The 136,847-nt window shown below is 48.8% G+C and overlaps 8 protein-coding genes across 18 annotated transcripts; 4 read left to right on the forward strand and 4 right to left on the reverse strand.

Annotated features, from left to right (window-relative positions):
- The first annotated feature begins 2,736 nt into the window (after positions 1–2,736).
- Positions 2,737–39,092, forward strand: FHOD1 (formin homology 2 domain containing 1). Its single transcript, XM_031950289.1, is given in 23 exon segments — positions 2,737–3,055; positions 18,704–18,810; positions 20,668–20,732; positions 21,114–21,181; positions 21,274–21,379; positions 21,808–21,902; positions 25,614–25,725; positions 25,814–25,908; positions 26,009–26,152; positions 26,224–26,423; positions 29,519–29,620; positions 31,631–31,746; positions 32,704–33,098; positions 33,101–33,295; positions 33,875–34,030; positions 36,733–36,915; positions 37,119–37,238; positions 37,337–37,498; positions 37,578–37,768; positions 37,855–38,047; positions 38,137–38,296; positions 38,370–38,546; positions 38,768–39,092. Coding segments are annotated over 23 exon segments (3,423 nt in total). The 5' UTR covers positions 2,737–2,857; the 3' UTR covers positions 38,851–39,092.
- A 156-nt stretch (positions 39,093–39,248) lies between these two features.
- Positions 39,249–44,375, reverse strand: TMEM208 (transmembrane protein 208). Of its 2 annotated transcripts, none has more exons than XM_031950302.1 (6): positions 43,859–44,375; positions 41,109–41,204; positions 40,451–40,510; positions 40,223–40,359; positions 39,913–39,997; positions 39,249–39,598 (listed from the first exon to the last, which is right to left on the reverse strand). In XM_031950302.1, exons 1-6 carry the CDS (start codon positions 44,015–44,017, stop codon positions 39,461–39,463), a joined length of 675 nt encoding a protein of 224 aa, XP_031806162.1. In that variant the 5' UTR covers positions 44,018–44,375; the 3' UTR covers positions 39,249–39,460. The 2 variants fall into 2 exon arrangements, with proteins under 2 accessions (XP_031806162.1, XP_031806163.1); XM_031950303.1 differs by lacking the exon at positions 43,859–44,375 and adding an exon at positions 41,926–42,143.
- On the forward strand, positions 42,807–65,031 carry LRRC29 (leucine rich repeat containing 29). Of its 6 annotated transcripts, XM_031950293.1 has the most exons (8): positions 43,478–43,536; positions 52,160–52,333; positions 54,831–54,932; positions 60,216–61,199; positions 62,341–62,538; positions 63,024–63,230; positions 63,714–63,931; positions 64,016–65,031. In XM_031950293.1, exons 3-8 carry the CDS (start codon positions 54,831–54,833, stop codon positions 64,182–64,184), a joined length of 1,878 nt encoding a protein of 625 aa, XP_031806153.1. In that variant the 5' UTR covers positions 43,478–43,536; positions 52,160–52,333; the 3' UTR covers positions 64,185–65,031. The 6 variants fall into 6 exon arrangements, with proteins under 6 accessions (XP_031806151.1, XP_031806152.1, XP_031806150.1 ...); XM_031950291.1 differs by lacking the exon at positions 52,160–52,333 and having other exon boundaries at positions 42,807–43,536; positions 63,027–63,230; XM_031950292.1 differs by lacking the exon at positions 52,160–52,333 and having other exon boundaries at positions 42,807–43,536; positions 63,084–63,230.
- A 54-nt stretch (positions 65,032–65,085) lies between these two features.
- On the reverse strand, positions 65,086–74,855 carry ELMO3 (engulfment and cell motility 3). 2 transcript variants are annotated; one of them, XM_031950296.1, is made up of 21 exons: positions 74,631–74,855; positions 74,335–74,435; positions 73,957–73,997; positions 73,780–73,852; positions 73,320–73,370; positions 72,993–73,162; positions 70,226–70,325; positions 69,966–70,117; positions 69,788–69,866; positions 69,648–69,698; positions 68,809–68,931; positions 68,575–68,706; positions 68,373–68,474; positions 68,048–68,156; positions 67,653–67,789; positions 67,402–67,565; positions 66,460–66,572; positions 66,251–66,355; positions 66,046–66,128; positions 65,628–65,714; positions 65,086–65,551 (listed from the first exon to the last, which is right to left on the reverse strand). In XM_031950296.1, exons 2-21 carry the CDS (start codon positions 74,410–74,412, stop codon positions 65,339–65,341), a joined length of 2,163 nt encoding a protein of 720 aa, XP_031806156.1. In that variant the 5' UTR covers positions 74,413–74,435; positions 74,631–74,855; the 3' UTR covers positions 65,086–65,338. The 2 variants fall into 2 exon arrangements, with proteins under 2 accessions (XP_031806156.1, XP_031806157.1); XM_031950297.1 differs by having other exon boundaries at positions 74,335–74,485.
- Positions 74,856–75,040: 185 nt separating this feature from the next.
- On the reverse strand, positions 75,041–85,055 carry E2F4 (E2F transcription factor 4). Its single transcript, XM_031950298.1, has 10 exons — positions 84,408–85,055; positions 83,554–83,663; positions 83,262–83,423; positions 82,123–82,166; positions 80,156–80,217; positions 79,607–79,889; positions 78,228–78,413; positions 76,920–76,967; positions 76,219–76,263; positions 75,041–76,097 (listed from the first exon to the last, which is right to left on the reverse strand). Exons 1-10 carry the CDS (start codon positions 85,011–85,013, stop codon positions 75,982–75,984), a joined length of 1,662 nt encoding a protein of 553 aa, XP_031806158.1. The 5' UTR covers positions 85,014–85,055; the 3' UTR covers positions 75,041–75,981.
- A 1,138-nt stretch (positions 85,056–86,193) lies between these two features.
- On the forward strand, positions 86,194–93,636 carry EXOC3L1 (exocyst complex component 3 like 1). Its single transcript, XM_023495039.2, has 13 exons — positions 86,194–86,944; positions 87,476–87,636; positions 87,803–88,022; positions 88,151–88,772; positions 88,897–89,014; positions 90,066–90,191; positions 90,329–90,429; positions 90,961–91,071; positions 92,010–92,145; positions 92,264–92,386; positions 92,668–92,823; positions 92,963–93,087; positions 93,191–93,636. The coding sequence occupies exons 1-13, from the start codon at positions 86,899–86,901 to the stop codon at positions 93,381–93,383; spliced, it is 2,238 nt and encodes a 745-aa protein (XP_023350807.1). The 5' UTR covers positions 86,194–86,898; the 3' UTR covers positions 93,384–93,636.
- An 87-nt stretch (positions 93,637–93,723) lies between these two features.
- On the forward strand, positions 93,724–110,584 carry KIAA0895L (KIAA0895 like). Of its 3 annotated transcripts, none has more exons than XM_031950299.1 (7): positions 93,724–94,080; positions 102,886–103,527; positions 103,830–103,973; positions 104,077–104,209; positions 105,184–105,489; positions 106,879–106,976; positions 107,260–110,584. In XM_031950299.1, exons 2-7 carry the CDS (start codon positions 102,946–102,948, stop codon positions 107,422–107,424), a joined length of 1,428 nt encoding a protein of 475 aa, XP_031806159.1. In that variant the 5' UTR covers positions 93,724–94,080; positions 102,886–102,945; the 3' UTR covers positions 107,425–110,584. The 3 variants fall into 3 exon arrangements, with proteins under 3 accessions (XP_031806159.1, XP_031806160.1, XP_031806161.1); XM_031950300.1 differs by lacking the exon at positions 93,724–94,080 and adding an exon at positions 94,097–94,756; XM_031950301.1 differs by lacking the exon at positions 93,724–94,080 and adding an exon at positions 96,285–97,876.
- Positions 110,585–124,797: 14,213 nt separating this feature from the next.
- NOL3 (nucleolar protein 3) lies at positions 124,798–130,506 on the reverse strand. 2 transcript variants are annotated; one of them, XM_031950304.1, is made up of 5 exons: positions 130,394–130,506; positions 129,494–129,639; positions 128,603–128,904; positions 126,427–126,765; positions 124,798–126,285 (listed from the first exon to the last, which is right to left on the reverse strand). In XM_031950304.1, the coding sequence occupies exons 2-5, from the start codon at positions 129,523–129,525 to the stop codon at positions 126,278–126,280; spliced, it is 681 nt and encodes a 226-aa protein (XP_031806164.1). In that variant the 5' UTR covers positions 129,526–129,639; positions 130,394–130,506; the 3' UTR covers positions 124,798–126,277. The 2 variants fall into 2 exon arrangements, with proteins under 2 accessions (XP_031806164.1, XP_003758456.1); XM_003758408.4 differs by lacking the exon at positions 129,494–129,639.
- Between the last annotated feature and the right edge of the window lie 6,341 nt (positions 130,507–136,847).

Genomic DNA, 136,847 nt, shown 5'->3' on the forward strand with positions numbered 1-136,847 from the left:
TAGGATCAAAAAATGTTTTGTTGGTAGATAAGCAATATTGGAATAGGGGTCAGTAAAGGTAGAAACCAAAGGGAAAATTAAGGCAGAGTCAGTCAGTCAGACTGACACACACACACACATACACACACAATTGGCATTCTGTGAAATTAGCATCCTGAAATCCTGAAGCTCTCTAGGGCTGGTATTAAACCTGGAGGGAGAAGGGCACTTCTCTGCAATAGCAGTACAGCAAGAGCGTCCAAGACTAGCCCAGATTTGAGTTCTTTCCCCATATTCTCGCTACTATGGGCAGAGAGGGCAGATTCTAATGCCTGTCAGTTTGTAACTTGAAGATGTGGACAACCGTTTTGAACATGATCTAGAAAGTCCTTCCTGGGGTAGCATCCCTCTAGTCAATCCTCAGGGGAGGATTTATATCCTTAAAATATATGCTTGGATTAACCACTTGGATAATTGGATAGTCCAGAGAGAGACGATTCTCATGGAAGGCAGCAGGGAGCAGCACAACACTAAATCTACTCCTCTCTGTCGACAATTCAACTCAAGTCAACGACCATTCAATTTAAGTCCACTAACATTAAGCACCCACTTTGGGCTTGATGATTTGGGACCAGATTAGCAACATAAAGGAGACCTGGATCCTATTTCCTCTCCCTTCTCCTCCAGTCTTTCCTTTATGGCATGTGCCAGTCACCAAACCCTGAAGGTCCTCAGATTCCACACACATAAAATGAGGCTTTGTGGATAACTTCTAACCTTAGATCATTGCTGATTCTAGAGCCAGAGTTAAAGATTTTAGAGTTAGAAAGCACCCTCCAGATCTACCCACTTTCAATCTCATTTTGAGTTGAGGACACTGGAGAACAGAGGTTAGGTGCTTTGATCTAGGTGGAATGCATGGCACAGCCAGAATATGAACCCAGGTTTCATTGACAAAATGTTTTTTGAGTTCTTATAAGTGCTTTACTTAACAAATTGCTTCACATTCCTGTCAAAACAGCCTGGAGATATTTGTTCTGATCTCAATTCTAAAAACAGTGAAAGGGATTTTACTGTTTTAGGAATCTGTCCTAGCTCTCCTCCCTTTAGACTCTCCTCAAATCAGTGGCATCTCCTTCCCCTATCTTTTCAGCAGAGATTTCATCTTTTACAGGTAAAAGATCTATTATCATTTGCCTGGTGCTCCTCCTTCTTTCCTTCCATTCATTGAACATACCCACCATTTCAACCAATGAAGAGGTGAGCCTATTCTCAATAGCTAGTCCCTCTTTTTGTACCTTTCATCCCACTCAAATCTTCATCTCTTTTGCAACAAATTGCTCCCACTATCATCCCTCCCTCTATTCTTCAATCTCCCCCAAACTAATTGTACCTTCCCTATTGCCTACAAATATTTATCTTTCTGTCATTATCTATGAAAGATCCCATCCTGGGGCCACTCATCTACCCAGTTTTACTGACAGATCAGGTTCTCCAGGAGATATCATCGTTTCCCTTACAATTCTAGAGGTCTAGGGGTTTCTAATACTATTCTTGGCAGCCCCTATCCAACATCACCCACAAATATCAATAAATTAATTTTATGAAAGAATATTTGCTAAAAAGAAAAAGTAAATAACAGAAATTGTAAAACAAAAACAAAAACACCCCCCCAAACTCCAGAGGCTCACTCTACTCTTGTACACACATAAAGTACCTGGGGAGAGTGAATTTAAACTTAAAGTAACAAGCAGATAAGTGGATATTAGACAGAACACTGGGCTTGGAGACAGGAAGATCTGACCCTCTTAGGTAGATATCCAATTCAAGACATCTCTAATTCCTTTTCCATTTTACCTCCTTTAAGATTCTCAGTTGTTAGTACCTTCCCAGCACCGTGCATTTAATAAAGATAGATGGTAGATGATAAATAAATAAATAGGTAGATTTACATACATATATGGTAGGCAGCCAAGTAGCACAACGGATAAAGCCACCGGCTTGGAGTCAGTTAAAATCTAGCCTCAGTCTCTTACTGGCTGTGTGACTCTGGGCAAGTCACTTTATCCTACTTGCCTCCGTTTTCTCGTTTGTAAAATGAGCTGGAGAAGGAAAGAGCAAATCACTCTAGTATCTTTGCCAAGAAAATTTCAAACGGGGTCACGAGGAGCGGGACACGACTGAACAACAGTATGTGTGCATACATACATGCCTCTGAGTCCGTGCAAATGTGTGTGTGCATACGCATACACACGTCAAATTTATCTGTGAGTCCGTAATCTTCCCCAATAGAGTATAAACTCCTTGAGGATGCTCGCGCGTACACACACACACACACACTCACTCACACACACACACACACACACACACTCACACACACACACACACACACACACACACACACTCCCGAAGAGGAACCTACCCGACTCCACCCATTATAGAGGGAGAATTAGTTCCCTTCTCCCTTCCCCCAAACTGAGAACCATCGCCCTCCTCACCGCCCCCCCCCACTCCCCAGACGGAGGAAGAAGATGCCCCGCCCCATCTCCGCGAAGAAACAGCCAATCCCAGAGCTGGCTGCCGAGCTCCGTACTCCGTCCCCTCTTCCCCATCCATCCCGGCGAGCTAACGGATCGTTAGTTTAGCGAGGCTTAGGGTTGGCTGAGACGTAGCCCCGCCCCCCGGCTCTGATCGTGGCCGCCGCGCTCCGGGGCTTCGCCTCCTCGCCCCGCCCCCTCCCCGCCCCGCCCCCTCCTCGCCCCGCCCCTCTTCCCCTGGGCTCGGTCCTGTTCAGCCGGCCCCAGCCGCAGAGCGGATCGGCCGCCGCGGGTCCGCGAGGGAGGTGCCGAGCCGAGCGATCGAGCTGGCGGCGGGGGCCATGGCGGGCGGGGAGGGCCGGGAAGACGGCGAGGCGGCCGTAGTCACGGTGAGGGTGCAGTACTTGGAGGACGCCGACCCCTTCGCCTGCGCCAACTTCCCGGAGCCCCGCCGGGCCCCCACCTGCACCCTGGACGGGGCCCTGCCGCTGGGGGCCCAGATGCCCGCTCTGCACCGGCTGCTGGCGGCGCCGCTCAAGGTGAGCAGGGTCCGGGAGGGCTCGGGACTGGGGCTGCCCCGCCGCCGGGAGCGCCGTCGGGGGCGGAGGGGGGGGCTGAGGACCGCGGAGCCCCCCAGGGTCAGGGGCCCGGTGCACCTGTGCTCCAGGTGAGTGAGGCTTGGGGGCGGGACCGGAGGGAGGGAGGGGAGAAACGGGGTTGGCGGGCCGGGTTCGGAGACAGTCCCAGCCACGTTGCTTCCACTGAAAAGACGCGACTAGATGGGTCCTGGGGGGCTGAAGAGGGCCGAGTAGACCTCGGAAAGCTGGACAGACTCAAACCCTTAGGGTTTCAGAGCTGGGTGTTCCTCCGTATCGGCCCCGACACTTTCGTTTTAAAGCTGGAAAACGTGGCGAAGGGTGACTTCGTGCCCAAGGTCACCAGGTACCTTGGAGCAAAGCGGGATAGACATGAAGCAGCTCTTGGCCGGGGAGTCGGGCAGACGGGCTCGAATCTAGTCTCTGGCTTTTGGCGGGATGGTCAGGACAAATCACTTCCCCGAGCTTCCCGGGACTGTCCTGTTTGGATCTCTGTGCCCCCCGCTAGTGAGGACTCGGGAAAGCCGGAGCCGCGGAGAGCCTCCCTCCCCTGCGCGCGGACCGAGAATGAGATTATATGTAAAACAGTTGGCCAGCCTGGAAGCATTATGTAAATGGGAGATGATTACCATCCTTAGTGTTCTGATCCCAAACCCTGCGCTTGGGCGGCCGCTGCGCGCAGCCCCCAGGAACCCGGCCGGGGCTTGCCTCACTATGGAAGCTCCTGACTAGCCTTGCTGCGAGCTGGGAGGCCCGGCACGGAGACCCGGGCGGAACAGTGACGGGAAGGGAAAAGCAGGCCCTGGGCTTTCCTGAGGGGGCGGGCCTGCCTTGGAGTCCGAGCAGGACCGAGAGGGGGGACTTCCCCCAGGAAGGATGACAGGGATTGAGATGCTGGGGAGTGTGGAAGGAGCGAAGGATGGAAAAGACCTGATGAGTCACCTCCTCCCTCCCCCCGCCCCCCACCTTTGGCTGGGAGCTCCGAGTTCCCTCCCTGATGCCCTGGGGGGACTGGGGCGGGGAGGGGGAGGAAAGGGGCGTGCTCGGGCTAATTTTAAATGTCTAGAGTGATGGAGTTTGCTGAGCAACCGGGCCGAAGCCGAGTTAGGCACGAGAAAGGGACTTTTCCAGATGTCCAGCGCCTGCTTCCCTTCCCTCCTCTTCCAGCCCCGGGTGAGCGGCCCCCGGCCGGACTTCGGATCTCTGTTTACGGCTCAGGAATGCCTGGTGCGGCGGCCAGGAGGCCGAGCCCAAGCAGCTTTTATCAGGACCTGGACAGGGGCTTGGCTATGCCCCCGGCTCCCCCCCCCCCCCCCCCCCCCGGGAAGTAAAGGAAGAGGCAGCTGCATTTCCCCCTCCGCCCCTCGGCTGGGGGTGGGGGAGGATGGGTCGGCCAAGGCCTCCCGCGCAGCGGCATTGCACAAACTTGCCCCCGACCCCGGGGTCTCCCCTGGAATGTGCTTCCAGGCGCTAGCCTGCATTCCTACTGGGCCCAGAGCCTGCCTGGCCCCCAGTGAGGGGAGGGGGAGGGGGAGACGGAGGACGATGGCCCTGTGGAAAATGCAAAGAAGCTGGCCCTGTGATGGGCCGAGGGAGGGTCCACAGGGGAGTGAGAGAAAGTAGCGCTGCAGGGATCCCGGAGGCTGCCTCATGCATGGCTCTCTCCCCAGGAGAGACCCCAACTCCTAGCTGAGGGAAATGGTAAATATGGCAACTCCCCACTCTGTCGTCCATGGTGATAAGAACCGTTGGCTTCTATAAAAAACCCACTCTATTGGGCAGTTTCAGTTGTTGCCACCCTTGCTAGCTGTGTGGCCTTAGGCAAGTTACATGACCTCGAAGGGCCTCAGTTTCCCCATCTGTAATATGAAGGGATGGAGCAGAAGGGATTGGATTACCTACAAACCCTATGGAAGGGGCAAGCTATGATCCCTGCTCTGCTTTTTCAGGCAGTTTCCTCCAAAATTCAGTGTTTTTTCAGCTTTTCCTGGGAAGTCCCCAGATTGCCTCCCTGACAACCATCCCACCCCAAGGTGGTGTTGAAAACCGTATTGTTCTGGTTGGAAGAGATGCAAAAGCTGGATAAGATCTGGGTCTGGCTCTTATGGAAAACAGTTTAGTAAAGGGAGTAAAATACACAATGTCACATGATAAGTATATTAGTAGCAAAACCAAGTATTTTGTGAGATATGTATTGTTATAATAGGAAGATGGGCAGAGCTTCTTACTCTGTGGCCTCTTATAATCCCCCCTTCTGTCCCTCCTAAATGAGTCATCCTCATCCAATTTAAAAAACGATTATAAAGTTACCTCATACTAGGCATTAGAGACATAAAGAAAAAAAACAACCTCTGCTTTCAAGGAACTTATTTTCTACCACAGTGATAAGATTTGGAGGGAGAGCCTCCATCTTCTTGTACAAGGAAAGTCCTGAAATATGCTGAGGAGATTCTGGAACCAGAAACAGCTCCTAGGGGTTGAGGGAGAAGAATAACCATCCCTGTCCAGAGGGCACATAGCCAGTTCCATGTGGTCATCTTCCCTTCCTGATGAAGTTTTCTTCCCTGGGAACTTTGCTGATTAGCTGGCCTGCCCAATGCTTCTTCTCTGTCACCCAGTATGTGATAGCTCAGTTCCCTCTCTGTCCTCACTGCGTGGCTCCTGACCTGTCGGAGGGATAAAGAGACATAGTCCTGAGCATGACATTCTCACTTATACCTCCCCTCCAACACATACACACACACACACACACACACACACACACACACACCCTAGCAGATTATAGACAAAGTTCTGAATTTGAATCAAGACCAGGCTTGAAATCCCAACTTTATGCTAACTCCCCATCTCACCTGGAACAAGACATTTCTCTCTGGCTCTCAGTTGCTGCCTAGATCAGAGGAAGAGCATAGATGAATATATAAGGACCCTTCCTGATCCAAAGTCCAGTTCTTAACATTATCCCGCTACTGCTACCACTTAACAGAAGAGGCCCCTGGTGAATGGGAATTGAATGGAACTCCCCAGGAGAGGATGGGGCCACCATAAAATGGTTTGGTTTTGTAATCTAGACTAAGTGGGTATGGGCAGTCTTTCTAGGCAGCTGGCGCATTCATGGCCTCGGGACCACATAAAGAACTCTATGAGTTTTCAGAAGATTTAGAGGTGAAAAGACTTTTGGAAATCTTCTATTTTTTCTTTTTTTTAGCTTTTTATTTTTAAAATACATATGTAAATAGTTCTTAATATTCACCCTTGCAAAACCTTGTGTTCCAAATTTTCCCTCCCTTAGGCAGCAAGTAATCTAATATATGTTAAATATGTACAATTCTTCTATACACATTTCCATAATTATCAGATCAAAAAAGGGGGAAAAAATGAGAAAGAAAACAAAAAGTAAGTAAACAACAAAGAAGGTAAAAATACCATGTTGTGATCCACATTCAGTTCCCACAGTCCTCTCTCTGGATATAGATGGCTTTCTCCATCACAATTCCATTGGAATTGGCCTGAATTACCTTATTGTTGAAAAGAGCCATATCCATCAGAATTGGAATCTTCTATTTAAATGCGGCCCCTATACCCTCATTTTACAGATGGGAAAACTGAGGCTTAGAGGATCAGATTTGTTAAAGCCAGGGAACACCTCCAAATTTCTCTCCCCTCCCTACTTTGAGCCAGAATCACCCTAAGCTTAAGCTCTTTATGACAGGGACCCTAGACCCTGAGGGTCTATCCCCCCAAACTCCCCTCTAGTTCTCCAGCCTCCCCTCAGCAATGCCCCTGGGAATCTCAGTGCTAAGTGTGGCTGGGTTACCATAGTGATAGGCACAGGAGGCTGGCTCCCTGTGGCTGGCAACTCTGCCAGGAATGGTCAGATGCACCAAGACATTCCCATCCCAAATATAAACCATGACCACAGCCCTAGAATAGAAGTCTGGAGGAAAAGTAAGACTCAAAACAGGCCTCCATGGCAGGGCTTGGGTTGCAAGGACAGTAAAAGGTGGGAGGGAAGGGGGTTGCTCTAAAGCCCCCCAGACTCGGTGTTCCTGCTACAGCAGAGCTCTCTCTCCTGCCGCTGGGGACTCTTCTAGGGTTGGACAGGGCACTGGGCATGGTGTAGGATAATCCGGCTGTGCAGTGATCCAAATTTTGGAGCCCCAACCCAGGGCTGTTTGTCATTGGCAAGGCCAAACAGATGGAATTGTTTCCCTCTGCTGTCAAGGGACCCAGCTTAGCCTGGGACAGAGTTGGTGCCCTGGGACCTTTAACTTGTCTACCCTAAAAGAAACTTGGCACAGCCCCCGGGCTGAAGGCCAGCAGCTCACTTCCTAGAGCCTCCTGGGGAAGGTGCCTGTGGGGGGGCTGGACACTCCCCTTCCTTGGGGGCACTGAGCTTCCTCATGCAGCCTGCCGAGGCCTCACTTCCCCTCCAGTCTGGGAGGAAGCCGCTGGGCCACAGTCTCTGACTCATCTCCTACTCGGAGGCCGGGCCTGGTACCCGGGGCTAGAGCTTGGCCAGCCGGGGGGAGGCGTGCCATCTGGGGGCCTCCAGAGTGAGCTTCCTGGGGGGATCGTGCAGCCAGACTTGTAGCTAGCTTCTGACTGTCGCTTCTTGCCTACGGCACTCAGGGCCTACTTCCCTACTTAATTTTCTCATCTCAAAACCCTGTGACCAGTTATTTTCTCCCAAATGCTAGGATTTTCCCCCTTTCCTCCCCTTCTGCCTTAGCACTAGATGAATAAAGGACCTGACCCATGGGAACTCCCCAGAACTGGAGGGGAGTTAGAGCAATGTCTGCCGGAGGCCAGAGGGGCACGAGGACGTGACTGTCATGGGACACCCCCCCCCCCTTTGCCAGTCACTGTCGCCTCTCCACAGAGCTAGGAGGTGCCTTGGAAACAGATAGAGGCCTAGGACTTGGTATATTGGAAGATGGCACCGGCTTCTCCCGGCCAGGGTGTGGGCCCTTTGCTGGCACAGATGAGGTCGGAAGGCTCTCAGCCCAAGGACCTTTCCCCTCCCACCAGCCAGACTGGCCATGAAGCGTTTTAGCAAAGTCATGGCTGGAAACTGTGAGCCGTACAGCTGAGATCAGGGGAGGCCTTCCGAGGGACTGGGCCCTCTCCAGAGCGGTTTGTGAGCCTATGGCCTGCTTGCTCTGGCCTCAGTTTACCCACTCAGAGCAGGGTCATTGGAGGAAGGGAGAGGGCATGAAGAGCCAGCTCAGGGTTTTGAGAACTCAGCATGAAATCTGTCTTACTTACCTGTGTGAGGCTGTGAGACATTTATCTGTGAGCCTAAGGAGGAAATGAGAGCCCATTAGGAAACTGGAGCAGGAGAGGCCACAAGGGTGTGGTGGGTCTGAAATCTGGGGACTTCATGGCTTTGGGTTAAGTCCTTAATCTGGGCCTCTATGTTCCCCTCTGTAAAATGGGAGGCTAGGCTGGGTGATCTCTGCAAGGTCTCCTGCAGATCTCTGTCCTGTCACCCAAGCCCTCTGCAAATTCTCTGTCCTGTTACCCAGGCCCTCCTGCAGGTCTCTGTCCTGTCACCCAGGCCCTCCTGCAGGACTCTGTCCTGCCACCCAGGCCCTCCTGCAGGTCTCTGTCCTGTCACCCAGGCCCTCCTGCAGGTCTCTGTCCTGTCACCCAGGCCCTCCTGCAGGTCTCTCTCCTGTCACCCAGGCCCTCCTGCAGGTCTCTGTCCTGTCACCCAGGCCCTCCTGCAGGTCTCTGTCCTGTCACCCAGGCCCTCCTGCAGGTCTCTGTCCTGTCACCCAGGCCCTCCTGCAGGTCTCTGTCCTGTCACCCAGGCCCTCTGCAAGGCCTCCTGCAGGTCCTGCACCATGGCCCAGTGCCCAGGCTGGGGAGGCATGGTGGGTCCTTCAGTGAGCCGGAGTGGGGTATGGGGGAGCAGAGGTTGACAAGGGGTGAGGACTCATTTCCACAAGCCACATCTCCACGAAGTTGGTCGTGAATCAGAACAGGAGCTGCCTCCAGACCGGGGAGGGAGGGAGATGATCGAGCTATGACTCACTCCCTCCCTCTTCTCTGCCCCAAGCTGCTTTTTCCCACAGAAGGGTTGGGGAAGGGCTGGGTCGCCAGTTCTATCTGCTGTCCTGGCCCCTGTTGGCCTCTCCATTTCTCTTCCCACAGCCTCTTAGGTCTAAGGGCCTGCTTCGAGGGCCTTGGGGAAGCCCAGGCTTTGCTTTTTATGAAAGATGGAAGCTTAGATCTTGGTATAGAGCCTGTTACTTTTTATTGAGTCTGTCTTGACAAGGCCCTTCCTGGGACAATAGAAAAGTACAAAGCATTTCACAAATCCCTCCTTTGATCTCCACAACTGCTCTGGGAGGGAGGGTCTGGTCCCTGCTGCCGCCTTCTCCCCACCTTGGACCAGATTGCCCTGCCTTGGTCCCCCATGTTACTGCATGGCTCTGCCATCTCCTATGGCTCTGTGCCCCTGCACTCTCATTCTGTGTGCCTTCTGAAACCGGGAGGACCAGTTTGGGGTTATTTACAGAGGCTAGAGGGCCTGCTTATCCATAGGGGGGTGGGGATAGGGAAGGCTGTTTGGAGGAGCGAGACAATCCTAACTGCAGGGAACCCTAACTCTCATATCTGCCCTGCTCCTCAAATCCAGCTCTGCAGTTATCTCTTATGATGTGTTAGGTTCCATTCCTGGGCATTAAATTTATCTACTCCTTTAGTATTTACCAGTCACTATAGAGACCTGACTTCATTAAGACTTTGCATTAGTCCTGTGAGGGAGGTAATAACACTTTCCACTTGGTATGGCTTTCCTCCCCACCATTCTTGGAAGTAATATACGTATTGCTGAGAGCCATTTTATTGATGAAGTGAAGGGACTGGCAAGGGAATATAGCAGACTCTAAGTACAGGACTCTTTCATTATACCTAGTGAGTGGGAGATCCTGGAAGGAACAAGCTCTCTGGGATTTCATTGTCCAGGAGTTGTCACTATTTTTTTTTTTTTGGAAAGTTTGATGTGCCAGGTTTATTTTAAAGTCATTTTTTATAAAATCTAAAGCTTTTTATTTTCAAAACACAGGCAGTTTTGAACATCCATCCTTGAAAAATTCTATGTTCCAAATTTTTTCTTCCCTTTCCTAGATAGCAAGTAATCCAGTGTTAAATATGTGCAATTCTTCTATATATTTCTACAATTATCATGCAGCTGTCACTATTAATGAAGAGTTTAAGTTGCATTATCCTGAGGGTTTGAGGCCTAGTGGAGAAAAGGTAGATCATATTGACTCTGAGATTCTTGCTGTATGACCCGGATTAGTCAGCTAGGGCTTGATAAAACCTCTCTGGGGTGGATCAAAGACCAAAAAGGAAGGAGAGTAGCTAGGAGGTAGAGAGCAGATGAGAATGGAGAGGAGAGAGCCAAGGAAGTGAATTAATTCAGCTACAGCTTGGTGATACTGCCCACTGAGCGCTAGATTTGAACTCAAGATCAGGGTTAAGACTCTTTTTTGTTTAGACACATAGCCATGTGTCTTGACCCTGGGCAGATTTCTGATCCTTGGTTCCTTCATCTGGAAAAAAGGAGGTTGGACTTCTGAATTACACAAGTTCTCTTCCATTTCTAAGTCCATGACCCTATGCAACGACCTACTGTGTGTAGAGTTCAACGTTAAGTGCTGAAAAAGATGCAAAGATTAAATAAGACAGAGCTTACAGGGTAGTAAGAGCCGTGATCTTCCCTGATCACTGTCACACAATAGTATGTGTGCTGAACGCACCCGCGATGGATATCCCAAGTGCTCCTAGAAGGGAAGAGAGTTACTAACCTGGAAGATCAGTGAGAGCTTCATGGAGGGAGGAGGGCCAGTTGGAAGAGCCAGGAGAAAGAACAAGGATGCAGGGGCAGGATTTTGTTGGAACCAAGCTCCAAGCTCCAGCCAAGCGCCACCCCCACGGACTGAAAATCTGACAGTCGGAACTTACAATGATGAGGTCCTTGAGTACATAAAACAACAGGGAGAGAAAGGGGGAGCCTGGCGTGGCCCCAGGGTACAAGGAATGCAACCGGAGCCTTGGTTCGGGGCCAAGTGACCCAGAATGGAGAGCAGGTGACCCCAGGAAGGGGCCCTAGGACTCGAGCGGAAATATCTCAGGCTAGTTGGGGCCAGGGTGTGGGGAACAGGCACCATCCTGCTGTCCTGGAATCCTCCCATCCAGCTGTTTTCCTGGCCCTGACAGCACCCCCATCAGCCAGCCAGACCACAGGGGTGGCGACCTGGGTGGGAGCTCCAGGAGAAACTAGCCCGGCAAAGGGCAGGGTGCTAATAATCATAGCGACAAGGCTAATGGTTAGCATTTGTAGTTTTTATACCGTTTGGAAGTTTGTAGAGCACTTCCTAGACCTCTCATTTGATCCTTACAACAACCCCAGGAGGCTGGTGCCACCCCCACTTTACAATGAGGAAATGGAGATTAAGTGACTTGCCTAGGGTCACACAACTAGTACCGATGAGGAAGGATTTGAATTCAGGTCTCCTTGACTCCCTTCAGTCTCTTCCTATAATTAAGGGTCTGGAGCCAAAGAGTGCTTTTTAAATGAATGAGTGGGTATCTTGAGGTCCATCGGACTGGCAGCTCCTCGCTCCCAAGCTAAAGAACCGGTGAATCAGACAGAGATCGATTCCTGGAGCGATCGCTCAGGCTAGGAAAGGGGTAACGGGGTATAAAGGACAGAACACACTGCTTGGAGTCCAAAAGACCTAGTTTTGTTCTTGCTAGTGCTGTGACCAACCCCAATCGGGAAAATCACTCTAATCCCTCAAACCTCAGTTTCATCATCTGTAAAAAGGAGCCAGTGGCCCCTTGGTAAAACGTTTTGAGCCTGTATAGTCAGCTTCTGCTGTCTTACCTGAAATGAGTGGCAAGCATCTCCTAGAGATGTAGCTGGGGAAGAAGTCAGGCCAAAAAGGCTGAGAAAGGGAGAGATTTGGGGCGGCTGCTGCCGCCAGATAGAAAGGACTGAAACTTGCCTAAATGAGGAGGTTAGAGGTAGGATGTGGAGGAATGGGGGGGGGGGGGGGGGGGGGGGGGGGGGGGGGGGGGGGGGGGGGGGGGGGGGGGGGGGAAGGCTTGATCAAAGGTTAGAAAGAAAAAGCCCTGGGCCCTGCCCAGCACTATGTCCTAATGCTCCAGATAAGCTATCTCCAGATAAGCTCCAGTAGCCAGAGACATCTAGAATTCAAACTCAAGTCCTCCAAATGAAACTTTACTATTCTTAACACAAAAGCAAGGCAGAGACCTAGAGCTTGAAAGCCCTTGAATGCAACCCCTTCATCTTACAGGGAAGCCAAGGTGGCCCCAGGTTAGGTGTGATTTACTTATCACAGGTGCTAAAGTAGAAAAAAAATCAGCTGTTTGAACCAGTCTCTTGTGGCTCCAGAGCCTGGGCTCAAATTCTGAGCCAGACTGGAAAGGTGCTTAGAAATGGGGGGGGGGGGCATCCTCAAGCTCACCCGAGGAACTAGGGTGACTAGAATTTACTTCTTTTCCACGACTCCCTGAGAGGAAACCTGGAGAAGTGTGGGGCAAGAAGAGGTTAGAAGGAGCTACTGCCAGAGGGAGGGCAGTGAAAGTCCAGCCCCCTAGGGCCTGTTTAACTGGGGAAAGTGAGACAGGTGACCTTGCCCAGCCCTCTCATTTAAATCCACTTCACTTATGTGTCATAGTCCTCTTGGAGAACAAAGGACAAACTTTAAGGGCACTGGATGAGTTAGTTACAAGTTGGATCATTCCTAATATAGAGAACATGGAGGATTTTCCACTGCATTTTGCATTTGTATATCAAAATTAGGATTCTGAGCTAGAAAGGACCTTTGTATTTATCTCATCTATCTCATCATTTTGAGATCAAGAAACTGGTCCATGTTTAACATATATTGGAGTATCTAGGAGAGGGAGTCGGGGAAGGGAGATAAAAACTCTGGAACACAAGTTTTTATAAGGGTGAATGTTGAAAATTATCCATGTATAGATTTTGAAAGTAAAAAGCCTTAATTAAAAAAGAAAAGAAAGAAACTTCGGGGTGGAGTGTGACTCCATCTAGGTCACCAACAACTAAAACAATAGGGAGATTGTTAGAAAAAAAACCAAGGATTTGAATGAGGTCTTTGAATTTGAGAGATATTTTTGATAGATCTTTGAAGGTCTGGGATACTGTGAGGGGAAGGGAGTTTGGTGTGCCTTGCTGTGTCATTGGGAGGAATGGGGATTGATCAGCATCAGGAGAGGGAGGTTCTTGTTCAGTACTTTTAGTCATGTCTGACTCTTTATGACCCATCTTCTTGGCAAAGATACTGCAGTGGTTTACCATTTTCTCCAATTCATTTGACAGAGGAGGAAACTGAGGCAAAGAGGATTAGTGACTTGTCCAGAATCACACAGCTAGGAAGTATCTTTGACTGGATTTGAACTTCCTAACTCTGGGTCTGGTATTCTATCCTCAGTGACAACCAGCTGCCCAGGGGTGCTGGGAACCTACTATAAATGAGTCGTTGGGAACTCAAGGGTGAGAATGGGTGCAGGTAGAAGCTGGCTGGGCAGCTGCTTTGTCTGAGGCTTGGGATGAAGAAGTTACCCTGGACAGGAAATGCTCGATGCCCTTGTTGTCTTGTACAGAATGTTAAAATTGGAAAGGACCTCAGATCCTCCAGATCCTTCTTTTGCAGAGCAGTGTGACTTGTCCAAGGTTACTCTAGGAAAACCCCTCGGAGTGTAGTAGAAAGAGGGCAAGGGAAGACTTACGTGAATTGATGCTGCTTGAAGTGAGCAGAACCAAGGGAACATTGTACATAGTAACAACAGGATTATGTGATGATCAACTGGGATGGAATTGGCTCTTGTCAACAATGAGATGATTCAATGCAATTTCAGTAGATTTGGAGTAGAAAGTGCCATTCACATCCAGGAGAACTATGGAGACTGAATATGGGTCAAATAATATTTTCATCTTTTTTTGTTGTTATTGTTTGTTTTGCTTTTTTTTTCTTTCTTGTATTTTTTGCCTTTTGATCTGTTTTTGTTGTGCTGTTCAGCATGATGAATATGAAAATATGTTTAGAAGAATTGCACATGTTTAACCTATATTGAATTGCTTGCTGTCTTGGGGAAACAGCGGGGAAAGGTGGAAAGAGGGAGAAAATTTTGGAACACAAAATTTTGCAAGAGTGAATCTTAAAAACTATCTTTGCATGTATTTTGAAAAGTGAAATGCTATTAGAATAAAAACTTTAAAAGACTAGAAATATAAAAGAAAGAGGCGGGGAAAGAGTGAGAAAGAGAGAGGAGAGGAGAGGGAGGGAAGGGGTTGGGAGCAGAATCCAGAAATCTGAATTTGAATCTTGAATTTGCCGCTTGAGCCAATTTCTGAGCCTTAGCTTCCTCATCCATAAAATGAAGGTGATCACGAAAGGCAGAAGGCACCTCAGAGGTTGGCCCCTTTATAGTACAGATGAGGAAACTGAGGCTCATATGAAGGAGCTGAGGAGGCTGAGGAAGTAAGTGAACTGGGGTCTAGTGTCATTCCGTGTTAGAACCTGCTGCTTACCTGAAAGTGTTGTGGTGGGGAAGCCACTTTTATAAATCTCAAATCCCAAAGAAATGTCACCTCTTATTTCTGATTCTGTTAAGTGGCAGGGCTGGAGCCCTGGGTGGAAGAGACCTTTGGGGCCATCAGATCAATGTCTCCTTGAGGGAGAGCTTCCCCTGACCTCAGGCTCCCCCACCCCCACCCCAGTTCTGCCCCCAGAAATCAACAGACCAAAGCTAATCCCACCTGCCGGTCAAAGAGGAATCCAGGGCTTCCACCTCTTCTCAATAAGATTCCATCCTGCAAGAAGAAATCATCTAATCCAAACCCTGCATTTTACAGATGAGGAAACTGAGGCTGGAAAGGCTAAGTGGCTGACCGAAAGTCTTCCACAGAGCAGAGCTGGGCCTGGAATTCCCCAGAGTTTCTTATTCTAAGTCAGTGCTGCATCACAGAGATAGCAGTCTGTCAAATTATCCTCAGGCAGGAAACTGCCCAATCCCTAACTTCCCTTCCCTTCTGACTCTGTCCCTCTTCCTCCCTCCTTCCCCCAGCTTTCCTTTGGGGGTGGGGGTGGAAGGGTCCCTGCCACTCGCTGGGGACTGCTCCTAAAATAGCCCAAGAGAGAGGATGACTGTGTTCCTATTCCCTTCCCTTCCCTTCCCTAAGCAGGGAGGGCTGAGGGCTGGGAGCCAGGCAGGAAGTGGGACCGGGCTTGGAGTGTTTGTCCCAAGGGGGGAGGGAGGTACATTACCTCAGACAACCCCAAAGCCCCTCCTTCTGGCGATGGACACGGCTCCTTGTCCCTCCTCCACAGGGACCCTCTTTCACTGCTCCCCTTGAAATAACAGAACCCCTCGTACTTAGAGGGATCCATATATCCTTAAATATGTACACATAAACCCTATATGGTGTATCATACATAGATGTGTTTATATATTACATTATATATGTGTGTTAAGGTTCATATATTCATAACCATCTGTATAGGAGGAGTGTGTGTGTGTGTGTTCCTATAGAATATCAGGTTTAGAAGGGACCTCAGAGATTAACTAATCAGTCCCCTCACTTTGTCATTGAAAAAACTCAGACTTGAAATCACTTTCATTTCTGGGCCTTGATTTCCCTATCTGTCAAATGGCAAAGAATTAAGATTTGTAAGATTGTTCCAGATCTAAATCTTATGATCTGGTGATCACATTAAGAGGCAGAGACAGGATTTGAACCCGGGGTTCATTTTTCTAGCACAAAGCTCTCTCTCATTAATATTCCCATTTGAGCCTCACAACAAACCTGTGACTGACTAGTAAGGTGTAGTAGACAAATATCTGGAGCACAGAAGAGCTGGTTTCAAGTCCTGGCTCTGCCCCTTGTTCTCTGTATGTCCTTGGACAAGTATCTTAACACCCTTGTCTGAAACAAGGAGATTAAATGAAAGGACCTTCAAGACCCTTTCTAGCTCCATAGCTGTACCCTAGGATTTGGTGGGGCCTTTCTGTTATGGAAACCGTTGGCTCAGAATTGGAAACTCGGATTAATTCTGATAATTTATTCTGCTAACATCTGAATATAGCTCCTTGGAAGCCTTTCCCAAAGGGCTTTATTTTTATTTATTTATTATTTATTTATTTATTATTTATTTATTTTATCCCAGGCAAGCTTTATTCTTCTAAAGCATGAAGCAGAATAACTATCATGCAACAAAGAATAGAAAAGGGAGGGCTACCTCTCCTATAATAAAACGTTTCCCTTTTGTGGGCCCACATCCTTCCAGGATATTTACATACTGGAAGAGAAGCTTCCCAAAAGTGTGTGGGGGGGGGGAGTCAGTCAGACCCTAGATCTTCCCAGTCTGTATGACAAGGACACATTCTAGGCTTCCCCCATCATCACTCTGTTGCCCCATAGCCACTGCTTCCAGGTAAGAACTGCATCATCTCTGCAGACCTGTTTTTAATAGTAATAGCTTGCATTTACGTAGCACTTCAAGGTTTACTAAGAATTTGGAACATTATCTCTTATCCTTACAACAACCCTAGGAGGCAGATGCTATTATTATCCCTACTTTATAGATTAGGGAATTGAGGCCCAGTGATTTGCCCAAGGTCACAAGCTGGTATTTTTTGGATATTTCTGAACTCCAGGTCTTCCTGGCTCTATCGTTCTCCCTCCAGGACCGCACTCAGCTGTCTTGTGGGTTTTGGGGTCTTTTTGGCCCACCCTGAGCCTGGGAAACTCCCTCATTTGGCAGCTCCCTCTGCTAACCACCTTGCCTTCTTTAGGAGAGTGTGACTTGGAAGGAGGAGGCCGGGGCCTTAGGGGATCAGCACTTCCATGGGTCCTCATGACGAGAGAGGGAGGAACATTCACCTCCATCTTCCTTTTGGTTTGTCATTCTCCTCCCCCATCTCTCCCCTGCTGGAGCGAAGCCATGCAAATTGAAGAAACAAGGGGGCAGGGGTGGGGTGGGCATCCAACTCCAGATGAGGAGGAATCCAGACTGGAGAGGGGAGAGACACTGGCTCTGGGCCAAGAGTCCATCAGCAGCTAAGTGCTGCTGGGAAACAGGTTGAGCTGATCTGAGAGGGGCCGAATGACCACTCGCTTGAGATGCCACAGGCTAAGGATAGTGTTTTTGTAAGCCATAAACTAGTATATAAATGTGGGTTGTTATTTACTGAGCTCCTACCTGTGTGTGAGCATCACAGAGAGAGAATCAAAGTCATTGGGGACTTCCCATATGAGGCCTTGAGAGGGAGGGGCAACAGTCTTTGAAAGCAGTTTTCTCTCTTTTTCTTTTTTTCACTTAAAAGTATTTTATTTTTTCCAATCACATGGAAAGATAATTTTCAGCATTCACTTTTGCAAGATTTTGAGTTGCAATTTTTTTTCTCTTTCTCTTCATTCTCCCCTTCCCAAGATACCAAGCCATCTGATATAAGTTATGCATATTAGTCATGCTGTGAAAGAAAATCAAAACAAAAGGGAAAAAATAAAAGAAAGAAAAAAGTGAAAGTCTTATGCTTCCGACTGCATCCACTTTCCATAGTTCTTTCTCTGGCTGTGGATGCCATTTTCCATCCTAAGTCTGTGGAACTTCTCTTGGATCACGATATTGTTGAGAAGAGCTAAGTCCATCACAATTGATCATCACACAGTCATGTTATTGCTGTATACCGTGTTCTCTTGATTCTGATCACTTCACTCAGCAAGCATTCATGTAGGTCTTTCCAGGCTTTTCTGAAATCAGTCTGATCATCATTTCTTATAGAACAATAGTATTCCGTTACATTCGGGTACCACAGATTATTCAGTCATTCCCCAGCTGATGGGCATCCACTCAATTGCCAATTCCCTGCCAGCACAAAAAGAGCTACTACAAACATTTTTGTGCATGTGGATCCTTCTCCCTCTTTTATGGTTTCTTTGGGATACAAACCCAGTAGCTGGATCAAAGGGTATATAGTTGTTTTTTTTTTTAATCATGCCTTTAAAAAAAATAGAATTGTATTTTTTGAAATACATGCAAAGATAGATTTCAACATTCACCTTTGCAAAACCTTGTGTTCCAGATTTTTCTCCCTTTCTCCTCTCCTCCCCGCTCCCCAAGATAGCAAGCCATCCAATATAGGTTCAACATGTGTAATTTTTCTAAATATATTTCATATTTGTCATTCTGCACAAGAAAAATCAGACCAAAGGGGGAAAAAAAACAAGCAAACAACAATAAAAAAAGGTGGAAATAGTATGCTCAGATCTGCATTCAGTCTTCCTAGTCCTTTCTGTGGATGCAGATGGTTCTCTCCATCCCAAGTCTATTGGAATTACCCTGAATCACCTCACTGCTAAAAAGAGCCAAGCTCGTCACTGTTGATCATCACATAATCTTGTCACTATGTACGATGTTCTGTATTCACGGTTTTATAGCCCTTGGGGCCTAGTTCCAAATTGATCTCCAGCATGGCTGGATCAGTTCACAACTCCACCACCAATGCAACTGTCTTAATATCTAGCTAGAAGATTGTGCCCTGCAAGTATCCCCGTCTGGATATTATCTGGACCCAGATTTGTCCCTGGAAGAGCAGCGTGAGATGCTGGAAGACTTCTACGAAGAGATTGGGTTGGTATTTATCCGTATTCTACAGTTGGGAAGAGAAGGAATGAGAGGCTTTGGAGCATATCAGTCTCATCTCTGCTACTTGCTACCTCCAAGATTACCCATCCTTTCTTAGCCTCTCTCCTCTCTATCTCCCGCCCCAGACTCTTCTCTCTTCCCACTGCACTAATTCTCATCTGCCCCTTTCTGTTCTTCCCTGGGTGAAACTTGGGGACTAAGCTCTGCTTCCTAATCAGTGTGATTTCTGGGAAGACATTATTTAAGATTTTCTCTCTCTTTTTCCATTCCTCCCTCCTTCTCTCTCTCTCTCTCTCTCTCTCTCTCTCTCTCTCTCTCTCTCTCTCTTTCCCTCTTTCCACCCTTTCTTTCTCTCCCTCCCCCTCCTTTTTTCTGTCTCCATCTGTGTGTGTGTATCCATCTCTTTCTTTCTCTCTCTGTCTGTCTCTGACTCTTGACTCTCTCTGTGTCTCTGTCTCTCTCTCTGTCTCTGTCTCTCTGTCTCTCTTTCTGTCTTCTGTCTCTCTTTCTGTCTCTCTCTCTCTCTCTCTCTGTCTCTCTCTCACTTTCTCTCTGTCCCTGTCTCTCTCTCACACACACTCACATACACACCCCACCAAGCCAGGCTAAGGTTTCATTAGCCCAGACATCTGATCTCTCTCCCAGCCCTGGCCTGTGTGCCTGCTCCTTCGCTCCTTCCTGAGGCCCAGGGAGGGCAGGGAAGTGGCCAGGGAGAGGCTCATTCCTCTCTTCTCCTGGCCCCTCCTAGGGAAACAGTGCTTACCCACAAACATAAATACACAGATAAAGAGGAATGACTTCGCATTTCCTAGTGCCTTGAAGTTTACAGGGCACCAAGGCAGTGGAATTAGTCCCATTCCCATCTTGCAGATGAAGAAATTAAGACCCAGTCAAGTGATTTTCTTGGGATCACACAGCTAACAAATAAGAAATAAGAATCAGAAGACTCTGTTAAATTAACTTAGTTCAAGCCCCTCCTTTTTGCAGGGGCTTGGGAAATAGGCCCGGGGAAGAGTGGCTAATCTGCTCACGGAGCAAGTTAGTGGTAGATCTAGGAATTCATTTGGGATTCGACTCCCCCCATTCCCCAATACACACTAGGGCCTGAAATTTCCCTCCTGCTTTGTCCCCAGAGAGACTCGGGCCAGGGGGAAGGGCCTGATTCATTCCTCAGTGATCCTTCACACCTCCTCCCCCTACCTGGAAACTGCCCTGAGTCCTTAGACATTTCTTACTTGGCCAGCTCATCTTTTCGCTCACCTACCCCCTTTCTTAACACTCTAGGGATATGGATAGATGGAGGGGGAGGGGGGAAAGAAACAGGAGGCAGGAGGGTGGGAGCAGGGGTGGGAGCCTAGTCTCTTGTCCCCACGGCTCTCCCCAAGTACCCCTTGATGCCTTCCTGTCCCCAGGGAAGGCCCAGCCTGTCCAGGGCAGAGTTAATGTGCTGGGACCCCTGTTAGGGAGGAACAGGGATTGGAATGCTTGGTATACCTGTGTTTACCCAAACCCTCCGCCTTCCTCTGGGGATAAGGGGCCCTTATCTCACACCCACCCCTCCCCCAGAGTCAGGGACATAAGGGGAGGAAGAACTGACTAAGACTTCTTCTTCCTGGGGTTCTGGGTCGGAATGTGGAAGTCCTTGGGTGAGACTGTCAGGAGGGAGGCAGATTTTCAGGATGAATGGTAATGTCTGTGATGTGATGAAAAATACCGGATGTATTCCAAGGTCCTGGCTCAGGTCATTCCTAGGGAGGTCACATGAGTCTCAGCTTCCCCATCCATAAAACGAGGTTGGCTCAAGGGGCCCCTTCCGACTTTACCCTTATGCTCTTCCCCTAGCAAAGGGAGGAAGCCCACCCTCATCCTTCGCACCCAGCTCTCCATCCGAGTTCATGCCATCCTGGGTAAGTTCCAGGTCTCACCTTCTGGCCCCCATCACAGTTTTCCTGGGCTCCTCGCCCTTTCCTTGGAGGGGAGAGCGGGAGCCCGGAAGGCAGAGGTAAGAGGCAGGAGGTATGGCCCCGGGTCCCTAGCTGTGGCTCCGTCCTTCCCCAGGACGTGGCGGACCTATGAGCTGGGGGGTAGAGGGTCGGTCCAGGAGTCGATCAGAGAGAGTAAAGACAGTGGGTCAGGGAGGAGGAGTGAACACAGGGAGGGGGGATCACCCCCGGGGCTGTAACCCTGAGTGACTGTGCTCTGAGAGGGCCGGGGTTAGACACCCTGTTCTCCTGGGAGGGGGCACGTAGCTGAGTAGTGCCCCACTTGGCGCGTGTCTGTCCCTGCAGAGAAGCTCTACCGATCCAGCGGCCCTGAACTCCGGCGCTCGCTCTTCTCCCTGAAGCAGATCTTCCAGGTGAGGGCTCTGTGGGGGCCTGAGAGGGGGGAGGGAGGAGGGGCTCCCTGGGGGGGGGGGCTCTCCCTGAGCTCCTCCTCGCGCCCCTGTAGGAGGACAAGGACCTGGTCCCAGAGTTTGTGCACTCCGAGGGCCTGAGCTGCCTGATCCGGGTGGGGGCCGCTGCAGACCACAACTACCAGAGCTACATCCTCCGAGGTCAGTCTGGGCCCTCCCGGTGCCTCCTGCCCTGTCCCTCCACGGCCCTGCCCATGCTGTATCTCTGGCTTCCTGAAGCCTTTAGGACCTCGCCTCCTCCTCTGCTTCTTATACTTCACCCTCCTCATTCTTAGTGCCCAGCCCACCCACCTCCTGACTGCCCATCTCCCACCTCCCGGCCTTCGCCTCCAATGCTCTGCCCCGGCTTCCTTTTAGGACTCAGTGGCCCTTCTGCAGGAGGCCTTTCCTCCCCTCCCCACGCCTCCTGGTGGTCATATATCCGCTCTCTCCCATTAGACTCCGGGGGCAGGGGGTTTGCCTTTCTGTCTCCAGGGCTCAGTCCTGGCCCCAGTAGATGCTTAGTAAATACTGGCCGGCTCCCGGGCCTGGCCCTCATCAGGCTGACCAGCCCCCTAACCCTCCCCCAGCCCTGGGCCAGGTGATGCTGTTCGTGGATGGGATGCTGGGAGTGGTGGAACACAGCGAGACCGTTCAGTGGCTCTACACGCTCTGTGCCAGCATGGTGAGTGACCTGCCTCCATCGCTTCTGCTTATGCGGGCTGCCCACCCTGAACACTGCAGTGAAAAAGTGAGGGAGGGGGTGGTGAGGGCCGTCGGGAGTTCTGAGTTCTAATTCAGCTTCCGGCACCAACTCTGACCTCAAACAGCTCGTCCCCGCTTCTCTGCCTCAGTTTCCTCATCTGTAAAGTCAGCCCACAGAAATGGAAGCACAGAGTGTTTGCCAAGCACTGGGCTAAGGTCTGGGTGTATAAATACAAGCAAAAAGAAAAATCCCTCTTCCTCCAGGAACTTAGCTTTCATGGGGGAAGAGGTACCAAAAGGGGCGTGGTAGTGAAGGAAGAGTGAGAAGCAGGGGACCAGCTTCTTCTCAGGACACCAAGGTGCTCCCCCTCACTCCAGCCTTTGGAGGCCATCTGGTTCAGAAGTACACAGCTCCAGGAGGACTAGGGCCCTCCAGTCCTGCTCCCTTCAAGAATGGCCCAAGTCCCCCAGAAGTCCCCAAGCACTTCCATGAGCATCACTGACTGGGGGGTGCAGGAAAGTCCAGGTGGTCAGAACAGGAGCCATTCCTTCCTCTTTGATCACCCCCCAGGGAGAGAAGGTGCTCATTAAGGCTCAGGCCCTTTCCATGAGCTCTCCAGCGCTCCATGGAGTTCCCAGGGCTACCAGCCCATCTTCAGTTCAAGGCAGTGAAGGTCTTGGGAAATTAGACCCACTGACCTCAGAGGACTTATGGGGAACATGTGGATTCCGGTCATTTGTGTAAAAGGTAGAAGGTAACAGGAGAAGAAGAGAAGTCTGAACAAAGGCTGTAAAAATCTTTAGAGCAAATGACCGGCACTTTTAGGGGGGAAATGGAGGAACCCTTCCTGAGGCGGCATCCCGCCGAGCCTCAGAGCGAGAGAAGGGTTTCAGCAGGTAGAGAAGAGGGGAAACATCCAGGCAAGAGGAGAACCGTATGCAGGTGTACGAGGTGATTGTGGAGAGAGGAGAGCAGAGGAGAGCAAGGCAGCTGGGGGTCCCGTACAAGGAGTGTGGGAAGAAGAAGAGTATGAAATAACACTGGGGTGGTTAGTTGTCAAGCTGAAGAGCTCACATTTTGTTTTGCAGGCAGGAGGAAGCCCCTGAAGCTTTTTGGTCAGAGGAAGGACATGGTCATGCTTGTAGATTAGGAAAGTTATTTTGGTGATTGGGTGGAGGATTCTCTGGCAGGGGGGAGACGAGTGTAATCCAGGACAGAGATGGCGAGGGCCGGATCCAGGCTGATGGGTAAAGTGAGGAGAGAAGGAGAAGTCTTCGAGGCTAGTGTGGAATCTCTCTGCTTACATTACCAACTCCAAAAGTGTTAGAATCATCCACGAACACCTAGAACATCGAGTACCCAGCGAAGGCCAAATAACCTGAATCTTTAGTGGACAGTGTCAGCCCTTTCTTCCAGCAACATTTAAATAGGTCCTGGCTAGTGGCAACATTAGACACTAACTGATTGTAACTTTTGCATGTGAATTTAAAAAAAAAAAGATACATTTTTAGTCAACATCTTAGGTATTTGAATTCAAAAAACATTGTTGCAGTTCAGTTATTTTTAGTTTTGGCTGACTCTTCATGAGCCCATTTGTGGTTTTCTTGGCAAAGATCTTTGTGCTTACCTATGAGAGAATATGTGAAAAGAGCTCCATAAACCTCAATGTAATAAACATTTGTTATTATTAACAAAAAATTGAGTCTTTCTAACCATTTTTCCACCTAGCTGCCTGAGATCAAAATCATAGTGTAAGAATAACAGTAGAAAAGATAGATGATAGATGGGAAAGGGGGAGATGACTAGGATTGAGGACTAGTAGTACAAAAATAAGGGAGATGGGGAGTTCAAGGGTGAAGGACAACGAGATTTATTGAGCTGGTTAATTCTAAATGACAAATATAAAGGAAGGGAAATGAACAGTAGCCGGGAATACAGAGAAAGATTGTGGGATTGAAGGTTGTAGGGAAGAGTATGAATCCAGGACGAGTGAAGAAGAGAGGGTAGGATCAGAAGGGAATTTCAGGGATCAAAATCTTGGAATGTACCAGTTTCAGATGCTGGCAACCCTTCTGCTGCATATGACCTTTTGCTACCCTTTCCTGGATCCTCCTTCCTTGGCTTTCCTTGTATTGTTTCCTCCTGGTTCTTTCCTTACCTGTCTAACTGCCCCCTTCATTATTTTATTGTCCAATGCTCCCCTAAACATGAATGTTCCCCGAGTCTCTATTCTGAACCCCTAGTTCTTTGTTTTGGTTCCTCATCACCTCCCATGAGCTTGATTATTATCCAATGGCCAATGGCTCCTGCAGCTGCTTTTCCAGCCCCAGTCTTGCTCCTGAGCATCAGTCCAACAGCATCAGCCGTCCCTTGGACAAACTCAGCACGTCCAAAACCAATCGTTCCCTAACTTCTCCGACCCCTTCTCTTCACTCACCTGGTCACCACCTTAATTCATGCTCTCCCGCCTAGACGGTTCCTGTCTCAGGTCTCTCCCCACTTCGGTCCATTCCAAAATGAGTGTCCTGAGGGGTCATTCTGACCCTTACTCAATAAGCTCATGTGCTTCCTATTGCTTCTAGAATCAAACACAATAAACTTCCCTACTTGGCGCGTTAAGGCCTTTGGTGGTCTGCTCCCAGACCTTGCCGCCCCGTGGTGCAGTTCTTCCCCTTCCTGCATTCTTCAGGCCAGCCAAAGGGATTTTCTTGATGTTTCTCACACGGGACACTCCGTGTCTTGCCTCTTTGCCTTTGCACTGGCTATGCCATATGCCCAGCGTGCTGTCCCTCTTTACCTTAAGCTCCTCCATGACGCCACCTTCTATCTGAAGGCTTCCCTGACCCCACAACTCCTTTTTGCACCCATTCTCTTGGTGTTCCATGTATTCTTCTACCTGCCTTTTCTATTCCCAGCTAAGCCCAGCGGCTTAACAGATCTTCTGGAGGTCTGATAACTCCCTCCTTGAGAGGGAAGTGCCACCTGCGGCATTTTTATGGAGATGGCCGATGCAGGAATTTGCTTTACTCGACTATAAGTATTTGCAATGAGGATTTTATTTTTCTTGTTTTCTCATTTAGGGAGGTGGGAGAGAATGGAGAGGAAATGTGGAACCTCACTATAAACTCAACTAAACTTTAAAGAAATGGATTAAAACATTTCTTATAGCAAAAAACAAAGTGCTTGTTAGCGTGACTTATGAGTGGGGACCGTTTCTTTTATTGCTTTTGTAGCCTTTGTACCTAATAATGGGTCTGGCAAGTAACCAGTGTTTAATAAATCCTTGTTGGTTGATTGATCTGAGGTCTGATTGCTACAATGAATGGCAGAGGTGAAATGGAGCTCTAACATTCTAGATTCTAAGGTTCTTTCTAGTTCTGATTGGTTTAGATTCTGAAAAACATGGAGCTCTCCTAGTCCTGACTACTACTAACTATCCTTTCCTTTCCTGCTCTTGGGTGAAGAACAGAAACTTCTCCCTGTGCTTTACCCTAAAGACATCCTGCAAGGGCCGTACCCTGGGGACAAAGCTGTATCCCTTCCCAGGTTCCTCCTTTGCGACCTCCCCTGCCTTCGCCCTCTGCTTCTCCAGGAGAAGCCCCCTCGTCCCCAAGCAGGGCTGAGCTCCCCAGTGCTACCCCCCAGCCTGAATGATGTGCCCCTACTTACTGGACGCCTCCTTCTCCCCAGTCTCGCCTGGTGGTGAAGACCTCCCTGAAGCTCCTTCTGGTGTTTGTGGAATATGCAGAGACCAATGCCCGGCTCTTCATCCATGCTGTCAACGCTGTTGCCAATGCCACTGGTCAGACACCCTTCCCTCCGCACTCTCCCTTCTCCTTGCTGCTGCCCCCGGGCCTTCCCACAGCGCTCTGCTCTCATCTGTTCCCCAGGTGCCTCCCCATGGGCCACCTTTGTGTCCATCCTGGAGGAGAAGAACGGCGCCGACTCCGAGCTGCTGGTGTTCACCATGACACTGATCAACAAGGTGCCTGGGGACTCCTGGGGCTGGGGAAGACCCTTCCCTTCCACACCCACCCCTGTGTCGGGGGCACAAAGGCCCGCCTCACCACCAGCTTGTCCCGCAGACACTGGCGGCCCTTCCTGACCAGGACTCCTTCTATGATGTGACGGATGCGTTGGAGCAGCAGGGCATGGAGGGCATTGTGCAGAAGCACCTGGGCAGCCCGGGCACAGACGCCGACCTCAGGGTGCAGCTCGTCCTGTATGAGGTAAGGCTCGCAGAATGGGGGCCGGGGGGGCAAAGGCACCGGCTCCCAGGTCACTTCTGCCTTTTCTCCAGAGTGCCCTGCGGCTAGAGGATGGGGACCCCGAGGAGGGGGTACCAGGAGTGCGGCGGGAGCGCAGGAAGCCAGCGTCAGAGGAGGGGAAGAGGAGCCGGCGTTCCCTGGAGGGCGCAGGGCCTAGCAACGTCAGCTCCCCAACTAGGACGAGCTGCCCAATCCTGCCTCTGCCCAAGTCTCCCACGGAAGCTCCCCCTCAGTAAGTGGGGGTCAGTAAGCAGCAGGGAGGTTGGTTAAGTGCCCATCGTGTGCCCAGAATACCGCGCTCCCTCCGGCTTTCCTCTGTGAGAGCCCTGTGCTCGGGCCTTCTTTCGTAATTACTTCCCATTTAGTTTATATTTAGCTTGTTCGGGCATATTGTGTTTGCTCAGATTGTGAGCTCTCCGGAGGACAGACACCATCTCTTGCCTCTTTCTGTGTTTCCAGCATCTGGCATATAGTGAGCACATAACAAACTCTTCTTGACTGATTGAGTGGCTACCGAGAGGCAAAAGGAAGCCCTTACTTCCAGTCTGATGGGAGAGACAGCACATACACAAATCAAGCTGTGTGGGGGACAAATAGGAAGTAATAGCTGAGAGAGGTTGGGAGGGCTTCTGATAAAAGATGGGGCCTTAAAGGAAGCAGTGGAGAGAGATGAGGATGAGAACCTTCCAGGGATGGGAGACAGAAAACGGGCTAAGAAGCGAGAAATGCAGGGTTTTGTTTGTGGAACTGCCACGGGGCCAGCATCAGTGGAATTCAGAGTCTGTGGCTGTGGAGAGATGGAGAAAGAGAGGGTATGAAGGGCTTTGGATGACAGAGGATTTTGTATTTGATTCTGAAAACAGTTGGGGTACCACTGGAGTTCATGAGGATCCCGTGGCTAGACTGGTGCCTTAAAACAATGGCTTTAGAGATCAAATGGAGGGTGTATTGGAGCAGGGAGAGCTTGAGGCACGAAGCAGTCCGGGCACAGAGGGGTGGGGGCTTTTACCGGGGCATCAGAGGAGAGAAGGGGGCGTGCTTAAGAGACAGCACAGGGGCCTTGAGCTCAGAGGCGAGAGCTTAGGTCCAGGATAACTCCTGGGCTGGGAGTCTTCAGGACTGGGAAGATGTGCAGCGCCCTCAGCAGTAATCGGGAAATTTGAGGTTTTAGAAGGAAGAAAAATATGTTCGGTTTTGGACATATTGAGTTCAAGATGTCTCTTAGACACCCACTTCAAGATGTCTTGAAGGCAGCTGGAGATGTGGGATTGGAGGTCAGCCGAGAGTTAGATCTGAGTCCTTATCCTAAAAATGATAACGAAGTTCCTGCGAACTCATGGGATCGTCAAGTGAAGGAGTATGGAGGGAAAAGAGACCAAGTAGAGGTCAAATAGGAAGGAGGAGAACCAGGTGAGAACAGCCCCTGAAAATCTAGAGGGGAAAAGGAGATCGTGGAGAGAATGAACGGAGCAGAATTCAGAGGGGTCAAGGAGGGTGAGGAATAAGAAAAAATGAACGGACTTGGAAATTAGGAAATCACTGATAACGTCAGTGGAACGATGAGATCAGGTGTCAGTGTGCAGGGCGTGAAGAAAGAGAGAAAGTTGAGGCATTTGTGATAGATGTTCTTCAGGGGTTTAGCCACAAACAGCAGAGGATGCTAGTTAGCAAAAAATCAAGTAGGGGAAGAGTTAAAACAGAAAAAGAAAATTACATACCAGTCTCGCTAATGAATATTGATGCAAGATTTTTTAATAAAAAGCTAGCAAGGCTGTTACAGCAATATATCCGAAGGATTATACGCCATGACCAGGTAGGATTGATTCAGACAGGGCTGCAGGAATGGGTCAGTATTAGAAAAGCATCAATACAATTGATCATATCAATAACAAAACCAATAGAAATCATGATTATCTCAAGAGATGCTCACTTCAACAAAATACAACATCCATTTCTAATAATAAACCATAGGACTAAAAGAAGTGTTCCTTAAAATGATAAGCAGTACCACTCTAAAACTACCAGCAAGCATTATCTGTAATGGGGACAAGCTAGAAATCTTCCCATTAGCACCACTGTTGCTCAGTATTGTACTAGAAATATTAGCTATGGCAATAAGGGAAGAAAAAGAAATGAGGAAACAAAACTGTCTCTGCAGATCACACAATAGTATGCTTTAGAGAACCATAGAGCATCAGCTAAAGAATTACTTGAAATAATTAACATTAGAAAAGTTGCAGGATATAAGATAAACCCCCACAAATCAGCATTTCTTTTTATGATCAACAAAGCCCAGTAGCAAGAGATGGAAAAAGAAATTCCATTTAAAATAATTAAATACTTAGCAGTCTACCTACCAAGACAAACCTAGGAACTACATGAACACAATGACAAAAATCAAATGAGGGTAAAAGTTAAAACAGAAAGAAAATTACACGCCAATCTCTCTATTGTATATTGATGCAAGATTTTTGAATAAAAAACTAGCAAATAACTAAACAATATAAAATATTAGAATTAGAATTCTACCTACCAGGGCAAACCTAGGAACTATATGAACATAATTACAAAAATCAAGGGAGGGGATTTTTGAAGATGGGGGAGATACTGGTCTGTTTATAGACAGAAGCCAGTGGATAGTAAGGGAGTCAAGTGAGTGAGAGCACGGGGATTATAGAGGAGACAGTATGCTGGAGGAAATGGGATGGAGCAGAATCTCTTGAACAAGTAGACAGGTTAGCCTAGGTAAGGAGTAAGACCATCCCTTTGGGATACAGGGGTAAAGGGAGAGAGTGTAGCAAAAGTGAATGAGAGAATGGAGAGAAGAGACAGTTCAGTATCAAGAAGCTGAGGGGCTTGAGGAGGGGTGAAAAGGTTGGCAAGAGTTGCTGTGGAGCATGGGATGGTGGATTGATAAGGGAGGTCCAGTGGGATTGCCTGGTAGAGTGAGGGTCCGGCATTTGGAGGGACGCAGTCAGAGTGATTCTCTCCCCCTTCATTCATCAGCATGTGTGTGGAAGTGAAGGCAGCTGATGGGGGGCACTGTCCAAAGCTGAGTCTTGGCAGGGCACAGGTAGAGAAATGATAAGGGACTCAGGGACTCGAGAGAGAGCAGTTGTACTGGTTCCCCAAAGGGCTGGGAGGGAAAAAGAAGGGAGAGTGGTCAGTGCGGGGGTGAGGGCCTGGGAGAGAACTGAGAAGTCAAAGGGTTGGGAGGAGTGCTCATGGTGAGAGGACTGGGAAGGCAGAGGGAAAGGTGAAAAAGGAACGGGGAGAGAGGGAGGAGGGAAGCAACGGGCCCTCACTAATCAATGGTCCCGACTCCAGCCCTGTAGGCCCAGCCCCCTGCCTCAGTTCCTCAGTGGTCCTGTTCCCCAGCCCCACCGTGGCCCCCCCTACAGATGCACTGGGTGAAAGAAGCATCTATAAGTAAGTCCGGGATGGGACACCAGCCTCTGCCCCCTTGGTTCCCCTTCTTGTGGCCCATTGGCCCACAGCCAGCTCTCATCCTCTGGGGATGTACAAGCTGATACCAAAGGGTCTGCTGCCCAGCCCTGGGCCCTCTCTCTGCCTGTCCCTTCTGCTCTTTTCCTGTACTGGCCCAGCTTTGTGCCCTCTCTGGGACACCTGCCCCTTCCTGGGCACCTCCAGCCGTCCCCTGCCCAACTTTTCTCTCTTTTTCCAGACTCCATCAAACTGTTCCTCTTTGGTAAGTGACTCAAGTGAGAACCTCTGGCCTCCTTTGGACCATGTGTCTCCTGCTCTCCTCTCCCTCTTTACCCTCCATTTTCTCTCCCCTCTCCTTGTCCTTCCCCCCTTCTCTCCTGCGATTTCCCCGCACTCCCAGATTTCAGCATCTTCCCCAGCTGTTCCCCATCCTCCCCATCTCTTTCCTCCTTTCCCCTCCCTCCTCCTCTCCTGGGAGCCGGGGATCCAGCAGGGGGGAGGTGCTTGGAAAGTTGGGCGAGGCTCATGGAGATGAGAGCTTCTGGGGGGGGGTCGGTGTGTACCTGAGAGAGACTTAGCTAGCTTGGAACGGAGCTGGTGAAAGGGGGACTCGGGGGCGAGGGCTAAGGGTGAACGACTCTCTTCCCCTAGGGCCCCTGAGAGCCCTGCCATGCCAGGGGTCCCGAGGGTCCCACCCGTGCTGAGCAGGTTGGAGTAAGTACGGAGTGGGGCCGGCCTGGCCTGGCCTGCTTAGGACTTTGTGCTCACTGCTTCAGAACCGCTTCCTTGGGTGTGGGAACAGCCATTTCTCCCCCTCAATTCCACGTTCGGTTCCTACCTCACTCTTCAAAAAACTGGCCCAGGAAAGGGCCCAGCAGACAGAAAAGTGTCCCCTCGCCCAGCTGAGAAAGGCCTTGGGACCTTAGTAGACCCTTTGAATTGGAGGCAGCCATAACCCTGTCCAGAGCTCGCCTGATACCGAGATGAGGAATAAGGGTGATGGGGAAGAGCTTCAGGCCCCAACGCCTTACTCAGCTCTAGCTGACAGAGACCTGGGGTAGCCCGGAAAGGGAAGAGACCCAGGGACGAAGGGAGGCCAGACTCGGGGGGATACTGGAGAGAGCCACAGAACAACGGGCCTTCGGGGAAGCTGGGTGGATAGAGCCCCAGCCCTGCAGCCAGGAGGACGGGAGTTCTAATCTGGCTCAGACACTTAACACTTCCTGGCTGTGTGACCCTGGGCAAGGCACTTAACCTCAAATGCCTCAGGAAAAAAATAAAATAAAATAAAGAACGGGCCTTCGGGCACTGCCTTGGTGGGATAAGGCTGGTGGAGGGAACTAAGGAGGGCTTACCTTACAAGGCCGGTGGGGGCTCCAGTGGCCCTAATTCAGGATGCCCTCCCCACTCAGGCCCAAATAAGAGGCGAAGGTCTCAGAACAAAGAGAGTAAAACCATTTCACAAGAAAATACAGAAATGCTTTAAACACAGCATCAAAGATCCCAGCTGGGCTCAGCAGGTCCTGTCCCGCTGTCCCACTGTCAGAGGAGTCATGGTTGGGAGCAGGGTGGGTCGTGGTGATCCTGAGTCCTGGAGAAGAGGGAAGGGGGTTTTCCATTTAAGATCTGAAAGCTGGAGGGAGACAGGGAGACTTGCTAGTTCAGTTCCTGACTTTACAGATAAGAGCAGGGAGACCCGGTGCTGACTGGTGAGCATCGGTCAGTGAGGGGCAGGGATTCAGTCCCAGGCCCTGCAAGCCATGTCCGCGCTCTCCGCTCGGCGCATGGGCTGCATTTGCATGGGCTGTGCGTGCCCGTGCGGGGGCAGAGGGGCTGTGTGTGCTGGGGAGGGCCTTGCCCCCAAGGTCGGCCTCGGTCTGGGTAGCTAAGTGGGCCTGCTGCTGGCGGTGGGGTGGGCCCGAGCCCGCAGCATGAGGAAGGCAGGCTGCAGAAGGGCCCGAGTACTGAGCACCAATGGGCGCTCTCCTGCAGAGCCCGTTTCCTGGAGAACGTGGCGGCAGCTGAGACCGAGAAGCAAGCTGCCTTGGCCCAGGGTCGGGCTGAGGCCCTGGCCGGGGCCATGCCAGATGAGTCTGATGGCCACCCAGGTGAGCAGGGGACGGTGGGAGGTCACTGATGACTCCCTGGGTGAGGAGGAGGCGGTGGGAGGTCACTGGTGGCCCCCCGGGTGAGGAGGGGATGGTGGGAGGTCACTGGTGGCTCCCTGGATGAGCGGGGGACAGTAGAAGGTCACTGGTGGCCCCCCGGGTGAGCAGGGGGGTGGGAGGTCACTGGTGGTCCCCGGGGTGAGCAGGGGACGGTGGGAGGTCACTGGTGGCTCCCTGGATGAGTGGGGGACAGTGGGAAGTCAAAGGTGGCCCCCCAGGAGGAGGGGAAGGTGGGAGGTCACTGATGGCCTCTCTGGTGAGCATGGTATGGTGGGAGGTCACTGGTGGCCCCCCGGGTGAGGAGGGGACGGTGGGAGGTCACTGGTGGCCCCCCGGGTGAGCAGGGGACGGTGGGAGGTCACTGGTGGCCCCCCGGGTGAGCAGGGGACGGTGGGAGGTCACTGGTGGCCCCGGGTGAGCAGGGGACGGGGAGGTCACTGGTGGCCCCCGGTGAGCAGGGGACGTGGGAGGTCACTGGTGGCTCCCCCGGGAGGAGGGGATGGTGGAGGTCACTGGGCCCCCGGTGAGGAGGGATGGTAGGAGGTCACTGGTGGCCCCCGGTGAGCAGGGACAGTGGGAGGTCACTGGTGGCCCCCGGTGAGCAGGGGACAGTGGGAGGTCACTGGTGGCCCCCCGGGAGGAGGGGATGGTGGGAGGTCACTGGTGGCCCCCCGGGTGAGCAAGGGACGGTGGGAGGTCACTGGTGGCCCCCCGGGTGAGCAGGGGACGGTGGGAGGTCACTGGTGGTCCCCCGGGTGAGCAGGGGATGGTGGGAGGTCATTTCTCCAAACTACAGTGCTTTGAATGCCCTCTGCCCCCTCACAGGAGGAGGTGGTCATGTTGAGCTTGACCTTTGACTTGGGGAGTGACCATGGGAATGACCTTCTCTCTTCCCAGACCCCCGAGAGCTGTGGAGCACCCCAGAGCCGGAGCCCCCGCCCCGCCCCCCGAGCAGCCCGAGAAGCCCCCTGACCCGGCCCCTGAGCCTGGCCCAGCGAGGCCTGGAGTCGGAGGTCCTGGCTGCAGAGGCTAAGGCTCCCATGGAGCCGCTCAGCCCCCAACCTTCCCTCTGCATCGGAGACTTGGATTTCTCCGACCTAGGGGAGGATGAAGACCAGGACTTGTTGGCCCCCGAGGCCCCTGGGGTTGGAGGAGATATCCCAGCCCCGCCGCCCCTCCCTGGGAACCCTCCACCACCACCCCCTTTGCCCCCAGGATGCCCTCCCCCCCCCGCCCCCACTCCCTGCCCCTGCCCCCTCCCCCACCCCCGGATTACCCCCTCCCAGGCTCTGCCACCGGACGCCCCCCTCCCAAGAGGAAGACCGTGAAGCTGTTTTGGCGGGAGCTGAAGCCCGGAAAGGGGGTCAAGGGGATGGGCCGTTTTGGCCCCAGCCCCACCTTATGGGCCTCCTTGGAGCCTGTGACTGTGGACACGGCCAAGCTGGAGCACTTGTTTGAGACAAGAGCCAAGGACGTGATGTCCAACAAGGTATCTATCCCCTGAGCCCTTGGGGGGCTGGCCCCCACAGGCCTGGGACAGGGGTGGGAGGGCCTGTAGGCCGGCTCCAGGCGTTCCTGCCCTCCCCCCTTCGAGCCGGTCACTCGTCAGGCCGAGGACCAGGTGGGCCGAGGGTCCAGAGCAGGGGCCCGAGGGCCGCACTTTGGCCTGGCCCTGCCAAGGCAACTATGGCAGTCAGGAAGCGGGTGCAACAGCCCCCACCGCCCGAGCTTTTGCCTTGATGGTTTTGCACAGCCTGGGGATGGTGTAACATCCAAACGGCCCCGGCAGAGCCAGGTTGGCCACCTGGTCAGGGCCTGCGAACAGGTACTGGCTGGGGAAGTGACTCAACACGGGTCACGGAGTCCGGCAGAGCCAGGGCTAGAGCCAGGCCCTTGGCCACAAACTCAGCTTGCTTTCCCTGGCACAGCATGGTTTCTGGGCCCTCAGGGTTACCGGGGCAGGGGCACCCCTTCCCCAACCCCCTGAAGCTCCAGCCCTTGGGAAGGGGGCCCTGGCCCACCCCCGACGCGGGGCTGGCTCCCACCCTGCCCTGCACGACCCTTACAGAAAGCTGCTGAAGGCCGGAGGACAATGACCACGGTGCTGGACCCCAAACGCAGCAATGCCATCAACATCGGCTTGACGACGCTGCCCCCCGTCCACGTCATCAAGGCCGCCCTGCTGGGCTTCGACGAGTTTGCTGTTAGCAAGGACGGCATCGAGGTGAGCTGGGGGCAAGGGGGGCTGGGAAGGGCAGGGTCCTTCTGGAAGGGCAGAAACGCCCCTCATCCCAGCCCCGCCGGCGACCTCGGCCCTAGCTCCTGATTGTTCCTACAGAACCCCTTTTCCTCTCAAGTCACAGAGAAACTTGGATTAGGAGGCACAGCCCTAGGACTAACACTGATTCAGAGCGGGATTCGCAGAACTCAGAGCTGTATTTCAACCCCCTCATAAATGGTTCCTGGATTGAGTTTCTCAGGTCTGGGAGGAACCCCAGAGTCAGGAGCCCCCTGAGGCCGGGCCTCGGGCCTGGTGGTGGCCCCCATAGAGCCACAGGCTCACCTCCCTAAGCCTTCCCATCCGTGCAAGGCTGGGAAAGCCACTTTGTGAACCCTAACAGCTCATTTTTGTACCGCCCCATTATCTCCTCCTGACTTCTGTGAGGGTCTCTGAAAATACACTAGAGGGTTCCCCCCCCCCCGTAGGGTGGAGGTTCCCCCTTCCTGGGTTCACATTTTCAGACAGACACATGGCCACATTGTTACCCTCCAGGCTCCCTCCTAGGCCCCCTCCTCTCTGCCCCCAGGGCAGCTTGGCTAGCTTTATCTTCCTTCCTCCCTGTGTCTCTATCACCATCCATCACTCCAGGCTGATACCTAATGATACCTGGATTAGGCAGGTCCCTTGTAGCCTAGGGACATGTGCACCTACTTCCCAGGGCCTCCTGGGGTGAGGAAGGGTTTTCTCAGTTGTAGGAATGGAGCTCCGAAGACCTTGTTCCCACGGGCCTCTGGGGGCACCTTCCTCACAGAGCTTCCTCCCCCTGCTGAGAGCTCCCTGGGGCAGGGGACACAGCCCTTGCTTTTAACCCCCCTCTCCCACCTCCCAGACCCTTTGATGCTCCTGCACAGTCCCCTCCTATGGAGATTCACTTCCTCTTTTGCCCAATGAGGACGGGACTTGCTCCCTGGGCCTTCCTGAGTCATTCCCCTGAGGCAGAGAGAGAGAGTTCTGGGTAAGTCTCCTCAGCCAGGCAACACAAAGGGCTATTGACAGGCTAATGGATGCTTGAGCTCTTGCACATCTCAGTGACTCCTATGATAGGTAATGTGACTTTGGTTCACCAAAGAGTCAGTGGTTTTCTTTTCAAATAGAATTCTCTCCTTGTCTAACTAAGTCTCTTATCTTGAGGAAAGAACAGAATGCCGGGTCTGGAGACTTCCTGAGGTCAAATCCAGTCTCAGACACTTAAGCTCTGTGCCCATCTCCTCCTGCTTTAATATAAAGTACAGGGCTACTGTGAGGATAAAGTGATACATTTATAAATGTTCTGAAAGGTTCTAAATGCCAGCCTTTCCTCCCATATGGATACTGCCGTCCACTGACTGGATCGCAATCCACTGATGGCTTCTCATCTCACTGTGGCTCTTGCCTGTGTCCCCCTCTACAGGGGATCCGCTTTAACACATCCCCAGGATAGCCAGGGCACAAATAACTGTCTGCCAGTTATCCTGAGGACTTAGTCTGCCTCCTCCTTCTCCTCTGGTCTCAAGTGTCTGCCTTTCCCCTGTGTGATCCCAAAGTGCTTGGATTTTGGTCCCTACTCAGACCAACCATGGACCTTTCCATTGCCTCTTGGGGGGATGTGCCTCTTTAATTCTTTGGAGGTTGGGCTCTTCTTACCTACAGTCCTACAGCAGTCTATGCTTAAACCATACGTTTCAGCCCCCAGACTTCTCCCTGTTCTGCTCCAAGCTCAGTTTCTCAAGCCTCCATTGTCTGCCAAGCATCCGTACCCAAGGACTGGCTCCCCGGGTGTCCACTTCTCTCTAGCATGGTGTGGCCATCGGACACTCTTCATCCACCTGGCTTTTCCCTAGTAGAGTCCAACCTGACCCCACATTTATGCTGTATTTGAGGGTTACAAAATGTGTTTCTAACCACACACCTGTGAGGTAGATAGTGCAAGGAATATGAGTAGTTTTAGGAAACATGGAGGAAGAGGTCATTCTGTCCACACCTTTCCTTTTACAAGCAGGGAAACGGAGGAGGCTTAGAGAAAGGGCTGGGCTTGAGAGCTCAGGACCCATTCCCCCTCTGGTTAGGACGCGTGTTTATGGCAAGCCCGAGGATCCCATGCCAGAACCCTTTCATCAGCTCTTGTGTGGCCAGTGCCCATTTCTGGTCAGCACTAATTGGCTGCCTTTGGTTTCTCACCTCTCCTCGGTTTCTTCATCTACAGAATGGGAGGGTGGGGTGGTTTAGACCAGTGTCCTAATGTCCCCTTTGCTCCAGTGGTCTGTGACCATCTCCAGCTGTCTGGACTGCCTCTCAAGATGTCCCACTCACGGAGGAGGCCAAAGTCCAGAAGCTGACACATTAATCAGCCCCGCTGGGGGGTTTCCAGGTTCCTGTGGTTCCAGAACCACCGGGGAATAAGGAGGTGGACATCTCACACCTTCCCCTCGCCCACCCTAGGAAACATTTGCACTTCACATGTTTTCAATATAGAACGTCTGAAACCATAGGGAGAATTAGTCATGGGATCATACAGTAGAAGCCTATAGTTCCCCCCACGCAAAAAGGACCGGCAGCCCCCTCCCCAGAGGGACCTTGCGGCCCTCTGGGGGCTTCTGGAACCTCTCCAGCTCCGGGGCCTGGCCCGGGGCCACACAGACGAGCTGGGGGCTGCGATGTACCCACAGAAACTGCTGACCATGGTGCCTACGGAGGAAGAACGACAGAAGATCCAGGAGGCCCAGTCGGCCAACCCGGACATCCCCCTGGGCCCGGCCGAGAGCTTCCTGTTGACCCTCGCCTCCATCGGCGGCTTGGCGGCCCGGCTCCAGCTGTGGGCCTTTAAGCTGGACTATGAGACCATGGAACGGGTAGGACTGAAGCTGCTGGAGTGAGCCCGGGCGGGAGGGGAGGAGCTACCGGGGGAGCCTCGGATTGGCGGTCTGAGGCAAGAGTAAACAAAGAACCGGGAAAAGGATGAAAAGTATCTCTTGGAAGAATACTGTTTGCAAGCGGGGACAGATGCTTTCCCGGTACCTCAGGATCAGAAGTGATTCCCTCTCCCGCCCCGCAGGACATTGCAGAGCCGCTGTTTGACCTGAAGCAGGGCATGGAACAGCTGGTCCAGAACCCCACGTTCCGCTGCATCCTGGCAACCCTCCTGGCGGTAGGCAATTTCCTCAATAACTCCCAGGTGAGTGGGCCTGGAAAGGGGGCTCCGCCGCCCCCCCCCCGGGGACCCCGTGGGGAGGGGCGGGCGCTGAGCGCGGGCTGAGCCGGTGACGCTTGCAGAGCAGCGGATTTGAGCTGAGTTACCTGGAGAAGGTGTCCGAGGTGAAGGACACGGTGCGCAGGCAGTCCCTGCTCTATCATCTCTGCACCCTGGTGCTCCAGAGCCAGCCCGAGTCCTCCGACCTCTACTCGGAGATCCCAGCCCTCACTCGGTGCGCCAAGGTCAGCTGGGGGACTCCGGGGAGGGGGGCGCGGGGCGGGGGGAGCCCCGGGCCGGCCTGGGACACCTCCCTGCTTGCAGGTGGACTTCGAGGTCCTGGCCGAGAACCTGGAGCAGCTGGAGCGGCGGAGCCGGGCGGCCGAGGAGCACCTGAGGAGCCTGAGCAAGCACGACCTGTCGCCGGCCCTGCGTGCCCGCCTCACCCACTTTCTAAGCCAGTGTGCCCGGCGCATCGCCATGCTCAAAGTGGTGCACCGGCGCACGTGCAACAGGTGGGGCGGGGCCCGGGCGGTGGGGAGGGCGGGGCCCGGGCGGTGGGGGCGGGGCGGGGCCCGCCTCACGGCCCGCCCTCCCCCAGGTTCCGCGCCTTCCTGCTCTACTTGGGGTACCCAGCCGAAGCGGCCCGGGAGGTGCGCGTGATGCCCTTCTGCCAGACGCTTCACGAGTTCGCGCTGGAGTACCGCACGTGCCGGGAGCGCGTCCTCCAGCAGCAGCGGAAGCGGGCCACCTACCGCGAGCGCAACAAGACCAGGGGGCGCATGATCACCGAGGTGAGCCTTCCCGAGGCCTCCCACTCCCCCCCCCTCCCCCCGGGTGCGGGCCGCGGAGACAGCGCTGACCCTGCCCCTCTCCTGTCCAGACGGAGAAGTTCTCCTCGGTGGCCGAGACCTCGGGGCTGCTGCCTGTGCCGGTGGCCGTGGGCAGCGGGCCGGGTCAGGGGGACAAGGACACCGACGTCACCATGCGGAGCCTGCTGAGCAGCGGCTCCGAAGCCCCCACCCACAGCCGAAGGAGCCGAGGTAAGGGGCGGGAGCCGGGGCTTTGAGACCTTGCTTCTCCCCCTCCCTTTGCTAACCCTCCGCCTCTCCCCAGGCATGGCCCCCAGCAGCTCCACAGCAGCGGCCCCCCCAGAGGAGCCCCCAGGCTCCAGCTCTCCCCCCGACGCGTCTGATGAGATCATGGACAGACTGGTGCAGTCGGTGACCCGGAGCAGCCCCCGGGCCCTGGCTGCCAGAGAGCGAAAGCGATCTCGGGGCAACAGGAAGTCCTGTAAGTAATGCCCGACTAAGAACGCCAGGGAAAATGCCAGAATCCCTTAGCCCAACTCTGCTCACTTTACAAAAAAGCCAAGGGAGACCTTCAGAGGGAAGGAACACCGCTCCCCAGCTTCCAGCCCTTTTCACCAGTGTTCCCTTTCACCTTGTTCCCACTCCCTCTGGGCCTGCAGGGCCCTTACCCCCAGGGCCAACCAGTGCCGTTTCCTCCCGCAGTGAGAAGGACTCTGAAGGGTGGTCTTGGCGATGACCTGGTGCAGGCATTGGGACTGAGCAAAGGACCGGGCCTGGAGGTGTGAGAGGGGCAGTGCCCACTACCTCCCCTCCAGGAGCCTCCCAGAGCATGGCTTCGACTCCAGGGGGGAGTGGGGAGCAGTGAGGGGAAGAGATGGAGAATCTGGGGGCCCAGGGGCCTGAACAGTATTAACTTGTGTATAAGCCTGTGTGTTTTGTGTGTGTGTGTGTGTCTATCTGTGTGTGCGTGTGGTTGTGAGAGAGTCATTCCTGGCCTAGGAGAATAAAGGTTTTCTTTAACCAACCATCTGTGCTCTTTGCTGCTGTAAGGCATTTGAGCATCTGGGGAAGGACAAGGGAGCCTGGGGCATCAGCCTCGGGCCCTGCTGGTCACTCAGTCTTGGCTGGAGCAGGGGGCTCTATCCAGCAGGTGCTTCCCAGCACAGCAAACAGATACATGCAGTTCCCAGCTTTGGCTTTTTATTATAGCAAGCCAGCCCCCTTCCCCTGCCCACCCTGACCCAGTTTGTCCAGACGCCCAGGTTCCCAGTCTCTCTTAGGAAGTCATGGGGCAGGACCCAGGTGGTGGATAGGTAGGGCCTGCCCAGCCCGGGAGAGCTTCACTCAGTCCTGCTCAGTTCGGTGGCTGCGGCCGGCCCTCCACCACCATGCTGGCTACAACCGCTTCATTTGTCGGCGTTCCTGCCGTCGCTGGCGCTTCTCATTGGGCTCAACAATGGAGTTGGCTGACTCAGCTGTGAGCCAGGGGCTCAGGATGTTTACCCACAGGAGGTAGAGTGCCCGGCCGGGAGCCTGGGAGAAAACGAAGCAGGGAAGGACTTAGGCAGATGGGGTGCAGTGGGTTACTGACCAAGAAGGCAGAACTGAGCCATGAGGCACAATTGGGACAGGGAGCCAGATTTCAGCTCAGTCCAACAGAGCAATCCCCCTGGGAGCTTCTGGAGCAGAAGCCCAGTGACTGCCTGCTAGGGCTGGGATGCAGGTGCAGGGGTCAGGGGAGAGAAACCAAAAGGCTCATCTCTAGATTTTATAGAGGGGGTCCCAACCCTGGAGGAGCACTCAGCATCAGGCACTTCTGCCCCTCCCCACTCCAGCATCCCACTTACCAAGAGCCAGAAGTACCACACATAGAGGGAGAAACAGCTGAGCACTTGGACGATGGCTGTTAACAGGATCACATCCTTCAGGTGCCTTGTAAGGAAAAGAACACAGTCAGAAGCAGAGGTGATGGAGGGTGCTCATGGGGACGCAGGACTGCCAGAGGCCAGGGAGGTCGCCCCTAGCTCTCTGCCTGACCCCTCAAGGGCAGCTGGGGATGGGTGTCCACACTGGGCTGCCCCCAGGCTTTTCCCCAGCCCCGGGAAAGAGTGAGCCAGCAGCAGGTCCCGCTCACCTGGGCTGGCGGGGGACACTCACTCTGCCATTCCCTGCTCCATGTTGAGGTCAATGCCGCTGTCCGCCAGAGTGCCGTCGTCTGAGAAGGCTGCCTTGGCCATGGAGCTCATGGAGCGGTAGCTGGCCCCATACACGACCAAGCTGAACACGAGGGCCGTCTGTGGGTTACATACAGGTTAGCACCCTTGGGAGATGGGGGGGATTCGGTCTCGCTCGGAGCCTCTGCCAGAGAGGTGTCACGAAACTTACCCAGGCCCAAAAAGATGCTGTAGAGTAGAAGATGACGAGCGTCACGAGGCTGTAAATTGCCTGGAATCAGAGACAAGGGCAGCAAGTCAGGACAAGGGGAAGGATCCTCTGTCATCCACCCCCCTCCTTGCTGGGTAACCTTCCTAGGCAGACAGACAGCTTCAGCAGAAACCAGCTATCTCCCTCCCCTCTGCTGGGGAACATAAAAACGGAGGGGGGAGGGGGGAGCACTAAGCTGGGGTACACAGGAAGCAGGGGCCATCCCTGAGACACAGTAATTTAGGACCTGAGGCTGGGGAGAAAGCATGGTCCAGGCTACTCCAGCTGAGATGGTTTTCCCCAGCTGGGTTCTAATGAAGCCCAGGACCTATGGAATGAATTCTCAGGAGGTGCTGCTCACAGCTTTGACCCCCGACTTCTCTGAAATGTTCTCTAGCATGTACTAGAGTCTTTCAACTTCTAAGTGACCCCACGGGGCTCCTACTGCCTCCAAGGACCAGCTTCATCCCCTCCCAGGACTTGGGATCCAGCAGAAACATGGTTCCCACCCAACCCACAACGCCCAGCACCAAGGGGGAAAAGCCTCTTCCCAAAGAGGGATGGAGATCCCTCTATAACTCTGAGAACTCAGCATGCAGATGGTCTAGGAAGCACTCACAGTGGCACCCAGGATGATCCGAAAGTAGAACCTCAGGGTTTCCTTATTCTCTTCAAATATCTGCTTCTTTCCCTTCGTGCCCACCTTCCCTTTGGGCTACAGGCAAGTCAGCAAGAGTTGAAGGCTTAGGAGATACTTCAGCAGGCCCAGCCCCGACCCACCAAGCTCCCGGACCCTTCCATGCCTTCCCCCTCCCTCAAAGTATTTGGTCTGATTCATTCCAAAAACCCATTGGGAATCACTGGCTCCTCTTGGTCCTGATCTAACCCAGCATCCCTTTCTGGTGGGTGCTGGTGCTAGCGCCTACTCTGAGACAGGCACATATGGTCAGAGTCTGGGGGCTGGCAGGGCCTTCTGAGATCACTGAGCGTCTCCCCTTGCTCTGTGAATGAGGAAACCGGCCCCAAAGGGAAGAAGTGTCCACGGTCACTGGGGCAGCAGAGCCAGCTCTTTGGTGGATATCCCCAAAGCTGACTGTGTCACTCCTCCCCCAGGGCTGGAGTCTAGCTCTTGGGCTTTCGGAGTCTCTTACAACCTGGTCCCAGCGGGCCTGGGGCCAGGCTTAGGGCACAACACTCCCAAGGCCTGTGCTCTGGCAGACAGGCCTGCTTGCTGGTGCCCACCGTCTCCCACCTCAGAGCTTTTGCCCAGCTCGTTATCATGGGGCATCCCCCGTGCTAGTACTCTAAGCAGAGGCATTCATTTGAACCCAGTGCTCTCCAAAGCAGGACACCGTTTTTGATTTTTATCCTCAGCAACTAGCGGGGTGCCTCCCAATGAGTTCCCCTGAGATCTGAACAGTGGGTGCAATGATCACCTTCATGCCTGCGGTTCTCAGCTCTCTCTTATCTCCGGCTGGACACCTCAGACAGGATGCCCCCAAACACTCAGGAGATCAACCTGGGCCAAAGAGAGCCTCTCTCTGCCAAGCCCTCGCCTTCCTATTATGGTTGGGGTCACTTCCACCCTCCCGGGCTCAAAGCCTAGGGGACATCCACAGTTCTCTCTACACCCGGCCCCCACGCAACTTTACTTTCCCACCTGCTCAGAGAAACGGCTCCTTTTCTTCCACCCTGGGGCAGGCCTTGCCTCAAATCGCTGCCCACGTTTGCCTATTCAAGCCACCTGCTCTTCCTAAAGCGAAGCCCTGGTTATGTCCCCTCCCTAACAAATAACCGCAGTGGCTTCCTGTCACTTGTAGAATCCAATATAAACCCTCTGCTTTAACATTTAGCCCCCTCCTATCTTTCTGGCCTTCCCCCCCACACCTGGCACCCCCGCCCCATCTCTCTGCAGGGAGCACCCCACCTGGCTGCCCCAAGCCTGGAGCCCTCTCCCTCCCACCTCCGAGTCCCGGCTAAAACCCGCCCTTCCCCGGCTCGGGCCCTTCCCCGCTGGGGCCCTTCCCCGCTCTCCCTTCATTAGTGATCATCTCCAGTTTATCCTGCGCGCAGCCCGTCTGCGCATTGATTTTTGCGTGGTGCCGAGGACAGGGGCTGCCCACTGCGCGGCGAGCACCCATAAGGGGTCCTCGGTAAATGCCCTGATGATCCTGCCTTTCTCTGCACCCCCGGCAGCAACAGGGGCCCGATAACGCCTCTGCCACCTCTGGTTCCGCCTCTAACCCCTACTTCATGACTTCCCTCTCGGCCCCACCTTGGCACGTCCCACTAGGCCCTGCTCCCCTTGGGCTCACTTTGGTACGTCCCACCATACCCCTTGTCCCCCCGGGCCTCCCTTCGGCCCGTCGCACTAGGCGCTGCTCCCCCCGGGCCTCACTTTGGTACGTCCCACATGCTCCTTGTCCCCCCGGGCCTCCCTTCGGCCCGTCCCACTAGGCCCTGCTCCCCTTGGGCTCACTTTGGTACGTCCCACATGCCCCTTGTCCCCCCCCGGCCTCCCTTCGGCCCGTCGCACTAGGCGCTGCTCCCCCACTTTAAGACATCCCGCCTCGGCACGTTCCACAGCGCCCCCTCCCGGACTCTTGGTATGCCCCGCTACCCCCGCCCCGCGCTTTGGTAGGTCCCGATTTCCCTCGGCCGTCCGACCCTTCCCACGCCGGCGTTCCTTTGGCTAAGCTTCCCCGGCTCTCGGCCCTCGCCCTCCTCCCGTACGCCGCCTCATCCTTACCGCCATGGTCTCCCCGAGCCGCCAGCTCCGGGGCGGAGAGGAAGACGAGCGGCGGCGATGGGCGCCGGGCAGCACCAACTCAGCAGAGAAGGCGCTCCGGGTGGGGAAAGGGGGCGGGGGGGTTAAGGGTCGGGTGTCAGTGACATCAAGGCGGGCGACGGAAGTGCGCGTTGCACTTCCGCCCAACGACTCCGCCCGGAGCCCCCACTGGACTACGACATCCAGCGGCCCGTGCGCGGCGGGCGGAGGCCGGGCTGGGGGAAGGCTGGCGGCCATGGCCGAGTCGCTCCCCCCTGAGGTGAGGGCAGAGCTCGCGTCCCGGGCCTGAGGTCGCCCGGAAAACGTCCAGCCTGCGCTTCAGTGTCCATGTTAACGGTCAGGTCCTCGGCGGCCTCCAGCCCCATCTGCTCTCACACGCCCCGCCCCCGCTCCGAAATGGCCCTCGTGGAAGGGGGAGGACGGAAGAGCTGGGTTCAAATCCCACCTCGGGGACCGGCTAGAGCGCGCCGCGCCGGGCCCCATTTAACTCGTTTCCCCTCCAGCTCCGAACCATGTCTCCCCCTCTGCAGGCCCCCTTCCCCGCAAAGGATCCCTACCGCCTGTCCCTTCCCCCAACTCACGGGGACGGAGGAAACCCCTACCCGCCCTGGTTCCCAGGTGCCGGCGGATTCCGCGGGGGCGGCAGGGAGCTTGTATAAAGAGCTCGAATCCCCAGCACCCCCCGCCGCGCTGGTGTTTCTGGGTAACCCTCCCCCCCCGCGCCCCTCCCCCCCGGCCATGGCTTTCCAAAGCTCCGGCAGGTGTACGCGGGCGGCAGGCGGAGGTCCGGGTTCTAGAGAAACCTGGTTGGGAGCCGCTGTAGAAATGGCCTCAGGGAGGGAGGTGGCGCCATCACTGTCCTCACTTTACAGAGGAGGAAACTGAGGCCCGCCGGGGGAGGGGGAGAGGCGGCCCAGGGTCACGCGGCTAGTGAAGTCCGAGGCAGGACGCGGGTCCTCTGGACGCCTCGCCGTCCCCAGAACACGGGGGTCCGGGCTAGAAGCGGCCTCTGTTCGGCGCTTTTGGAGGAAAGGCGCGCTGTGGGATTCGTGGAGCGTTCGGCCCCCCAGGAACCTCGAGAAGGCCTCCCGGTGACGCGGGAAAGGGGCGGTTTGCGGGGAGCTGCGCCTGCAGGGAGAAAGGTGCTGGAGGAACGAGTGGGCCTGGCCAGGCCTCTGTCCACGATTAGCGTCCGCCGCGCTCCGGGAAGGCTGCCCCCTGGGCTTGGCACCGCCTTGGCAGTGATGCCGAGGCAGGAAGCAACCGGGAACGGGACGCTCGGATTTAGAAAAGGGCTTTGGGAATCCAGCTCAGGGTCACCGACGCTTATAAAGCGTGCACGATGGGCCAGAGCCTGGAGTGGGCAGCGGAAACCCAAAGCTGTCCAAAGGGCACAGCCTTTCCCCTCAAGGACCTTCCACTGCGTGGGGGCAATATGGCAGGCTCGCAGGTGACTCCCGGCAAGAAATAAAGTGGCTGCTACACTGCTTTTGGTCTTCTCTATCCTGTTTCCCCTCCCCCCCTTCCTTTTCTCATTTCCCTATCGGATCTTCTACTTCCTTTGCTACATTGTCTTCTCCCATTAGACTGTGAATTCCTTGAGAGCAGAGGCTGTCTTTGTTCTGTATTTGTGTCCCTGTGCGCGGCATAGTTCCTGGCACACAATAATAAATGCTTTTTGGGTGACTAAAGTGTAATAGTGGCAACGAGAGATCTAGACAAAGAACTGCATGCAAAAAAAAAAACCCTGAGTAAAGAGAAAATACTTTAAATCAGAGACAACGAGAACACACACACACACGCAGTATTTCAGGCAAAAAGGAACGCCCTTCATAAATGTCCTGAGAGAGGACAGGGCAAGAGCAAATAGAAAGTAGCAAATCATTTTAGCCAGAAAAACACCTCCACTAAATGTCTGCATTTTTTGGTTTTTCAGGAGCGTGTGTGTAAGGCAGAACACAAGCAGGATTGTGCATTAGGAAGGTTATTTTGTGAGTTACGTGAAGGGTTGCCTGGAGTGAAGGGAAAATGAAGCAAGGAGACAGGGAATGAGGACTGAACGAGAGTTTTGATGATGCTAGCAGCCTGGGTCAGCTTGGAGTGAGAGAGCGAGAAAAGAGTCAAAGAGGACTAGAACTTCAAGTCTGAGGGTTGGGGGAGGGGTGTGCCGTTATGGAGTGTTGGCGAGTCAGGAGCAGGAGAAGGGAAAAGATTATTTTAGTTTTTCATTAGGGACAGCTGATGTGGGCTGGAGTCAGGGCTTTTGAACTCAGAAAAGGGGGGAAGGTGAAGCTATCAATCCACAAAAAGCATCCCTGCAGATCACATAGTTGCTCAGTTTTCAAATGTAATTCTCTCTAGGATTTGTCGCATTTTTATTTGTTTCTGTTAATACTCCGCAGTTACATTTTAATCTGTTAAGGCCCCGGTAAATGGCGGTGATGTAAGAACAATGACAGCCCACTCCTCGCCCTTGCTCTCAGCGCTTCCTGTAAGGCCGGCTTTCATGGAACCTGCAAAAGGATTAGTACCTATGTTAGCCAGGAGGTGGTGCTGCCTTTCGGCCACCAAACTAACTGAGGCTCTTCAATGACCTCAACTTACTTTCTCAAAAGCTGCAATACCCTGCTGGTCACCAGGGAGTGCTCAACCTACACACTCTCATCCAGCCACCACTCCCCAACCCTCCCATGCCCTCTGCTACCCAGAATAGCTCACACAGCCTATGGCACCCAGGATGTAGTCTGATGTAGACTGCTCTAATATTACCCCCAAAAAAGAAATGGCTCTGCTCTAGGGCCCTCCTCCTGCCTTTAGGAAATCTACTTTCACTCTTCCAGCTTCATAAGGCTTTAAGGACTGATTAAAGTCACTATAAAAAATTGTACTAGAGCAGGGGAAAAAATTATGAAACTATATCAAAACTTAAAAAAAAATAGCTTCTTTGCCCTAGCTATTTCTATTTCCCCGCCTCTTCCCATTTGGTGAGTGGAGAGGAAGAAGGAAGGCAACGGGTTATACATTTGGAACTTAGTTCTGCTGGGAGATCTAGGGGCTAAAACTGCCTCCTGTTCAGTTTTAAGTAGCCCTCAGTCAAGTTTAGTTTTGGTCCAGTTCGGTTTCCACTTCATACGATCCCATCCTGCTGATCCTTCACTGCCTCAGATCTCTGCCAAGACCGTCACAGCTTTCCAGGCTCTGTCCCAGCTTTTCTCGTGCTATCTGCAGCTTGGGCTACTATACCCTCCTCAACAAGAGTTTGCAATCTCAGAAATCTCCCTTCTAGTTCTAAGAAAGGAAAAGAATGTATTTGGTAAACTAATCATCTCTTCATAGGAAAAGGAAAAAAAAATGGGGGGATTTAGGGAATCCTTTGTGCCTACTTACAGCTGCTCCTTACTTTGTCAGGTAACTTCCCCACAAGTTGGTAGAGCTATTAGGTAGAGCCATGTATATGCTGAGTTTGAAGTTCCCGCGGGGCATCCTGATGGAAATTTTCAGCTGGTGGTTAGAAATGCCAGACTGGAGTTCTGGTGGAATATTAGAACTAGATAAATAGTTTGGGAGTTGTCTGCAAGGCAGTGATAATTCAGCTTTAAAACATTCTGGAGAGGATTCCAGCAGCCCCACCTTCCTCTAAAGTGTTGTTCAGTCAAGTCTAATTCTTCATTTGGGTTTTCTTGGCAGAAATACTGGGGTTGTGTGCTATTTCCTTCTCCAGCTCTCTTAACAGATGAGGATACTGAGGCAAACAGTAAAATGACTCATCCAGGGTCATAAAGTAGTGTTTGAGACGATATCTGAATTTGGGAAGATGTCTTTCTGATTCTTAAGCCCACCGCTCTTTATTATGACACTTAGCTGACCCCTTCTGTTATAATCCATGACTTTATCCTCAGCAAGGATATTTCTACTCTGTAATCCTGAAAAAGGCCCAGAGAAGAGGCAGGCTTAAATATGACCTCTAGCTCAAATAAACAAATATTTGTAAACCATCTACTATGTGCTGAAACTCAGAAAAGGGACAGATCCATAGGAATTAGAGTAAATGATAGATCATAGCATATTAGAATTGGAAAGGATCTGAGAACACAAAATATTAGAACTGGGAAGAATGTAAAAATACAGAATATTAGATCTTAGAATTCTTAGATCTGCTTAAATGTTGAGTTGTTGGATCTGGAGAGAACCTTAGGAATCACTCCTAAAATTTATTATCTATCTGTTATATTCAAGATTGCCTTTTGCCAAAAGATTGAGTAACTTTACATTTCTCAGTGATCCTAAACTTATCTCCTAAACAAAATCCCATCTTTTAAGTACTACTATGCTGCCATCTTTGTATAGTTGTGAGTTGTGAGAGGTAATGAGAGGCAGAAGATGGATATGAGCAAGCTATAACCAATGCATTACAAATAAGGACTGCAGAGGAGAATTGGAATGAAGTATTGTCATCAAAGAAATGCATGTTTAAAAACAATGGAGGAATAACTAACTGATGGGCACTCTATTCGCCATATTGGACAGGCTTCCTGTATCCTTATGAGAAGACATAGACCAAAGCAGCCAACATAGATGGGTTGCAGTCTACATTGTTAAAAGGAAAAAACCCACATCTGTGAGGCCATAGACCCTGTGAGGCCATACTCAAAGAAGGCTATGGGCTAAGTGACAAAAATTCAGAGATGAAAAATAGCATGATCTTTACCCACAAGAAACTTCCCAACTAATGGGCCAGGGGAGAAGGCAGCAAGATTCATACCAGTAACTATGATAGAGTAGAATGTGATAAGAGAAAAGGAAGTATTTAAACAAAATACTGTAAGAATTGTGGCAGCCTTCATTCCTATTTTACAGAGGAGGAAAATGAGTCCCATTTGTTGTTGTCTAGTTGTTGGTCAGTCCTGTCTGACTCTTCTGGATCCTATTTGGGTTTTCCTTGGCAGAAATACTGGAATGATTTGCCATTTTCTTCTCTCCCATGTTTTATACATGAGAAACTGAGGAAAATAGGGTTAACTGAGTGTGTGTGTGTGTGTGTGTGTAGAGATGTATATAGAAAGTTCAAGGAGGACTAGCACCTCTGGTGTGAAAGCTTGCTGAGCCCTTTTCAGAGCTACTCATTCACTTTCGGTGTCTACCTGGCGTTCAACTCTCAGGGCTCTAAGAAGCTGAAGCATGTGCAATGATCATACCTTGGTAAACTATCTTGGCAGTTGGGCCAAATCAGGTTGAGGATAACCAATGTGTCCAAACCCATTAGTAAGTTAGGGGAGTAGCTTATCTGCTCTGGAGGAATGGACAGGAAAAAACAATTGATTCCAATAGCCATGAAGATGGCACACTGTGGAGCATTTGATCAAACTTCAAGGATGCCAAGGCCACCTATTGCATCTCAAGCCATTGACAGTCATCTTGATCTTTGTCTTACCAGTGAATTTCAGTAACTCTAGAAGAGAACATGAGGCTGATAACTTTGAGCAACTCTGCCTCATTTAAATCCAATTCAGGCATGAGTCCAGACATTACCCCCTTGATGTCATTGGTCCTAGGGAAACACACACACAAATATCACACACAGGCTTTCCTAGATCCATAAAGCTACTTAGCAGCAGAATGAGGGCTAGTATCAGCATAATTAAAGACTTGAGCAGAGACTTTGGGCAGATTTTAAAAGATAATGAAAAGTGGATGCCTTGTAGACATCTTAAATTCAGCAGGTCCCAAATGAACACAGTATTTCCCCCCCCTAAATCTTCCCCACTTCCTAACTTTTCCTATTCCTGTGGTGGCCCTGCCATCCTCCTAGTCTCAAAACCCAGGTGTTATTCTCTACTTCTCATTCTGTCTCCCCATATCTAGTCTGCCTCCAAATCCTTTCAGTTTTACTTTTGTGATATTTCTCATCTATAATGCCTTCTCATCTCTGGCTCTGTCACAGCTGTGGTGTAGGCCCCCATCACCTCACACCTGGCTTGTTACTGTGGCCTATTGCTGGATCTCTCTGCCTGCTGTTTATCCCCTCAATACTCCTTAGTCCATTCAGTGGCCAAAGTCATTTCCCAAAGTCTAAGTCATCCCACCCCTATTCAGTAAGCTTCCTTGGCTGTCTTTTTCCTCAAGGGTCAAATATAAAATCTTTTCTTTTACTGTTAAAGCCCTTTGTAACCTTTCCTTCCTTTCCACTCTTATTGCAACTCTCTGCACTCCGTCTAGTCTGCAATCCAGTGATACTGGTATCTTCTATTCTTTGCACAAGGCCATCTATTTCCAACTTTTGAGTATTTTCACTGGTTTTCCCTCATGGCCAGAATGTTTTTTCTTCTTATCTTTATCTTGTAGATTCCTTTAAATCCTCAGTAAAACTCCACTTCTGCAAGCTTTCCCCCAAACCCTTAATATTAATGCCTTCCCTCTGAAATTATTACCACTTTGTTCTGTCCAAATTTTGCTTGTACCTTGTTGTGGGTAGCTAGGTGGTGCATATAGCACTGAGCTTGGAGGCAGGAAGACTCATCTTCCAGAGTTCAAATCTGTTCTCACTGATACTAGCTGTGTGACCCCTAAGCAAGTCATTTCACCTTGTTTTCCCCTGTTTGATCATCTGTAAAATGAGCTGAAGAAGTAAATGGCAGATCACTCCAGTATCTTTGCCAGGAAATGTGGTCATGAAGAATCAGACATGATTGAAATGAGTGAATACCAACACCAAGTTGTTTGCATGCTGTTTCCCCCATTATATTGTGAGGTAGAGAATAAAGATTAGCCTGGTATATAGTAGGAGCTTCATAAATGTTGGCTGATTTCAGAAGTGTGGACAGCGTATTCTAGGGAAGAGGAACAGCATGAACACGAGCATAGTATACTCATGGGATACTTTTTTTTTTTTTTTTTTGGTTTGGTTCTGTGTCCACCAAGCCATCTGATAAGACTTGTAATTATCAATTTGAGAAAATTATGGAAGAGAGGTATAATGGCCTACTAGAGGGAATGTTAGACTTAGGGATTTGAAGCCCTGGATTTGAATCTCACTGATGACATTTACAAGTTCTATAAACATAGGCAAATATTTACATATAACATGCAGTTATGTGTAAAATGGGGAAAAGATTGTCTAGTGCTAAAGATGAAAGTGAGAGTAGGCAAGGTACTATATAAATGACAGCTATTATTAAATAAAAGGCTTTTCTTTTCTCTTCAAATTCCTTAGTTGTGGGACACAATAGGGAGGAGATCTGTCTGACAGGTGTCAAAGGTTGGCTTTGAAACAGGAGTGGGAGACACGGCTAGAGAATGCTCAGACCACATTAAAAGCCATTCTGAGTTAGGACTTTTTATAGGCAGAAGGAACTATTGCAGGTTGGGGGGTGGGGGTGGGGAATGCAATACAATGATAGAAAGATACAATGAAAGAAATACTCTAGAAAGATTAATCTTGTGGTAGTTACTGTGACACAAGTCAGGGAGAAGGTAGTCTGGGAAACCAGGAGGTTATGGAGAAACAGGTAACAAGAAACAAGAAAGGAGGGCTTCCTCAAGAATTCAGCTTAACAAATAAACGTTAATTAGGTATTTATTAGAGATATCTATATTGCACAAAGGATAAATGGAGTCAGAAAGACATCTTCCTAAGTTCAAATCCAGCCTCAGACACTTACTGGCTGTATGACCCCAGACAAGTTAGTTCACTCAGTTTCCTCATCTGTAAAATGAGCTGAAGAAGGAAATGGCAAACTGCTTTAGTGTTTTTGCCAAAAAACAAAACAAAAAAACCAACCAAAAACCCATCCCAAATAGGGTCACAAAGAATTGTATACAACTGAAATGACTGAACAACAAAGACATTTATTACATGTGAGGCACCATATTAAGTACTAGGAATATAAAAATGAGAAATTCTGCCCTCAAGCTTTCAAGTGAATGGAATAAGGTGGATACAAGTAAGACATCAGATAGAATTACTAAGGGTAAAAGAAAAGTCTAGACAATTGTTATAAGACATGAGTTACAGAATAGGAAATGGACAGAGAGATATAGTATCAGTGTTTGGTAGTGAGAAGAATTAAAACTCAAAAGAGTTTTCATGCTTGTTACCTTGTATTATTTTTTATACTTGTCTTGCTTCCTCAACTAAGTTGCAAACCAAAAAGACCGGGATCTTGTCTTAAATCTCTTCGTATCTTTCCTAAACTTAGCATAATGCTTTACACAGAGTAGGCATTCAAAAGATATATAATTCAAGAGATATTTGCTGATAAAATAGAGAAATGGAGATCTCTTCTGGGGAACAGGAGAGACCTGAGGAATTCCATCTTCATTTTTAAATTAAGCAAGTATCAGAATTGAGCTAGCTTCTCAGCATTTGGATTCCCAGGACATCCCATTTTCCCTTCTACATCATTGCCAGGTCATTCCATGCAAATTCTAAAACTGGAGAATGCTAGAATCTCAGAGTTAGAAGAGGTCTTAGCAGTCTGATCCCCCAATTGAGAAGAAATGCACTTCATAATAACATCCCCAACAAGATGCCCTTCAGTACTATGATTTCCCAGACAAGTCCACTCCTTGTCTCATGTTTTTGGAAGTATCTTTTTATGATTAACCCTAATCCCTGTATGATAACATTTAAGTCTCATTCTTATTTTTTCTTTCTTTAGAGGAGTTAGAAAACAGTTGCTTATCAAGCTTCTCAAAATAGTCCTTCAGCGAGCAGAGAATTTATTCAGTTGGTTATCTCTCCAATCCTCTCTAGCATCCTAAAAACTTCTCTTCCCCAGAGTATAGTAACCCCAGATTTTTGTTTTGTTTTAAACAATACAATTTTACTGACAAATTGTTTTATATCACCCATATTTTCCATGTATCATTTTATCTTCTTCCAGAGCGTCATCCTTTAGAGTAAAGAATAAAAGGGGAAAAAATCAGCAAAACTTATCAGCATGCTGAAAAGGTTACACACAATTGTTCCACACCAATGATCCCTGACCTCTGCAAGGAAGGGAATAGAAACATATCTTCTATCCAGCTTTAAAAAAAATTAAAGAAACGTTTACCAGGTAAAAAACACAGTTTGAGGAAACTACGGAAATAAGAAGCCTCTGTCCTCAAGGAGCCCACATTTTAGTCAAGGACACCAAAGACAAGCAGATTCTATAATATGCTTTGTAAGGTGATAAGAGATTTAGAGAAGAGCTAGGGAAAGCTTTGGGGAGGGAAATAGATCTTCAAATAAAAGGACATTTAAATTTGGAAAGATTCTTAAAGATCACCTAGTTCAATTCTTATTCTGTAGATGAGAAAAGTTATCCCAGCCCTTTCAAGCCTTCCATCGGAATACCATTTTATAGCCCTCTCCTGTTGAATGGAAGAAAAAATTTATAGCCCTTGGCTGCTCTGCTCAACTAATTTAGTCCATGGTCATAGATTTCAAGCACTTCCTTCCCCTCCTCCCTTTTGTCCCTTAAAAAATATGTTTAATTGCTTTTTGCTGACTCAGGCTCAGCTTGTGGTATTATGATGTTCAACTGTCCTCTGTTCCACCTCCCATCTTCATGGCAAAGGTCCTATGCGTGGTCCTTTCAAATGCATTTAAATCAACAAATATTAAGGGTTTGTTGTGTGCAAGGAACTGTGCCAGCTACTGGTGGATACAAAAGCACACACACACAAAAGAAATAATCCCTTGATTATAAGATTTCATTCTAACTAGGGAAACAACATGAATGTAGTCAAGTAAAAACAAAGTGATTTCAAGATTGAGAGAGTATTAATAACAATTGGAGGAATCTGTGGCTCCCACATGGAGGCTAGAGATGAAATATTTCATAAGGAAAAAAGCTAGCAGGCCAGTTTGACTGGAATGAGGAGTATGTGAAGGAGGGTAATAGGAAGTAAGCAGCAGATATATTGGGAAGTATTAAATGTCAGACTATAAATTTTACATTTTATGCTAGAGGCAACAAAGTCACTGAAGGTTTTTATTTTTAATTGGAGATTGACATGTCCAAATCAGCATATTAGGAATGTCAATTTGGTAACTCTTCAGAAGCTGGTTTCTAGAGGAGAAAATGAGGAATTGGGGTTAGGATTTGGGATAAAGGATAATGAGTTCAATTTTGAATATGTTGTATTGAAAATGTCTAGAAGAAATCTGGTCTAGGATGTGGCAGTAGGCTTTTGGAGATGTAAGACTGGAGGTTAGGGCTGCATAAGTCGATCTAAGATTAATTAGTATAGCGATGACAATGGAAGGTATGGGAACTGATGAGATCAGAGCGTGAAATATTACTAAGGGAGAAGAGAAGAGGGGCCCCTGAGAACACCTGCAGTTAGTGGGCATGACCTACATAAAGATCCAGCAAGGGAGATTGAGAATTGGAGAGAGTAGTGTCACGGAAACCTAAAAGAAGAGAGTATCAAGGAGAAAAAGGTGATTGACAGTGGTAAAAGTTGCAGAGAATTCCAATACATTTAGAAGGAAAATGCCATTCTCATCCAGAGACAGAACTATGGAGATTGAATGTGGATCGAAGCATAGTATTTTCACCTTTTTTTTTTTTTCTTTCTTGTGATTTTTCTTCCTCTTGGTTTGATTTTTCTTGCACAACATGACAAATATGGAAATATATTTAAAGGAATTGCACATATTTAACCTATGTCAGATTGTTTGTCTTTATGAGGGGGGGAGATAAGGAAGAAGAAAATTTTGAAACACGAAGTCTTATAAAAATGAATGTTGAAAACTATCTTTACATGGAAAAATAAAATACCATTGAAAAAATTTTTAAACAGTTAAAGAGAAATCAAGAAAAATGAGGATTGAATAAAAGTCATTGGATTTGGTGACTAAGATCATTGGTAACTTTGGAGAAAGCAGTTTCAGTGAAATGATGAAGTCAAAAGTCAGACAGAAGAGAATTTAAAAAGAGTGGGAGGGAGGCATTGTCTAGAGACAGCCTTTTCGAGTTCAGCGACAAAAGGGAGAAGAGATACGGGGAAGCAGTGAGGACAGATAAAGTGAGGGGTTTTTGAGGATAGGGGAGAGATGGAAATGTTTGTAAACAGTAGGGTCATGTCTAGTCTCTCATAAGATCTACAAATTAACTCAGGAAGAAGGTTCCAAGATTATATTCAGTTATTTCTCCCCTCCGGCCTATATACTATTCCAGATGTTCTTTTTCCCATGGAATGGGTTGTGAGGAGAAAAAGAACCATGGTTTCCAATTTAGGGGCCACAGAGTTATTGCAATGTGTCTATATCCACCAGCAGGTATTTATAACTCTTATTGTATGGGATGCTGGAACTGTGTGGCCAGCCATTGATCCTTCCCTCTGCCTTGTACCTGACTATCATGGGAGTTGACCAGGTCTTCTGAGTGGAACAAAAAACACATAGCCCCTTGTTTTATAATTTTCAAATAGAATGTAGTTCTATGTAATGTAGTGTTGTAGTTAATAATATTTAATTGTTCCCATTCAAATTCTGTATATCCTCTGTCACCAAAGATCCCCAGATTTAAACATCTGTTCCTTTCCACTGTTGTTTTCCCCTAGATGCTGTCTTATATATTGAGCTTCCTCCCTCTGTCGGATCAGAAAGAGGCTTCCTTGGTGAATCGAGCCTGGTATTATGCAGCCCAGATTGCTCTTCGGGAGGTAATGAATCTTTAAAGATTGAAAGAGTCTCACACAGTCATATAGTCCAACCTCTGTCTGAAACAGAAATAATCTCTATAACATCCCTACCAACTTGTCACCCAGGCTCTAATAACAAGGAACTCACCCCTCCCAAAGAGACATAGAATGTTAGAAGTGGTAGAAGGAAATATTGTGTAATTTAATTTTTTTCATCTAATAAAAACCTATTTTCGCTTCCTTTTAAGTCCCTCTCCTATTGAAAAAAGGAAGAAAAGCAAACCTCTTGTAGCAAACATGCCTAGTCAAGCAAAGCAGATTCCCTCAGTGGCCAAATCAAAAAAAAAAAAAAAAAAAAAAAGTCATATTCACCATCCTTAGTCATTTACCTCTTGGACAGAAGCTTGCTTCATCTGGATTATCGAACTGAAAGGAATTCTTAAATCTTTTTAATTAGTTAGTCTTTACAATATTGTTACTCCTTGTTCTGCTCATTTCTCTGAATCAGTTTGTATTCAACTTCTTGCATTTCTCTGAAATTTTTTTTAACCATTTCTTATGGCAGAATAATATTTCATTGCATTCATATTCCATTGTGTATTTAGCCATTCCCCAGTTTATAGGTACTCTCAACTCTATAAATATTTTTATATTTTTCTTTTTTACTTTGATCTCTGAAGTTTAAGTCTCCTGGTAGTATCATTAGGTCAAAAGGTCTGCAACCTTTAATAACCTTTTGGACATATTTCTATCTTGCTTTCCAGAATGCCTATGCCATTTCACAGCCAGGGAAAGGAAATTTACAGATCATCTGGTCCAACTTACTAATTTTATAGCTAAAAAAATGAGACTCTGTTCTCAAGATCACACAGATAGTATTTGAGCGGTGTCCTCTGGCTTCAAATCCAGAGCTCTCCCATTATGTTCTTTTATTTCCCTGTGTTTTCCTTTTCAGGACAGTTGTAATTGTTAGGAAATTCCTCATTATATTGAGCTGAAATCATTAATCCTTGTACAGCCCCTTGGGACTAAAAATTAAGTTTACTCCTTCTGAATAGTAATCCTTCACCGATGTGGACAACATAATCTGTGCCCTCCTGAGGTTTGTCTTTTCCAGCTAAATATCCCCAAGCAGTAGATTTGGTTGTGAGTCTTCACCAGAAAGGAGAGAGTTTGGTCTTCATCAGCCTCTCTACTATTGATCTCAGAGGCTTGCAAAAGGCTTGCAAATGGGAGACCTGAAAATAGAACTTGTAGATCCTATCTCCCCACCTGCTTCTTGGGGTCCCAGCCTATAAATAACCTAACCAAAGTTCCCCAGAGCAGAGGCCTGTGGGCTGTCAGTTAGTCCACAGCTGTTACTTGGGGAGCAAGCTCGGGTCACCTGGGTACATAGCTTACCCTAGCACCCAAGCTGGAGACTGGCGGGCACCTGGATGGGATTTCTGCTGAACTGAGCTGGCCCCTTCGATGATTCGCTTTATAACCATAGGCTGCTTGCTGGTTTCAGATATGCTAACTTCGGATATCTAATGTTGTTATCACTTGTATTTCTACTCAATTGTTTCCTCTGTGAGCTGGGAAGAGATAAGAATAGTACTGCTAGACAAGGGAAGGAAAGAAAAGCACTCAAGCTCCAGCCAGGACCTTTCTAGAAACCAAGAGGAGTGGTGGGACTGCTGGCTGAGCTGAAAGACTCTTCAGTAACACTTGTAGCACCACACTTAGCTAATAATGTAGTTTTCATGGAGGTACAAGTTCATGCAACTTGTCTATATGATATGTAGTCTGTACTCTTCAAAAAAAGCCATTTTTAGCTCTTTAAAAGATTATTTCTTGATTATTTTAGCTTCTCTGTGCCTCATTTTGCCCCTCACTATATTAAGTGACTTGTACTCGAAGAACTAAAAAAAAAATCCCAGTTTTAAAATTCCACTTTCTAAGGTACTTTTTATTCTCCCTGCCTCTCATCTCTTCACTAATCCCCCACTGCAGGTGGAAGTAGGCTATCTCACCAAATAGCAAAGCCCCGGGTTGAAAGAGAGCACAGCTGACTCATCCCCTTCTCAGAGTAGTTCCTATTCTTCTTAGGCTTTGTAAGCTTCTTGGTATTCTTCCACTGCTTTATTCAGGCCAAGGATGATGAGCCCATCCATGACCAGAGAAGCCTTTTGTGTACCTTATCAACACTTGTGACATTCAGAAGGGCTCAAGGTATAAAACTGGTAAATCATATATGGATAAAAGAAAGAATGGACTATTTTTAAAGGTTTTTTATTTTTCGTTAATTTAAAAAATTATTTTTTTCATCTGTTCTCACTATTGAGCAAAAAAAAATTTAGTGAAAAATAAAGACATGGGCAACTAGGTGGCACAGTGGATAGAGCACCAGCCCTGAAATCAAGAGGACCTGAGTTGAAATATGGCCTCAGACACTTAATACATCCTAGCTGTATGACCCTGGGCAAGTCACTTAACCCCAGTTGCCTCAGCAAAAAAAAAGAAAGAAAGCCCTCAATAATAACTACATAGTCCAGCAAAATGAATTCCCACAGTAGTCATATCAAAAAATCTATGTCTCTTTCTACATTTTAAGTTCATTACTTTTCTGTCAGGAGGTGAATGGTCAGGAAGAGATTTCATCTTCATTCTTGATGACTTGTGGTTTGTTATTGTATTAATCTAGTTCTAAAATCTTTCCAAATTGTTTTTCTCTATAAAATTATCATCATAGAAATTGTTCTCCTAGTTCTCTTCGCTTTGTTCAGTATCTATTCATGTAGATTGTCCCAGTTTTTTTCTGAAACGGCCCATTTTATCATTTATTTATATCGTTTATTATTATCAAATAATAACATTCTATTATATTTGTATATCACAAATTGTTTAGCCATTCCTCATTAGGACAACCTCTTAATTTCTCATTTTTGACTACAGTGAAAAGAGCAGTTATAAATGTTGTGTGTGTATTTGAATTCTTTTCCTCTTTCTTTGATTAGGTATAGGCTCAATAGTAGTATAACTGGGTCAAAGGTAAGCATAGTTTGATGACTAACTTTCCGGGCATCTTTCCAAATTGCTTTTCAGTGACGGGGCCAAGTTACAGCTCTACCAACAGTATCCTTAGTCTGTTTGCTTTTCTACAGCCCTTTCTACAGAACCTCAAAATTGCATTAATTTGTATTTCTCTCACTTTTAGAGATTTAGGAATAAAGAATTTTTTCATGTGATTGTTGATAGCTGCAATTTCTTCCTTTGGAAAATCCAGTTCATATACTTAGATCATTTATCTACTAGGGAATGGCTCTTACAAACTTGAATCAGTTCTTTATATATATTAGAAATAAAATCTTTATCAAAAAAATTTGCTACAAAGATTTTTTCCTGGTTACTTTTTCCCTTCTAATTTTTAGTACTTTAGATTCATTTATACAAAATTTCTTAAATTTTCTACAACCCAAACTGTCCATTTTCTAACATTTGTTTATTTATGAACTCTTTATAAATCCAGAAGGTAATTTCTTTCTTACTCCTCTAATTTGTTTATGATAAGACCTTTATATTTAGTACCTGTAGCCATTTGAAGTTTATCTTAGAATATGGTGAAAAATATTAATTTACACCTAGTTATACTAGACTGTGACTAGTTTTCCTAGAAGTTTTTGTCAAATAGTTCTTCCTCTCAACATCAGGGTCTGTGGATTTATCAAAGACTATTTTATTGCCTTTGTTGGCTTATTGATGATATTTACCTAATATATCCCATTAATTGATTTCTCATTTTCAAAGCCCGTTCCAAGTTGTTTTTAATAATTGCTGCTTTATAGTATATTTGAGATCTAGTATTGATAAGATCATCTTTTCTTACTCCTTATTTTTTCACTATATCCTTGAAATTTGTATTATTTTTTCCTAGGTCTTTAAAAAAGATCTAGCGTAGCAACGAATAAGTAAATTAATTCAGGGAATATTGTCATTTTTATTATATTGGCTTGAACTACCCATGAGCAAAGAATGTTTCTCCAATTATTTATTTCAACTTTTATTTCTGAGATAATTACAAAATTAACAAAAACAAAATCAATACTCTTCTGAATTTTTTTAGTTGCCAGCCTAAGGAATTTTTTTGATCATCAAATAAACATTTATTTAACATTAACTGTGCAGAAAGTTGTGCTAGACTAATTCATAATACTAATAATTCATATTTTAATAGTTTACTAAACAAGAATAACAGACTAACAAGTCTAACAGAAGTAGTATAAGAAATGCCCCCTTTCCCATCCTCATTCCAATTCCTTCCTAAATTAGATAGTTTTTCAATTTCCTGAAGTCATTATCTCCCACAGTTCTCTTTTCTTCTAGGTAGCCTCTCCATAGCACCATGTTTGCTGCCAAGTTCTGCTGTCCTGGCTTCTTTGGAACCTTACTACCCTTTGCTTCCTCCAAGAAGTATATGCCCTTCCTCCTTCCCTACAGCGACCTCTGTACTCCTGAGCAATGGACTGAGAAGCCAAGAATGTCTGTAGAGATATTCTGACCAGCGCCTCAGGACCCCATTAGCCACTCAAATGAGTGTTCTGTGGGATTGATAAGCCAGAATCATCTTGTGCCAGCTTCCAGGTGCCCAAAGGAGACTTACTTAACCCCAATTGCCTCCCCCCCCAAAACAGATGAGATTTTCTTGCACCTTTTCTCAGTATCTCCTGCCTAAGGCATCTTGAAACTTTTCATTTATTTGTAACAAAGGGCTAGATACTTTGTGGTTCCAAGTCTTCTGGGTTTGAGGAGCTAGATTTAGAGTCAGGGCCTCCATCTAAAGCAGCTGGAATCCTTAGCAGTTAATATGTCCACTCATCCATTCCTCCTGCTAGAGACACTTAGCTACCCTGGGTTTGGGGGCTGCCACTGGGGACTTGGGTTTCCTCTGGTGATTTCTGCCTGGCATCCTACCTAACCTAACCCCTCTTCCTCTCAACACCAGTCCCCATGTGGCCCAGAACGGCTGGTAAGCCACATCCCCCATTTTTAGGTTCTAAGCTACCTTTCTGTAGGTGTCAGGTTCTCTCACTCACATTCCTGGTGTCTCAGGTGTCTTGACTTCCCATCTGTAGCTGCCTTTTTAGTATGCCTCTCCCCCTGGGGCTCCACTCTGAGGCAGGCCCTCTCCTTACTTGCATCCTTACTCCCCACCTTTCTTCTTTGGCCCTCACTTATCCCTGGACATCCCGTTCCTCAACAGCTCCTCAAACAGTATGAGGCTAAGGTTAAGTAAGTGATGGGGCCCTTTATGTGTTCCCCCAGATAGACGTTCGGTATAACATCCCTGTGACAGCGGCCTCCCTCAGCTCCATCAAGCGCCTAAGCCGCAGGCACGTCTCCTGTGTGAGCCTTATCAACGTGGACGGTTCTTCGGATGCCAACAGCGTGCTGCAATCCATCTCCTACTACCTAGGCCCGCATCTGCAAAGCCTATCTCTGGGTGGGGGCTCCTTGACGGAAGCTTCTTTTGTAAGGCTCATCATAAGCTGCCCTGGGCTCCAGGTCTTGGACCTCAGTGGCTGCAATAGCCTCTTCATGTCTGGGAAGCTGCTGGACCAACCGGAAACAGTCCAACAGGTGCAGAAGGCCCTGGCTAACCTCCGGGATCTCAACCTGTCTGGCCTACGCCATTTGGCAGACAGCAGCTTCAACCGCCTGAGCAGCTGCACCCCCAAACTGGAGCGCCTCTCCCTGGCACGCTGCCACATCACCTTTGACCCTCACCGCAGTCGGTCGGCCCAACCAGGCTCTTCGGCCATCCTTTCCTTCCCCAACATACTCCACTTCCTGAAGGAGCGAGCCAGTCATCTGGTGGCCCTGGACCTGAGTGGCACAAATCTGACCCCCACGGCTCTCCATGCACTGGGACAGGTGGTGGGACTTCACCTGCGGGAGCTGGTCCTGCGGGGCTGCCGGGACATCTCCACTGAGGCTGTGGCAGTCCTGTGCAGGCAGCAGCGGGACCTGACCAGCCTGGACCTGAGTGGCTGCTCGGAGCTAGCCGACGGGGCCCTTCTGGTTGTATCCAGGGGCCTGCAGAGCCTTCAGCATCTGCGCCTGGAGAAGCTGCAACAGCTGACGGACTCCGGCTTCTCCTCCTTGCACTGGCTGCGGGAGCTGAGAAGCCTCGACCTGGCCGAGTGCTGCCGTGTGAGTGGAAGGGAGCTGGCCAAGGCGCTGGAGTTCCCCAGGGGGCCCCCTCCCCGCCTCGCATCTCTCAGGCTAGCCTACTGCTCCTTGCTGAAGGTGAGTGAGCCTCTCCTGGCCTTCCCTGCTCTCTGGAGGCTCCAGGAGGCCAAATAGGACTTCAAAGAGCCTCCTCTTGAGTTCAGTGACCAAGGCCAACCGCTGAGGGTTGCTGGTCCAGGAACACAAGCAAAATCATCGGGTTTTCTGTTTTTTTCTCTTAGTATGTTAATGCTGGTATCTTTTCTCTGTTGATGTCTAATTTATACTGTTTCTCTTTTTTCTTCCTTCATAGCTTTTTAAAAAATATCTTTTCTCTGTTGATGAGCTCTAATTTTTATTTCTCTTCCTTCTTCCTTCATAGCTTTGTTTGTTTTTTCCTGAGGCAATTGGATTAAATGACTTGCCACACAACTAGGAAGTGTTTAAGTGTCTCAGACTGAATTTGAACTCAAGCCTTCCTTCAAGGCTGGTGCTTTATCCACTACACCATCTAGCTGCCCCTCTGGTTTTCTGTATTAGTTAAATCAAATGTAGATGAACATCAACTCCATGAAGAGCTGATTCCCAGGATAATTAGTCCCTCCTCCTCCTCCTCCACAAAAGTCTTCCCACTCTGGTGCTCTGTTATGCTGCTGCTGTGACATGGAGCCCTAAAAGTCGATGCCAGTGGATGGCCCGTAAGAGGGCCAGCCGCCATACCCTGATCCCAACTACAGTGGCCATGATAGTAACCACACATGTGCTCAAATCTTGTTAAGGTCTGCAAAGCCCCTTCTTTCCCAATGTCTGTGAGCTGGGTGCAAATACTCTTATCCTCATATTACAGATCAGAAAATTTGCCTCAGAAAGGTGAGATGAAGCTCATCCATGGTCACACAGCTAGTAAGTGATGGATCCATCCGGATCTGGCTTTTCTCTGAAGTTCTGCTTGTTGAGGTAAAAAAAGTAGATCAAGGACTTGATAATCCTTAAAGCCCTCTCTCTGTACATGCTAGCTAGATTTATGACACCAGGTCCCAGCTGTCAGAAACCTACAGTCAGCTTGGGAAGCTAGGACAGAGCTATGTAAAAAGAGGGAGAGCTTTATCAAGGATTTGAAAGCTCACATGACCTCTGCCTCTAGGATTTTCTATAGGGGCTCTTCCTGGCCCCAGCCAGTGTCCCACATGCTCTCCTGTGCCTTCCCTTTCCTCTCCAGGACGCTTCTGTCATCTCCTTGGCCCAGGGGCTCGGCTCCAGCCTGAAGGTGCTAGACCTGTCATCCTGCATGTCCCTCACCAATAGCAGCCTGCTGGCCATCTCTGCCAACCTGCCCCAGCTCACTGTCCTGCGGCTGGCCTGGTGTAAGGAAATCACTGACTCAGGGCTCCTGGGGCTGGCAGATCCAGGCGAGGAGGTGAGGAGGGCCAGCTGGGAGAGGGGGCGGTGGGCAGTAGTACAACAAGGGCATTGGGAAGGGCCGCAGCCTCTCCTTGTCCAGGATTGGCTTGGTTCTCTTTGTCTGAGACCTCAGTCTGTACAAAACAGTATGGAGTAGTGAGGAGCGCTCAGAAGACTCCAAGGGGCTCCTCATTCCTAACTATACAGCCTTAAGCAAGGAACTGCTTATTTTAGAACCTGTTTTCTCATCTGTAAAATGGGGATTAAATCTATACTCCTTGCCTCCCTGGATTGCTGTCAGGAAAATGCTTTCTAAACTCTTCAAGCGCTCAAGAAATGGGAGCTATCCAGATGGTTCTAGTCCAGCTCCGTCCAAGTAGGAGGCTCCTAGCTGGACCTTCCCCCACCTACCCCCCCTCCCCCATGACAGTAGATAGGCCCTGGGTCCTCAGCAGTCCTCTAACTATATCCCCACCCCTTCTCCTCGGCTTTTTTCGCCAGAAGGACAGAGGGAAGAAGTTAAACAAGAACTTTGGAGACATGGGCTTCTTCCTCCCACAGCTGCCTCCAGAGCCCTTGGCCCCCCTCGAGTCCCCCTCCCAAGAGACTCCTAACAAACAACTCACACCCTCCCTGCTCCTGCTGAGGGCTTTGCAGGAGCTTGACCTCACTGCCTGCAGCAAGCTGACAGACAACAGCCTGGCCAAGGTGCAGGGAGCATGAGGGGAGCACTGGGGTGGAGGGGATGGGGATGGTCAAGGTGTGGGAATAGAAGAGGGGAGCACTAGGGAGAGGGGGGCTGGCTCTCCTGAACAGGGATCCTCCTGGGTTACTACAGAAGAGGGGCAGGGACAGGGACAGAGTGAAAGGCTGGAAGGGGCCTTAGGGATGGTCTAAGCCCCTATTGCTCAGAGAAAACTAACCAGAAACAAAGAGAAGTGACTTTCCCGGGGGCTCTAAGTCAGACTCCCTGGATTCCCATCCCTGCTCTAGTAGTGACTCAGGCTCTCAGTCCTCTTCTGTGAAATAAGTCCGATGAGGTGTTGTGTTGGACCCCTTTTAGGCCCCCTCCTCCCCACTTCCCCTCCAGACCCCATCTCAGAGCACCGACTGAGCCTTCAGGCCAGAAGGGGCCTCAGCCCTGGCCGCTGGCCCAGGACCCCTGAACGAGCCCAGCCGCCCTCTCTGCAGGTGCTGAAGTTTCCCCGGCTGAGGCAGCTCTCCCTGAGCCTGATCCTGGAGTTCTCCGACGTGGGGCTGGTGGCGGTGGCCCAAGGCTGCCCCAGCCTGGAGCACCTGGCCCTGAGTCACTGTGGCCGCCTGAGCGACGGGGGCTGGGCCCGGGCGGCCAGCTTCTGGAGGAGGCTCCAGCACCTCAACCTCTCCAACTGCAACCAGCTCACGGAGCAGTGAGTCACCTTGGGCCGGGGGCGCACAGGGATCCGGACACGGGGCAGGGGAAGGGCGCGGCACTGACTCCGGCCCCCCCACAGGACTCTGGCCACCATCCGACAGGCCTGCCAGCAGCTGAAGGTACTGGACGTGTCCATGAGCCAGGGCATCAGCATGGCTGCCGTGGAGCACTTCCAAGCCCAGCTGCCCCAGGTGACCTGCGTTCAGTCCCGCTTTGTGGGGGGGGCCGACTTGGCCATGACCCTCTGAATAAAAGTCGGTCCTAAAATCCTCCTCTGGCCCACCTGCCACTTTACTCTCCCCCAGAACCTCGGTACCCAGCGGGGCTTGGGCACCTACCTCACCATTGGCACCATCTTTCCTGGAGCAAGAGAAGGCCCAGCGCTGCCCACCTGCCCCTCCTCAGTCGGGGACTCCCTTGCCAGGATTGAGGGCCCTGAGGAACTGCTTCCTGGCGCTGCACCCTGGGTTTCATAGAGCCCGAGTGGGGGAGCCCCGGTTCCTCCCTAGCACTTCCCACTCTGGCTCCCTCGGCCTTCGCTCCAATGGCCGAGCCCCACAAGGCCGAGGGGCTCCCGGCGGAGTCCTAGCGGCTGGGCCCCAGGCTCCCGCCAGCGCTTCCCACATCCCATTTGCCTTATTCACTAATGGCTCCCCCAGCTTCTCAGCGTTGGGACCTGCCCTATACAAAATTCTTTGTGGGGTTTGCGAGAATTAAAAGTCTGTGATCTCATCTCTACCTCGTGGTTCTCAGGCTGAGGGATCCCAGGCCTTCGAATTGGGAGGGCACTAGAGAGCATTCTGTAGATGAAGAAACCTCGGACCAGGCTGGACCCCAGCCCTAAGTGAGCGCTGCCCCGGGAAAGCCTTTGGGGGGGGCTCTCTGGAAGAGGCTTCAGAAGCAGGAAGAGCCCCACAAGGCTGGCTTTATTTCTCTAGCTGGCCCGAACCCCCCCCCCCCCCAATGATGCCAGGGTTCACAGCCTGAGGAAACCGAAGCGCGACCTTTAAAGCACAAAGAGTAAGAGCGGCTTGGCAGGATCCCCAGGAGCAGAGCTGCCCTTTCAGCCAGAGCCGCCTCCCCGCCCAGTGCTGCCCCCTCTCCCCCCACCCCCTCCCGGCGCATCTCGGAGGCTCTCAGACACGGGCCTGAGGAATGGGGCCGGCTTTATTCTTAGCGGTGACCACCCGGATCGGGTGTCCGGTCGTGTGGCTGCCCCGCCCTCTACCCTAATAGCAGCAGGTGTGGTAGTTTTCTTAGGCGGAGGGAGGTGGGGAAAGGGCGGTTCCACCTTGTTCCCGTAATTTGACAGGAGGCGGGGGAGACCCCCGGGAGCCCCGCCGCCTTCCCTGAGAAGGAGCGGAAGGTGGAAGCCCTGCCCCGCCCGGCCTCGGCCCCCGCCTCAGGGCTCGGCGATGCTGCAGTCGTAGCAGAAGTTGTAGTTGGTGGGCGGGGGCGGCACGGGCGGAGGCTGGTCCGGGATGGGCACGTTCTCCAGCTCCAGCAGCCGGAGCTTGGTCTCCATGGCCAGCAGCAGCTCCAGCTCCATCCGCGTCTGCTCGCTGCCCATGGCCCCTCCCAGCAGCGCGCTCAGCCCGTCGGTCCACAGGCAGAACTAGGAGCAGGCCACAGGGATTCGTTTCTGCCGCCCGGAGCCCGCCCCCGGCCCTCCCGGACCGCCCCCCACTCACCTCCCGTTTGGAGGGGGCGATGAAGTTGAGATAGGCCTCCTCCTCCCCTGCGTCGTAGCTGACAGAGAAGGCGAGTTCGCAGACGTCCTGAAGGGGAGAGGGCTCCCGTGAGGGGGGAGGGGACGGGCCCCAGACGGACCCGTCCCTTCTGCTGCTGCTCTAAGGCCCACAAGCGCCTTCCTCCCAGCAGCCGGGGAGGCCGGCCGGGCAAGCAGCCTCTCCATTCTATAGGTGAGAAAACTCAGGCGGAGGCTGTGAACCTGCCGGCCTCTGCAAGCCCGGGGGCCTCACTGTGCACAGGGCCGCCTCTCTAGTTCCAGCCCGATCCCTCCGCACCGCCCCAGTCAGGAGCGGAGAGGCCGGGATCCCGTAAGGCAGCAAAGGCCCCGCTGCCTCCCGTCTCCCGGCCCATCCTCACCTTGTTTTGTTTCCCGGAGCCTTTCTCCCGAACGTGGGGACAGTCCTTGCCCAGCAGCAGGGCCCTCATCTCGGCCACAGGGACTGTGGGGAGGGAGGATTAGGGACGTTATCCCCCTGGAAGGGGAGGGGAGGCTGCAGAGAGCTGGGGGCCAGAGCTCTCGGGATCCCAACCCCGAGGGGCAGTCCCATGGGGGCCCCCATACGCTTGTCAGGCAGGCTCTCTGGAGCAGGGTGGGCCGCTCCTTCCTCCACATCCCCAAACTGCAGCATCTTGTGGTTCGGGGACAAACAGCAGAACCAGACTTTGTCTGCAGGGACAGAGGGAAGGAGGGCTGGGGTGAGGAAGCTCTTCCACGAGCTGAGCTGAGCCCCCTCCCCTCCCCATACTGACCCCCAGCTCCCACACACTGACCTTGTCGCCGACGGCTGCTGATCTTACGGAAAAGCGTCCCCTGGCACAGCCGAAGCAGCCGCTGCTGACGGATCAGCTCCAAGAGCTCCGGCTTCAGCCTCTCCCGAAGCTCCCTGTGGGCGGGCAAGGCACGGAGCTGACAATGGGAGTGAGGGGCAGGGAGCTGGCAGCCTACGGAGGACTGTCTAGGGCAGGGTTCCTAACGGGAGGTCCACAGGCACCCCCAAGAATTTGTCGGGAGACTTCAGGGCATCTCTGAACGTGGATGGGAAACAAAATATAACTGTTTTTACTAGAGATTGAGCCTTTCCTTCAATTATTTAAACGTGATTCTGAAGGGGTCCCTAGGTTTCCCCAGACTGCGGCCATAGGTGTCCGTGACACCAAAAAGCCAGGACGAGGGGCTGCTGGAGACACGTCAGACTGCGGCACTGACAGTGGGAGGCCAAAGGTCCGAGTCCGAGATTCGACCCCATCCCAGCAGCGCTGACTCCAGACATCCGGCTTCTCTGCTAAAACAGGCTCCTAGTCTGCTCTCCCTCCCAGCACTTGGAAAGTGCTTGCAAATCTTGACGTGAGAAGGCTTGGGTTCACATTCTGACTCTACAGCTCACTGTCTCTAAGGAGGGAACTACCATTTATGTGCCATCCCGGGTCCAGCCTCTCATAATAACTCTCCAAAGGCAGCTCCTTGCTGAGATAGATCCAGACCCCCCAAAGGAACCCCCACTACGAGAAGGTCTCTTCACGTCTCTGGGGCCTGGAGATGTCCAGGCCCCGGACGTCTACACAGTGACGTCCCTTCTGAGCCCCACGAGCTGTGGCCCATGAGCTCTTACTGGCAGGGATGGGCTTCTCAGGCAAGGACTGGAGTAGGGGGAGCCTGAGAGGGGGAGGCTCCGGGCACCGCTGGCCCCCCGCCCCTTCCCCAGGGGGGCTCACACAATGGGTCTGGCCATGGTGCCCTCCTGATGCATCCTCTCTGTCTGCCGGAGCCTCAGCACCTCACTGTAGCTGAGGGCGTTCACCTTGGTCCTAAACAGCTCTAGAGAGGTCGGCTTCAATGCCAGGGTTCGAGTCAGTTGTTCCCGAACCACCTGCATCACCTGGAAATGAATGTCCCCTCAGTGTCCACACACCCCCTTCTTCCAAACGACTGCCCCCAGCCCCAGCCCTCAGGTTTCCTTCCTCACCTTGTCAAAGTCCTCCTGTGTGGCCCGCATCTCCTTCCACGTCTTGTTGAGCAGCTGGATGCAGACACAGAAGAGCTCCTGGAAGCTGTTGTCTTGCCCAAAGAACATTGGAGAGAAGTCCTGGGCGGTCTCAGAACCTTGGAGGCGGCAAAGGAGGGAGAAGAGCTCAGTAAGACCATTGAAGCAGGCTCCCAGACCTCCCTCGCCCTCTGGATCCTCCACCGGGGGTGCCTACATTGCCCAAGGCCAGAGCTGGCCCGGAGCCCCTTCCTGTGCCCCAAAGGGTACCCTTGGGCCCCAAGGTAAGCTGCACTGGGACCATCCTGCCCACCCTGTCTCCCTACGCCCCAGGGGCAACACAAACACCAGGAACGAGGCCGGGGGAGCCGACTCACAGGGCTCCCCAATGTGCAACAGCTCACACAGCAGCAGAGTGAGCTGGATGCTGCTCCGGGCAAAAGGGCACTCGTGTTTGTCCTCTCGGCTGCTGTTCTCCAGCACAAACTGGTGGGGCCGGAGAAGGGGAGGTCAGCCTCATCCCCCGAGAGGGCTGAGGCTCAGGGGCAGAGGGGACGGGGACACAAGGAGAAGGGGGTGGGAGAGTGGGGCTGGGGGAGAGCTCTACAGGACCAAGGACTGGAGGAAGGAGGTGTGGATCTGGGGGTGGCGGGCACTGGGAGAAGGGAATAAGGGCAGTCAATGGGACTTGGGATCACTAACCCGGCTATAGGCATTGGGTGCGTGGCTGGAAAAGTAGAGCATGTTGTCAAGGGCCAGCAGCCCTGGGGGGGCCCGCTCCAGGTCCTGGGCAGGGTTGCTGTTCTGAGAAGGGGACAGAGATACCTCAATGGGAGAAGGAATCTAGACAAGGCAAGGCAGCCCCAAGGGCGGGGGAGAGCAGGGGCCAGCAGGGGTCACTCACAGAGAAACCGAGTTTGCGGAACTCCCGGGCACAGAGGGAGCGGCGACGGTCAGCACTCAGGCCACTGCCCTGGGACTCCCCGTCCAGCTCGAAGGCCGCTTGGCGCAAGGCCTGCAACTGCTCCCGCTGCTCCTGAGGACGGGAGGCAGAAAGAAATCACCCCTGGCCTTCGCTCCCACCGACGAGGGCAAGCACCCACGGGCGAGGCTTTGACAGATTCCCAGATGTCGGCACCTGGTTGTAAGGGTCCAGGGGTGTGCGCATCCGCGGCTCCAGAAGCCCCAGCATGAGGGCCTGTAGTACGTACAGATGATGGGCCATCTCATCCCCAAGCGGGGTGGAGCTGTGAATAATGTTCTGGTGGAGAGAGAGAGAAGCAAGCGCTAAGACCCCCCTCTCCCGGTCGTGGACCAAAGGAAAGAGGGAGAAGGGTGGGCAGGAGTACTTAGGGCCTCCTATGTGCCGAGCTCTACAATCCTCAGCTCATCGGATCCTCAACAACCTTGGGAGATAGGAGCTATTATCCCCATTTTACAGATGAGGAAACTGACAGTAAGTGACTTGGCTAGGGCCCTACAGCGAAGAAGAACTGAACTCAAATCTTCCAGATTTCAGGCCTGGTGCTTTATCCACTCACTGAGCCATCGTGCTGCCTTGAGAGAGAGGGAGGAAAAAAAGAAATGGAAGAGTCGTACTGGGATGGTACTGGGACCAAGACTGGTCAACACAGAGGGGACGGGTTCCCCTCGATCTGCCGGTTCTAGCAGCGGCTGCAATGCCACCGGCGGGGGGGACTCTGGATGTCGCATAAAGCTGGGTGTCCACACCCTCGGGTCCCTTGGCACTCTTCAGCCAACAATGATCAGAGAAGGAGCTTGGAGCAGCAGGAAGCAGGCTGCGTGTGGGGTCAGGGGTGAGGTTTGAACCTGCCGCCATAAAACATCATTGGTCTCTCTCATTGTGAAACATGATGACAGGCAAACGAGATAAGCTCTAAAGGGCTTTCAGCTCTGGAAGCTGCTAATGGGAGGCCCCACTCTTTATCTCCCTTCTCTGCTGCCACAAGCCCTCACCTTGTAAATGAACTGACGGAGGTTCTTCCGCCACAAGTAATCCAGCATAATCTGGGAGGGGAAGAGAAGAAATGAGAGCAGGGAGAATCGGCCACCCTGCTCCCCAGCTTCCTCCGCATCCCCCACAGCCTCGCCCTCACCTGTCGATCGGCAAAGCTGGCGTTCTGCAGCAGAGCAGTAAGCAAGGCCATGGCTTTGGTCTGTAACGGCTGGTTCAGCCTGGCAGCAGAGGAGACCAAGGAAGGCATCAACTGGAATCTGGACCCCCAAGCCGCCAGCCCCCCAGCCTCGTTCCGGTACTCTGCCCGGGACCCTTACACTTGTAGATGCACCAGCAGCCTTTCCAGGGGCACTTCCTGCTTCACCAGCTGGCCCAGGGGGGGGCTGCTGAGGGCCAAGCTCTCCAGAAGGCCCAGGGCCAGCTGTGGCACGGAGGCATCCATCAGGTTCATGTTGACATAAGATACCACCTGAGGGTCAGGGAATAAAGTCAGCTCTGAACTGCGAGATATCCCAGCCGCCCACCCCTCTGTCTCCTTATTCCCCCCCACCCGACCTTTGCCCTCTCATGTCCCCACCTTCTTGACAAAGTTGCAGCTGAGTGTTTCCCAAGATACCACGCCATGCTCCATGAGCTCCGAGAAGGCCCTCAGCCCGTGGGCCAGGACCTCTCCTAGACTAGGGGGGAAAACAAGGAAAATCACAGGCGTCTACTCCAGTTCTCTCCTTTTACAAATCAGAAAGCTGAAGCCCAGAAGAGACACCCCCAAGATCATATAGTTTAATGAGGGGCTGGGACTTTCCACTAAAGCCTGCTATCTCAACCTCAGGGCCTTCTCCGTTTAACTGAAAAGAGGAGGATCACAGGGGGAAAAAAAAAAAAATCTCTTCTCCAGGTGGATGGAATCATGATAATTGGCAACAAGGAGAAGGTAGAACTACCCATCCCTTATTTGACTATGGCTTGTTCCGAGAATGACCTTTGGATCACAAAGGAGAAAACAAAAATGGTTTCTAGGGATCCCAGATAAGCAGGGAAACAGATTAGCCAAAGAACACAAAGCTGCTCTTTGTGAGGCCCTGATGTCTGAGGATCATCAACCAGACTGAAGAAGGGTAAAAGTGCTGAAAAGAGAGTGGAGTCCACAGACTAAACTCCTGGGCTTTGATTCTTAGCAAAATTCAAGAGTTATGTGAAGGGAAGGCTGGTGGGTGAGCTTTTAGAAAAGGGTACAGTGGTCACAAAAAGCCAGCTTGAGCACCAAGAAACAGGTCTTTCCAGATGCATCTCGTTTCCTTTATTTTGAGGGACAGAGTTAATTAAATCAGGGCGATAACTTCAGATGTTGTTTTAGCAAAGCACTTGACAAAGTTTTTTTCTGGCATTCTAGGGAAAGGGAGGGTATGAGAGTCCAGACAACAGATGGGTTCAGAATTTGCGGAATAGCTGGCCACAAGAGTGCTCGTCAGCCGTCTGATATTCCCTTGGAAAGAAGTCTCTAGTGGAGTTCCACAGGCATCTACTCTGCTCTTTGTCATCTTTCCCAGTCGCTTGGATAAAGTCAGAAGTGACATCCTTATCAAATCTTGGTGTAACATGTGGGTTGGCAGAATGAGGAACTTTGAAGATTCTGGACCCACTAAAACTTGGTCCAGATGCAGGGAAGCAGAATGGAAGAAGCTTAATTTGTTCCAGGTTCTGAACTAAGCTCTTTTTTGCAAATATTAACTTACTCAATCCTAACAATTCTGCAAGGTAGTTGCTATTATTACCCCCATTTGACAGTTGAGGAAACTAAAGCACACAAAGTGGCTTGTCCAGGATCACAGAGCTAGAATCCAAGGCAAGGTGTGAACTCAGGAGGGCCTGACCCTAGGCCCAGTGCTCTAACCACTGTGCAGCTTAGCTGCCTCTTAGTGTAATAAAATCCACATTAACAGGGATAAGTGGTGAAAGGCAGTAAAGCAGACGGAAGCTGGGTTTTGTAGTCCAGAAAATCTTGAACTCGGCAGACTATGTGGTCACATAGGCAAATCACTCAAACCTCGAAATGTCCCAGGAAATCTCTAAGACCATTAAGTCAGAGATGAGTTGATGGCAATCCATGGAGGAACTCACAGATCCAGGGCAGACGTACACATGGTTTAAAAACAACACCTTGGTCAGTGTGACTCAGGGGAGAGGGCAAGAAGGGACAATGATGAGATAACAGTTCATATGAAAAAGATGTAAGAGTTTTAGTAGACAAAAAAGCTCATGAGATTTTAGATGGCATCAAGAGAGACATTCTATCAAATGGCCATGGCTCAACCAGGGCATATCAATGCAGAAAAGCATAGGAAGACATGATACAACGGAGTAAAGAGTAAAAATAATGAACACAAAACTATAAATGAGAGAATAGCAAAAAAAAAAAAAAATGAAACTGAATGCCATATAATTCTAATGACCAAACTTATCTGGAAGATGACATAAGAAAAACGTATCACCCTCCCTTTTTTTGTAGAGGTGGGCTGGCAAATGGTTAGGAGACATCGCACATCCTCTCACATTCAAATTTGGATAGTTTCCCTCCCTCTTTTAAATTCTTTTTGTAGTGACAGAATCGCTCTAGAGTGGAAGGGGGAAGAGAACACATTCCAAAACTAAGGTTATATAAAGACAGAAGATGTCAACAAGACAATATTTAAACAGGCAATATGCTTAAGACTTAGGAAGGTTTAAATCCTGCTGTCTTGTGTCCAGGTCAGGCTCTGTTCTAAACTTCAGAAAGGGCACTGATTTAATGAACTGGACAGCGTCCAAAGTTGAAGGGCCTCCGGCCAAAGAAGGTTTGGTTGAAGGAACTGAGATTGGGAAAGAGAAAAATTAAGGGGACATGCTGTCTTTGAGAATGAAAGAGCTTCTCGCTACATCAGAAGGCAGAAAAAAGCAATGGATGGGAGCTGTCAAATCCCAGACTTGACATAAGGAAAGGAAGCCTAACAATTAATTATCAGAGGAAAGAACCACACTTGGAGCGAGCTGCCTTAGGAAGGAGTAGTCAGGAGTGAGGGCTGAATGTCCACCTGTTAGGCAGGGCACAGGGAAATCTCATGCTCCTTCCAACTTGAGATTTCTGAGATTCATTTTTTCACTGGAAAAAAACTGAGCCCAGAGGGAGAAAAAACCCTGCCTGAGCTCACCCAGCTACTGAGTAGGAGAAGCAAGGTGCAGTGTCCCACAGATGAAGAGAACTCCAATCTCACAAACTCGGGGAATACTGAGGGACCCTGCGGTCCTTGGTTGGAGGGGAAGTGACCGGGCAGGGGCTAGTCTGGCCAGGGCTCCCGTCCCGCACTCACTCATCCCCGTCCTCGATGATGGCCCCCAGGCGCTGAAGCCCGTCTCGGTTGATGACTTCTCCGGCAAAGGTGAGATCAGGAGCCAGCAGGGCCAGGCGGCTCAGAGCCTCCCTCTTCACTTCCCGGTTCCCACTCTGCAGCGCGTTCAGAAGTCTCTCCGCCTCTTTGTCCTGGGCAAGGAGAGGGGGAGCCCTGACTGGGAGAGCCCGGGCGCAGCCTGGGGAAGGGGAGCCATTCCAAGACCCAAGGGCTAGCCCGGAGAAGGCGAGTCAGGGGCTCGAGCTGGCTGACAAAGGTGGCTTGGGAACGGGGATGGGGAGTCTGTACCGGCGCAATGCTGAGGGAAAGTATGCTCCCATTCTTGATTTCCGATCGGTTCTGGAAGAGACCAAAAAAGGTGGGAAGATGCTTTAAATGACGGAGCGGAGGCCAAGAATGGGCTGTCAGTGAGGGGTCAGGGATCGGGCCAGTCCAGAAGTTCGGGAGACGCCGGCGGCGCCGGTGGGGGCCGAGGTCGGTAAAGGAGCGCTCGGGGAGGCGCTGAGGTGAGGGCGGGGAGGCAGGTGTGAGTCACAGCCGGTTCCTGAGGACTGTCGGTCAGTGCGGAGGCTCCCGGCGGCCTCAGCAGGCTGCCGAGAGGACAGTGAGGCCACTGGGGAGCAGGGGTCGGGGCAGACAGTGAGGCCACTGGGGAGCAGGGGTCGGGGCAGACAGTGAGGCCACTGGGGAGCAGGGGTCGGGGCAGACAGTGAGGCCACTGGGGAGCAGGGGTCGGGGCAGGGCTCACGCTCTCGGTGATGTACTTCCGATGGCCGTCCGCGTACTGCAGGGCGTAGTGCTCGGGGTCGTTCAAGTTCCAGCTGCCGGGAGGGAGCCGCCCTCAGCCTCCGATCCGCCACCCACCCCCTCCATCCCCCCGAGCCAGCGGCCCTCCCCGCCGCCCCACCCAGAGGCAGGAACTCACAAGTTGCAGACCTCCTTCAGCACCGCCGCCAGGGGCTTGGCCTGCAGGGGAGGGGATGCGGCAGTGGGTCACCCACCCTGGCCACGCGCTGGAGGGCTAGTGGTCAGCGCCGCCGAGAACGGCCGGGTGCAGACCGAGAGCACGAGCCGGGCTGAGCGAGGATGGAAGAGCCGGGGGGCAATGGGCATGTGGAACCGCTCTGGGCTTCAGCGGCTCCAGCCAGATGGTCTCCAGGGGGGCTCCCGTCCGCAAGGCCTGTGGCCCTACGGCTCGCGAGTGCCGGGGCTCGGGGCAGCAAGGACACGATGGGGGTGGGGGAAGGGAGGCATGTGGGGCGTGTCCGGGACCCGAGTCTGGCCCAGGTGTGGAGTCGGTTACCTGGTCCAGCTCGATGAGCTGCGGGATGGCCCCCGGCATCTGGATAGCGATCTTGACCACGTTCTTAGGCGGGGCCATGACCCCCACGCCGGCTCAGCGGCCTGCCGGACCACGGAGGAAGGGGGTCAGCCGGGCGGGGCCGGGCGCATTCCTGAGACGGGCCAGGACAGGTCTGGTCGGTCCCGTCCTGCCCGGCCCCGCCCCCGCCCCCGCCCCCGCCCGGTCGGATCCACGGCCAGCGGGGGCTGAGCTGGGGGGCCCGCCCGAGGTCCGGCCCGGGGGCTGCCAGCACTCACCCGGCCCGGCCGCCGCGTCCTTCCCTGGGGAGCGCCCCGTAGTTCCGGGTTGGAGTCTCGGGGGTGGGACGCACAGGGTACAGGAGAGCTCCTGGGTTGGGCTGGGCTGGGCTGGCCCCGGCCCCGCCCCGCCCCCAGCCCCGACCGGTGAAGGCGGAGGCTCCGGGTCCCGGGAAGGAATGGGAAGACTAGCCGATCGCAGGGCACCCAGGTGGAAAGCCGAGCTCCTTTCCGTAGCACAAAGTTCCAAGGGATAAAGTTTGTTGGCGGGGCCAGGGCAAGGAGGCTCTCCAACCCCGCTCCGCCTTTCTCCCTCCAACCCCCCACCCGCACCGTAAGCACAGCTGTGTCCATCGGGCACAATTCCCGGGCCTCCGTTTCCCGGCGGGGTTGAAATGAGGGATCACGACAGCCTTCGGCATGGTTTTTATTCATTCAGACACTGTACAAATATTACAGGCAATTTCCTTACACTGCAAAAAGTATAAAAATAATCTTTATATAGGAATCTGTTCATTCCTGTAAATCTCTCTAAATCTCTTTCCAAACACTTTCTAACTGGAGGCAAGGGGTAGTACATGTCCCGGGTGAGGCGGGCCTCCTTGCAGCCCCGGACTAGAGGGGGAGCCCCCAGGTGGGGGCTCAGGGATGAGGATCCATCCAGTTTAGGGAGTCACTGGGCCTGTCTCATGAACCTATTTCGATCCGAGCAGCAAGTAGGACATGTGGGTGAAGGAGGTGTTGTTGGCAAGGGGACAGTGTGGCTTGGCTTGCTACAAGTGTGCGGGACTCCGGGGGAGCCTGCTTCAGACTCCGGAGATGGGCTGTGTGTGGTTGGTTTGTTACACACGGCCTTGTGTCCTCGCCCTGGCCCTGGGCTTGGCCTTTGGGGTCCTGGGGGGAGGCGCATGGACAGCAAAAGGAGAGAGAGGGGCAGGGTCTCTAGGGTAGCCTTGGTGATGGGGACTAAGGTACTGTATTACTCTGGGGCAGAGGGCCTGAGTTCTAAGACGATGTCTGGGGTGCAAAAGAAGGTGGGGGGAGACGAGGGTTCTGGCCCTAGGAAGAGAGGCACGTGGCAAATGCTTTGGCTGCCTGTTGACAGAGAATAAAGACATTAGGGGGAAAGAGTCCCCTCTCCCCTTTTTGAAGGGTGGATGGATAAGCTGGCCAGAGGAAAAAACCTCTGACCCCAACTGTGCAATTTGGAGAGAGGGGATTGTACGGGCCTGGCGGTCAGTGTATCCGCAGCAATCCTCTGTACAGTGGGCAAGAGGGGAGAAGGGAAGACCAAAGCAACCCCGAGTCATCAAACAGTCTTGTCTGCACACGGCCCCAGGGGTGGCCGCAGTCAGAGGTTGAGGACTGGCACATCAAAGAGGTCACAGACGCCTTCGCTTTCATCCAGGTTGTAGATGTAGTCGTGGTCTCCGGGGGGAGGAGAGAGGCGGAGCAGAGGGGCAAACACTGCAGGAGAGAAAGCAGCTCAGGCCCAGTTTGGGCCCGGGGTCTGGCTGCCCACTCCCTGGGCCGGCAGGCATAGGGGGGACTGGCCAGAGCCCTGCCCCACCCCCACCAGGCTACCCACCTTCTGAGGACATCAACTCCTCCAGCAGCCCGGAATTCATGCACTCTGGAAGGGGAAAAGGCTTTTGGTACACACTCCTGCTCCTGCTTCGGAAGTCTTATTGGGAGCAGGAGGAACCAGAGCCACAGGGGAGCAGGGAGAGGGGTGGCCGGGATAGGGGAGGCTCTGGGAATGTGGGCAATCTTGGAGACGAGAGTCCCTGTTCCCAGGGCCTCTGACCCACAGGCTTTACTTCCTTTATTTTCCCCGAGATCCCCTTCTGTCAGCCAGCTGGCTGGAAAGGCAGTTAGGCTCAGACAAGCCCAATAAGCCAAAAGGAGCGGAGTCTGGCCCAGAACTGGAGAGAGAGGAGGCAGCTCTGGGAAGGCTCCCTAGTCTGGGTAGGCGGCTGCCGTTTCGGTCGTCCAAGGCCCCCTCGGGTCTTACTGAAATGCTTCCCCCCTCCTCAGAGAGGCTAGACCGCCCCCATCGGGCCAGAGAATCACAGCCTTAGCACTCACAGGGACTTTCACTCCCTCAGTTCACAGATGAGAAAGAGCGATCAGTGAGCTAGCCAAGTGTCTGAGGCAGGACTGAAACCCAGGCCCACCCGGGGTCCAAGCACGCCACCCCACCCACTCCGTCCCAGCAGCACAGGCGACATCCCAAGAGGGGGCGATCAGAGCGCCGGGAGAATGGTGCAGTCTGGCTGGGGCCCCTACCTCTCGTGGGATCGAACATTTCCGACAGCTCTTTGGGGAGTTCCAGTACTGAAATAAAAGCCAGAGTCAGGACCTTCACACCCACATCCCACCAACCCCTGGCACCTCCCTACCACCAAGGGACCTGTGGGCCTGGGGTTGCTGTTCTATCCCACCTCCTCCCAGACCACCAGGAGGACCAGCTGCTGCCACCTTTCCTCCTTCCCCCAAGCCACACTATTGCTGATGTATCTCAAAACCACCAGTAAAGAGCCATCAAAGGGTCTACATAAATTCAAGGCTGACTCTAGTTCCAGTCCTGACCACTTCTTTCTCTAAGGAGTGTAGCTCACCTGAACAACTCGAAAACTAAGACCTGGGAGGAAAGGGGCAGGAGGGAAAAAGAACCCTGGGGTCCCTCTATTCTCAATGCCGCCTCCCCCCACCCCCACATCCCCAGTGCAGAGATACACACAGACCCCCGTACGAGCTTGTTCTCCTGCCCTATTCCTCACAGTTCCTCCCTAGGTCCGGATGTCTTCCCTGTCTGTCCCCCTTCTGGGACGTGTTTGGTCAGGATCTCACACAGCATTTTTGTTCTGCACCCCTCCAACAAGCTACACTGTGTCATGGAGCTGATGTTTCATTCCCACCCTAGACTGTAAGACCCTGCAGGCAGGGAGCGAGCCTAAGAATAGCTTTATGGTGTTCTCCTGGCACTGAGCACAGGGCTCCCCACGTAGTAAGGTCTGAAGATCGGCTGTAGGCCTGGAGTCTAGTGTGGTTCTGAGTGCACTGACTCGAGTCACCAAACCTGTTTCCTCATCTCTGCAATGGGAAGGAAAGCCTATCTCCCCTGCTGACATTACTGAGATGCTGGAGAATTAGAGGAGGAAATGAATGTGAAGGGTGCAAACTGTCACTGTGCAGGAGGTGCTCTGTCAGCACTGTGACTGGCCCAGTCTGAGGCTCTGCTGCTCAGACTATAAAAGAACACCTTTCTAGGACCCCTGAAGAAGCCTCCTGGGCCATCAGGAGGAAGGGGTTTTGAGGATCTTATGCCCCTTTCTTCCGCCCGAGTACCAAAGACAAGATTTACATAGGGACAACAGTGACAGACATCAGGAAGAAGGCTTCGCTCTGGCTCTGCCATAATGCACGTTCACTTCATTCCATGAGCCTCGGTTTCTTCTTCTATCCAATGAAGAAGCTGGACTAGATCGGCCCAGATGGCTCTTTCTGCTCTGCCGTCTCTCACTAGGAGAGTGGAAGAAGCAGGAGACACAATGAGCCACTGCTCTCCCCATACTTGGCCAAGCAAATACTCACTGCCTGTAGGATCCGGCTTGATTGGCTCAAAAGAGGTAGAAGGGTTGGGCAAGATGGAGCTGCTGTCCAGTGAGGCCGAGGACTGGAGTGGCTGGGTGTCCAGTGCAGCAGTGGACGCAGCGCCGAGGGTACCGAGGACACCGGCATCCTTGCTGTCGGTCCCAGGGCTGCTGCTGCTTCCTGCAACTATACCCCCAATGTGCCACCCCAAAGGTTAAGCCATAGGGTAATACATCCTCAAAGCGAGGAGTCCCCAAGTTTCCTCCACCAGGCTGATTCAGCCCCTAGCTCCTTCCCAGTGTAAAAACCAAGGAAATACAACTGAGAATCTAGAAAGAAGCTAAATCTCAGGGAGGTTGGGGTCAATGGTACGGGTCAGAAAGGGGGTGGCCCTGGAAGCTCTTTCATTATTGATAACAGTTTCCAGAACAAGAGAAGTACTAAAGTCTCTGAAAACAAAGGACTTTGTATTAACATGGATATTAATAGGATAAGGAAAAAATGCTGCATTGAGTTTCCAAAAATCAGGTATGCAAGTTAACGATCCCCATTGGGAGGGCATGCTGAGAGGAGCCTAGAAGCAGTGAATCCCCCCCAAGTCCTGATTTCAGGGCTAGACATCGTGTCAGGAAGGATGGCCTTAGCTCAAGTCACAGTTTGGCCACAGGAGCACAGCCAGCTGAGGGACCTTGGAACGAGGCCACTGCAGGATGACCTGGAGGAGCTGAGCTTGATGAACTTACCAAGTTTAGAAAAGAGAGGGCACAATTCTTGCCTTTGAATGTCTACAGGATTACCTCAGAAGGGTCGGGCTCATTCAATGTGGTGATTCCATCATGAGGTGTAGAAGACTTACAAGGAAGAACTTCTAATCCTCATGGATTGTTCAGAGTACAAATGGGCTGCTTCAGATGATCTCTGAACAATGGAAGTTTCCCCCAGCCCCAGGGGGCTTGGGGAACTTCTGCTCCCCTGGTTAAGAACCAGGAATGTGAATATGCTTTTCTTTCTTTTTTCTTTTTTTTATATTTTGATAACACATAATTGGGGAAAAAATAAAATATTTTAAAAATATTTTGCTAACTGGATTTCAATCTAAGTGGTTTCCTTATTAATCACATGTATTATTTTACATCCTAAAATCTTGATTCCAATATAAGGCTTATGGATCCCCCTAGACTACCTCCAAAGGAATCCAGGTCACACACAACATAGGCAAGAATCCCTGCTGTCAGGAGAATTCTGCCTGGGGTGGAGGCTGGACCCAAAGTTTATCACCTGATGCAAACAGAGGCTCCAAGTCTCATGTGAGCTGACCTTCTATCCTTCTATCCTGTCTAACCCAGTACAGGCTCCTCCCTCCCTCTAGTCTCTCTTACCTGGGCTGGCTGCTGGCTGCCCAACGGCACTCTGGTCCTGGGTGCTGGTTGGAGTGGAGGGACGGGGGCTGCTGGGGATTGAGGTCTCCTGGTGTTGAGAGGGCGCTGGTCTTGGCTGTGGAGGGGAAGGAATGGCTGCCTGGCACTGAAGGAGATCCTCAGGAGGAGGCACAGGGACCACCACGGGGGGAGAGCTCCATGCGTCCTTGTTCACCAGCAGCACGTCGATGGGGCCACTTGTACTCCTCAAGTGGATCTGATACTTCTTCTGCCCATTTAGGCCCTAGGGAGCCAAAGAACTTGGCTCAGAGCTGACAGCAAGGGCAACTGGAGAGAAGAGCCTGGCCAAGAGGAGAGCCTCTGCCTCACGTGTCAAAGCTCAGGAACCCCCTTTCAGCCAGCCTCCCTTCTGCCACCAGGGTCTCTCCAGATGTCAGTTCTCTCTCCATGCCCTCCCCTGCTCCACCCACCCTATTCCTGACTTATCAGCCTTAGCAGCTGCTGCTCTCTGCAGCCTATGCCTGTCACCTCTCTCCAAAATGCACCCACCTCAGGGACTGGCACTTCCAGGCTGGTACCTGATGGGGCCCGAATAGCCAACAGAGTGTCCCCTGGAACACAGATAGCAAGTTGTAGTTGAGAACAGGACCTCTGTCTGCAAAGGCTGAGGGCAGACAAGGGGATAAAGCCACAGCAGGTAGATATGCTATGGGGGACTTTGAACCCTCTGTTTCTACCTCAGCCCACCAAAATCAATCCAGCTTCCTTTGGGGGAGGGCTGGACTGTCTCAGTCTCTTCAAGAAAAGGGTCCCAAGAACGATGAACAACACAAATCCTGAATCAAGGATGAAGATCTCCCCAGGAAGTTCCACAAGTTTCTGATGCACTTCTGGTTCTGTTTTCCCCAAGTTCCTACCTGGGTATAAGCTTTCATTTTGTATTGCCTGGAACTTCAAATGCTGGCCCTCAGAATGTGAGAAGAAAGGGCCTAGCCCTGCCCAGAAACCCAATCAATCTGGATAAGCCAAAGCTAAACGAACCACTTCAATCCCTAAGACAGACAATACATCACTCCTGGCAGAAGAAAACAAAGCCTTCACCCTCTGCCTCTTGTGGCCAGGAATCCCTATATACTGAGATTCAGACCACACCAAGTCAGAGAGCCAACTGCCTCTTCAAACTCACTCCAACTCTGCAAAGAAGGCCCTTCTGTACACAGATGACAAAGGGATAAAATCACACTGAGAATAAATGATAGGGAAACAGTGAGAAAGTCAGAAGACCTCCCAGCTCTGGCTCTTTACTGGAGACTGCTTCCTTATCAAATACTTTAACACGCTGCTCACCAAGCAGATACAGCCAAGGTCAAGGTCCAACTCCTAGGCCCCAAACCCCTGCAGGTCCAACAGCATTGAGGTCAAGATTTCACTTTCTCTTTCCCACATGCCTCAACTTTCATTCAATTTGTCCTGACTAAGCTACAGTCATCCTCTATCACAAATGGCACGGCATAATGAAAACAATAAATTGGAAGGTGAAGGGGCCTAGTTTTAAATCCTGTGTCTGCCCTGCCATTAAGTTGAAACATGACCTTAAAGCAAATCAGTTCCTGTGCTGCAGATACAAGCTCGGTGTTGCACTGGAGTCAGACCTATGTTTCAAATCTGGCCTTGGACACTCCTGGCTGTATGACTCTAAGCAAGTCACTTAATCTCTGCTTCAGTTTCCTCCCAGGATTGTTATAAGAGTAAAATGAAATATTTGTAAAGTCTTACGTAAATATCCACCATTATGATTAACATTGGGCTTCATTTTATTCATCTATAAAATGAGGTAGGGCTAGATAACTTCCTCTTCAATTTCAGTATTTAATGTCCTTTCTGGCTCTGTTCTACTGATGAAGGGAAACCACAGGTAGTGTTTTCCCCCATAGAACCTGAGCTATAAATGCACCGACTAGCAACAACCTCCTTCTGACAGACACTCCTCCTCAGTCACCCATTACCTGGCAGGTGCTCACAGTGACCACCAGGCTCTGTGGAGAACAATGACTTCTCTTAGGCAGGTCACGGTATCACCATGGAAGAATATAGGTCGCTTCAGCTTTCTCCAAGCTCCAGCCACCCACAACACCTACCCTGCTCACAGACATGTCACAGTTCTCATGAGCAACTGGTTGGAAGTCAGGGCATGGGGTGTCCAATAAATGGGAATCCCCAGAAACTCAAGACCAACCTCCCAGTTCCTTCCCCTAGGCAGAACAAAGAGGAACTTACTTAGGCAAGAGTAGCAAGCCTCCACCCCCTAGTCCCAGCCCTACCACCTCTGCCAGATCACCACATTCTGAACTGCAGACCACAAAGTTGCCACAGCTGCCAGATCAGTCCTCTGATCTGTCACCACATTAGTGACCCTTTCCCCTTGAAAACCTTCCACTTCTGCTTGGGTGAATGGAGGGAGGGGGGAAGGGAATGTTGAAAAGAGAGCATTCAACCATCCAGGTTTGCTCACTTACCCGTAAAACATTTGCAGATATCCTCATGAGTCACATAAGCTAAAGTGCCAGGGGTTAAGGAGAAGAGCCAAAAGGTCTGCCAGGAGGGGAGAGAGGCCGTGAGGTTAGACTACTAAGACAGATGAGAGAGAATGTCTATACCTTCCTTCCAGCTCTGGAGTTCCACATGGTACTGAAAGGAAGGCAAGTTCAGAAACCCTGCAGCTATAGAGCCAAATCCACAGAAAGGGCAAATCCCCCAAAGCAAAGACACCAGCTCCTTGCCTTTGCCTCCAGTTCAAGCCAGACATGGGACAAGCATGAGAATAAATGCTATGTCCAGACCATCTCCTGATGTCTCTAAGAAAGTACTGACAAATTTAATCTGAGTGCACAGAGGGTCCAAGCAGGAGGGACAGTGACAAGAAGCCGTCCCAAAGGGAAATGACAGGAAAGAGATTGGTTCTGGGACCAGTACTTGAGAGCCAGCATCAGATTTGAACTGAGGGGTTCCCGAGTCATGGTGTCATAGAAAGCACATGGCCCTGGAGTCAGGAGCCCTGGTTTTTAATCCCAGCTAAAGCTTTTAAGTCACTTCCCCTCTCTGGAGCTATTTCTTGTTCAGTAAAATGTAGATAATACTTATGCTACTTTCCTCATTGAATTGTAGTGGGGAAAATATTTTGTAAACCCTAAAGCCCTAGAAAACAGGAACCCTTAGTACTGGCACTATTCTTTTAGTCTACTTTTAAAAAACTATTCTGCAATTTTCTATCTTTCTTTGCCAACACCCAAAACTCTTCAGGGTGCGGCCTGACTGTATCTCTTCACTACTGAGACCAGCCCTTGCCTTTCCTTGCCCAGCCTAAATGGCTGATTTCCTAATCCCTGGGCCTAGCAGCTCTGACCCCACTGACCTAGCAGTGAATTCCACTTAGGACCCTTACAGCTGTATTGCTTTACCCAAGGTGGCTCAACTCTCAGAGCTCAGGTGCAGATGGTTCTTACACTACTGATCCCACAGGACTGTTTAAGAAAAGCACTCTGTCAGCCCTGAGGAGCAGCCAAAACGGAAACTGGTCAAGTCTAACCCAGGACAGTGAACGTGGAGAAAAACCAGACAAAAATTAAAGAGGGAGAGGGAGGCCCTGGAAGGATATCAGTTGTTCTGCACATCCTCAGTGACGTTCCGGATGCTCTGCTGGACCCACACCTTGTGCTGGTCCAGCTCCTGCTCCCGCTGCTGAAGCTCCTCAATTTCAGCCTTCAACTCGATGAGCTTGTCTGCTATTTCCCTCGTGTTACAGCCAGGTCCCACACCCCTATATCCGATCCCCAGGTGGGGAGAGAGGAGTGAGATGGGACCTACCCTCCAATGACCTCTGCCCCTAGCATACCCGCCTCCTCCTCCCCCACCTGCCTCGCTCTTCTGAGAATTCTTCCCCCACTCACTTCCACTGGATACTGTTCTTGGACTTCTTTTCTATCAGCCCAATCCCTTCCAGGACATTGGTGATGTCATAGATTCTCCGCTTCTGCCGCACTGCCAAGGTGTCTGCTGCCTATTGGAGGAAAAGAGGAGACCTCAGTGTGTCCCAAGGTTCAGGGCGGCCCAGAGCATCTTCTTAGCCTCCTACGGCTCCTGGAGGCCTCTGCACCTGTGCCCGACAGGTGGGCCCTTGGGAAACACTCCCGCTTCAGGCTTCAGTCCAGCGGGTTTCCCTTCCAGAGACCCAGGCCTCCCTCCTTCCCCTGCTTTCCCCCTTTCCGGAGGGGCTCCCCTCCCCAGGCTGGTCGCCAGCCCCGGCTCCGTTCCTGCAGCCCCTCGGACCTCCCTCCCCCACCTCCCTGACCGTTGGTCCAGCGTCCACCTTCCCGGGTGGAAGGACTTCTCTCTTAACGAGCACTTGGGAAGCTCCGACTGGGCGCCAGGCACTGCGCTAACCGGGGCTGCCCCCCAAAGCCAAGGCGGCCCCTGCCCCCGGAGAGCCCCCGGTCTAACGGGGAGACCAGCGTTCCGAGCCGGGTGAGCAGCCCAGGGGGGGCTTTCTGCACAGCGCGAAGGGAGCCAGGAGGCGGAGACGGGCGGGGAGCGCTGCTTCCACCGACGCCCCCTCGGCGTCTCCGCCGCCGCTCCCCGTCCCCGGCCCTCGCTTCTCCCCGTGCCCGGCCCCCGCGGCCCCAGCCCGTGCATCCCCGGCCCCCGCCTCTCCCCGTGCCCGGCCCCCGCGGCCCCCGCGGCCCCGCCCGTGCATCCCCGGCCCCCGCCGCTCCCCGGGGCCCCCGCTCCGGAGCCGGGTGCGCACCAGTTTCAGGTCGAGGACTCCGTCCTTGGCCTCCTGCAGGAGCGACACGAATTTGGTCGTGAGCAGCCCCAGGCTCTTCTCGTGCCGACTCGGAGTCCCGGGAGGCGGCGGCGGCGGCGCCTGCGGCCCGGACTCCGCCATGGCAGCCTGCCTCCCTAAGCCCAGGCCAGGCCGGCGCCCGCCGCCTGCCGCCGCCACTTCCGCTTCCGCTCCCCAGTGCCCGGCCGGCGGCCGCCGCGACACTTCGCTCCGCGCTTCCGTTCCAGCGGAGCTGGAGGCCTGCGCGCGCGTGCGTGCGCCCCTGCCGACCGGCCTCTTCAAGCTCCGGGCGCCCTCAGGGACCGTCTGCTGTTCCGGCTCCCACGAGGAGCCGCAGAATCCCAGGGACCGTGGGGAAAAGCCCGGCGACAACAAGCCGGGCCGGGCCCCCCGCAGACCTGGCGCGGGACGCTCGGGGGCCGCGTCACGTGGCGCCCTCGCGGGGCCCGCCCGGGCCTCGGACGCGCCGGGGGGGGGGCGCAGCTTATCTGTCTGGGCCAAGGCCGCTCGAGGCCGCCGGAGATAGGGCGCAGGACCGGGGGCTGCCGAGCCGTCAGGGACGCTCATAAACACCTGCCCCGTGCCCGCGCCGCGCCCGGCTCCGACTGCCCCCCGACCAGCCCCGCCTCCGTTTCCCAGTGTGCAAAATGGGCATTCTAATAGCCCCGCCTCCCAGGGCTGTTGTAATGAAAGCCGCGGGCTTTTGTTTCTTAGCCCTTGTACAGTTCCCCTCTTCTGTAACTCGCGTGACCCGCTCTCTCCCCGGTCTGGTCCGCGGCCGGAGTCCCGGGGACCCCCGACCGCTCTCCTCTCAGCCCGACGCCAGCACTCTTCCTGCTCCGTCTGACTGCGGGGTTCCAGACCCCTCACCACACCCCCAGGCCCTGTGGCCCCAGACTGCCCGCCGGGGGGCTGGGCGTGATGCCCTGCGCCCTCCCCCCCTTACCGGGCACGGATCTCCTCCCCCCTCCCCCCCTTACAGGGCACGGATCTCCCCCTCCCCTCACAGGGGCACGGTTCCCTCCCCTTACAGGGCACGGATCTCCTCCTCCTCCCCTTACAGGGCACGGATCTCCTCCCCCTCCCCCTCACAGGGCACGGATCTCCTCCCCTCCCCACTTACAGGGCAGGATCCCTCCCCTTACAGGGCACGGATCTCCTCCCCCTCCCCCACTCACAGGGCACGGATCTCCTCCCCCTTACAGGGCACGGATCTCCTCCCCTCCCCTTACAGGGCACGGATCTCCTCCCCTCCCCCTCACAGTGCAGTTATTTGCGGGCTGTCTCCCCCATTAGGAAGAAGGCTACCTGAGGTTTTTGTTTCTTTTAACTTCCATTTTATCGAAGTGATTAGCACCGTGCGGGCACAGTGGTTAAGTGCTCAGTAATGGGGTTGACTGACACTACTGCAAAGAAGAATCTTCCCTGGGTGGGGATAAACTTCAGCAACTCTTCTCCTCTCCATCCTCCTTCTGTGCCCAGGTAGAAGAGGAGGGGGCTGTGGGTTGGTCCCTTGGGGCATCCCTGCAGCTGGATGAGGCCAGAGGTGCTCCCCTTGGTCACACCCATACAGTGTGATCCTCTCTCACGTTCTGTCCCGATGAATTTATCCAAACACTTGTTATGATGCCCAGCCTCTGCTGCTGGAGGGCTCTGCCCTGCCCTCTCTGTTTTCTCCCCCACAGTGGCAGGGGAATAGTCAATCCTAAATTGTTTTTTTTTTTTTTTTTTTTTGCTATGGTTACAGCAGGCAGGAAGAGAAAGGAAGTATATATGAGGGAGGGATGGAGACAGAAGTAATGTCTGTCCCCTCCTCTCCCTTTCTCTCTTTACTTCCAGCTATTTCCTATACCCCTAACTTCTACTAATCCCCAGGAAAAAGAATAAAGTAAAGAAAGTGAGATTGGGCAGCACAAATCTGCTGGGGTCCATTTGGGAAGAGGGGATGCTCTAGGACATGAGTTGGGGGTCAGAAAGCCAGACTTTGAGGACACAAGCTAAGTGACTATGATACCGCCACTTCCCTGGAGGGGACGTAGACAGTAGCTGTAGCTGTAGGTGACACAAATGTCACACTAAAGGCTTACTTCATGATGAGGGTGCCCAGGCTAAGGCTGGCACTCGGAGCTTTCCCCACTGCCCTCATCCATCTAGACATTATGGATCATCCACAGGGCATTTCCCAGCAGCTCCAGTGCCCACCCCTTCACCTTCAGTCCCTCCTCCACCCTCACCCGCCCCAACACACACTCCTCCCTCCCATATCCTGAGTAGGCTGGGCAGGAACCAAGCTGCCCCAGAGGAGCCTGCCTGGAGAAGAATCCGCTTTGGCTTTTAAGCTGAGCTGAGCTTCCTCCATATTCAAGCTGAAGCTATCTCCTCATCCCCTAACATCTAGGCTCAGTTCCAATACCAGGCCTACCACCCCTCTTCCTTCACTGCTGCCTGAGCCATGGGCATGGATATGGAGGAGGAGCAGGAATCTGGAGCCCCGCAAGGTAATGGGGCAACCCCTCTGGGTTGGGGGTGGATGGTCTCAGAGAAATTCCAAAGAGACTTGGAGACTGCCTTGGTGGGGAGTAGAGAGGGTGCCGTCGGATTGTTTTCTCAGGGACAGGCAATCAGCCACTTACTACCCAATCGAGGTACCAAAGTACAGTGGAAGAACAACGGGGTCTGGAACTGGAGAGCCAAGGTTTCTGTAGGCCATACTACTTACTAGCTATGTGTTCTTGGACAAGTAACTTATGTGACCTCTCAGGAACTCAGTTCTCATCTTTGATTTAAATGACCTTTTAGCCCTAAATATACTTTGATGTCCCCCTTTGTGGTCCATAACAAGATGGCATTTAAAGACTTATAAAGTCCTACTAATCCAGAGTGGTTCCAGGAGTCAAGCTGACCAGTCTGGGGCCTAGCTTCTGGGATCCCAGCTTCAGTGACTTCCTGTCAGGAACAAGGGAGTGGGAAACAGCTGTGGCTGAATCCCCTTCCTGCATTCCCCACCCCACCCCCATCCACCCAAGCAGACTCGGAGTGGCCAGAGCTAGAGAAGGCAGAAAGGTTGGCCAGAGGGGCAGCTCTGAAGTGGGCCTCAGGCATCTTCTACAGCCCTAAGCAGCTGACCAGGCTGGACCGATACCGAAGCCGGGAAGCCCAGAGAATGTGCTCCATTGAGTCCCGAATCAAGGTGGGGCCAGGGAGAGGTATGAGGCGGGCTCCCTAAAAGTCATAGTCCATCCCTGGGCCAGCTTTCCCATTCTGCCCATATTAAGATCATGCTCTGAGGGACCTTCTCTATCCCCTCCACTGCGAGTGAGACCTGCCACTGACCTCCCCAAGCTCTCTCCCCACAGTCTACTGTGCAGTCATACTTGGAAAGTGTGCAGACAGGCCTTGAACAGCTGGGCCTGGCCCTGAAGGAGGTCCAGGAGGCTCGGGAAGCCCTGGCAGAGGCCCAGGGGGCCCTCAGGAGCCAGGCTGAGGCTGCCCACAACCTACAACCTCTCCGGGAGCTGGCCGATCAGCACGGACAGCTGCAGGCCGTGACACTCCTACTGCCCCAGCTCTTGGCTGGTGAGTAGGCTCATTCTGCCCAGGCTCATTGGATTAAGAAGAGATTCCCTTGGGAGCTCACCTGAGTCAATATTTCTAGGCTCCTTTGGGACTAATTCCCCATCTCCTACTTTTCCTTCTTTCCACAGTACCTGAGGCCGTGGCCAGAACCCAGGCCCTGATCAAGGGCAATCGATTTCTGGAGGCCTATGAGGTGCTACGGGAGCTGGAACAGTTGCGGGATGAGGTGTTAGAGCCCATGGGGGGACCAGAGCTGGCCCTCTTTGAGGGCTTGGCTCCTCTGGGGGAGGAGCTGGGCCTCGCTGTGGGGAAGGTGGTGGGCTCCGCTCGGCAGCTGGCACGAGATGACCCAGCCCTGCTAGTCGCTGCAGTGCGAGTGGCAGAGTTTGAGGAGGAGAGGGATGCTCAGCTACAGTCACCATCCCCCGGGCGGCCCAGAGCCTGGCGCCAGCGCTGCCTGGGGGCCCTTCAGAGGGCCCTGGAGGAAGCCTATTTTGAGGCACCAGCTCCCACCCCTTCAGGCCTGGCAGGACACCTGGCAGCTCTTCGAGAAGCTCTGCCTGCTGAACTGGCCCTGGCTGAGGCCCTTGTAGCCCCTTGCTGCCCTGGAGAATATGGGATCGTGAAGCTGTGGGCCCACACCTTGCACCTAGGCCTCTGCCAGCACCTGCAGCGGCTTCTGGACTCTGAGGACCTGGGCACCCAGGACATCTTCACTTTGTTGCACTGGGCCCTGCATATCTACCCAGGGTCAGTGCCAGGCTGAGGATGGAGAAGACGACATTGAGGGTGGGCAGGACAAATCCAAGGAGGCTGAGCTGAGAATGGAAGGAACCCTAGTTTTTCACAGTATAAATCCTATGCTTTCCCTCAGGCCTGATATGATGGGTCATCCTGACCTCAGTCCTGAGGCTGACATCTCTGAGCTAGAACCTTTGCTGTCCCCAGAGGCTGTGGACCTGCTGGAGAAAACATACACAGAAAAACTGAAGGTAAGGATGCGAAGAAACAGGGGTTCAGGCAAGAAAGACACGTACAGGTTCCATCCCATAGGGCCCATTCTTCTTTCTCTAACCAGCCAGGACTGGCTGTCTCTACATATTTTCTTGGTCTTCTGTGAGGGCTGGTGAAATGCTTTAGAAAAATGCCACCCTGTCTTTTTGGAAAAGACGCACAGATAATTCAGCTAGATTAGGCAATGAGAGGAAACTCATTTTTTTCTGTAAAAGGAGAGGGTTGGCCTAGATGATTTTCCAGCTCTGGAAGCTGGCCATCCCTAAACAAGTTCCCAGTATCTGACCATGAGGAAGGATCTTTAGGACCATCTGGGTCAGAGATGTCAACCACATACCCTGAGTAGCGTGCACACTCCCCAGACACTCCCCAGACACTCCCGAGTGTGTTGAGAATCACATGAAAATGTCATCGGGAAATATTTTCACAAAAAATCTAGTTTTAGTTTGTGGTTTTCTAAGTTAAAATGCTGCCACAGGCATACTTGTATATGGTTTTAGTGGTCCCCATTTCTATTGTACACCATTGACAAGTGCAATTTCTCCCTGAAGAGAAATCCTGCAGATCTCGTGGCTAGGCGGTCAGCTTGCCTCTACTTTGAAGACCTCCAGTGAGGGGGAACCCCTCCGGACAGTCCATTCCACTTCATGAGAGCTCACTTTGCTCAGATGTGCTAATTCTTAGGAAGTTGGGCTGGTCTCTTCTGGGGATATTGCTTCTTCACAGAAGGGGTGGATATGTGTGTGGGGGTGGATGTATATGTCTATCCTGAATCTTCTTTATTGCACTGCTTCTTCCAGTGTCTTTTGTTTTTGTTTTCTGGAGGGTGGGGTGGGAAGGAGGAGGCAATCAGGTTAAGTGTCTAGCCCTGGGTCACACAGCTAATAAGTGTCTTGAAGAGTGGATTTGAACTGAGGTTCAAATCTGGACTCTGGACTCCAGGACTAGTACTCTATCCACTGAGCTCCCTAACTATCCCCTAGGTCTTTTCTCTGTTTATGCGTTTCCTCCCACCTATCCCTACCCCAGTTAAGCATAGCAGAGTGGCTGCAGAAGGCCCTGGATGGAGAGGTGGCTGAATGGTTGCGAGAACAGAAACCTGACATTGACCCTGAAGGCTTCTATCATTCTTCCCTGCCTTCGGTTGTTCTTCAGGTGAATGGGTGGCTGTCAAAGGTGGGGGAGGAATATTGGGGGAAAGGGGTGAAGAGCATTATTTAAAGTAGGGGGAAATGATGGGTATTTGTGCTGGGAGGTTCTGGCTAACAGTGTGCCCTGGTCCTTTCCCCCAGATCCTAGATGAAAATATCCGTGTGACAGCTGTGATCAGCACTTCTTTGCAGGATAGAATATACAGCATGGCCCTGAAGGAGCTGGGCACCTTCCTGAGGAGGTTTGTGCTACCCCTATCTCAAAGTGACATATAAAATGTGTATGATCACCAGAGAATCCATTGTAGGCACTTCTGTGATGGGAAAACGTGAGGGTACTCTGAGGCAAAAAGGCAGCTAGACTTAGAGCAAAAAAGGTAGTATGCCCTAAGAGGGAGAGTACTGCCTCTGGACTCACCTTTGAAACTTACTATGTGACCTCAGGAAGGTCATTTAAATCTTCCTGGACCTCAGTTTCCTCTTTTGCAAAACGAGAGGATAGGGGAGACTAGATGGCCTTTAAGGTCCTTTCTATAATGACAAGCAGGCCCTTGTTCTTGCTTAGAGTCCAGGGTCCCCTAATGGATGGTGATGGGAAGGAGGGCTCAGCCCATTTAAGATGCCTCTTGCAGAGGCGCTGCTGCTAGCAGCTGGTCTTTTCAGGCCCTGGCTCCCCTATGCCTTGTCCTCCTCTCCTAACCTCATTGCCCCCCAAGTCTGGATAGGTGGATGCCAAGGTGCTGGTCCTGCTCACTCATTCTTCTTGGCCATAGCCTCATCAAAGCACTGGAACGTTTCTCCCAAGAGCACCTGAGGGATGCATCTAGGCCCCATCACTACGTGCCCTACCTGCTAGCCTGTCTCAATCACTACGCTGCTCTAAGGTACTCATTGCACAGAAAGATGAAGGGAATTTGGAAAAACAGACTATCAGAGAGGGTGACAAGGCCATGGGACTGGCTGGGAACAAGAGAACTCAGGCATCTTGAAGTTGTAAACTTTCTGTATAAATAGTGATTGAGGCTAATTCAATTCAATTCAGCACATGTAGTTTATGTTCTGTACCTATGATATGCTAGACTCTGGGCTTTCAAGACAAAAAAGGTATCTGCCCTCAGGGAACTTTCATTTTACTGGGGGCAATATATTCTATAAGGCAATTCACTATAAAATCTCTTTAAGAAGTCTTCAGTTTTAAAGGTATCCCTGTTCTGGTGGCAAAAACCACTGAATTTTGCAGTCAGAGGCTGTGGATTCAAATTCCATTCATCAACTGACTAGCTGGGTGATCTTGGAAAAATTATGTCCTTGGAAAAACAGGTCCATAAGACCTGTGTCCTCATCTGCAAAAATGAGGAGTTTGAATTAAAGTCAATTTTAACTTTTAATTCCATAGTCCTTTTGGCCCGGGAGGGGCTCTGTTTATTGGTTGGAAAGGATCTGAGTTCATTCCATTCATCAAACATTAAGCTCCCTTTGTCACTGCTCTAGGTGATAGGGATAGCAAGAAAAAATATTACTATATGGTCTCTGTCTTCTGGGAACATACATTCCAGTAAAGGAATCAAAATGTACACAGAGAAGTAAATTCAAAATATAAACAAAGTGATTGGGAAAGAGCATTCAAACTCTCGTTTTTGGAAACTGAGCCTATAAGTTGTGAACTGACTTGATCACACAGAGGTCATACATAATTAGTGGCAATCAGAATTTAAATTTTGTGCTCTTTCCACTGCCTCAGGCTAAATAAAGATGAATGATCCTACATATATACTCAGCCTTCTTCACACCTTCCTTGTTTCTGCCCTCTCTCACCACGCAGTTCTTCAGTCTCCCTCTTGCAACCCATTGGGGTGTCCACTGCCACTGGGGTCTCAGCCACCATTGATACAGCCCTTGGAGATTTCAAGAGGAAGATATGCAAACTAATCTTGGATGCCTTGCTAGAGGAGCTACAGGTCTGGGCTGGGGCCATATCTTACTCATCCCTCCTTCCACCCCACTAGGGTCAAAGTAGAGATACAGGACTGGGGGAAGGAGGCAGAAGAGATCTAACTTTGGCTCCTCTGCTCTCAGCCCATGTTCGTTGCCCTGCCTTCTCGTCAGTGGCTATCCAGCCAGGTGATGTTGGACAGTGTGTGTGAGCAGGTAGCCAACTTCTGTTCAGGATTCTCCAGAGTGCGGAGTCCCATGGCTCAGGTACGATTTATTAACTGCTTGATCTCCAGCAAATGATTCAACCCATCTGAACCTCATGTTTCCCATTTGTAAAATGAGGCTCAGATTCACTCTAAGGTTCCTTTCAGCTCTTAATACTCTCCCTGATTTCATGCCATCTCAAACCCAGACCCTCTGGTTCCTTTCACTTCATTTCCCTCACCATATCAGCACATGGTGTGTGTGTATGTGTGAGTGTCTTTGTGTAAGACACAGCTGTTCCTCCATCCATGACTATCCACCCCGTTCCCTGGGGCTCAAAGATGCTGCTGGCTGAGAGTGAGCGTGCAGTGGTGCTGGAGTATCTCCGGGGCTTGATGCAAGGAAAGCTCGTGTGCCGGAACTCGACGGAGAGGATGCAGGCGTCGGAGCGAATGTTACAGGACTCGGCCCAGCTCAGGGAGCTCTTCCTTAGCTTGGTGAGAGACAGAGTACCTTGCAGAGGGTTGCTTGGGCCACAGGGTCGGAGATGAGCGGTGCCCCATGCTCCCTCCTTGGGCCTCGGCTTCCCGGCCCATTCCCAGCCTGGCACAACAGACTGTTGGCCTCTTGTTCCAGGAGCTGGAGGAGAGCGCACAGACGGGGGCAGTTCTGGGTGCCCTGCAGGAGCTGTTCCGCCTCCAGGACCCAGCGCTGCTCAGCCTCGAAGTGTCCAGCTTCTTACACAAATTCCCCGACGTGAGGTACTAGGAGGTTGGCTGGACCGACCCTCGGAAGGGGAGGGGAGGCCTATCTCCTTGGGCAAGGAGAAGGTAGACCCAGCCCCCTCTCCCTATCTCTCCCCAGCGAGGAACATATCGGGGCGCTCCTGGACGTGCGCGGGGACGTATCCCGGGAGCAGCGTCAGGTCGTCTTGGAGACTATGCGGGCCAACCCTCCCCCGTCGCCGCCGCCCGACGGCCACCGCCCGCTCTTCAGTCTAGTGCCGGTGCCCTCGCCTCCGTTGGCCTTCTGCTTTTCCGCCGGGACCTGTTCCTGAGTGGGCAGCAGCGACGCAACCCCCTCAATAAAGGCCCAGAGCCGCGGCTCTCGAGTCTGTGCGTGGGGGGGGAGCGGGATTAGCTAGCATCCTAGCATCCTCCTTACTGGCCGAGCATCCTTACCTAGCATCCTCCTTACTGGCCGAGCATCCTTACCTAGCATCCTCCTTGCTCGGCCGAGCCCGACCGTAGCATACCCAGTGCGCAGGGAGGGACTGGGGAAGGGGGAAAGTCCAGGATGGGGATGGGGCGCCAGGGTGGGGCTGTGCCGAACCTCGGTTTGAGGGGGGGGAAATCACATTGCAAAGGGGCGGGGAGGGGGCGGGACCGATGGGTTCGCCGCTCGTCTCCTGATTGCTTTGCACTGCGCAGCGAGCAGCAGCTAGGCGACTTAAACGAATCAGAAGGGCTCGTAGAAACTCCGCCCCCTGGCAGGCGGGGCCTAGGGCTCGGGGCCCCGGGCCAGAGCTATAGCGTGCTGGCTCCTCTTCTTTACTCCCTCCTGTCTCGCCGTCCTTGCCCCCAAAGAATAGTCCCCGAGGAAACCCCTGCTTCTCGCGCAGCCGCAAACGCTGACGCGAGCACGTCGCGTGCGTGCATGCGTGCCGGCGTCGGGCTCCGAGCAGCCGGCTTTCGGCTGCAGTGCGGACACGGTGCTGTGGAGCCGGACGCGGAGGAACCTAGCGGAGTAGACAGGTGGGGCGGGGCTGGGGGGGCGGGCTCGGGGCAGGTCGGGCTGACGCCTAGAGCAGGCTCCCTGACATCCATACCCTCCCGTCGTTTTCATGCTAGACATGAAACCTTCCCACCCTTTACTATTTGTTAGCGGGGCCGTCCTCTTTCCTGGGGAACTTAGGGGCTCGCTCTTTGTGAGCTGAGGGACCACCCATTGGCTCGTGACCACGCCCCCGTGTGGCTCCTCCCCCTCCCAGATTCGCGGTTTCTTATTGGTCTTGGGTCATTCTCCCTTCTGGCCCCTCCCCGCCCCTCCCCCATCTCCCATTGGTCAGGACCGCGCCTCCTCCTTCGTCACCAAGCCCAGCTTTCTTTTTGAGGTTCCCTCCCCACCCCTTTAACTTACTGCCTTGGGGGAACGTGGACGATGATGGATCCGCTGGGACTGGGCTTCGTGAGGGACACTGGAAAACCGGGCAGGACCCTTCCCGCAGAGCGCTTCCAGTCCGGGAAGGACCTGGCACAGTTTTGGGAACCATTCAATTTTGATGATCCTGAAAGAGAACAGTTAAATGAAGGAATTTTGAAGGAGGTGGGGCTGGAGGCCAGCCCCTTGACTAGTGGAAAGAGCCCTAGTGGTGAAGTTTGGGGGCGCGTTTGAATCCCGGTCTTCTCTTTACCGGCCTTGGGGTTTGGGGTGAGTCTCTGACCCACGGCTTCCATTCTGTAAAAATGAGGAACTTGGGTTAGACCTTTCCCAAGGGCCTTTCCAGTTTTAAAGCCATAGGCTTTGATAGGGACATAGATAATTGGGTGGGAAGGCAAGAGCCATTCCAAAATGTTTATATAAACATATATAATTGATATATATATATATATATGTGTGTGTGTGTATATATATATATATATATGTACATATATGGCTCCGCTTTTTAGCCAGACTGTATACATTCCTTGAAAAACCTTATTTTAACACAACCATTTATCTCCAATACCACATCAAAGGACACTTGGAAATACGTAGTAATGTACTTAATAAAATATACTTACTAGCTGTGTGTGACTCTAAGTCACTTAATTGCTGTTTGACTTAGTTTCCTCTTTTGTAAAATGGGGATAATAACAGTACCTATCTCCTATGACTGTTGTGAAGATCAGATGAGAGAAGTTATAAGGTGCTTAGCATGGAGTCTGGCTCGAGCTAGCCGATGTTATACAATGGTTATACAACCATGACAATTGGTTGGTTCCAAATTATTGAAGTTAAAAAACATAGCCTTTCTTATTAGCAAAAGGTAAACCAGGACACATGGTCAAAATTTCTGTGATTCTGTTAAACACTTTTGTATAACTTTTTAAAAAAAAATTTAAAACTTAAATACAAAATAAGAAGAGAAAAAAATTGCCATGTACACAGCAGAAGATGAGAGGATTCAATATAAAGCAATATATTTCTGCTTCAAGAAAACCTATGTAATAAATACTTCACATTGTTTTCAAAGCTGTCCAGGTTTTCTTTGCTTCCTTGTAGGTTTTCTTTTGTTCTCTGCTGCATACTTTTTTTTTTCTCTTCTCTCCCTCAATCCCCCAAAGAAGGCTACAATTAGGTTTGAATATATATATATATATATTTTATATATATATATATATATACATATACAGAGAGAGAGGTTATATAGACAAATATAAAGATAGATATGTAAATGTATAAAGATCCATACATACACAAACAAGTACATATGTGTTTGTACATATGTGTGTATACATGCATATATGTATCCAGTATATGTTCATACATATGTAAATAAGACCATAATAGTGCTTAATTCCACTTGACTAGTTCTCTGGAGGTAGACAGTATCTTTTCTCATAAGTCCCAAGTTTTTCCCCATTTTTCTAAATCAACCAACTCCTCATTTCCTAGGTTAAAGCAATATTCCAATCCTTTCATATTCTGAGAGAATTATAAAAAATTTTTCCCCACTTTTCTTCATTCCTTCTATTCTTGGACACATAGGTTTTACTTAGATAAAGTTTAATTGGAAATAATCAAAATTATCCATTTTACATTTCAACAATACTTTCACTTTTACTGTGGTTTAAGGTCTGATAATACACAATCTGCTTCCTTTATATCTTTTTTCTCCTGGTTTCTTCTAAATGAGTTTTGTTATTTTTTCTAACTTAATAAGGTAATTTTTTAGTTTAATTGGGATGGCATTAGTTAAATGGAGTAATTAGGTAAAATTGTGATTTCTTTTATTATGTGTATAACTTTTAAGATGGAACACTATGAAGGTGAGCTGGAGGGCTTCTTTGTTGGAAAAGCACTGATTGCCAAGATTTTGTGCGTGTGTGTGTGCGCGCGCGCGTGTGTGTACGTACACCAATGAGATCTCAGTCTCTGTCTCTATTTCTTGATCGATCTATGTCTATCACTAATTTTGAAGTTATAGGATCAGGGTTTGAAGCCTTGTGGACCCTTGGCCAGATTTCACTAATTTTGAAGTTATAGGATCAGGGTTTGAAGCCTTGTGGACCCTCTGGCCAAATGGCCAGAAACATTTGTTTCTTCAAAGATCCAGTGAAATAAACAGAGATAGAGTCAGAAAAGATACAATATAAACCAAGAAAGTGCAGTGTCAGAAAAACTGACAGAGAGAAGATGCATTTAGTACAAGATATCCTGTGGTAAGATTCTGGGGATGCCACCTGAGCCTCTGACTCCTGGGATTGGTTAAAACACATCCTTCTGCTCTTCCAACTCTAGTCTATAAAATAGGAGATTTGGATTAGGTGATTTTTTTTTTAGGGCACTATATCAGTGGGCTGGTCTAGCTCTAAAGCCTATGATTCCGAAAATAAGTGCAGAGCTGAAGTGTTGAATTGGAGTCTTCTGTTTAAATAGTAAAAGAGCAATAGTTCAGAGCTAGGGGAATGGATGAGTTCTGTAGAAGACATGTGGAGAACATTTTGGGAAGAAGAAAAAGGGAGATTTTTCCTCCCTATTTTTCATTGGGAAATGGCAACAAGATAACGCCAATAAAACATTTGTTTCTTCAAAGATCCAGTGAAATAAACAGAGATAGAGTCAGAAAAGATACAATGTAAACCAAGAAAGTGCAGTGTCAGAAAAACCGACAGAGAGAAGATGCATTTAGTACAAGATATCCTGTGGTAAGATTCTGGGGATGCCACCTGAGCCTCTGACTCCTGGGATTGGTTAAAACACATCCTTCTGCTCTTCCAGCTCTAGCCCTATTTCCTCATTTGATGAAATCTTGGCTTCTTTAAGCTCCTGAGAGGAGCTAAACTATTGGGTTCTGGATTGGAGGCCTCTCATTCCCAGCAGCAGCCAATTTTCCTGAGTCAGCATGATAGGAACCAGAATTCTGTCATAAAACCTTTTTGTTCATAGAATTACTGTCAGGAAGCTGTGTTTCTTGATATCTAAATCCAAACTGGGCATCAGTAAGAATAAGGAGTGACATGGTTTAGGGAATCCCTCTTTAACAATTCCATTCAATTCAAAAAACATTTGTTACCATTACTGTGTACTATACAAGAACTAGGTGCTATAGAACGTATAGATCACAGAATTTTGGTCTGGATGGGACCTTAAGGATCATCTACTCCATCTTTCTCATTTTGCAAAGGACAGAACTGAACCTCAGAGAGGCAGAAAGGAAAGGAAGTTGCTGGATGAATCTTGGTTTTAAAATCAGCTTTATGCCAGTTTCCAATCTCAACTGGACTATTGGACCTTCATGGGACAGAACTGAACTTCAAAGAGGCAGGAAGGAAAGGAAATTTCCAGGTGAACCATGACTTTCAAATCAGCTTTATGCCAGTTTTTTTGGTCTCCAGTCTCAGCTGGACGATATATTGGGCTTTCATAAACCTCTAGAGGTTGGCTTGTCCATATTCCTTTTCTTGGGCAAGTCAGATGCTCTGCCCCTGGGTCTCAGGCCTTTTTGGTTAGGAGAGTTTGGTTACAGATTTCTTCCATCACTAGGGACTTTTTCTATAGACAAGGGAGTAGAGACCCCTTTGCTAATTCTTAGCAATAGCAGCAAGTTATCCCATCCTTTATTTTCTGTTATTTGTTGTTCCTGGGGATCTCATTCTCAACCTTCTTCCATGATGATTTCTAGCCTTCTTAATAATGCCCCTTCCTCCAACCTTAAAAGGTTGATGAAATTCCTTCTTTTAACTTGTCCCTAGGCTCAAGAATGCCTGTAGGGTCATGGATATTTGGAGTCAAAAAGCCTTGGAAGATAACAACTAGCATTTATATAGTGCCTATTGTATGCCCTCCCCAATTTTATTTAGTTTTTTTTTTTTTTTTGGACTAGGTGAAAGAGATTTTTTCCCCCCTGAGGCAATGGGGATTAAATGACTTACCCAGAGTCACACGGCCAGGAAATGTTAAGTGTCTAAGATCAGATTTAAACTCAGGTCTCCCTGACTTCAGGGCTGGCCCTCTAGTCACTTCACCACCTAGCTGCCCCAGAAAGAGGAGATTTTTTTTTTTTTTTTACCTCAATTGCTACTTAGCCTTAATCACTGAATGGATGTGACCACAGTCAAACGGAGACTTGTTGAAGACTTTAACTTAAAAAGGCCGAAGTCTCCCATTCCATCCAGGGCTATCTCCAGTCATCCTGATCTATGTCTTGTCACTGGACACAGATGGCATTATTGGTGTTACCTCCCCGCTCTCATGGTCCTCTTCCAGAACAAGCAACGATAACCATTGTGTGCCAGGCATTGTGTTAAGTACTTTACAATTTATATCTCATTGGATCCTTACAAAAAGAAACAACCACCACCACCTTGGAAAATAAGTGCTATCATTAGCCCCAGTTTACAATTGGGGAAACTGAGGTAGTCAGAGATTGAGTGATTTGCCCAGAGTCACACAGTTGGTAGGTGTCTAAGGCAGGCTTTGAACTCAGGTCCTTCTGCTTCAAGGCCCAACCCTCTATCCACTGCACCACCAGCTGGTGCATCCCATCTCCTTACTAGTTGTATAGTGGAGGGCAAGGCACACAATCCTCCCCAGATTTCCATTTCCTCCCCTGTGAATGGAGAGAGTTGGATGAGGTTCTCCCTAAGGACATTTCCAGCATTAAATCATGAGTTTCAAGTCATGGTTGAGACTATGAGATGCCAGTATTACATAGTAGAATGAACTCTGGTAAAGTTGAGAGTTTCAGTCCAACTGATATTTATGCTGGACTACATACTTAGCCTGTCTGAACCTCAGTTTCCCCATTCATTGCATTACAAACCTCACAGAATTCTTGGGGAAAAACCAAACAACACTTTGTAAACTTGTATTGCATAAAGGTTACTGTTACTCTTATTTTTTACCCTCATCATCAATCTGATGATTTCATCTTGTTTCATGAAATTCATAGTGAAACAGGAGGAAGTGGGAAACAAGTTGCTAATCTGTTACACATTGGATTCTGCAAATGATCGAACAGTTACGGGAAGGTAGCATTTATGAAATGCTCAGAAGAGCGAGATCTAGAGAAAGGCCAGGAGATAATATATAAACATTTTGTCTAGATGACAGGGAACAAGATAAATTGGAGGTAGCTTCAGAGGAGAGCCACCAGATTTAAAGAGGATGAAGAAAGCCTTCCTATAGAAGATGGATTTTAGCTGAGAAGGATGGGTGCCAGTGTCTTTTTTGAAGAGCAGCCAGGACACCAGTGTCACTGAACTTCAGAGTGCAGGGAAGGAAGGAAGGTGCAAGGAGCTAGAGAGGAAGGAGGGCCCGGCTTACTTGGGGCTTTGAAAGCATTTGTGTTTGATCAGGAAGGTAATAGAAACCCATGGAGTTAGGTGATTTGGTGATTTGGTCAGCTCTGCATATTAGGAAGGTCATTTTGACAGCTGATTAGAGGCTGGAACATAGTGGGCAGAGAGACATGAAGCAGGGAGCCTGTACTACTGGCTCCAGCAGGAGCCTAAGGCCTGCCTCCAGGTACTGGCAGTAACAAAGGAGAGAAAGAGGGGTATTTGGGAGATCTCCCAAAGCTAGAAATGGCCGGATTTGCCCACAGTTGGGTATCTGGGGTGAGAGAGGATGTGAACTTGAATGACAGAGGATAGCCAGTGGGACTCTTGACAGTGGTGGGGAAGTTAGGAAGAGATGATCACCTTTTTTTGTGATTGAATTAAAATTTGGCTCATTGAAAGCATCTTTAGGCCAGTGCCAATAGCTGAAAGGAAAACAGGTTTGACATGTACATAGTTTCATTTTCTTTCTTTGAGATATTTATATTTTGAAAGCTTCCCATATTATTAATATTCCATAGACTAATTTCTATTAAAAGCATTCTTAAATCTCTGCACTTCAGCATTCTATCTGGGCCCAGTCAATAGGAGTCATCATTTTTGTGATTATGCTATAGTGCTATTTTAAATTCTGAAGAATCTATCCTAATTGAATTGGACCCAATAATACTGCACTTGCTTTCCCTCGCTGACAGGCTTATGTGAAAAAAAAGCCCTTGTGAGGCATTAGAGAAATGGACCACCACATGTAAGCCCCCAATCCTGTAGTGCCTTTCCCCACCCAGTTGTCCTTCAGGGGTTCAGCATTCCTGCTCAGAGAAACCACCTACAGACTTTCTTAGGCACAAGATGCATTTGGTGGAGTCTCCAGCAGTTACAGTTTGGCTCATTTTTGGAGAAAAAATTCTAACCTTTAATACACTTAATGATACCCCCTCAAAAAAAAAAAAAAAGAATAACATAAAAGAGCTATTATGTTGCTGATATTGATACGCTGGAGAGAGACTCAGCTAAACCACAACAACAACACTAATAATAATACTTACGTGGCTTTGTTTTCTTAAGAATTTAGCAGATATATCATTTTGTCCTCATATCAACCCTAGAAAGTGGCTGCTATTATTATCATCCCCATTTTACAATTGAGGAAGCAGAGATTGAGTGACTTTGCCTGAAGCCAAACAGCTAGTGGCTAAGGCAGAATTTGTATTCAGGTTTTCCTGACTCCAGGCCTGGCACCTTAACTACTGCACCACCAGAGAGGCTGGGTGAGGAGGAAGAACTGAATCAGCCTGACGATGGAGTGGGAAGGAACCTCCAGGAAGTCATGTAGTCCAGTTCTTTACCCAAGCTCTGGAAATATTAGCATTTTGTAATATCTTCGATTCTTAGAAGTGGTGGAGGGCCCGACTTTTTCAAAGTTAAAAGCAAATTTCCTTCAGAGATTTTTTGAAGTTGAACATTTCTTAACAACAATGTAAGAAGTAATATGGTCTCGTTGGGCTGTTTTAAGAGTCAGAAAGGCCTGAATTCAAGTCCATGATCTGATAGATGTCAACTGTGTGACCCCTGCATGCCCCCCTTGACCTCTGCTCCCCTAGCAATTCCAGTAAACTGAAAAGAAAATGCCACTCTCCATTGGAGAGAGGATGTTCTTTACCAGAAGCTCCCTGATAAAATCACAGGTCTGATTTTTTGGAGTTGTGTGTGTGTGTGTGTGTGTGTGTGTGTGTGTATGTGTGTGTTGGAGACAATAGTGACTTAACCCAGAGAAATAGCTAATAAATATCTGAAGCTGTATTTGGATTTGAACTCAGGTCCTGTAGACTCCAGGACTAATGCTTTATCTACTGCACCACTAGCTGTCAAACAGATCTAATTAAAAAAATAATGTCACGAGATAAAGAAATAACAGGAAGAAGGAAGTGTAGAAATCATCTTCACTCTCTCCTTTTACAGAGGAGGGCAATCCTTGGTCGCCCTCCTAGTTAATGGCAAAGGCCCTGGGACTTCATGCAGCCACACTGACCTTCCTTCACAGACGTCAGGGCCCAGGCTCCCAGCTGGAAATCCCGTGAATTCTCAAGGACAGCAAGCTGTTTCTTCTTAGTCACTTAGAGACAAAGATCCTATACCTTGACCTTCAGTAACTTGTATTTCTGTATGTGCTTTCTTGGCTTTAAGTCAGTCAGACATATGTGTCTTAAGCACCTACTGTGTGCTAGTTGCTGTGAATACAGATATTAAATAGGATAGAAAATTGTCATGTCCATTTCAGTACCAAAGATAATGCTGATTTGACTATTGTTCCTTGAGCTCAAGTAGACAGTTGGGAATAAGGAGGATTAGATATGGGAGGAGAGGGCAGATTGTCGGATGCCCATCCTGTGCTGTCTGTATCCTGGTGTCCGAGGGAGGGGTTAGCGTGATGGAAGGAAGAAGCATGGTGGGAGTGTTTGCAACCAGGAAGGAAGGAAGGAAGGGAGGAAAAGGAGGGAAGGGATGACAGAAAGGAAGGGTGGAAAGGAGTTATTAAGCAGCTTTAGGTGCCAGGCTTTGTACTAAGCCCTTTACAAAATAAGATCTCTTTGATTCTCAGTTGTCCTGGGAGTTAGCTACTATAATTATTCTCATTTCACACTTGAGGAAACTGAGGCAAACAGGTTAAGTGACTTGCTCAAGATCATGCAACTAGTAAGTGTCTGAGGCTGCAACCCAGCACTCTATTCCCTGAGCCACCAGCTGTCTCTGGAGGACTGGGTTGAGGGGCAGACTGATAGCCTCCATTCCCTCTCTCAGGCCTCTGGGTGTAGGACAGTACCGTGCTCCTCCCACCTTTCCCTTTCTCAAGAGAAACACGCCCACTTCTCCTTTCCTTTCATCATCATCTCTGTCACCTTCCCTGGCTCCATAGCTACTGTGTTCTCCACTACACCACATTAGATCCTGCCCTGTCTTCTAATTGACCGTTCCTCCTTTGTCTCATACACCTCCTGTCATTTTGTGTCTCCACAGGCCAGGATTGAGGGCAGTGGGGAATCACACACCCAGATGTGACCCTTCTCAGAGGGCAGGATGGTGCTGGACTCGGGGACCCAGGCCTATGAGCAGGCACCCCCTTCCCTTTCTGTCAGCCCCCCCACTGTTTCTGGTGTGAGAAAGATCTCAAACCAGAATGGGCCACAGCTGTACCCCTCTCTCCAGCCATCAATGTCAGCCCCCAGCTCCCGGAAACCCTCCCCAGTCGTCCCAGTACATCCTAGAACCTCTGTGTCCCAACCATCAGGCTTGGCTTCTTCCCGTCCCAAGGTCTCAAGTCCGAAGTCTGAAATAAGGCGACTGTCCTCAGCCTCACTGGGTCGCGGTCGGATTCGGCGCAGTGAGAGCTCCTGCTCGATCCGAGGGTCCAGTGGAAAGGGGCGGCTCCGGCCTGCCTCCTCTCTGCCCCACATTGCCAAAAGCAAGGTGGAGGAAAGCCGGGCAGCTGGCAAGAGCCCCTGCCTACTGGTGGCCTTAAGACCCAACAACTTGGAGCAAGAGCGAGACCGGTTCTTTCAATCAAGGTATACCTACAACCCGCAGTTTGAGTACGAGGAGCCAGTTCCTGCTGCTGTGCTGGAAAAGTACAATGAGGCCTCGGACAAGTTCATCCCCCAGGTCAGGGAGCGAGGGACACCTCTCCCCGCTTGGTTTGTCTGGCCCCCCTCCCTGGTGTAGTGGGTCACGTGGGACCAGAAAGGAGCTCCTGCTATTCCCCCGCCCCTCTCCTCAGCTCCTTCCGTGTAGCCCCCAGCCCCCAGCAGCTTCTTCCCCCCCCACCCCAGTATTTTCTCTCCCTCACGGTCTCAGCCTCAGCTTCATGCTGAATCACGGCCAGCCCCTGGACCAGGGATGAGCTCAGGCTGAGGCCGTGGCTGGGATAAGGGTGACAGCCCCTGGCGACGGGGTGTGTATGGCAGGCGGTGAGAATCATTGAAGCGGTCTTGGAGAAGTATGGCTCCTACGAGCAATTCGAGGCCATCACGGGAGGCCAGCTGCTGACTAAGTGCCAGATCTGGTCCATTGTGCGCAAGTACATGCAGAAGGAAGGCTGCTCTGGAGAGGTCAGTGCCAGGACAGGGGCCCAGGAAGCAGAGCCCCAGGGGGTCCGGGGAGCCCTGGGGAGGGGAGGCAGCCTCAGGCCCGGCTCTGCCTTCCCCTCTGCAGGTGGTGGTACAGCTGAGTGAGGACCTGCTGTCCCAAGCCGTGATGATGGTGGAGAACAGCCGGCCCACCCTGGCCATCAACCTGACTGGGGCCCGCCAGTACTGGCTGGAGGGGATGTTGCGGCATGAGATAGGTCAGGACAAGGGGCTGAGCCTCCGGGCTGGCCGACTTACTGGGTCATGGGTAGAGAAGGCCTGCGCCGGCTCAGGAAATGCGGGACGGGAGCCGAGGGGTGGACACACAGGGGACCTTGGGGGGCGGCCTGCAAAGAAGGCAGAAAGTGGGGGGAGGTGGGCTGGGGAGAGGCAGGGAGCAGCGGCCCAGTGATCTCACTCCCATTATTTCTTCCCCTCCTTCCTTGAGGACGGTCCCCCCAGGAATGACCAGCTTCCCTCATCCCTCTTACTCTCAGAGGTAGGCAGGCAGAGCCCCTCCTGGTGGGCCCCTCTTCTCCTCTGCCAGTCCCTTCTCACCCTTCTCCTCACTAACTTTTTCTCTGGCTTCTTCCCCTCTCGTCTGGGTTGAGGCAGGGGGGACTGAGAGGTGGCCTGGAGCTAGAGGAGAGCCCAGTGTCCCACCTGCCCAGTTTCTCTGTCTTCTTCCCCCCAGCCCCACCCCCAAGAGGTGAGGGTGGGGGGGTGACCCCAAGGTTGGAATCTTCTGGCCAGTCTAGTCTTTTACCCAGAATTCTGTGGAGTGAGTAGAAAAGGAGGGCTGTTTCCTCTGGGGACTGGGTGGGGATGGGGGAAGTCTCTGCCCGGGTCCACTAATCACTTTTCCTTTCCTCTGTCTCTTTTCTTGAAGAATCCTGTTACTCTGAGCATGAGATGTCTGCAGAGAGACTGGGGGGGGGGGGCGGCTGGAGGGCGGGCAGGATGAGCATGTCTGGGGCGGGGGGGAGGAGTGAGTGAAGGTTTGTCCTGAGCCTCGGTTGTGTGTGAGAATGAACGGAAGGATTGTTTATGTGCGTATGAGTGAAGGTATGGAGAGGGTGACGACCCCCTGAAGCTTGACAGAGGGTGGGGTGTCTGCATCGCTTCTGGGGCAGCTGGGGAGGGGGCTCTCCCTGGGCTGTGGTCTGCAGCTCTCCTCCTCGACCCTTCACAGGCACCCATTACCTTCGCTTTGTCAACAACACTCAGCAGCCCTGGAACACCTCCGACGGCCGGCGGCAGTACGGGCTCCGGCCTGCCAACCCCACCGAGGAGGGGCTGGCCAGCCTGCACAGTGTGCTTTTCCGGAAACAGCCCTTCCTGTGGCGGGCAGCCCTGCTGTACTACACCATCCAGCGGGCAGCCCTCATGTCCTTCCGCCAGCTCTTCCAGGACCTCGCCCAGTACGTGCAGGACACCTCGGTGCGCTGGGAGTACTGCGTGCGGGCCAAGCGGGGCCAGACGGACACGTCCAAGCCTGGTGAGGTTGCCCCCGGCTCGGGGCCCCTACAGCTAGAGAGCAGGAGGGCCCTTTACAAGCGGGAAATGAGGCCCACAGAGGAGAGGGGGCTCCCCCAGGATGGAGGCTCAGTTTGCAAGCCACAGTCCCACCACCCAGCCGAGTGGTGGTCCTAGGATTCATTTTATAAGGGCTTTCTTAGAACTTGAGCCATCTTTTCTTAGGGGAAACTACTACAGCCAGGCCCAAGCCCTGGTCTCTTCATTTGTAAAATGACCATTATAGAGGGCACAGCTCATTTCAGTTGGCAAGGGGACCTGTAAACTTTGGGGAGTTAGGCATATGGATGTCATGGCTGTCATTTCACAGAGAAGGAAACTTAAGTCACAAAGTAGTGAGGGTGGCCTTTTTCATACCTGTGAGGATCTTCTGAGAGCACAGTCCGGTGCTCTTTGGAGTGTAGCATGGGGTCAGGGGATCTCTTAGGATTCCGATGCCCTGAATCCATCTGTGATGATGGGGTAACTCCTTCAAGGTCCAACAAGTGGGGTCCAGGAGTGGGCTGGAGGGCAGGAGGGTCCTGACTTCCCCAAGCATGACCGAGACAGAGGGAGGGGCTGACACAAATGAGGGACAAGTGTAGCTGGGACAGCTGTACCCAAGGCATGTTCATAAGCTGGGAAATCCAAACAGGCAGGTCCTTGGCCCAGGATGGGTCCTTGGCCCCCAGAGCCCTCCTAGGTCTGGGGACAGCAAGACATGAGTCATTAGGGCCTAAAAAGGGGGTGCTTGCTGTGGATGGTGCACGGTGATCTGCCCAGAGGATGCCTAACACACTGACTGTCTGCCACATCCATTGTCTGGAGCCAGCAAAAGTCTCCAGGTTTGGGGTGGATAGCTGACTTTTCTAGGCTCAGCTGGCCCCTAGGTGCGCCCTGGTTGCTCTGTGTGGTTAGTTATAGCTTTTTCTCAGTTTGTCCGAACGCTTTTTAAACCTTTTCGTTTTTCTTGCCGAAATCGCTTGGATGGATGAGGAGTTCCATCCACTGAGCGCTCTGTATTTAAAGAACTGTCACACAGAGGAAAGGTCAGACATGTTCTATTTGGTTCCTCAGAGTAAGGAGTAGATGTCGCAGAGTCAGATTTTGGCTTATTATAAAACAGTCAGAGGACGAGGGCTGCCCATGAGTGGATGTGGGCTGCCCCAGGAGGTAGTGAGTTCCCCATTGGTGAAGGTCCTCAAGTGAAAACTGGATATGATCATTTCTCAGAGATACGGTAGAGGGGGAGTTTTTGCTCAGGTGGGAGTTGGATTGGACTGCCGAGGTTGCTTCCTCCTGAGATTCTGTGCTTGAGGGGCTTCTTCCTTCCCTGAGGGGAGAGTCTCTTGAGTCTCTTTGCACCTTACAGGATGCTTCAGTAAGGACCAGGTGTACTTAGACGGGATCCTACGCATTCTGCGGCATCGGCAGAAGATTGATTTCCATATGCTGACTGCTTTGGGCAAGGTGAGACTGGCCCCATGTGGGAAGGGCTCTGTCTTCTCCCCTCAGGGCAGCCCGAAGGCAGAATCCAAGCCAGCCCTAGCATCTGTCCATGGGGTCCTGTGAGTCGGTGCTGCTGGCACTCAAAGCAAGCGCTTCTGTGTTGTGTGGAAGGAGCGCCAGCGTTGGCTTTGGCGTCACGGCCACCTGCCAGCTGGGCCGTGCAGCAGGGGGCAAGGCTCGTGACCTCTCTGCTCATAGGGGATGGAGAAGTCCCTGTGATCTTCTCCGTTTCCTTCCTTTCCAGGTCTCCTACGAAGATGTAAATCAGCTTCGGCCCCATGGAAAGCTGGAAAAGACACGTATTCCTCACTTCATGCAGGATTTGACTCGCTACCACCAGCAGCTGGAGCACATCATCACCACCAACCGCTTGGACGACGCCCAGCTGGATATCCTGTTGCCAGACTGAAGGGCTGAGGGTCGGGGTTCAGGGGTTGTTGGGGGGGCTGGTCAGCTGGCTGGCCAGGGATCAGGGGGGGAAAGATCCCGAGTCAGCTCCATCGGCAGTGAGCAGCAGCATGGTCAACATTTCCATGCTCTGTATATTGGGGAGTTTGGGGAATGGGCTGCTTAATATATATTCTACAGCCCCCTCTGGTAGGGGACTGTGAAATCTGTCTTTAAATCCAGAACAGAGGGGAATTCCTCTTAGAAGGCCAGAAAATAGATACTAAGGCTGCCCTGTCCACATAGAATGAAGAGATCCCAGCAGGGATGAAAAGGGGGAACTAGACTTGGTTTGGCTTGGTGGGGAGGAGGAAGGGAGCTGACTCTGTGAGCGCACCAGCCCTGTGGGGAGAGAGAATGAGTGGCGGTGGGCAGGGAGGGGCTGTCTCCTTGTGCATGAGATTCTGGAGCTCACAGCTAGCCCCTCATCTTCAATCCTGTGCTTCTCCCTCCCTCTGCTGGCAAGGACTCACGCCCCCAAAACAATAATTCTAGCCTCTTGGTGCTCTTAGACCCTTTGATGTCTACCTCTTGCTGGGCTTTCATGGAGGACAGAACATCCGTGTACCCCTTCCCCAGCCAAGGCCCTGGCGTTGCTGCTCTCCTCCTGGGTGGCTCTCCTCTCCCACCCTCAGACATCTGACCTTTCACACGCGTGTCCATCCAACTCCACATTTCCTCTTCCTCCCAGTGCCCAGCACTTCAACTTCCCCAACCCCCTGCCCAATACTCAGTGAAACAATTGAAAGGGACCGAGAGGAATGGAGTGGAGGGGGATGGCATGCTGCCCCACGGGCCCCAGCAATTCAAGCATTACTAAGCATCCACTGTGGGCAGGGTCCTCTGTCCATCCCTGAAAGTAGAAAGTGAGAAACAAGACCCCCTGTCCTTAGAGAGCTTGAAGCCTAATAAGGGAGGTATAGGATGCAGATAATTCTAATACAGGCTAAAAGGGAGGGGCACAGGATGGCTCCAGCAAAGGCCCAGAGGACATTTGAGGAAGCCAGTGGTGGGAATGTGGTGTCAGTCTGCCTATGGGGAGAGGTGTAGTTGGAGGGGGTGGGGACACGTCCTGATCTTTGTTCCTTTCCCCCCTTTTCCTGCTGCTGCCTCGGGCTTAAGTGGCAGCTGCCTAGGAGAGCAGTGGTGGTCCCCTTCCCCTAGCACACAGCCCATTTTAGGCAAGAGCTGGGTGAGTCCAGAGAGAATATTTTAGGCCAATGTCCTGAGTGCTGTGGAGAGACTGGGCTCTGTACTTGAACCTGGTCTGAGGAGAAGATGGCTCCTCTCCCTAGGGAGCTCCCCATCTCCTGAGGCCCCAAGCCTTGTCTTGTCTGTTCCTGGATTTTAAGCAAGGCATTTCTCCAGGTCTCTGGTAGCACATTTGTAAGCTAAAGAAAATTTGTGGGAACAGTTAGGTGACTTCTGAACGATTTGGATACTGAATCCAAGAAGGAATTAATGGATCAATGCCAATTTGAAGGGCATGTCCTTGGGCCACAGCAGGTCTTGGTCTTGGGCCCTGTTCTGATGTTTTTTAATCACTGATGTCAATGAAGGCACCAAATTTCTGGGTAATGGAAAGGAAAGAGAGGGAACTAATAAATGGGTGACAGAATTAGGATATAGAGAGTCCCAGACAATCTGGGGCTGGTGATGAAATTTGTTAGGGATTCATTTCTGAGACCTTCCCAGCCTGATGGTGGCAGGGGATGAACAGAAAGTCTTTGGTGAGTTGTGCGTCGACGGCATAGGATGGCTGTGAGGATGCACTGGGCCTTGGCTGCTTGTGCAGTTGCATCGAGAAGAAGGCTCAAGGGCAGGGTCCTGGGGAGAAGTCGATGCCATTGCTCCTTCGCCCTGTTACTGACCACCTCTGGTGCTGGCTCTTTCCTCTCCCAGGGGCGCGAGCCAGGCTTCGGAGGCCTGACTGTGGCTTTGGAGGGTGGAGGTGACCCACCATCTCTCAGTGTTTTGGGACACGTGCATATGTAATCCACCCACAGTATTAACTCACACAAGTGCAGTATTTATAGAGTTTTTAGAGATGAATGTCCTTTTAGAAATGGACAGGAATGAAAACAGTTGTTTTACAGATTAGCATGGGGCAGTGGGTAAAGTGATGTCCCAGGTCACTGGGTCAGAGGCAGGACTAGAATCCTTCGGCCCTCACCAAAGCAAACAGTGCATGCTGCCTTTTTTCATGACTTGTTTTCCAGTTCAGAGATTGGTATTTGTGTTGATCCAATTTCCTCTGAACACAAACCTTGGAAGATGGGCAGGAGACCAATAAGTGTATTTTGCCTTCGACCCCATCTCCAAGATCCCAAGCTATCTTCAGCCTAGCCTGGCCTGGCCACTAATTTCAGCAGGGCCTCTCCTGGTCACTGCTGGGGGATTCTTGGCCCTGTGGAAATAAGCCTTGAGCCGATTACATTGCCTTCCGGACCTCAGCAGGAAATGTTTTTGTTTGATCATTTCCACTCCCACCCCCCATCCCAGGAACCTAAAACAATGCTCCGAAGGTCCAGGAGCTTAGGTCACTACTGGTATCTTAACTCCATTGGGAAGAGGCCCTGACCTGTGGCTGTGGTAGGGTCAGCCTTGTTCCAGAACTGCTAGGCTCAGGGGCTTGGAGTTGGGAGCCTTTATTGTAAATCCTCAGAGAGTGTTCCCAGCACTTTTCAGCTTCCTTTTTCTCATCTACAGAATCAGGGGGTTGGACTAGATCCCTAAAGTCCCTTCTACCTCATCCAATGATTCTCATTAGCAAGGAGGGAAGGGACTGTGGATCAGGCTCAAGAGGAAGTTTTCCTGAAGGCTCATCTTTCTGGCCCCTTGGATGCCTGCTCCCCCCTGTGCCCAGACAGCTGCCCCATTGACGCCTTTGCCTAGAGACTCCTATTGTTTACTACCAGCCCAGCTAAGGAATGGAGGCTCAGGTGCTGTCATGAGATTTCACTTTAGCTGAACATTTAGCGCCTTCGATACAGGTCAGGGTTGGAGGGGTCACCTCAACTCGTTGTATATTGTCTGGAACTGGATATGATTTTTTTTCTTCACTCCCAGAAAAGGAGGGGCAAGAAGAGCTTTGGAATAAAATTATTTTTATCTTACTTCCATCACTTGGCTTTTTTTTTTGTTAAATGTTTCCTCAATGCCCTTTGTGGTCATGGCACAATCATTAAAACCCCATTTCTAGAGCAAAGCTGCTACCATTCCCACATGCTGTGCTGGCAATTCTCTGCCTTTCTCCTCGAAGGAGGTGCTCTTATCATGCCAAGTTCTTACCCTTTCATGCCGTCTTCATTTACGTTGCCATAGTCGTGGTGCATTTTGTTCTCTTCGTTTGCTTATTTACCCTGCAATGATTTCTACAATTCTCTCCATGTTTCTGAATATATTATTTCTTACTGCACAAATACTCCATTGCGTTCCTAGACAGTAGCTATTCACCATTTTGTGGGCACTCCCTCAGTCACTACCAAGTTGATTATTTTGACCTATTTTAGATTATTTCTGACTTTGACTTCCTAAAGACATAGTGAGTTTATTTTGTGTAAGAGTACAAACACCATATTTTTTTGTTATTTAAATAATTCAAAAAACATTTATTGTGGGACATCTAGATGGTACAGTGGACAGAACGCCAGCCCTGAAGTCAGGAGGACTAGATTTCAGACACTTCCTAGCTGTGTGACTCTGGGCAAGTCACTTAACCCCAATTGCTTCAGGAACAAAACAAAAAAACAGTTTCCTGTGTGCCATTCACTGGGTCAAGCAATGAAAATATAAATGTAACCAGGAAGAGATAGTCTTTGCCCTCAAAGACATTTCCTTTTCATTTGAATTTTTTTCCAATTACACATAAACAATTTTTAACATTGTTTTTTAAAGAATTTTCAGTTCTAAATTTTCTTCCTTCCCTACCCTATCCCTGAGAAGGTAAGCAATTTTATATAGATTAGACATATGTAATTATATAAAATATTTCCATATTATTCATGTTGGAAAGAAACAAAAACACGAAAAATTTTAAAGGATCCTTTGATCTGCATTCTGACTCCATCAGTTCTTTTTCAGGATGGCACTTTTCATCACAAGTCCTTTGGAATTGTCTTAGATTATTGTATTGCTTGGGAAGACCTAAGTCATTCTCTGTTGATCATCATACAATATTTCTTTTACAGTGTATGATATTTTCCTGGTTCTGCTCACTTCACTTTGCATCAGTTCATGTAAATCTTTCCATTTTTTTCTGAAATTATCCTGGTCATCATTTCTTATAGTAGACTAGAATTCCATTACAGTTATATATCACAGCTTATTCAGCCATTCCCCAATGATGGATGTCCCCTTAATTTCCAATTCTTTGCCATCAAAAAAGACTTATAAATATTTTCATACAAATAAGTCCTTCCCCACTTTTTAAAAGTCTTTTTTGGATTCCAAATTAGTGATTTTGCTGGATCAAAGGATATGCAGAGTTTTGAAGCACTTTGGGCATAGTTCCAAATTGTTCTCCAAAATGGTTCATAATTCCATGAACAATGTTTAATGAAAGAGTTGATGTTTTAATGGTGGGGGACTGGAATGGGGCATGCCTCATGGAGCATGGCAGAGAAGTCAGGAGTGCAACTTGGAGAGGAATGGAAGCATGGTGAACTTGTACATCCTTCTTAAAATGGATATTCTGGGAGAAACCAGCTCTCCAAGAAAGAGACCATCGGGCAGAATGTGCTTCCATTGTGAGAAATCTAAAGGTGAATAAATTCATTGGATGAAAAATAAAAAAGCGGTTTCTGTGATACAGTAGAGAAAGTTTGGAAAGCTGGTACAGTCTGGAAATGAGTTCCAAAGTGACATCTAGAACAGCTGGTCTGCTTCCTAAATCTGCCATCAATAATAGTGTGCCTGTCTTCCCACACTCCCAACATGATGGTTTCCATTTTGTAGCATCTTTGCCAATTTCTGTGGGATGAGGTGAAACTTCAGTTGTTTCACAATGTGCATTTCTTTTATTAGTGATTTGGAACATTTTCCTATGCTTCTTTAATTTTGCAGTTCTTCAGAAAACTTTGTCTTTTGATCACTTATCTTGGCTCTTTGATCTGAGAAATAAGAGGGATGGGGGAAGTTGTTAAGTTGAGGAGGAGGATTGGGCAGTAGAGGAACTTGGATCATTAGCTCTGTATCAACAAGGAAAGTCCAAGTACTCTGGTAGCTTCAGCTTACCACTCCTATACCTTAGCAAATTCCTTCCACCTAGCCCATTTATTTATATTTTAATAATACCTTAAAAAAAACTTTCTTAAGCCTTACCAAAAATTGGGAATTGAACTACGACTTCTTCCCCTCATGAAAGGCTTCAGATAGAGTTGTTCTTGGAATCAGGAAGTGTTGGGGAAAGTGTCTGGGACACATATCGTGTGTATACCTAGGCAAGTTAGTCATTTACTCTAGTATTCTAGGCAGCTCTAAGATAATATGTTGTAGAGAAGTAAGGGATCATAGATTTCCATTTGACAGGACTTTCAAGGCCACTGAGTCCAATCCCCTTCATTTTGCAGATGAGAAAACTGAGGCAAATAGCAGTTAAATGACTTGCAGATGGTCATAAGAAATTGTCTGAGGCAGGATTTGCACTCTTCATCTTCTTGATTCTAATCCCAAAGTTCTATCCATTGAATCACCTAACTTCCTAGGATGAATTTCCTTTGTTGAGTGATATATATATATATATATATATATATATATATATGTCCATGGAAGCAAAAATTCAATTTAGTGCAGATCCAGACCACCAAAGGCTTCCCATATGTCCATGGAAGCAAAAATTCAATTTAGTGCAGATCCAGACCACCAAAGGCTTCCCATATATAGACTTTGCTAATTGCCCTTCAAGTCTCAAATTAGCTGTATAATTTTAAGTGAGTCATTTCCTTTCTCCAGGCCTCAGTTTCCCCCAATGTAAGACAGCAGGATTGAACTTTTCTAGCTCAGGAGTCTATAAGCCTACTCAAATCCCTCACTAACATTAGGAAGGACAGAGCTTTGTCTTACAGTTAGGGTTGATGCTCGAGTGTCCTGCTTTCTCAATAGAGCCCTTATTCTAACTAGTTGGACTACATGTTCTTTATATTTATTATTTTCTTAACCAGATCTAAGATTTTACTGATATAGAAAATACTCCGGTGGAGAAAGTTCCGTTACCAGTGTGGATCTGGTACCTGCTCAATCACCCACACTTAGATATCATTAGTCCTTTCGGAGAATGAAGGTTAAACAATAGCAGTTTGAGAGAGTAATTTAGAGCAATTAAATGCTTTGTTGAAGATCCCCCAGCCAGAACCCTAGTTTGACACTAGGTTTTCCTGACTCCAAGGCCATTGTCACACTGTCCTTCTGTGACCATAGTATAATATATTTAGAGCTAAAAAAAGATTGTAGAGATTGTCTAGTCCAACACCACTATTCTATGGATAAGAAAACACACCCAGAGAAAGATTTGGCCACAGTCACAGTAAACGACCAAGGGAGAACTTAAACCCTGTTCTCTTTCTGCTACGGCATGCCCTAGAGGTCCCTCTGGTTCTAGTTCTAGAAGTTCTTCCATTTCTGATGTTTTGTTTTTGTTTTAACCTTTAGAAGAGGTTTAGAGAAGAAGTAGAATATAGACAGTTTTTTCTTAAACTAAATTTTTAAAAAATTTCTGGACTTAATAAACACTAAATAAAAGCATTTCTATAAACATTATAATACAGGAATATAATGCAAGAACTGCAAATCTCTATTATATAGCATATTTTCCTTTTAAAATATTTAAAATCCTATGTCCCAAGGACTCATCTAGCTCTGATAATGTATCGCCTGTGTTCTAGCCTCCTCTGCTCAAGTCTCTTCCAGCTTAGTCTGAAGGCTACGTTCTAACATTCTGCTCTAATGTCCTCTCTGGCTCTAACTCATCTTGTTGAGATCACCAAGTGAGAGAACATAGAAAAAAGAAGAGGGCCAGGGCAGAGCCCTGAGATACACCCAAAATTAGTGGTCTTGATGTGGATGGTAAATGGGCAAAAGAGATTAAGACCTGAAAGTGAACCAAAGGAGATCAGTATTACAAAAACCCATGGGGGGAAAAAGCATCCAGGAGAACACAGCGTCAGAAGCTACAGAGTGATCAATGGGATGAAGACTGAGAAATGTTAGTAGATTTGGCCAACATGCTTAACAGAGACAGAGACAAAGAAAGAGAACTCAGAGAGAGACAGAAAGACAGAAGAACAGAGGAGAGACAGAGACAGAGTCAGAGAAATAGAAAGGGAGAGAATAATAAAGAGAACAACAGAGATAGAGACAGACAGAGAGAGACAGACAAAGAACAATAGAGAGACAGGCAGAAACAGAGAGAGTGAGAAAGAGAAAGAGAACAACAGAGGGAGAAAGACTGAAAGAACAACAGAGAAACAGAGAAAGACAGGACAACACACAAAGGGACAAAGAGACAGAGAAAGAACAACAGAGAAACAGAGACAGAAACAGAGAGTAAGAAAGAAAAAGAACAGAGAGAGTCAGAGGTAGAGAAAGACAGAACAACACAGAGAGATAGAGTATGAGGGAGAGAACAAGAGAGTCAGAGACAGAGAGGAGGGAGAGGGAGGAAGAGAGAGAAGGGAGATAGAGAAGTTTCAGTTAAATGATGAGGCTAGAGATCAAAATACAGATGGTTTAGAGGGTATAGAAGAGAGGAAGTAGAGTGTAGACAGTTTTTTCTTAAGCTATTTTTTTAAATTTCTGGACTTTCCAAACCCTATTTAGGGTTTTTATTTTATTTACTTTTATTTAAAAGTTGCTTTTCCGTACAGAAGGAAGGGTTTATTCATTAAACTGCACATCTTTTATTATATAATAAGCTTTTCTTTTAAAATATATAACACATGTAACTTTTAAAGCCATCTTGCTTTACAGTGATTCCTTCTGCCTTTTATTCTGTTCTTATTTTGAGAAACATTATCTCTAAAATCTTTTTCTCTCCCATTTAAACTCCCCACAATTGAAATGAAAGAAAAACAAAATTATTATAACAAATTACTACACCGATCAAGTTCAGAATGTAACTTTACCTCATTCTGCATCACTTCTTTCAGGAGGTGGATTGGTGTTAACATTGATCAGTTTCATGTTTAGATTTATAATTATTTGGGGATTTCACTCCATCCTCTTCTTACACTGTAATTCTTTTTTTGACCCTTGACTCCTTTGCAGATGAGACAAAGAGCATAATTAGCATTAGTTATCTATGCTTGATGGAATGTGCTTCCCTTCCCCTTCCTCTCCCCTCTTCCCCTCTCAGAAAACAGTTACAGGTTCTTTCTTTTTCTTTTCTTTTCTTTTCCTTTCTTTCTTTTCTTTTCTTTTCTTTCTTTCTTTCTTCTTTCTTTCTTTCTTCCTTTTTTCTTCCTTCCTTCCTTTCCTTCTTCCTTCCTTCCTCTCTTTCTTTTTTATTCCTTCCTTTTCTCTTCCTCCATCTCCCTCTCTCCTTCTTCCTCTCCCCCTCTCTCTCCCATCTTCCCCCCCTTTTCTCTTTCTTTCTCTCTGAGATTGGAGTTAATTTTGCTTATAATTTATTTTTTCTTGAGTCAATCTTTTCTCTTATTTCCCCTTTTTTCTCTCTCCTGTTTTCCTCCTATTCCCCTGTTGAACAAACTATATTTCTTTGCTAAACTGTTTGTATATTCTATCCTTCTTTGATTGGTTCAAATGCAAGTGAGATTCAAATGATACTCAGCACCCCCTTCCTCCTCATTTGTAAAAGTTTTTCACTTGAACATCCAAAATATGTGAGATAGAAAGCTCCCCATTTCTTCTTTCCCCTTTCTTCAAGATCACCCAAATTGTAAGACATTTCTGGGGAGGTTGTCTTTATTTTTTCCCCTATGACTCCACCATAATGAGCTATTGTGGTGGCTGAGATGTTCAAGACACAAATGCAAAAGACAAGAATGATTCCAAAACATCTATAAGCAAAACCTCAGAGAAAAACACATTTTGGGCATAAATTCAACTGGAATTCCTGGAACAGATGAAGACTAAAGGAGGGATTAGTTCTAAACAAAACAAACTCTTAGAATGTACAAAAATATTTATAGTTCTTTTTAGGTGCCCATAAATTAGAGAATAGATGAACAAGTTTGTTTGTTTGTTTTTGTTTTTGATAGTATTTTATTTTTTCCACATGTCAAGATAGTTTTTAACATTCATTTTTGTAAGATTTTGAGTTCCAAATTTTTTTTTCCTTCTTCCTTTACCTCCCTTCTTCCCAAGACAGCAAAACAAGATATATGTTATGCCTGGGCAATCATTTTAAACATATTTCCATATTATTCATGTTGTGAAAAAAAATCAGACCAAAAGGGGAAAACTATAAGGGAAAAAAAAGAACAAAACAAAAAGGTGAAAATCTTTTTGAATGCTTTGATCCTCATTCAGTTTCCATAATTCTCTCTCTCTTTTTCTAACCCAAGTTAGAACTGTCTTAGATCATTGAATTGCTGAGAAAAGCTAAGTCTATCATAATTGACCATCACATAATCTTTCTGTTACCACGTACAATGTTCTCCTGGGCCTGCTCACTTCCATTCAGCATTAGTTCATGTAAGTGGTTCCAGGCTTTTCTGAAATTGGCCTGCTGAAATGAACAAGTGTTGGCATATAAATATGATGGAATATATTGTGTTTATTGGTGGAATGACTAACCAGCATTTCAGAGAACCAATGATGAAACCTACCTCCTGATAGAGAGAAGAACTCAATGAGAAATCTACTTTTGGACATGATCCATGTGGAATTTTATTTGATTATATATATTTGTAACATGTATATATTACAATATATACATACATACTACACATATATCTATATAAAAATTAACATTCCAATAATCTTCCAGCTCTAAATCCTATGGTTCCATAATCTTTTTTTTTTATTAAATAACTTTTTATTGACAGAACCCATACCAGGGTAATTTTTTACAACATTATCCCTTGCACTCACTTCTGTTCCGATTTTTCCCCTCCCTCCCTCCACCCTCTCCCCAAGATGGCAAGCAGTCCTATACATGTTAAATAGATTACAGTAGATCTTGGATACAATATATATGTGCAGAACCGAACAGTTTTCTTGTTGCTCAGGGAGAATTGGATTTAGAAGGTATAAACAACCTGGGAAGAAGAACAAAAATGCAAGCAGTTTACATTCATTTCCCAGTGTTCTTTCTTTGGGTGTACCTGCTTCTGTCTATCCTTGATCAATTGAAACTAAGTTAGATCTTGTCTTTGTTGAAGAAATCCACTTCCTTCAGAATACATCCTCATACAGTATCGTTGTTGAGGTATATAATGATTTCCTGGTTCTGCTCATTTCGCTCAGCATCAGTTCAGGTTCCATAATCTTTTGACAATTTTCTCTTTTCATATTTCCCTTTGAAAGGTTTGGATCGCTCCTCCCGATAGCATGAATAAACAAATTCTAAGAGACCTTAGAACTAAAAGGAATCTTATAATGTGCTATTTACAACCCACTCATTTTACAGCTAAGAAAAGCAAGGCCCAGGGATATAAAATAATCTGTCCATTATATACCTGGGAAACTCCAATTTGGGAACTGAAAGATTTCTTGATCTTTTCTGTTGGATATTTGCTAGAAATTTCCAAACCTGGGGAAAACCCATTCCCTCAGGAGTGGGAGAAATGACCTATAGTATGGGGGACGGGTCTCCTGTTCATGGTAGAAATATACTGAAGGTAGAGTAGAGGTCATGGAAGATAGTAAAGTAACTGAGTGACTCAGGTATTCAAAGGGTCAAGAGAATTCAAGGTGGAGAAGAAGCCTTTAAGACAGGTACAAACTTATTGGGCAGGAAGAAGTATTATTTCAAGACTCATGGATGCCATTTACAAGGAACTAGATGGGATGAACTGCAGATTAAAGAAGAAAATGGTTGCCAGGTGATGAGGATAAAAAGGAATTGGAAGAGGCAGGGGAGCAACAAGAATTGTAGGAATTTCTTCACCAGGCTTTGTTGTGTCAGGGAGTGTGAAAGAAGGGGCAGCAAGCCTTGCAGAGAATGGTGACTTCAAGAGAAAAACAAGGATTTCGGAAAGGCACCAGATGATGAAAGGAAGGTGAGAGGAAGAGGGCTAACAATAAAGGAAAATTCCAGAGGATAAAATGAAAGGGAGGACAGAGGATGAGCTTATATATGAGAGAGCAGGCAGAATGGCTGCTGGTGGATCCTGCCTTAGATTCTCATCCCAGTCCCCACCCCACATTGATCCTGAGATGTTTCCACTCAACCACATGGATCATCTTGCTGGATGGCATGTCTGAGACGATTCTGCCTGGGTGAAACTCAAGGCCTGATGGAGTTTGTATTCTATCGAGGATGAAAGATGTGTTCCCCTGTCATTGTCTGCAGCTGGGCTGAAGCCCTGGTCATTTTAGCTCTTACCGGCTATACTGTACTGATGGTAAATTCTTCAACTTGAAAAGGCTACAAGCAAAAACTAAAGTGATGGGAGTGTTGATGGGTGATTTTTTTGTTTGTAGGTGATCGTGCACTCAATGAAGCCTTCCAAGTTGATATGCAACAGAGTATGGATGATTTCTCTGCTGTTTGTGCTAATTTTGGTCTAACAATTAATACCAAGAAATCACAGATCCTCCAGCAGCCAGCACTACATCATTAACCATTGGTTAAAGCAAACAGAGAAAATTTGAATACTGCGGATAGCATCATACTTTCCAGGGATATACACTTTGATAATGAGGTTGAAAAATGCACTGTCAGAGCTAGCTCAGTGTTTGGAAGGCTCCGAGGGAAAGTGTAGGAGAAAAGAGGTATTAGAATGACTATCAGACCTATAAGGTCTCCAGAGCTGTTGTGCTGATCTCATTGGTGTATGCCTGTATAACACAAAGTATATATATAGTGCCATATCTGGAAGTATACAAGTTCCATGCCAGGAAACTGAATCACTTCCATATGAACTGTCTTAGGAAGATTCTGAAGATCACCTGGCAGATAAGATATCAGATACTCAGGTCCTTTCTTGAACTAAACTGCCAACCATCCCAACTTTAATGCAGAGAGCACAACTCCATTGGGCTGGCCACTTTGTTTGAATACCAAATGTATGCTTGCCAAAAAGAGAGCAATGGAGAAATCGCACAGGGTAATTGCTCACAAGGTGGAAAAAGCAAGGACATTCTCAAGGTCTCTCTTAAAAACATTAGAATTGATTGTATGACATGGAAGACACTGGCATAGGACCAACCAGCATGGTGTGCCCTCATCAGAGAAGGAGCTGTGGGCAAAGCAAAATGGAATTAGCTCAGAAGAAATGTGAAATATACAATTAGACAATCCTCTCCAAATCTGATCAGCCACATTTGGACACACTAATTTGACTCTAACATAGTGATGCCATTTTGGTACTCTTTGTGAGCAAAGGACAATGGACGAAGGATATATAATTCCAACCTTGAGAAACCACAACTGATCCCATGAGAAATGGGGTGCTCTGTTTCTTCCTTCTCCCCTAAGGAAATCCTTCTACTCTGCTCCCAGGCATAATGTCACACTTGGGTTCATTCCTAAGAGGAACCTGGTCTTTAATGAAAGAGTTCTGCTTTTTTTCCTCATACTCTTCGTGTGTTGACACCTTACAGATAAATTTACTTCTATTTTAGATTAAAGCTATGGTACATTTTCAAATTCCCCTAAAACTGTAGCAGAAAAAAAGATACTCAATGTATTATCTGAATCAAGAATGTGATAAATAATGTATTCCTAATACAAAATAATTCATATAAGAATACTCATGTCTTGAGCTAACAGATGACTTAAAATAGTATTCAGCAACTTAACACATAATTACATAGTATTCAGCAACTTAACGTATGACTGTAAACAGTTACAATGTACTGTTTGTCTAAGACCAAGGAAGAACAACTACAAAAAAAGTAGTCCAAATACAGGTCAAGCTTGCCTGGAAAGGACATATGTTTTAGATATTGTGTGTTTGTGGCCATATGGTGGTTGGAGTAGGAGTTAAGGCAGCCTGCTTCTTTGCTCTCTATCCTAAACATCTTAAGAAAACCTTAAAACAGTCCTGACGTGACTTGGATCTGCAAAAAGAAGAGAGGCTGAGGGGATGGATGGTTGCTTTCTTTTATACCTCCTGAGTCATCAGTTCTTCTGGCCCCACAGCAAATAAGAAGATTCTCATCTCTGTGTGAAGCTAGGAATTTAGTGTTAGCCCTGACTCATACATGGCTGGAAATAGCCTGCTCACTGCCATGTACTCAATCAGAACCAGGAAAGGCAAACCTGAAAATGCTCCCCGGATTGGTCCCAATAAGTCAATTTGACATGGTACAAAAAGCAGCTATGTGGTACAGTGGATGAAACACTGGGCACTCTTTTTCCAGAATTCAAATTTGACTTTAAATGCTTACTAGCTGTGTGCCCCTGGGCAAGTCACTTTACCCTGTTTGCCTCCGTTTCTACATCTGTAAAATGCTCTAGTGAAAGAAATAGCAAGCCAGTCCAGCGTCTTTGCCAAGAAAATCTCAAAAGAGGTCAAGAAGAGCCAGAAAGAACTGAAAATGACTAAACAAAAATAAAAACATAGTGCAAAAGATCACTGAGATCGCCTGAGACAATGTAGTTGAAAGAACATTGGAATGAGAGTTCTGCCATAAACTAGCTGGGTAACCTTAAAGTGACTTGACTTTTCCCAATTTCAGCTTCCTTCTCTCTAAAATGGGAGTATTAATACTTTACTATCCACTTCACAGGGTTGTTGTATATCATCCACAACCTAAACAGATGGAACCCTCCTTTGTATTTCCCTGGAACTGTGTCCTAACAAATCAGAGAAGTAAAAGAAAGTACCTAGAACTAAAGCTATTGAACCAAACAAGATGGTTTTAAAAGACAAAGATGAGCAAGAGATAAAACTAAGTGACGGTCTTGCTAGGACAATGGTACAAACCATTATAGCAGGGTCTACAACAATGAGACCTATGTAAAACCTCACTAATGGAATGGGGGCTTGGGATTTTGTGTGTAGATGTACAAGTCAGTCCTGCCAAGAAAAAAACTTTTGGTCTACTATTCCATTCCATTCCCTTCTTGTTATGAGATCAGAAATGGAAAGACTTCTAAGAGACTGGAAGAGATTGGTGAGGCACCTTTCTGATTTGTTTGTGACTCCTATCAGAGCTACTGAGCTACTATGCTGGCAAGCTTGAGCTGGACCCTACATAGTTAAGCCAGGACAGACTCTAGAGAGCCATAGTAGCTGTAGTGGTGAGCCTAAGTGAGGAGTGGGGGAAGGAAAGGGTAGATAAAGTACTTGGGATGTAAAAGGACCAGTGTGACCTGAACAATACTGGCAGTTGCTATGGATCCCTACCAATGATGAAACCAGGTGACCATCCCCAATCCCTGGGGCTCCTCCACTATTTCCTCTGTTGTACTTAATGCCAACAAGTTTCAAGTGTTCAACTTCTCATCTCCCCCCTAAGCTTTTTCTCTGTCTCTCAGGCAGTAAGTAAGAGTGGTTGTGAGAACTGCAGGTGGAGATACCTCTTAACAAGCATCTTACACATTTGTACAATAAAAATGTGTGTGGTTACAGAATGGATTTCCTGAGAAATGATGGGAAACATTTTGGAGAGAGGAGAATTAGGATTGGAGAGAACTTAGTAAAATTGACGGCTTTCTCAAGTCAGGAATCAATTTACTCATAGCTTAGGTTATAGCTGTGGCTCAATTCCAGAGTTTCCCCAGAAATGGAAAGGAAAAAAATACACTCAATGCATAATCTGAATCAAGAATGTGATGAATAAGTCATTCCCAAACACGAAAGAGTTTATAATATAAACTACTCATATCTTGAGATAACAGTATGACTTAAAATAGTTACATTTTTAAAATGGAGTTAAGTAAAGAAATCTCTGAACTGTGAGATGATAGCCACATAGATTTCCATAATTTGAATATTTTAGAACAATATTACGGTTTCATTCCTCTAGGTCAGGGGTTCTTAACTCGGGGTCCATTGATTACTTAGATAGATTTCATGAGGAATATATGTGTATTTGTATGTATATATTTGTGTTTGTGTGTGTATGTACATTTATATATATATATATATACATATATATATATATATACACACATATATACACTAACCTCTGACAGACATTGAGCATTTCCTTTAATTATGATTTTTAAAGAACCACAGCATTGATTTTTCAGATTGCCAGAGGGGTACGTCACACACACACACACACACACACACACACACACACACACACACACAGAGTATATGGCTAGGAACCATGTACTGAACCAGTTCAAAGGGAAGGATTGAGTACCATCTCGTGGTCAGTGGGGATACTGCAGCCTTTGGAGGGCTGTCTTTGAAAGTACCATCCCCTGACAGTCAGAATCTACATCACATTCTTAAACTTATAAATCAGTGAAAAGTGAAGGGACACCTGGCTTTGCCGTGAGCCGCCGAGAGCAGGGCGTTGCGCCAGACGTGGTTGTTTTTGAACCCGCAGAGATACAACCTTCCTCCCTTCCTGAAAGAGAGGTCTCTGGTCGGAGGGCTCCCTTATCGCCTTCCTTTCTCCCTCGTTGACTCGTGGGTCCCCCTGAGCCGGGCAGATGCCCAAGGCTCCTCCTCTGGGCACAGCGAGCTCGGAAGCCGCTGAGTCTGCTCAGCGCGGGAGTCCTGGGACAATCAGCTGAGGATGCTCACGCTCCCCTTGGGGAGTGACCAGGGGCTTCTGGCATAGTCCAGACTAGGAAGCCCCAGCACTTTCTCCGGGGAACAGTAATGTGTGAACTCAGGCTTCGACACCGCTTCTGTTGCTGGCAACATTCACAGCCATCTGGTCCTTCGCTTAAACAGTGAGCAGACACATGGGGGTAGTCTCAATACTGTGTTTATTATTCTTTTATTTCTTATGGTAAATGGACCGAAACTGTAATAGCAATGTGCTTTCCTTTTGGGTAGCGTAAAGTTGGGATGGAGATAAGAATCTTCGTTCATTCACTCACTCCCTCATTCAATAAGTTTTTACCAAGTCCCTACTCTGTCCCAGACCCTGAAGTAAGTGAACTGCGACTTGGAGGCAGGTAAGTAATATAGTTGTATTTTTATATAAGTAATATAATACTTGTAATAATACTTAAGTAATATAACACTTATATAGGTGATATATTGATAGTTGAGTCTGAAATCAGGGACACAACTTCTGGAGTTCAAATCAGGCTTCAGATAACTTCTTAGCTGTGTGACCCTGTGCAAGTAACTTCACCCTTGTTGCCTCAGTTTCCTCATCTGTAAAATGAACTGGAGAAGGAAATGGCAAACTACTCCAATATACCGTTTACCTCAGTTTCCTCATCTGTAAAATGAACTGGAGAAGGAAATGGCAAACTACTCCAATATACCATTTACCTCAGTTTCCTCATCTGTAAAATGAACTGGAGAAGGAAATGGCAAACTACTCCAATATACCGTTTACCTCAGTTTCCTCATCTGTAAAATGAACTGGAGAAGGAAATGGCAAACTATTCCAATATATTCTGCTTACCTCAGTTTCCTCATCTGTAAAATGAACTGGAGAAGGAAATGGCAAACTACTCCAATATACCCTATTTACCTCAGTTTCCTCATGTGTAAAATAAACTAGAGAAGGAAATGGCAAACCATTTCAGTGTCTTTGCCAAGAAAACCAAATGGGGCCATGAAGAATTGGCTCAGACTGAAAATGAACACAATTGTGACTTGTCCTTTCACATTTGTAAAATCTTAGACTGAATCTTAGGAAAACCTGGGGCTAACAGAAAAGGGCAGGGTGGGACGGGGTATTGCTAGAGATAGAACAATTTTCTAACCAGAAATTTCCTCTACCTATCTTTAGTGCTAGTGATTAAAACCTCATTTTTCATAGCATGATCATCTCTACATGAAGATTTAATGAGATAATGGGTATGAAACTATAGAAATGAGAGCTATTATTAGGACAATGGCTTTTTCTTTTAATCTTAGCTCTTGAAAGAATTCTCCCAGGTAGGTACTGAATAAAGATAGTTTGAAGAGACAAGAAAGAAATGTTTCTAAGACAGAGAATTTGGGACTAAAAGGACCATCTAGATCAGCCTTTTCACTACTCTGCTCTCCTCCAGACCTGGAATGCTCATCTTCCTTGTGTCTTTCAATTCAATTGTTGCCACCCCAGGTGGAGGTCTCTGGCTGAATTCTTTTCATTGACAAAACCATCATTACTCCACAGTTACCATATCCAATCAAAGTCAATTCATGATGTCAAACCCTTGTGGTTAAATTTCCCCTACTGTAATTCCCTTGCTAACTCTTTTTAAGGTACTAAATTCCCTCTAAGATTGGCTTACTAGTCAATGGCATAATCTAGCTTTATGGCATCTTTCTCCTTGTTATAGCTAATTCCTTTTTGGGGTTAGTTTGCTAACTTCTATCAAAATTTAGCCCTCCAGTCCATAGTTTAACTAAACTCCACTTTGCCATGCATTAATGATGTCTTCCCTCTTAATGGTATAAAAATCCCCTTTTCTTGGTAAAAATCCTTATGGATTTGTCCCACTGTTAGAGTAATAAATCTTTATCCTTTGATTTGGGGAAGGGAGGGAAAATGTAAGCTCCTCAAGGGCACAGATTATCATTTTATGTTACTATTCTCAACATCTATCACTTAGCATAGACATTTAATACATGCTTGTTGGTTGATTATCTAGTCCAATTCCCTTCACTTTTCAGAAGAAGAAATTGAATTTCAGAGAAGAGCTGACCTTCTGTTTGTCCTTAGGTGAAGTCCTTAAGAAGAAAGCTTCTCTGTCTTCTTATGTTCTTTGCTCGGCCCCCACCAATTCCATCCCAACTGTGATTGTGCAACATATATTAAAACCTTCTCTAGTGATACGAATACAAAAGGAACCTAATTCCAAGGACCTTACATTCTACTAACTAGGGGGATACAACAGATATTACTGAGTAATGATTAGAAAAGGGAGCTTTGAATTAGCCAGTTATAGCAATTAGGAGTTGACCCAAAGAGCGGTACTTTCATGTTCTTTCTAAGTACCTGTGATAATACTGATTTGATGATTGTTTCCTGAAAAAGAGGTGGAAAGTTGGATACAAAGGGAGCAGTACTTTGGAATTTGAATGCACAGACTTGACCTCTGACTTTTGGTCTCCCACTAGATTTCAGTGACTCAAGAAGAGTTAGACTAATGACTTTGTGTAACTCCACCTCACTTCAATTCATGCACAAGTCAAGACATAACTTATGATTCACTGGTTCTCTTAGAAAACCAAAGTCCTCCTTTCACTGGGGGGGTCTATTGCTCCTTCTCCCTAACTTCTGTTCTAAGAAGTTTCTTCATCTGTAAAATGGAATTAAGAATACTTCTAACTCTTAACATCATGGAACTACTATAGAGAATATGCTTTTTTAAGCCTATAGAAATGGAAGCTATGATTTATATCATGAACAATATTTTTAATCCAGTGCTTCTCTGGATCCTTTATTGAGTTTATTCAAGACAAATAGGGACAACCCCATGCTCCAAGTCTTAGCTGGGCAGGAATTCAGAGGGCTGGGTGCCCCAGCTTGAGTATTCTCCTACCCCAATGATGACCTCACTCCCTGGTACAGCAGATAGGATGGGGCAGTGGTCATTTCAGTTAACTCCATCAGGAATCTGGAGGAGACAAGGTAAGAAATAAGTTGAGGGGATAGAGGCTCCAGAGATGGAGCAGGAACTGTCTTATACTCCCCCTTCATCCTTTCCTCTCCCCCCTTTCCATCCCTCCTTTGGACCTCCCCTTCTCTACTATAGCACCTTCTTCATTGTCTTCTACTACTTCTTCATGCTCTGGTTCTGGCTCCGATTCTGGAAGGTCATTGTTTTCTGGGGTTTCTGGTTCTGGCTCTTCCAGAATTTCATTTATCGACTCATCGTTTTCTGAGGTTTGTGAGCCTGGTTCTGGATCTTTTGAAGATTCTTGATCCTCAAGAGCATCCAATTCTGCTGCCTCTGAGAACTGTGATCCTTCTATGCCATCAGTCTCATCCTTGTCTGTAGAGGTAGGAACTCCAATGCACATACCCCCACATGAAACCTTCCTTCCGTCATCCACACAGCTTGAGTCATGGCTTCGGTGGAAATGGTAGTCATGTGCTGGATAGGAAAGGTGATGGAAGAAGAGAAAAAGGAGATGAGGGGATTCTAGTCTATCAGTTCCCTACCTGTGCAAGAATTTTTCTCCAGTTGTACCTCTTCCTCTTGGCCCAGGTCCTTTCCCTTTTCTGCTCTTGCCTACTTTGGAAAACCCAGCCCTATTCTCTTCTCCCAGCACCTCTTTCCTACTTTGGAAAATCTAGTGCTACTTCCTTCTCCCAGGACCTCCTTACTCTGTGTTGAGGAAGACAGAAGGAAATGAACGTCTCCTTGACTATAAAATATCAAAGTTGAGAGCATATCAGAGTAATTCCATATTCATTGGATAGAGTTTCTAAAAGCCGGATAACTTGAGTACAAAGCATACCTTGGAAATTTACCAACTATGTGACCCTAGACACTTAACCTCTCTGCCTCTGTTTTCTCATCTGCAGAACAGGAGTAAGAATAGCACCCAAATAAGTTAACATTTGTAAAATGCTATATAGGTCTTAAAACTCTATGGAAATGTTAGTTATTTTTGTATCACAAAATCAAAAAGTTAAGAGATTCTTTGGAAAGTAAAATGTTAGAGCTGTTCTGGCTTTAAATGTCAGAAAATAGGACACAATGTTAAGAGATGGAAAGGGTTTGAGAATCTGCATGGTTTGGGGAGGAAAGGACCTTAGAACAAATGCAAGAACAGAACATGGAGAACGTATAGGGTGGAAGGTTCCTTGATTTTATAAATAAGGCCAGCGAGGAAAGGAGTTGCTTCAGGAAAATTCATGGAAAAATGAGGAGTAGAGATCAAATCTCATAGGACTGTGGAAATTTGAATGAGCTGGGATTACAGGTGTGACATCTAATCTACAATCCTCATCTTAAAAATGAGGAAACTGAGGTCCAGAGAAGTCAGACAATGAGGAAGTTAGCAGGGCTAGCATTTGAATCCAGGTCTTTTGCTATAAGTCAAGAGTGCTTTCCATTGCTAATTTATCTGCATCTTTTTTCTCTGTTTAAATATAAGAATATATATATATATATATATATATATATATATATATATATAGTCTCTATTCTTTGTATGTCCTCCAGAGCACAGCACCCAGTAGGCACGCAGTTGAAACCCTTTTCTTGTTTGTTGAATGAATAAATATTGGATGGTGGATATTCTATTTAATCTTCAGGTCTTTGTATGACCTCCAGCCCCTTCAGTGGAGAACTTCTACTCTGAAAGAAGTACTTCCATAAAGGGAAAACATAAATACCAACAACCCTGAGAAGCAAAACAATATTAAGATAATTTACTCCTAAGACACTGTTTTTCCTCTAACCTCTAACTGAAATTTAGCACTTCCTTAAATGTAGGTAACAAACATTCTGTGCAAGGGGTCCGCTGCCAAAGTAGTCTGATTAAGAACCCCATCGCTTTACTGTGAGGAAGGCTAAAAAGAACAAAAAGATCCTGGTGAAATGGACTTCCTAACCACAGATCTTGTTCTTTGAGTAGCTGGGCAGAGGAAATCATGAAATGATGGAAGACCATCTTGTTTGTGTAACAAAACTAGGAAGATAAAAGACTACGACATACTCTGTCTTAAGCAATCAGACTAGGTTGGGCTGGCTAGTAAATAGGCTTGTCTGCAAGCCTGGCTCATGGTGTGGGGAGGAGGAAGTCCAGGCTGTTTTCTCTGATCTGCCCTCCTACCATAACTCTGTGTTCCCTGACTACATACTCAAGGATTCCTAGAGAATAGGACTGCCTCTCTTTCTCCATTTCTCATCCCTTTCATCACACTTCCTTTCTCTTCCTTCTATGCTCTTGCCTATTGTGCACTCTTGTGACATTGCTTACCTGGTGGTGTAAGCTTCCAATTCCAAAAGGGATCTCTGGAGTCGTAAGGGTGGATCTCAGCTGCACACTTCAGCAGTTCCTGGCAAGCAAACTCACCCTTCTTTTGGACTAAAAGAAGCACCTGGCGCACTATGCGTTCAGGGTCATCCATGGCATCCAGGGACTCATATTCACTCACTGTGATGATACCTCGAGCCAGAAGCCCATCCAGTAGGACGCCTGAATCATTTTTGAGGCCCTCTATCAGCTGCCTCCGCTCCCGTTGAATCAAATCTGAAGGTCTTTGTTGAATGTTGCCCATCCTTGAGTAAGGAGGAATGGAGAGGGAGATCTAGAACGGACCATTTCATGCTCCTAGAACAGTCCATGCTCCAGCCACATGAACACTCGGTCCCTCATCCCTATATAATTTTACATTTTCACACATAACCTACTACTTTTTGAGGCTCAGTTTCTTTGTCTGTAAAGGAGTCTCTACTTATCTCAGACTCACTATGAGAATCAAATGGAATAAGATGTATTTTTGTACTTGCATATTGTACTAAATGTATAAAATGTACTAGAAGTACAATATTCATGTGATTTGTGAATATTATCAACCCCTCACTTGGCAACCACACCCTTCCTACCACAAATCTTCCCTATGAAGAAAGAGCAAAGATTGTACACATAGATCCTGCCCAAAATTATTTCTTCTGCTACCAGTCTTTCTCAAGCCTTGGGAAGTGGGACTTCCTTTGCAGTCTTTGACTTCCTAGGAAAATCTTCCTTCATTCTAATTCATCTCAAGTGGCATTAAGCAACAATGTCTCTGAGTCTTTGTGAACTTAGAACTATAAGATTTTAAATGAGAAGGGGCCTTGGAAGCCATTTAATTTAACTCATATTTACCGATGAGGAAACTGAGGTCCAGATTTAACCATGTTAAATTTCTCTACTTCAATATGTTGAGGATCCCCATGTGATTACATGCTGTGGCCATTTTCTCTTCTGATACAGGTCCTATCCCCACAAAGACGTCAATTCTTTTTGACTTGCTGTAGCCAAAAAAAATGCATCACCTACAGGATTCGACCTTTTGCAGGAAGTAGTTTCCTGAATCCACAGTAGCCAGAGCCTTCCCTTTCCATCTGCTCTGTATGTAGGTACCCCATCCAGTCTCATGGTCCTTCATCAGCCTTCCCTCACCAGACCCCTATATCTAACATCCCCTCGGTCTCATCATTACCACTATGACGCTCCACTGAGGACTAAAGCTTTAGAGGTCATTGGTTACATATTCTCTAGGGACAGGGCTGGGTTCTCTGGGTAACAAGCTATCATCCCCTCTCTGGACATGACTTCATCCAACCACAAAGGCTTGTTTCTCGTGCCCTGTGTTATAATGCTAGATCTGGGGACCAGTGGGAGGGGACATACCTGACACATCATGGGAGAGCCCCAGGATCTAACAGAGATGTCCAGACATACCCATGTAGGTGAGATCATGAGGCTTTTTGGCACCTTAACTCTGCCTTGTCCCTCCCAAGCCTTCACAACAGAGGTGTCCTAAGGTATCTTGTTCTGCAAGGACCAAATCTTACCAGGTTTGTCCCCTTCTTCCTCCCAAATTTGACATAGGCACCAAAATTCCCAGTTTCCAACTCAAATCTAATTCTAAAAGGTAACAGGTCTTAGCCTGGCACCTGCCTCAGTTTCTCCTCATCTAAGAAACCCACCCTCCTCACACTGAGCCAGCCTTGCTGGGAGGAAAGGAGAAAAGAAAGGGAGAATGTCCCACAGCTCACTCACCCGGGTTGATGTCTCTGGCTCAGAAGGGAGATGACTGTGCAGAAAGTCTGAAGTGAAGGCAATGGAGGGGGGAAAGGGAGAAGCTATACAGGGAGTGCAGGACGAGGGACGGGCTTCTGCAGCTGCCCTGGGAGGAGGGAGGGGCTGGCTGCTGGCCAGGTGCTGGCATCTGGCCCAGAGCTGCCGGGAACCAAAATGGGTCAGCTCGCTCTCTCCCCTGGACAATGGCAAGGAAGGCATGTGGCGCAGGCTTGGATTTACAGAAACCTCCTCCCTCGGTCTCATCAAAAATGCAGATTTCATTTTTACTCACTGGGGCGTGTGGGGCGGTGAGGGAGGGCAGCTCCAGAAATACTCCCAATTTATTGGCTTTGAGTATTCTTTTCAACTCCCCACCTCAGAGATGGCCTTCCTGTGTCCAAAGACATTCAGTACTTCATAGCCAACTTTTTGGTGATGGGACACCTGGGACAGGCGATGGGACAAATAATATGGCCAAGTGTATATCAGGGCTGGGGATATAGACACCTAGAGACATACACATGCCCTCCCTAGCTGAGTGGCCCTGGGCCAGGTTTGTTTACTTCGTTGAGCCTCAGTTTCCTCATCTGTAGGATGGGGGAGGGCCTGTGACTTCCTGCTAGATACCCCTCTAATGCCCTTACATTCTTTTTTTTTTTAATTAAAGCTTTTTATTTTCAATATATATACATGGATAATTTTCAACACTCACCCTTACAAAACCTTGTTCTAATTGTTTCCTTCACTTTCCCCCCTCCCTCCCCTATATGGCAAGTAATCCAATATATGTTAAGTATGTGCAATTCTTCTATACTTGTTTCCATAAATATCAGGCTGCACTAGAAATTCAGATCCAAAAGGGAAAGAAATGAGAAAGAAAATAAAATGCAAGCAAACAACAACAAAAAGAGTAAAAATACTATGTTGTGGTCCCCATTCAGTTCCCACTGTCCTCTCTCTGGTTGTAGATAGCTTTCTTCATCCCAAGACTATCGGAACCTGGAATTGTGTTCCACTCTGACGGACGATGACGGAGCAGGTGGGTGATCAGGAAACTCCCGATTTGCAGGCAAAGTGGGCATTTACCCTGGCTCTCTGCTGAAGGACATGTTTCAAAAAAATAAGAAACTGAGAATTGGGGGTTAGAGAAGGAGGTGAAGGAAAATGGATTTGCTTTTCTCCTTAGCATTCTTCCCTAGTACTTTCTGTTCATTAGTCTTCCAGAAAAGGTATAGGGGCTGGGAGGATGTCTCACCTCTCAGAAGTTTCCCAGTCAAAAGATTTCTTCTCAAAAAAGATCAGGATCATCCCATGGCTAAAAGATTAAGAGGAAGCCCAGCCTGATTATCCAGACTTCTGGATATTCCCTTGCATCCTATATTCCATCTCCCACCTCTTTGTCTTTGCACTGTGTCCCCTGCTTGACGTGTCCACCTCCTCACTTCCATCTTTTGGTTTTTCTGACTCAGTTTGAATTCTATTCTGCAGGAGGCCTTTCCCAGGCCCAGTTGCTAATGCCGTCCTTATGAGATAACCTCCAATTTATCCTGTATATTGCTCTTATTCACAAAGTTGCTTGGGTAGCTAGGTGATACCGTGGATAGAGCTTAGAATCAGGAAGCCTCATCCTCATGATTTAAATCCTATCTCAGACACTTACTAGCTGTGTGACCCTGGGCAAGTGACTTTACCCTGTATGCCTCAATTTTCCTATCTATAAAATGAGCAGGAGAAGGAAATAGCAAACTACTCTGGTATCTTTGCCAAGAAAATTCCAAATGGGATCACAAAGAGTCAGACAGACATGACTCAGCTTCAAGAAAAAAGAAATTAGAACATAAATGTTTTGTGTGGCAAAGAAAAGATTGACAGCGCTGCCTCTCAAGTTCAAAGTTTCATCTTTTATCCCATAATAGCAAAGCAATGTAATGGATTTGAGATTCACAAGAAAATTAGACGAATTTGCAGAAGAGTCAGTTTCAATGGAGAAAAAAAGGAAACTGGATCTGAAAACAAAATTTGAAACTTGAGAAGTATCAAGGTAACAAATGAACAATGTTAGAAATAAGTTGAAATGTTGAATCATTGTAAAGAGAATAAAATTATATTATTTACAAGGATCAGTCAAGATTCATCTATAAATGATTGAAAATAGAGAAAATTTTAAAAGGAAATTAAAGCTTTTACATTGGTATGGGGTAGACTGAAAGTTCAATTAAAATATAGTAAGAAACACATGAAGATGCTCTAGTCAGTCCAAAAAATATTTAAACGCAACTCTGCATACACCACCACCAGCTCATCTGGAGCCCAGATGGATGGCTGTAATCAAAGATTCCTAAACAACAGGAAAAATTAAATCAGTGACTTTTTACTCAACTAAGTACTGATTAGAGATCTTTATTTCCACCAGTTACCAGAATTTCCAGCAAAAGTAACTTTTAAAAAGGCAGCCAATAAAATGTCTAAAATTGGAGAAATATTTCTTTTCTCTGTAGGGAGATGAAGTTAGATATTTCTTATGATTTCCAAGCTTAACACCAGAAGAACTTAACATTCTTGTGGATTTGGGGAAGCTACTGGAATCATGTAGCAATACTGAGAATTGAGCAATTTAAAATTTGTATTCATATCATGTGTGAGAAATTTATTGGGAACAATTATTTTTCATGGCCCAGTTGATCTATGTAATTGTAGGATACAATGAGTATCTGGACAGTAATGACAGTAATTAAGGACAGCCTGCATTTGCCTCTGGAGATCACAAGAGACAACTATTCTCCACTGGCTTTTGCTTACAACCAGTATGGAATGTCCAAACTGGCAGATGAATGGAATAAGTTTACATGTAGCTGATTTGGAGATGCATTCAACTGAGTTAATGAGTTACTGGCAATAGGTTTCATTTCATATTTACAAGATTACTTTGTGTTCATGCTATGTTTATAAGTTTCTTGAATTAAAATTTTGGAAATTGATCTCTAGAAGGACAGTTTATTTTTGGAATGATAACTAATGGAACGTATTTGTAACATGAGGAGGTTAGAGTTTCTTCCATATTAATTCTTTAACTGATTTATGAATTAGAGTTATTGCACAGTAGAAACAATTGTCTTGAAGACAGTGTTCTTTGTCTTATTAATGATTGTCCTAAGTGTTGATATATGTGTGTCTATGTATACACATAAACATATGTAGTCTTGATTTGTCAATGTATCAATTTGAGTTTAGTATATAGATGTATGTGTGTGTATGTGTGTGGTGTGTACACGTATTTGTACTCCTGGTTGTCAAAGTATCAATTTGAATTTAGTAAATAGTATGGAAAGCTGGCAAGTCTGTTTGAGAACATAATTAGAAAAAAGCAGAGTTTAAATAATTAGAATAATTAGAACCCTAAATAGAGTAATTCTAAATAATTGGGATAATTCTAAATAACTAAAACTCAAAAAAATCAAAATTGGGATAATTAGAATTTATAGTGAAAATGTGAAATACATTGTTTATACTGTATTTCAGGATAGCTAGGGGGCACAGTGGATAGAGCACTGGCCTTGGTGTCAGGAGGACCTGCATTCAAAATTGGCCTCAGACATTTGACACTTCCTAGCTTTGTGACCCTGGGTAAGTCACTTAATTCTAATTGCTTCTACACACACACACACACACACACACACATACACACACACACACACACACACATACAAATCTGATCTCCCCTAGCTATGTGACTCTGAACAAGTCACTTAACCCTGTTTGCCTCAGTTCTCTCACCTGTCAACTGAGTTAGGGAGGGAAATGGTAAATCTCTCCAGCATTTTTGCCAAGAAAACCCCAAATGGGGTTACAAAAAGCCAGATTCAAGTGAAAATGACATTGGCTCAGACCAATGACATGGTCATGATTATTGTGCCCTGTGTTCTCTATTTTTGTGCTCTCTATCAGAGAGTATTAAAAAATGTACTTAAAAATAAATTTTTAAAAAGTGATTAATTTGTTGACTCAAGCAAGAGCAGCCCTAGAAGGACTGGCATTGATCCTGCAGTATTCCTCCCATCCATGTGTTCTGGATATCACATGTTTCTCAAATGTGTCTATTCTTCCCCCGATGCTCAGGATATTTATGGGAGAGTGTACTCTGGACTTATAATTTTCTTACTAGGCCATTTCATTAAATATCTTTGCATTGGAAAAAAAATAAATTTGTTGAATATCCAATAGAAATCTAAACCATGGTGCTGTAGGCTATTCAAATGAATTCCATCTTATCTTTTAGACTATTGAATTTAAGTCAACTGATGTTTGTAATAGGGTCCAATATAACTCTTGTCAATTGCCTTCTTATTGCTGTGGAACATTCCAATATACAAAGCTCTAAGAGTTCTCTCACTGAGTAGATGTGTTATATGAAAAATAAATGAAACATTCAGGCTATGTAGGATTTTTGTTTGTTTTTATAATTTGCATAAAGCCAATTTAGAAGGACTATTCAGAGTCTGATTCAAGATGAAGAATAAGACACATATTTTTGGGCATGGACCAAGTCAAAATTTGTTTTGCTTGATTTTTCATATTTGTGACAAAGGTTTGTTTTTTTTTTCCTATTAAAAGGTGAGGGGGGATGTGCAAAAATGTTTGTAACAGCTCTTTTTGTAGTGGCAAGAAATTGGAAACTGAGTGGATGCCCATCAGTTGGAGAATGGCTGAATGAGTTCATGAGTACATGAATATTATGGAATATTACTGTTCTGTAAGAAATGACCAGCAGGAAGATTTCAGAAAGTCCTGGAGAATTACATGAACTGATGCTGAGTGAAATGAGTAGAATCAGATCATTGTACATGTCAATTACAAGATTATGCAATGATCAATTCTCATGAACGTGGCTCTTTTCAACAATGAGATGATTCAGGCCAGTTGCAATGGAGTGTTGATGAAGAAAGCCATCTGCACCCAGAGAGAGGACTGTGGGGTCTGAGTGTGGATCACAACATAGCATTTTCACTCTTTTTGTTGTTTACTTGTATTTTATTTTCTTTCTCATTTTTTCCCTTTTTAATCTGGTTTTTCTTGTGCTGCATGATAATTATAGGAATATGTATAGAAGAACTGCACATGTTTAATATATATTGGATTACTTGATGTCTAGAGAAGGGTGTGGAGGGAAGGGAGGGAAAAAATTTGGAACACAAGATTTTGCAAGAGTGAATGCTAAAAATTATCTGTGCATATGTTTTTTTAAATAACTTTTTATTGACAGAACCCATGCCAAGGTAATTTTTTACAACATTATCCCTTGTACTCACTTCTGTTCCGATTTTTCCCCTCCCTCCCTCCACCCCCTCCCCCAGATAGCAAGCAGTCCTGTACATGTTAAATAGGTTACAGTAGATCTTGGATACAATATATGTGTGCAGAACCGAATAATTCTCTTGTTGCTCAAGGAGAATTGGATTCAGAACGTATAAATAACCCGGGAAGAAAAACAAAAATGCAAACAATTTACATTCGTTTCCCAGTGTTCTTTCTTTGGGTGTAGCTGCTTCTGTCCATCCTTGATCAATAGAAACTGAGTTAGATCTTCTCTTTGTCGAAGAAATCCACTTCCATCAGAATACATCCTCATACAGTATCGTTGTTGAGGTATATAATGATCTATTGGTTCTGCTCGTTTCACTCAGCATCAGTTCATGTAAGTCTCTCCAGGCCTCTCTGTATTCATCCTGCTGGTCGTTTCTTACAGAATAATAATATTCCATAACATTCATATACCACAATTTACCCAACCATTCTCCAATTGATGGGCATCCATTCATTTTCCAGCTTCTGGCCACTACAAACAGGGCTGCCACAAACATTTGTGGTGCATATGTTTTGAAAATTAAACACTTTAATGATAAAAATAAAAAGCTATTGAATTTTTTAAAAGAAAAAAAAGGTGAGGTGGGTGAGGAGAGAAAAGAAATACTTGTTGACTGAAAAAAAAGTTAATTCTGTGTTATCCTGGAAATTGACAGACAATAGAAAAAGGAAATCTAGGTAACTACATAAGCAAAATCTGAAATCTTTCTTGTTGCCTCTTAGACAAAACAGCTGGGTCCTTGCTTTTCTACCTTGCTGCTGCCTAAAGTGACTCATGCTGTTCTAGTGTCCTAGTGTACATAAGCAATGATGATGATCATTGGCATTGCTATAGTAAAAAACTGATTTGGAATTTTTCTTGAAAACTCACCAATATTAGTGAAACTGCTTCATTGTTCGGACAGGTCAGGAAAGCAGCCCAATGCAAAAAGAGTAGGATATATGACAGCTTTTTCTTTTTTTATCCCACAAGTTGATTTTATTCAAATAACTAAATGCTACTAAAACATGGGGACCCTACTAGTGTGTCATAATTCCACTAATGCAATTCTGCACATTGAAGAAGCTGAGG

Source organism: Sarcophilus harrisii, chromosome 2 (assembly GCF_902635505.1).
Source record: "Sarcophilus harrisii chromosome 2, mSarHar1.11, whole genome shotgun sequence".
In the NCBI taxonomy this organism is placed as follows: domain Eukaryota; kingdom Metazoa; phylum Chordata; class Mammalia; order Dasyuromorphia; family Dasyuridae; genus Sarcophilus; species Sarcophilus harrisii.

Coding starts and splice junctions, on each gene's coding strand:
- LRRC29 (XM_031950290.1), top strand. CDS start 43,243: ATGGTCTCCCCGAGCCGCCAGCTCCGGGGCGGAGAGGAAGACGAGCGG. Junction 54,933..60,215: donor CCCAGATTGCTCTTCGGGAG/GTAATGAATCTT, acceptor GTGTTCCCCCAG/ATAGACGTTCGGTATAACAT. Junction 63,231..63,713: donor CAGACAACAGCCTGGCCAAG/GTGCAGGGAGCA, acceptor CCCTCTCTGCAG/GTGCTGAAGTTTCCCCGGCT.
- TMEM208 (XM_031950302.1), bottom strand. CDS start 44,017: ATGGCCGGGGGGGAGGGGCGCGGGGGGGGAGGGTTACCCAGAAACACC. Junction 40,511..41,108: donor GGATCATCCTGGGTGCCACT/GTGAGTGCTTCC, acceptor CTCTGATTCCAG/GCAATTTACAGCCTCGTGAC. Junction 40,360..40,450: donor CAGCATCTTTTTGGGCCTGG/GTAAGTTTCGTG, acceptor TGTAACCCACAG/ACGGCCCTCGTGTTCAGCTT.
- ELMO3 (XM_031950296.1), bottom strand. CDS start 74,412: ATGGCCCCGCCTAAGAACGTGGTCAAGATCGCTATCCAGATGCCGGGG. Junction 70,326..72,992: donor ATCATCGAGGACGGGGATGA/GTGAGTGCGGGA, acceptor TTTCCCCCCTAG/TCTAGGAGAGGTCCTGGCCC. Junction 66,129..66,250: donor AGAGAGCCTGCCTGACAAGC/GTATGGGGGCCC, acceptor CCCTCCCCACAG/TCCCTGTGGCCGAGATGAGG.
- E2F4 (XM_031950298.1), bottom strand. CDS start 85,013: ATGAGCGTCCCTGACGGCTCGGCAGCCCCCGGTCCTGCGCCCTATCTC. Junction 83,424..83,553: donor AAGAACAGTATCCAGTGGAA/GTGAGTGGGGGA, acceptor GATCGGATATAG/GGGTGTGGGACCTGGCTGTA. Junction 76,264..76,919: donor AATGTTCGATCCCACGAGAG/GTAGGGGCCCCA, acceptor TTCCCCTTCCAG/AGTGCATGAATTCCGGGCTG.
- EXOC3L1 (XM_023495039.2), top strand. CDS start 86,899: ATGGGCATGGATATGGAGGAGGAGCAGGAATCTGGAGCCCCGCAAG. Junction 87,637..87,802: donor CCATTGAGTCCCGAATCAAG/GTGGGGCCAGGG, acceptor CTCTCCCCACAG/TCTACTGTGCAGTCATACTT. Junction 92,824..92,962: donor GGGAGCTCTTCCTTAGCTTG/GTGAGAGACAGA, acceptor CTCTTGTTCCAG/GAGCTGGAGGAGAGCGCACA.
- KIAA0895L (XM_031950299.1), top strand. CDS start 102,946: ATGGTGCTGGACTCGGGGACCCAGGCCTATGAGCAGGCACCCCCTTCC. Junction 103,528..103,829: donor CGGACAAGTTCATCCCCCAG/GTCAGGGAGCGA, acceptor TGTGTATGGCAG/GCGGTGAGAATCATTGAAGC. Junction 105,490..106,878: donor GACGGACACGTCCAAGCCTG/GTGAGGTTGCCC, acceptor TGCACCTTACAG/GATGCTTCAGTAAGGACCAG.
- NOL3 (XM_031950304.1), bottom strand. CDS start 129,525: ATGGTTAAATCTGGACCTCAGTTTCCTCATCG. Junction 128,905..129,493: donor GGACCTCAGTTTCCTCATCG/GTAAATATGAGT, acceptor TCCTTACTCAAG/GATGGGCAACATTCAACAAA. Junction 126,766..128,602: donor TTGGAAGCTTACACCACCAG/GTAAGCAATGTC, acceptor TTTCCTATCCAG/CACATGACTACCATTTCCAC.